At 36.3% G+C, this 144,179-nt stretch overlaps 11 protein-coding genes across 11 annotated transcripts; 4 read left to right on the forward strand and 7 right to left on the reverse strand.

Moving 5' to 3' along the window:
• Window positions 1-669: 669 nt before the first annotated feature.
• LOC121427898 (tripartite motif-containing protein 45-like) lies at window positions 670-5,767 on the reverse strand. Its single transcript, XM_041624471.1, has 2 exons — window positions 5,132-5,767; window positions 670-1,929 (listed from the first exon to the last, which is right to left on the reverse strand). Exons 1-2 carry the CDS (start codon window positions 5,765-5,767, stop codon window positions 670-672), a joined length of 1,896 nt encoding a protein of 631 aa, XP_041480405.1.
• Window positions 5,768-12,830: 7,063 nt separating this feature from the next.
• On the reverse strand, window positions 12,831-17,345 carry LOC121428053 (E3 ubiquitin-protein ligase TRIM71-like). Its single transcript, XM_041624626.1, has 2 exons — window positions 16,543-17,345; window positions 12,831-14,152 (listed from the first exon to the last, which is right to left on the reverse strand). The coding sequence occupies exons 1-2, from the start codon at window positions 17,161-17,163 to the stop codon at window positions 12,890-12,892; spliced, it is 1,884 nt and encodes a 627-aa protein (XP_041480560.1). The 5' UTR covers window positions 17,164-17,345; the 3' UTR covers window positions 12,831-12,889.
• A 17,332-nt stretch (window positions 17,346-34,677) lies between these two features.
• Window positions 34,678-35,220, forward strand: LOC121427264. Its single transcript, XM_041623600.1, has one exon. It carries the CDS (start codon window positions 34,678-34,680, stop codon window positions 35,218-35,220), a length of 543 nt encoding a protein of 180 aa, XP_041479534.1.
• A 2,758-nt stretch (window positions 35,221-37,978) lies between these two features.
• LOC121427265 (E3 ubiquitin-protein ligase Midline-1-like) lies at window positions 37,979-40,698 on the reverse strand. The gene is made up of 2 exons (XM_041623601.1): window positions 40,063-40,698; window positions 37,979-38,074 (listed from the first exon to the last, which is right to left on the reverse strand). The coding sequence occupies exons 1-2, from the start codon at window positions 40,696-40,698 to the stop codon at window positions 37,979-37,981; spliced, it is 732 nt and encodes a 243-aa protein (XP_041479535.1).
• A 5,385-nt stretch (window positions 40,699-46,083) lies between these two features.
• LOC121427168 (vicilin-like seed storage protein At2g18540) lies at window positions 46,084-50,216 on the forward strand. Its single transcript, XM_041623430.1, has 3 exons — window positions 46,084-46,160; window positions 47,053-47,460; window positions 49,659-50,216. The coding sequence occupies exons 2-3, from the start codon at window positions 47,054-47,056 to the stop codon at window positions 50,035-50,037; spliced, it is 786 nt and encodes a 261-aa protein (XP_041479364.1). The 5' UTR covers window positions 46,084-46,160; window position 47,053; the 3' UTR covers window positions 50,038-50,216.
• A 17,492-nt stretch (window positions 50,217-67,708) lies between these two features.
• LOC121428115 (tripartite motif-containing protein 45-like) lies at window positions 67,709-71,538 on the reverse strand. The gene is made up of 2 exons (XM_041624707.1): window positions 70,903-71,538; window positions 67,709-69,159 (listed from the first exon to the last, which is right to left on the reverse strand). Exons 1-2 carry the CDS (start codon window positions 71,536-71,538, stop codon window positions 67,891-67,893), a joined length of 1,905 nt encoding a protein of 634 aa, XP_041480641.1. The 3' UTR covers window positions 67,709-67,890.
• A 5,295-nt stretch (window positions 71,539-76,833) lies between these two features.
• Window positions 76,834-89,021, reverse strand: LOC121428180 (E3 ubiquitin-protein ligase TRIM71-like). The gene is made up of 3 exons (XM_041624784.1): window positions 88,231-89,021; window positions 80,970-81,910; window positions 76,834-77,542 (listed from the first exon to the last, which is right to left on the reverse strand). Exons 1-3 carry the CDS (start codon window positions 88,864-88,866, stop codon window positions 77,212-77,214), a joined length of 1,908 nt encoding a protein of 635 aa, XP_041480718.1. The 5' UTR covers window positions 88,867-89,021; the 3' UTR covers window positions 76,834-77,211.
• Window positions 89,022-89,882: 861 nt separating this feature from the next.
• LOC121427629 lies at window positions 89,883-94,959 on the forward strand. The gene is made up of 2 exons (XM_041624131.1): window positions 89,883-90,028; window positions 90,684-94,959. Exon 2 carries the CDS (start codon window positions 90,888-90,890, stop codon window positions 94,686-94,688), a length of 3,801 nt encoding a protein of 1,266 aa, XP_041480065.1. The 5' UTR covers window positions 89,883-90,028; window positions 90,684-90,887; the 3' UTR covers window positions 94,689-94,959.
• Window positions 94,960-95,361: 402 nt separating this feature from the next.
• Window positions 95,362-98,866, forward strand: LOC121427630. The gene is made up of 2 exons (XM_041624132.1): window positions 95,362-98,082; window positions 98,738-98,866. Exon 1 carries the CDS (start codon window positions 95,445-95,447, stop codon window positions 96,570-96,572), a length of 1,128 nt encoding a protein of 375 aa, XP_041480066.1. The 5' UTR covers window positions 95,362-95,444; the 3' UTR covers window positions 96,573-98,082; window positions 98,738-98,866.
• A 13,380-nt stretch (window positions 98,867-112,246) lies between these two features.
• On the reverse strand, window positions 112,247-115,359 carry LOC121427266 (tripartite motif-containing protein 45-like). The gene is made up of 2 exons (XM_041623602.1): window positions 114,631-115,359; window positions 112,247-113,509 (listed from the first exon to the last, which is right to left on the reverse strand). Exons 1-2 carry the CDS (start codon window positions 115,264-115,266, stop codon window positions 112,247-112,249), a joined length of 1,899 nt encoding a protein of 632 aa, XP_041479536.1. The 5' UTR covers window positions 115,267-115,359.
• An 8,882-nt stretch (window positions 115,360-124,241) lies between these two features.
• On the reverse strand, window positions 124,242-128,315 carry LOC121427267 (E3 ubiquitin-protein ligase TRIM71-like). The gene is made up of 2 exons (XM_041623603.1): window positions 127,674-128,315; window positions 124,242-125,976 (listed from the first exon to the last, which is right to left on the reverse strand). The coding sequence occupies exons 1-2, from the start codon at window positions 128,313-128,315 to the stop codon at window positions 124,612-124,614; spliced, it is 2,007 nt and encodes a 668-aa protein (XP_041479537.1). The 3' UTR covers window positions 124,242-124,611.
• Window positions 128,316-144,179: the final 15,864 nt, after the last annotated feature.

Raw genomic sequence — 144,179 nt, forward strand, 5'->3', positions numbered from 1 at the left:
GATACCAGGTTGTTGTGGCCCTGGATTGGGCTCGATATCACCAGATATTATAGTACTCAAATGGAAGTAAGCTGTAGTATTACAGTAGTACAAGACCGGCTTACTAAAATACTTCACTCTATTATTTACACAGTGCTGTGGGTTAAGCCACCAGTTCCTACATACAAGAGGCAAGTCAAAGTCACCATAAACCCTCAAAGCAGATGAAACTAGAGTTACACAAAAGAACACTTTCAGTAGTCTAGTACCCTGCATTATTACAAAATACCTAGACAGGCAGGTACAAAAGAAGCTTACCAGCTCAATAGAACATTCAAATGGAATACAAAGAACTATAGTCAATAGGAGGGCACAATCACATTCACTACATAGCTTATGCACTGTACTGTGTGTATTGGCAATACATTACAGTTCAAGTACAGAAACCAATGTCAAAATTGGCACTCAAATATACAAATATCGAAACAAAATTATTATCTAAAAATTGTCTACACTGTTCCTTGACCAATAAAACATCAATCTATAATAACAAATACCAAAATCAAGCAGTAATTATTACCAAATAAATGAAAACCTTCAGAGTCTAAGTGAGAGGACTACCACACTAAGGAGGTGCACACCAAAAAAAAAAACAAACAAACAAACAAATAACGTAAAATATAACGTGGATTACAGTGATACTTTGATGAAAATTAACTTCTTCCAACAAGCAAAGGCGAGCATGTCTGGGGAGAGGGAAACCAAGTGCCAACTCCAAACCGATGTCATATTAAGTGCGTTGAACTCAACTCTTTCCTTCAGGTTCAGACCATCAAGATCATAGAGTCTGAACACGACATTATTATTCTTCATATCAACACTCGCTACATACACCCTGTCCTGCTCATCCACGGTAGCATACAGGTAGACATCCTCTGGAGCTTGTAGAGACTCACCAGCATTCCCATCCCTGTCATAGACCGTCACCACGCTTGGATCGAAATGACATGAACTCGTGACGATCAAACCCGTCCTGGTGGTAGATGCCTGATTCGTATTGTGCTTTGTTTGAACAGTGTGTTTAAGAGTGGATCCTGTCGGGTCATAGATATAGACTTCTTTTCTATACTTACTAATGATGATTTCATCTGATGGACTTCTGTTAACTCTAAGAGATAGACTGTTTCTCACGTGGATTGTTGCTTTCCTAGAGCCAAGGGGAGAGTAGATGTGGGCTTCTGTATTACCAGTCGACACGCAAAACGCCCCGTCCCGTTGCAAAACCAGATCATAACAATTGATGTCATTTAAAGCTGATATGTTACTATATCGCTGCTTTCCACCATTTGAATCAATGATATCAATACCTTGTGCATTCCACCCATACCCGATAGCGACAGTGCTATGGGAGTACCTTGCCATACCGTGCATCCCTCCCCGTAGATCAACACGCTGAATGACTTCCATCTTGGGATCTGATCCTGAGATGCTCCCGAGGTCAAGACGAGTATCATCTGCTGGTTTGAACCTCTTCTCCCGTGCTTTCTTCGTAATAGCTTCCGCAGAAGTGTGATCAGTAACCTCCTTCAGCATGACATCCAGCTCCTCACAGAGCAAGGTATGAGCAGATAGAGTGTCTGTCTCAAGATGACCTAGTCTGTCATTATCTACCAAAGTAATTGAACTACAAATACTCTTGATCCTCTGTCGATCTTTTAACTTCAAGACGTCGAGGTCGTCATCAAAACTATTCTGTAAGGCATGTATTTGGTCGGTGAGATTTCGAAGATTTTCTTCCAGCTCCTTGGCCTTGATGCTGTAGGCTTGCCTGACATCATCTAGTAGTGTCTGCACTGCAGTGTGTACCTCATGACGTTGTATTTCTATGTTCTGAATGTTCTTCTCCAGCTCTGCTTTCTTGTCGGCACAGCGTTGGGCAAGGCCTGTCACCTATATGAATTGAAAGTGTGATAAGTAAAGTTAGTAAACACAGCGAGTTAGATTTGGATCCTTAAATGATAAAACAACAAATTATATACGAAACGAAAGTAAATCACACAGAGTAACAGACAATATTCTGAATAAGCTCGAAAAGAGACCACATATATCCATAAATTGCATGTCACATTGAAACAATAACGATAGTAAGCATCACTGTAATTCACATAAAGAATGAAGAACAACTGGATTAGATGCAACAGTTATAATATTGATGATGGTATTACAAATTATAATCATTATCATTGTGTAATCAACAGCATCCATTATTATCATAATAATGATTATCACTATTTTAGTTTTTTATTAAAAATATTATTATCATTAGTTATTAGTGGTGGTGGTAGTAGTAGTAGTAGTAGTAGTAGTAGTAGTAGTAGTAGTAGTAGTAGTGGTAGTCATAGGCGGATCCAGGGGGCCCAAGGGGCCCGGCCCCCCCCCCCCCCCCCTATTGGCGGAGCAAAAAAAAGAAAAAAGGGGGAAAGAAAGAAAAAAAGGAAAAAGAAGGGAAAAGAATGAAGAAAAAAGAAGGGGGAACATCAGAGAGGAGGAAGGCGAATGAATAAAATAAGATGAGTGGAAAGAATATTTCATGCCACTGTACAGTATAAAATTTTCGCTCGCGCTTCGCGCTCGCATTGCCTTTTAGGGGATTAATATATTTTGCTCAATATGGAACTTAAATATCAAATTTTGTAGTCAATATACAAAACATATTTCAGCTCGGATATTCAAACTATAATTATTTTATTTCATTTACAGATTGATTTTTAAAAGTGCTCTGCAAGAATTTGTTTTATCTTCTGAATATTAACATTTTCTGCTCGCGCTGCGCGCTCGCAAAATTTGATTTGTCAGGTACCTATTATTTTCCTGCATTCCATAAAGTTTTCAAATATCCCTATTCAGGTCAAATTGCCAAAACGTAATAGCTAGCGCTACACGCTCGCATGTTGATTGGTGATTTGATTTGTGTATCTCAATATTAATTATATAACAAACTACTAAAAATCCCCATTTCATGACAGTTTATCAAAAATATGATGACATAATGTTCTTAGAATGTCCCTGTCCTATGTCAAAACTCAAAGTAATAATAATGAAACATATCAGATCTTTTTTTAACTGTGATTCATATCCACCTCATATTTTTCCTACAAAGTGCTTGAAATACAGAGCTTAATTTGACCTTTATTCAGATTGGAATATCAAATATTTTAAGCTCGAGGTTCGCGCTCGCTTTATTGATTTTCATGATGAAAAAGGGTATTTAGAATGCCCAGATTCTAGGTCGAAATCTAAAACACGCGCAAGCATGTTTATTCAGATACGCAGCTTGTTCTCTCTTTCAATCATTATGAGCCTATATATCCAGTGTCAGATCAGAATATCAAAAATTTTCTGCTCACCCTTTGCGCTCGCATTATTAATGTAGGATGATATCAAGTTATACCCATTTTTTTCATGATTTACAAAACATGAAGAGAGTGTCACGTTTTTAAGTTTGAAATCAATTTTTTCTTTCCGCTTGTTCTTCGCGCTCACATCGATTGTTTGGTTATAATACTTATACCATTCATGATTACAAAAAATGCATAAAACCTTATTTTTTTAGGCCGGAACGTCAAAAAATTTCAGCTCGCGCTTCGCGCTCGCATTATATAATCATTGAAATATGTATATGGCTAACTGCAAATTGTCTTTAACAGGTCCCTCTTCGAGAAGGCCAGAACGCATTATAAAAATATCTGCTCGCTTTTCGCGTTCGCAGTAATTATCTAGTTACATACGCATCTTCTTCAAGTTTACAAACACTGCCCAAAATGTTCAAATGAATTTTCAGGACAAAATACATGAAATTTCAAAATTGTTAACTCGCACTTCGTGCTCACACTATTTTAATAGGGCTTATGAAATTATTACATAAGAATAAAGCTAAGAAATTACTGTTAGGACATGTGCGTTTTGCCCCCCACCCCCCCAAAAAAAAAATCACGATCACGAAAAAAGAGAATAGGAAAGGGAAAAGAGTGAAATATACATGTAATATTACTTCTTATCAATTTTACGCGATACGCCATTTCGAGCCCCCTCAAATTTTTTGGCTCATTACGCCACTGCATGGGACAACCCTTTCAAAGAAACAATCAACTTTGAGCGACCGTTCGGGGAAAATATAGGTGAGAAAAATCGGGCTCCCCCCCATTGGCAGAGGCTGGAACCGCCCCTGGTGGTAGTAGTAGTAGTAGAAGTAGAAGTAGTAGTATTACTACTACTACTAGTAGTAGTAGTAGTAGTAGTAGTAGTAGTAGTAGTAGTAGTGGTGGTAGTAGTAGTAGTAGTAGTAGTAGAAGTAGAAGTAGTAGTAGTAGTAGTAGTAGTAGTAGTAGTAGTAGTAGTAGTAGTAGTAGTAGTAGTAGTAGTAGTAGTAGTAGTAGTATTAGTAGTAGAAGTAGTAGTAGTAGTAGTAGTAGTAGTAGTAGTAGTAGTAGTAGTAGTAGTAGTAGTAGCAGCAGCAGTAGTAGTAGTAGTAGTAGTAGTAGTAGTAGTAGTAGTAGTAGTAGTAGTAGTAGTAGTAGTAGTAGTAGTAGTAGTAGTAGTAGTAGCACTAGTAGTAATAGTCCAATTATTTTCATTATTATCGTCCTCACAATCATAATCATTATCAAAAACTATAATTGCTCTTTATTCTTCTCGATATCAAAGATCACCCTCAATATTTGATATCAGTGTATAACCATGCATACCAAATCTACCTTTTATACGCAGTAAAAATACTGTTTGAAATTTATATGCAAGCTGTTAAAACTTACATAACTAATTTAAATAATTTAATCTCTTAAACCGCAAAGTTTGAGTTTAAACATTTAATTCTCAATCAAACTTTCAATAGAAAATAGCCTTGCATAAAATGTGTGTATAAAATGTTGTTAATTTTTCTATACAATGGTGTTCAATCCTACAGGTAGTTGTTTAATAGAATACGCAAGTGATTAAAAAATGTTAATAAGCACAGTTTGAATTTGATATTGATTCTCAAAAAAAAATAAGCAAGGTTGTTTACACTTCTAAACAACTACTGTAAGGCTCAAATAGTAAACAGCGATATGTATTTTTAAACAGTTTTTACTGTGATGGTTATGAATAAATTTACCTTCCGTCGCAACTCCTGCTCAAAGTTAACCTGGTTCTTGATTTTGTGATTTTGATGATCAACGAGTACGCACTTGTGACAGACGTGGACCTTACAATCCTCACAAAACATATCTTTGTTTTCTGGTTTGTGGATGGAACACTTCTCGAATAAATGACCAATGCTGACCTTCCCTTCGATGACATCATCCATGGAGACAATCTCATGACCTTCGAATACGACTGTAAGATGTTGATGACAATGTAAGCACTCATCACACATGTAATAATTACATGTTCTGCAGAATGATACAGCGTCTTTCAGAGACTTGCAAGGGGTGCATTTCTGGCACATCTCAAGGACAGCATTCATCCCTCCACACTTGGCGTGGTAATCGTCTACGCATCCGTTGATGGAGACATTGAGGCGGAGATCATCGACACGGTTGGCGGACAACTTGGTGATCTCCCTGCAGAGAGGACAGACCATGTGATCAAGATCCTGGTGGGTTAGGTCGTATTTGTTGAGGCATCGCCTACAAAATGTGTGTCCACATGAATGCAAGATCGTCGCCTCGACAAATATATCAAGACATAATGGACATATCAGGTTCGGTGAAGAGCTTGAAACTTTGTCTGATTCACACTTCTCAGCCATCGCTAAATCAATTTACGAACACGAGATTTAAATTCCAACGAATATAAAGCATATGTCTTTCAGTACTAATGTATATTGAAACGTCCAGTTCGTGTTAATACGCAGTGATCCAGCATCCCAGCTTCATACTATTATTGTACTTCAATACAAATTCAACTACAAGTCAGACACACCCTGTTTGAACGCTTTAAAACAATGGAACCGGGCATTAGCGGCGGAAGCCAAACATTTTAGGGGACCACCAAAAATCTTTGACAAGGAAAAAAAAAGGCCATCAACCAAAACATTTAGGGGGTGACGCAGGAAAGAAAAAATGACGAGCAAAAAAGTTAGCAACTAAGAATTAGGGGGGGGGGGTCGTCCCCCACCTCAAATTTAGGGGGGACACGTCTCCCCGTCCCCCCCCCCCCCGCATCCGCTGCCTATCAGACTGGGTAATATCAACTACCTTTGAACTTGACTGCGCGTTTTGTATTTATTCATCGATAAGAGGTGTCAGGCATTTTCGTGTATATGTGTAAAATCCCACAATGGGTGATTGTATCCTTCAAATATTGTATGCATGCAATTATATTTCTCTATCAAGAAGATATTTTATTAGGTTACCTGACTTGAATTTTCGAATTTTCCTTTATTAAAAGACAGTATTCTGTGTAACTCATTGAGAGATCTTATTACGTAAAAAAACAAAAAGAGTCAATTGTCCATGTTTTTTCATTCATATATGCAAAAATCCCGGAATGGATGATTTGATATTTCCAATATTTTATGCATCTCTTTTTCTCTATCAAGAAAACATTTTATTAGGTTACCCGACTTAAATGTTCCATTTTTTTTCTTTAAAGACACACAGAATCTGTTTTCATCATTTAAATATCTGATTATGTAAACAAAAGTATTTTTTGTTACCATGAATTTGTGTAAAAATTCCAGCATGGATGATTTTATAATTTCAATATTGTTTGTATCTCTATTTCTCTATCAAGAAATGATTCTATGAGGCAACCTAACTTAAATGGTCTATTTTTAAGAGATCTTATTCGGTAGCAAGAACAAAAATCTTCAATGGAAATTCTGAGTCAGTATGTCGATTGATATTGTTTTGTAAAATTGCGGTTTTATGCTTTTTTACATTTTTTGAGTAAAAGAAAATTAGTCAGTAATGTTTGTGTTGTGATAATTCTATTTAAAAAAATATTTGTATCTGTCTCTCATCTCTGATTCTCGCTCGGGTTTCATCTCATGTACTCCTGATCCACTCATCCACTCATCTTAATAAGGCCTTATGCCAAAAGGGCCTTAACTGCTTTTGGCCATTCCGAGATAATGGCGTTTATAAAGGTTTTGGCCTCTCTAATAATCAAAAGTTTGTGGTCGTTTTTTTGCTTTTGAAGCCAATTTCGATAAACGTGTTAAGTTATTAAGTTTTACATGAAATGTGTGAAACTTATTATAAAATATTCAGAACCCCTAAAATCGGGTTAAGGCCCTTTTGGCGCAAGGCCGACGTTATATTCTCTCACAACTCCCCCTCCCCTCCCTCTCTCTCTCTCTCTCTTTATTTCTTTCTGTGTTTTATTTTTTTTTCTTTGTTTGTGTATTTTTCTATCTTTTTTCATTTTGTTTTCTTGTAGTAAGGGTGTCTTTATCAATGTTTCTTGTTGTCTTTGTTTGTTCCTTCTTTCCTTTTATTTTTTTTTCTACATGTATGTTTGTTCCTGGGTACTTTCTTTGTATGTTTTCCTAGCTTTGTTTTTTAATACCAAGTGGCTCCGGACCCGTTCCTTGTACACTGTTCCTTGTAGAAAGTTAGTCAAGATTCAAGAAGTTTATTTTCATTTCCATGACAAATATAAATCAAATACAGATACAAATCAAAGTATGAGTACAAAATCCATTTACCTCAGCATAATTACATAATAACAGCTTGTATAAAATAGTATTAAGTGTGCGTGGAAATGCACCCTGCCAAAAATGCACTTCTTCATGCTCAGTGTTGAATATAGACAACAGTACTACAATGTTCAGCGAGCTCAGAGAAACAAACTTTCTTGTATTTGAAAGTTTGTCACCTTAATTCATTATTACATATCTAAAATATGACAAAACCTGAACACATAATGTTCATTTTTGGGGTTGGATTTACTAACTTTGGAGTTCCACTGTAATACTGTCAATATGAATGACAAAGATTCTCATTAACATGATCAAGAGATGAATAGAATTTCTACTAAGTTGTTGCTACAGTAGGCCCTATCAGTATCCGAGTAATTATGATTTATTGTCAATTATCTTACTTAACACGATTCCATGTTGAAAAAATAAGACTTATATCACCAAGAAAATATTACGCACATAGCGTACCCGAAGCAATAGCACCGTTTAAGAAGTTGGAATAGCGCCATCATACACAGTTTTGAAACCAGTCTTACTTTCTTAATAATCATTTCGAAAAACCGATACTATTGTTTTGAAGTTTCTTTCCTATTCCTCTTTGCTACTCTATTTTTCAATTTCTTATTTTTTTCTTTCTATCCATCATTGTTTCTTTCTTTAATTATTTCTCCCTTTCTTTCAGCCCCCCCCCCCTCCTTCCCCCTCCCCCTCTCTCTCCCATTCTCTTTCCTTCCTTTCTCACAGAGCGTTCGTGCATGACCCATTTTGATAATTATTTCGTAATCAGTGTCGACCTAAAGTTCTTCCTTATCTTAAATAATATTTTTTAATAAAGATTTTGTCATGAGCATGTCAGTCGAGATAAATTTGCTATTCTAAATATACATGTAGATCAAGGAAAACCTAATCTTATTTCATTTTCATCGCATGCGTTCAAAAGCATTTTATATCTCAATTATCATCATTAACATCTAGCTCTGCTTATCACCACCATACGTATTAACGATGGTTATTCCGTTATAACTATTATCATCACCGTCATCATCATCATTACTATTTTTACCACCATCTTCATTACTACCATGTCACCACTATCTTCATCATCATCATTGTCGTCGTCATCATCCTCAACACTACCACCACCACCATCTTCAAAACTACTGTCATCATCATTATTGCTATCATCTTCACTACCACTATTATCGTTATCATCATCAATAACACCACCACGAAAATCACTACCTTCATAAGGATAGTTATAATAATAACAACCTTCGTCATCACAACCACCACCCCTATCATCACCACCACCACCACTACCGCCACCATCGTCATCAACGTAGTCATCATCGCCATCATCACCACCACGACTACCATCATTTGAATAATCTTCATCACCATCATCATCTATCATAGTAATCATCATTATCTTCATCACTATCATCACCATCATCATCATAATATCGTCATAATCATTGCCATCATGATTATCATCATTACCATCATCATCATCACCACCACCATCATCACCACCACCATCATCATCATTACCATCAACATCATCACACCATCTATCATAATCGTTACCATCACATTCCCGTGTGCCGTAAGCCGTCATTGGCAAATTTAACGCAAATGTATTCGAGATGACACCCCCCCCCCTTCCTCAAACTTTTTTTTAATAGAAACTCTTGGAATTGATGTTGGTGTCTCGGTGATTATCTGTTAAAATTATTCTACCAGAATTTGGTAATGTTAAAATATACCAAATCCAAATCCAAATCCATAATTTATTGTTCGAAATAGACATGAAATGAAATACTCCGAAAATTTGCTTTGCCCAATTGATCGTGGGCCCGGCAGCCACCGTGCAGCGCCAGATCGACGAGGCTCTATCCCTTTAATTGTTGAACGCCAAACAGGGTAGCAGCAACTCCCATCTTTTAACGTCTTTTGGTCTGACGCGGCCGGGTTTGAACCGCCGACCTCCCGGTTGTGAGACGGACGCTCTACCAACTGAGCCAACACACCGGTTATACACACCGGTTATACATGTATAAGTTTGGGGTTTTTTTACCGAAATTAGTGATAAACAGTTTTTGTTGTTTAAGTAAATCATATTCTCGCCCCCTTTCTCTCTCTCACCGACTACCCCCCCCCCCTCCTCGTTCTATTTAGTTAGTATTCAACATGTTCAAAGTTTGACCAGACTTGATTCAATTTATCATATTTACAATTTAATGAAAAGAGAAATCCATAGATTCAATTCAAAAGGAATAATCGGTATGTGCTCGATATACTTCAATTCTAATCAAATATACATTGGTCGTTTTTAAATAATAACTCTAGATTGTCCTCTCTGAACAATTTTCTCTCGTTTTTCTATCTTCACCATTTATTTATCTCACAAAATAATCGGATATATTATTTGTTTCTATTGTTTTTCTCTTTTGGTTTGCTAAATGCATTCTAATACATATAGGCCTAAGAGAATAAAACAATCGAATATAAAAATGTAGCCTTTGTATAATGTAATATACTTTGCAGCTTTAGGGCCTTTCTTCTGTAATGATGACTCTTGATTTAAATATGAAACAAGACCTTTATTCTACAGTCAGCATATTAACAGATAAGATATTTTTTTCTATTTTATTATATTATATAGTTGATAATAATCGATACCTATACCATTCCCATTTATACAGTATATAAGTCTACAAGGGTCCTGTAAACACAAAGGTTAGCGATTGATCGTATGCTTGGTTTTAATTGTACATTGTAGTCAATTCAATCAATCGTAGAGATATTCATCTAAGATGGTTGTTGAGGTTCGTGTAAGAGGCCCCAGAAGTGCATTTCCAAACATGACGCCCATTTGCTCTCTTTTAGGCGAGATAACACAAAGGTTAGCGATTAATCGCTAAATGAAATAGCCAATCAGGATCGTCATTGCAAGCATATTTTGCTCAATAGACTGAATAGGAACCAATCAGGATTGTTCTTTCAAATTTGTATTACGGGGTCCTGATGTCACTGGTTATACATTCAAAATAAATTCATCTAATAGCTACCCATAGTCACTAATAGTGATCCATTCATGGCGTCAGGAAACATGTTTTGAAATAATACAAAAATAATACCGAAATTATAAAACTATAAATTTTGTAATCAATTTACTTTTTAAATACTCTTTCCCCGTGGATAAACAGAGTCGTTCTAAACATAGGTCATAGACTAAACTCTGAGAGAGCAGTAACTCAATAACATGCATTTCTAATATGTAAATCGTGATATATACACAAGAAAAAAATCATTCATACAATAAATTCAAAGTACATTGAAATAGTATTAAAAGAAATAACCACAGATCGACCTCAAGTTGTCCCTCTACGTTAATGGTGATACCTTGGTCTCTCGAATTATTGCGTAAAATGATTTTTTAGAACGTTTTTAAACAAGGCTTTTTTCATGGTCCTAAAATCGCAATCGAAAATAATTTTGTCCTGTGGGGCTTGAACTAAAAAAGCTAGTTATTTTTTCCAGATCAAAGGTGGCTATTTTCTATTTTTACTTGATTAAACTTCCATTTTGAATTTCGAAATAAGAGGTGGTTTAGATTTGTTATTTTTACACCAATTTGTTAGGTGCAAATTTGGGATTATGATTGCAGAAATGACTTTTAAAACTGCTAATATTGAGCAGTTTCAATGAGTGTCAAATTTTGGGATCTGAAGCGATCATGGTTACACACTTGAATGTAGAGAGAGAACACCGGGAAATAAAAACTTGAGTATACGAGTCAAATAGCAATCGTTTACTTGATCTGAAGTTAAAGATAGTTAAATTTTTCTGTATAACTTTTCGCTCATAATTCTTAGAAAGCCTCTCCACCGTAATATAAAAGTAATGCAAGATTTGTAATTATACTTTACACTGTCGTACAATACTTTTCCATATGCAATATTATGTATAACAATTGAGATCAAAATCATATTAATACACGCTTATTTTGACAAATGAATATAAATATCTATTCATATATCCATCTTGTTCCCTAATATACGAATAAATTATATATTCATATGTCCACATATTCACTAATATACGAACAAATTATATATTCATATCTCCACCTGTTCACTAATATACGAATAAATTATATATTCATATCTCTACCTGTTCACTAATATATGAATAAATTATATATCATATCTCCACCTGTTCACTAATATACCAATTACTATTACATTACTTCAATTCCTTTTCAGAGGGACTAATGACAATTTCAAGGAGGACAGAACTTATTCAGTCTTGTAAACATTCTGAGAAGAAAGGAAAATAAAATGCAATATTTTCAAGACTACTCTGAAAGAAGACCTTTCAAAAAGATAAGTTTTTATCGACAAATGTTGTTCCCCCCCAAATAAATTGTTATCAGAGGTTGTTATACATTTTGTATTTCCCTTTCCGAAAATAAAGAGCAAGAAACTTCTAGAGGGTCCAAATGGAAGGATCTTATCATTCAATCATCCACAATAATTTAACTGAATAATATGGAAATAGCGAACAGGTAATTATGATGGACATGGTACGAACATTTCGCATGAATGGAGAGAAAATGGTCCAACACTGTAGTAGAGTGTACTCTTTCTGCTTATTTTCCGTTTATGCCCCTTGTGCACTCTAAATATTTTCAGTAGTATGTATGATAGCTTTCTCTTGATTTAGTTTTAATTACATTTCCTGATTACTTTGTTATATTCTCAATAAATACTTAAATATATTTTTGTTTTAAGTTAGTAATTTATTATGAAATTATCACTTGAAAATCACAATAGTAAGCATGATAGTCCTATGTTTGTTGCAGTCTAAATAGTATTTCAAATACACATAAAATTTGTGTAACATAACGTGTATTATTTATTAACTAATTCCTTTACTCGTATTAATCATGAAAACTATTTTATTTTCAAACCAAATGTTAAAATTTACGTGTTTTATCCAGTTTCTGGCTGTGACACATGTTCTTTTTTTCCCAAAATAAACATATTTTCTACAAATTAAATTGTATTGTATCTATATCAAATTAAGTGATTCTATCATTGGATGAAGATATCACATGGTCAGTAATAAACATAATACTGAATATCGACACGTGTTAAAGTAGATTTGTAGCAGGATGAAAGCATGTCAGTTTCCATATTACATGGTGTGATATAACGTGGATTACAGTGATACTTTGATGAAATATAACTTCTTGTCACAAGCAAAGGCGAGCATGTCTGGGGAGAGGGAAATCAAGAAACACCACTCATCTTCCAATGTCATATCAAGTGCATTGAACTCAACTCTTTCCTTCAGGTTCAGACCATCAAGATCATAGAGCCTGATCACGACGTTATTATTCTCCTTATCAACACTCGCTACATACACCCTGTCCTGCTCATCCACGGCAGCATACAGGTAGACATCCTCTGGAGCTTGTAGAGACTCACCAGCATTCCCATCCCTGTCATAGACCGTGACGCATGGATCGGCATAACTTGAACTCGTGACGATCAAACCCGTCCTGGTGATAGATGCCTGCTCCGTATCGTGCTTTGTTTGAACAGTGTGTTTGAGGGTGGATCCTGTCGGGTTATAGATATAGACTTGTTTTCCATTGTTAGTAATGATGATTTCATCTGATGGACTTCTGTTAACGCTGAGAAAACTTCTCTTGTTTCTCACGTGGATTGTTGCTTTCCTGGAGCCAAGGGAAGAATAGATGTAGGCTTCTGTATAACCAGTCGACACGCATAACGCCCCATCCCGTTGCACAACCAGATCATAACAATTCATGTCATTTAAGGCTAATATGTTACTATATCGCTGCTTACCACCATTTGAATCAATGATATCAATACCTTGTGCATATCCCCCATACCCGATAGCGACAGTGCTATTGGAGTACGGTGCCATACCGTACATCCCTTCCCGTAGATCAACACACTGAATGACTTCCATCTTGGGATCTGATCCTGAGATGCTCCCGAGGTCAAGACGAGTATCATCTGCTGGTTTGAACCTCTTCTCCTGTGCTTTCTTCTTAATAGCTTCCGCAGAAGTGTGATCAGTAACCTCCTTCAGCATGGTATCCAGCTCCTCACAGAGCAAGATATGAGCAGATAGAGAGTCTGTCTCAAGATGACCCAGTCTGTCATTATCTACCAAAGTAATTGAACTACAAATACTCTTGATCCTCTGTCGATCTTTTGACTTCAAGACGTCGAGGTCGTCATCAAAACTATGCTGTAAGGCATGTATTGAGTCGGTGAGATTTCGAAGATTTTCTTCCAGCTCCTTGGCCTTGATGCTGTAGGCTTGCCTGACATCATCTAGTAGTGTCTGCACTGCAGTGTGTACCTCATGACGTTGTATTTCTATGTTCTGAATGTTCTTTTCCAGCTCTGCTTTCTTGTCAGCACATCGCTGGGCAAGGTATGTCACCTACGTATAGAACGTGATAAAAACAGTGAGTTAAATCTGGAAATATTCCATGAAGGTGAATATAACAAATGATAATACTATAAAACAAAGATAAGTCATGCAGAATGTCACACGACAATTTGAATAAGCTTGAAGAGAGACAGCATATAATTACAAAATTGTTTGTCATTGAAACAATACCGATAATAATCATTAATGCTGTTCAACATAAAGAATGAATAACAAAATTAAATGCAACAACATTTTAGATGCTGATGATGGTATTACAAATTATTCTATATCATTGTCAATCTGTATTCAACACCATCTATATTTTTATTTTATAAATCAATATTGATTTATATATTCTTATTAATTATGTCATTATTATAGCTATCATTATTCATGTCATCATTACTAGTAGTATCATCATTGATATTTCATTATTATTATTATCTTTATTTTTTATTTTTACTGTTCTTAATATCATATATATCTTGATATTGTGATTATCATCATTATTGTCATCACAATCATAATCATTATTAAAAGTGTTATGATCTTTGGTGTTTATTCTTTAATTTTTAATTCTTAAAATTTTAATTCTTTAATCATTTAATCTTCATCATGTTCTGCTCAATGATAACCCTCAGTATTTATAACCATGTTAAATCTACTTATTATACACACTTAAAATGTTGGGCAACATACTGTCCACTGTGTTGGGTAATGTTTGTAAAAAATAAATATATGCATGCTTATATATTCTGGGCAATTATTGTCCAATTGAGCAAAGTTATTACCCAATTATTAGTTTTTATTACCCAACTTGGAATATTTTAACCAACAGTAGTATGGATAGTATGTTGCCCAGTGATTTTGGTCTTTTTTGCCCAAAATGTTGCCTACATTTTTGCACAAGCTGGTTAACCTCACATCCGTCATGTCAGTGGCGTAGTTAGGATTTTTTTCCTGGGGGGCACTGGGGGGGGGGTCCTTGCTTTTTCAGGGGGGGAGGGCACCGGCCATTTTTTTCCAAAGTGTGTATGTGTCACATGGGCGGATCCGACTTTCACCAATAGGGGACGCGTCCGGACGGGGCCCAAAATTATCTTCACCTATATTTTCCCCGATCAGTCACTTCTTAATTTTATTCTTATAAAACAGCATAAACATGAAATAATCTCATAAGCCTTATAAAAAGTGCGAGCGGGAAGCGAGAGCGATTTTTTAAAAACTTTTTTCATGTATTTTTTCCTGAAAATGTAATATTCTGGGCAAAGTTATGTGTGATCCTAACAAGATTCGTATGTAACTAGAGGGTTACTGCGAACGCCAAGCACGAGTAGATATTTGTATTAACTGTTCAAGCATTATCGAAAAGGGACCCGGTTAAGGACTGCTTACAGTTACCCAAAAAGAAGGTATGTATTTCAATAATGCGAGCGCGAAGCGCGAGCCAATTTTCTTGACATTCTGACCTAAAAAATGGTTATTCTAAGCACTTTTTGTATGAATAAATGGGATCGGTATGTAACTAAACAATTGATGCGAGCGCGAAGCGCGAGAGGAAGAAAATTGAGATTTTAGACCTAAAAGTTATATAGTTAATTGGGTATCATTAATAATGCGATCGTGAAGCGTGAGCTGACAATTATTGATATTCTGATGTGAAACTGGATAATTTAAGTAAATTTTGAATAAAGAACATGCATGCAGGCTATTGCGCATGTTTTAGATTTAGACCTAGAATCTGGGCATTCTGAATACATTTGTTTATGGAACATTATGGAATACACGATGACAATATTAACTTGGCAAATCAAACAATGTGACCACGCAGAGTGAGCTTAAAATGCTGATATGTAGACCATAAAACGGACACTTTACAGAGCACTTAAATTTGTAAATGAAAAAAAATAATGAAAGCTCGATGTCCGAGCTAAAATATGTTTTGTATATTGACGTCAAAACTTGCTCCATATCAGCCTATTGAGCAAGATATGAATCTCATTGAACAGGCAGTTCTGGCGCGAAGCGCAGGCAAAACTTTTATAGAGTAACATGATAGATTTTTTTTTGCAAGTTTTCCCCTCACATTAATTTATTCACTCGTCTTCCTCCTCTTATTTTCCTCTTCTTTTTTTCTTCTTTTCCTTTTTTCTTCTTTCTCCCCCTTTTTTTTGCTCTGCCAATTTTTTTTCGAGGGGCACCTGGGGGGGGGGGCACGTGCCCCCCCCGTAGCTACGCCACTGCCTCACATTACTTGTTTAAATAGTTCTTTTATATAAATCAAACAGCTAAGTCTGTTTCAAATTCTTAGCAACAACTGTAAGGTTTACATAGTAAACAGCGATGTATATACAGTAATTATAAACAGTTTTTACTGTGATAATTATGAATAAATTTACCTTCCGTCGCAACTCCTGCTCAAAGTTAACCTGGTTCTTGATTTTGTGATTTTGATGATCAACGAGTACGCACTTGTGACAGACTTGGACCTTACAATCCTCACAAAACATATCTTTGTTCTCTTGTTTGTGGATGGAACACTTCTCGAATAAATGACCAATGCTGACCTTCCCTTCGATGACATCATCCATGGATACGATCTCATGACCGTCAAACAACGTGGTAAGATGCTGATGACAATGTAAGCACTCATCACACATATAACAATTACATGTTTTGCAGAATGATACAGCGTCTTTCAGAGACTTGCAAGCAGTACATTTCTGGCACATCTCAAGGACAGCATTCATCCCTCCACACTTGGCGTGGTGATCGTCTACGCATCCGTTGATGGAGACATTGAGGCGGAGATCATCGACACGGTTGGCCGACAACTTGGTGATCTCCCTGCAGAGAGGACAGACCATGTGATCAAGGTCCTGGTGGGTTAGATCGTATTTCTTGAGGCATCGCCTACAAAATGTATGTCCACATGAAGTTAAGATTGTCGCCTCGACAAATATATCAAGACATAATGGACATATCAGGTTCGGTGAAGAGCTTGATGTTTTCTCAGCCATCGCTAAATTAATTTACAAACACGAGATCTAAATTCCAACGAATATAAAACATATATGACTATCAATACTAATGTATAATGAAACGTCAAGTTCGTGTTACAACGCTATGGTCCAGCTTCATACTATTGTTGTACTTCAATACTAATTCAACTACAAGTCAAACACACCCACCTTGAACATCCTTTAACAATAGAACTGGGTATTCCCAGCTACCTTTGAACTTGACTGCCCGTTATGTATTCATTGTTCGATAGAGGGGGGTGTCATTATCAAATTAGGCATTTTTGTCTTCATATGCAAAATCCCAGAATGGATGATTTTATCTTTCATATTGTATGCATGCAATAGTATTTCTCTATCAAGAAGATATTTCATTAGGTTACCTGACTTGAATTTTCGAATTTTCCTTTATTAAAAGACATTATTCTGTGTAACTCATTTATATATCTTATTAAATAAAAATAGAAAAAAGAGTAACTATTTCATGTTTTCCCTTCTTCATAATATGCATAAATCCCAGAATGGATTGATATTTCCATTGTTTTATGCATCTCTTTTTTCCTCTAAAAAGAAAATATTTCATTAGGTTACCCGACTTAAATGTTCCAATTTTCCTTTATTAAAAGACAGAATCTGTTTTCATCATTTAGAGATCTGATTAGTTAAAAAAAAAGAGGAAAGATTTTTTCCCATATTTTTTTGTCTCTTTGTGTAGAAATCCCAGCATAGATTATTTGATATTTTCAATATTGTATGCATCTGTGTTTCTCTATCAAGAAGAAATTCTGTTGGTTACCTGACTAAAATGTTCCCTTCTTCAGAGATCTTATAAAAAAAATCTTTAAAGGGATGGTTCGGGCTGAAAGTATTTATAATTTAATAAATAGAGTAGAGTTCACTGAGCAAAATGCCTAAAATTTCACCAAAAACGGAAAACAAATAAGAAAGTTAATGAATTTTAAAGTTTAGCAATATTTTGTCAAAACAGTCGTCATGAATATTCATTAGGTAGGCTGATGATGTCACATTCCTGTTTGTTCTTTTGTATTTCATTATATAAAATTAGGCTTATTAAAAAAAATCTCCAAGAACTAGAAAAATTAGTCCAGGATAGGCCCCATAGAAAATTGACCAAACCTTGTTTTTTATATATACAATATTTTTTTATGGTTTCTTGTCAATTCGAGGGTGCTGATTACGAATCTGAATGATGCCACTCGTGTAACCTTGAGCATTTTCCGCAAATTGTCAAAATCCAATATGGCCGCCAAAATATGCAAATTACCCATGAAACTCATAAACTTGTCCTCACATTGGCTGTGAAATGCATGAAAATGTGTGGCAGGAGTGAAATACAATCTTAAAAAATAATTTTTGACAAAATATTTATTTTCCTGATATTCAAAATGGCCGCCATAGGCCATTGTATACACTATCATGTACAATATGAATAGGGAAAACTAGTTTTCACAAAAATGAACACTAAACTGCAAAAATCGCGATGTATGAACGAAGTAATATATGCAAATCATCATTACTAATGAGATAAATTATTTATTATGTCAAATATTGGAACATTGCTGTATTTTGACATCTAAAATAGCCGCCACTGGCCCAAAGAGTATTGGTGTACAATGGCAATGGCCGGGGCCAAAAAAATGACATGATTGAACATTAAAATGCAGATTATTAAGATAAACGAGTGGAATACTGACTAAAAACATAATTGTAAATATGCCATTTATGTGGTAAATGCTGTATTTTGAAATTCAAAATGGCCGCCATAGCCCCCATATTAATCATGTACAATGCGATAAAGAAACTAATTTTCACACGAGTAAGAAACATAAAATGCATGTAATTGTGATCTATGAATAAAATATTGTCTGACGACATGTTTTATAGCAAGACATATCATTTCTTTTTGTCATGCATGAGATAAATACTGTATTATGAAATTCAAAATGGCCCCTATAGGCCCTAACAGTATTACCTACAATGTGAATTGGGACATATAATTTTGTAAGAATTTGGATTTGCTTGACTATGACATCCATATAATCCTGTTGTATGAGTAAAACGTTATTTGAAAACATTTTTTTTTAATCATCGCATTTCTTCTTCCATATAGGTGATAAATACTGTATTTTGACATTCAAAATAACCTCTACAAGCCCTTAATAAATTATGTAACATGCGAACAGGGAATCTAATTTTCACAAGAGTGAGAATCATAAAATGGATGTAACTGTGATGTATGGGTAAAGATATTGTCTTAAACATTATTGCATTGACGCCCAATGGCGACAATGCATTGTTCTTGTTCCATATTCCTATTCCGTAATTGCATTGACGCCCAATGGCGACAATGCATTGTTCTTGTTCCATATTCCTATTCCGTAATCTTCTTTGCATTGACGCCCAATGGCGACAATGCATTGTTCTTGTTCCATATTCCTATTCCGTAATCTTCTTCTTCTTCTTCTTCTTCCACCAAAATCCCATTTGTTTAACACATGGTTTTGTTAGCTCTACCCTGACTCCGTCCCTCATCCAAATTCATCCAAATTTGGTAGACATGTTGTCCAGCATCCCTAGTTGTGCCTCTCGTCTTCCATTTTCCAAAATCACTCATGCATGACCATCCAGGCGCCATTTTGTCAATTTCAAGTCCATTTGCATACCATTCTTCATTCTTTCATATCTCAGTTATCCTGCATGCTACAGACTTCTAACAAATTGCTACAGATAGTCCAAGAGTTGCTCCATCATCTGCGACGTATAACTTGACCTTCAAAATGCCATCTTCATGCCTTAAATTCAAATCCGAAATAGCCTTCCTTCAAAAACTTCATATTTATTGAAATGTAATGTCTAAAAGTCGTAAAATGGCCGTAACTTTTGTGTTTTTATTCATTTTGCGCTCATTCTTTTAGAAATTGATCACGGTATCATAACATACATGCTACTAAGTTTTCACGCATCATTGATCTTCCGTCATTGAAATAGCGCCCTCTAAAGTTTCAAAAACGCTTACCTTTGAATGCCCCTCATTGCGTCATGCATGGCCAAACCCGTACCCTTTCTTGGATTTAGGGTCTTTAAGATATGCCCTTTCATGCCATTTAAAAAAATATATACCTTACAACTGACGAAATATCTCAAAAATGCTCCCGAAAATCAGCAAAATACCCAAAAATGCACTTTACTGCCAGCACAACTTCAACTTGCTCTTATTTCCTTATTATTGAAGCTTATTCTTTTTAACTTGGCAGATATGAGTATTGATATATACATAAACAGTTCGTTAATGTTTTGTAACAGAAACTAACAAATTGCTGACGGTAGCTTAAAATTATTGTGCAAAACCTTCATTTTTAATGTCTTTCTTTATATGGCATTTACTTCCGGTCTATTGCTTCCACACAAATAAAAGTGGTATCAATGTCACCGCATTGGAATACTCTTTCCAGTGATACCAAATACGACATAGGTTACAACAGAAAATTTCAAGATAAGTCAATCTGAACACATGGTATACTGCTCACAATGCACACATTTTCAACAACCACGTATGGGCCGCCAATATGGTCTAAAAAATTTTACTCGAGAATGTAACTTCCTATGGACAGCAAAATGTGCTAATATCCAATTTGATTAACATGTAATATTTGTTAGTCCTCCCCTGCCACCGTTCCTCATCAAAATTCATTCTAATTTGGTAGACATGTTATCCATAATTAGTGACCATAACTTTAGAAATAGCGCCCTCTATTGCAAAGTCTTAAAATAGTTGAATTGCCGTAACTTCCTTTGAATTTATTTTTGTCTCATATTTTCAGGGTTTGCCAATTGTATCATTTCACATAATCTAACTGTGTTTTACGCATCAGTGACCATTCCTTTAAGAAATAGCGCCCTCTAATATTTTGAGAATGTATATCATCTACAGTTTTCTTTCTATCTCTTTTTGTTTCTTGCCCTCTATTAAATCAGAGGCGTCAATGCATGCACATCGTTCTGAAACGATTGCAGTTCTAGTCTTCTTCTTCTTCTTCTTCTTCTTCTTCTTCTTCTTCTTCCACCAAAATCCCATTTGTTTAACACATGGTTTTGTTAGCTCTACCCTGACTCCGTCCTTCATCCAAATTCAACCAAATTTGGTAGACATGTTGTCCAGCATCCCTAGTTGTGCCTCTCGTCTTCCATTTTCCAAAATCACTCATGCATGACCATCCAGGCGCCATTTTGTCAATTTCAAGTCCATTTGCATACCATTCTTCATTCTTTCATATCTCAGTTATCCTGCATGCTAAAGACTTCTAACAAATTGCTATAGATAGTCCAAGAGTTGCTCCGTCATCTGCGACGTATAACTTGACCTTCAAAATGCCATCTTCATGCCTTAAATTCAAATCCGAAATAGCCTTCCTTCAAAAACTTCATATTTATTAAAATGTAAAGTAAAAAAATCGTAAAATGGCCATAATTTTCTTGTTTTTATTCATTTCGAGCTCATATATTCAGGAGTTGATTACAGTACCATATCATACATACTACTCAGTTTTCACGCATCACTGATTTTTCGTCATTGAAATAGCGCCCTCTAAAGTTTCAAAAACACTTATCTTTGAATGCTCCTCATTGCGTCATGCACGGCCAAACCCGTACCCTTTCTTGGATTTAGGGTCTTCAAGATATGCCCTTTCATGCCATTTAAAAAAAAATATACCTTACAACTGACGAAATATCTGAAAAATGCTCCCGAAAATCAGCAAAATACCCAAAAATGCACTTTAATGCCAGCACAACTTCAACTTGCTCTTATTTCCTTATTATTGAAGCTTATTCTTTCTAACTTGGCAGATATGAGTATTGATATATACTTCAACAGTTCATTAATGTTTTGTAACAGAAACTAACAAATTGCTGACGTCAGCTTAAAATTATTGTGCAAAACCTTCAATTTTAATGTCTTTCTTTATATGGCATTTACTTCCGGTCTATTGCCTGCGCACAAATAAAAGTGGTATCAATGTCACCGCATTGGAATACTCTTTCCAGTGATACCAAATACGACATAGGTTACAACAGAAAATTTCAAGATAAGTCAATCTGAACACATGGTATACTGCTCACTATGCACACATTATCAACAACAGAATTGTACACAGTGTCTATTGCATTGATAAACTCAGTTCATGCATGCACATCGTTCTGATATGTACTTAACACTGGGTTACGTTAATGAATTGTCAGTGAATTTGTATGCTTATTTCTATTACTCTCTCTACGTCTTTATCTCTCTCTCTCTTTGTTCAGCGGCCACATGGTCTAAAAATGGACGAAATCTGTTTGACTCGAGAATGTAACTTCCTATGGAAGGCAAAATCTGCCAAAATCCAATTTGATTAAATGTAATTTTTGTTAGTCTTCGGCTGCCTCCGTTTCTCATCCAAATTCATTTTGATTTGATAGACATATTGTCCATAATTAGTGACCATAACCTTTAGAAATAGTGCCCTCTCGTGCAAAGTCTTGAAATAGTTAAATTGCCATAACTTCCTTGTTTGAATTTATTTTTTGTCTCATGTTTTCAGGGTTTGCCAATTGTATCATTTCACATACTCCAACTGTGTTTTATGCATCAGTGACCATTCTTTAAAAAAATAGCGCCCTCTAATATTTTGAGAATGTATATCATCTAGAGTTTTCTCTCTATCTCCTTCTGTTTCTTGCCCTCTATTAAATCAGAGGCGTCAATGCATGCACATCGTTCTGAAACGATTGCAGTTCTAGTCTTCTTCTTTGCATTGACGCCCAATGGCGACAATGCATTGTTCTTGTTCCATATTCCTATTCCGTAATCTTCTTCTTCTTCTTCTTCTTCTTCTTCTTCTTCTTCTTCTTCTTCCACCAAAATCCCATTTGTTTAACACATGGTTTTGTTAGCTCTACCCTGACTCCGTCCTTCATCCAAATTCAACCAAATTTGGTAGACATGTTGTCCAGCATCCCTAGTTGTGCCTCTCGTCTTCCATTTTCCAAAATCACTCATGCATGACCATCCAGGCGCCATTTTGTCAATTTCAAGTCCATTTGCATACCATTCTTCATTCTTTCATATCTCAGTTATCCTGCATGCTAAAGACTTCTAACAAATTGCTATAGATAGTCCAAGAGTTGCTCCGTCATCTGCGACGCATAACTTGACCTTCAAAATGCCATCTTCATGCCTTAAATTCAAATCCGAAATAGCCTTCCTTCAAAAACTTCATATTTATTAAAATGTAAAGTCAAAAAATCGTAAAATGGCCATAATTTTCTTGTTTTTATTCATTTCGAGCTCATATATTCAGGAGTTGATTACAGTACCATATCATACATACTACTCAGTTTTCACGCATCACTGATTTTTCGTCATTGAAATAGCGCCCTCTAAAGTTTCAAAAACACTTATCTTTGAATGCTCCTCATTGCGTCATGCACAACCAAACCAGTACCCTTTCTTGGATTTAGGGTCTTCAAGATATGCCCTTTCATGCCATTTAAAAAAATATATACCTTACAACTGACGAAATATCTGAAAAATGCTCCCGAAAATCAGCAAAATACCCCAAAAGGCACTTTAATGCCAGCACAACTTCAACTTGCTCTTATTTCCTTATTATTGAAGCTTATTCTTTCTAACTGGGCAGATTTGAGTATTGATATATACTTCAACTGTTCGTTAATGTTTTGTAACAGAAACTAACAAATTGCTGACGTCAGCTTAAAATTATTGTGCAAAACCTTCATTTTTAATGTCTTTCTTTATATGGCATTTACTTCCGGTCTATTGCCTGCGCACAAATAAAAGTGGTATCAATGTCACCGCATTGGAATACTCTTTCCAGTGATACCAAATACGACATAGGTTACAACAGAAAATTTCAAGATAAGTCAATCTGAGCACATGGTATACTGCTCACTATGCACGCATTATCAACAACAGAATTGTACACAGTGTCTATTGCATTGATAAACTCAGTTCATGCATGCACATCGTTCTGATATGTACTTAACACTGGGTTACGTTAATGAATTGACAGTGAATTTGTATGCTTATTTCTATTACTCTCTCTACGTCTTTATCTCTCTCTCTCTCTCTCTTTGTTCAGCGGCCACATGGTCTAAAAATGGACGAAATCTTTTTGACTCGAGAATGTAACTTCCTATGGAAGGCAAAATCTGCCAAAATTCAATTTGATTAACATGTAATTTTTGTTAGTCTTCGCCTGCCTCCATTTCTCATCCAAATTCATTTTTATTTGATAGACATATTGTCCATAATTAGTGACCATAGCCTTTAGAAATAGCGCCCTCTCGTGCAAAGTCTTGAAATAGTTAAATTGCCATAACTTCCTTGTTTGAATTTATTTTGGTCTCATGTTTTCAGGGTTTGCCAATTGTATCATTTCACATACTCCAACTGTGTTTTATGCATCAGTGACCATTCTTTAAAAAAATAGCGCCCTCTAATATTTTGAGAATGTATATCATCTAGAGTTTTCTCTCTATCTCCTTCTGTTTCTTGCCCTCTATTAAATCAGAGGCGTCAATGCATGCACATCGTTCTGAAACGATTGCAGTTCTAGTCTTCTTCTTCTTCTTCTTCCACCAAAATCCCATTTGTTTAACACATGGTTTTGTTAGCTCTACCCTGACTCCGTCCCTCATCCAAATTCATCCAAATTTGGTAGACATGTTGTCCAGCATCCCTAGTTGTGCCTCTCGTCTTCCATTTTCCAAAATCACTCATGCATGACCATCCAGGCGCCATTTTGTCAATTTCAAGTCCATTTGCATACCATTCTTCATTCTTTCATATCTCAGTCATCCTGCATGCTACAGACTTCTAACAAATTGCTATAGATAGTCCAAGAGTTGCTCCATCATCTGCGACGTATAACTTGACCTTCAAAATGCCATCTTCATGCCTTAAATTCAAATCCGAAATAGCCTTCCTTCAAAAACTTCATATTTATTGAAATGTAATGTCTAAAAGTCGTAAAATGGCCGTAACTTTTGTGTTTTTATTCATTTTGCGCTCATTCTTTTAGAAATTGATCACGGTATCATAACATACATGCTACTAAGTTTTCACGCATCATTGATCTTCCGTCATTGAAATAGCGCCCTCTAAAGTTTCAAAAACGCTTATCTTTGAATGCCCCTCATTGCGTCATGCATGGCCAAACCCGTACCCTTTCTTGGATTTAGGGTCTTCAAGATATGCCCTTTCATGCCATTTAAAAAAATATATACCTTACAACTGACGAAATATCTCAAAAATGCTCCCGAAAATCAGCAAAATACCCCAAAATGCACTTTACTGCTAGCACAACTTCAACTTGCTCTTATTTCCTCATTATTGAAGCTTATTCTTTTTAACTTGGCAGATATGAGTATTGATATATACTTAAACAGTTCGTTAATGTTTTGTAACAGAAACTAACAAATTGCTGACGGTAGCTTAAAATTATTGTGCAAAACCTTCATTTTTAATGTCTTTCTTTATATGGCATTTACTTCCGGTCTATTGCTTCCACACAAATAAAAGTGGTATCAATGTCACCGCATTGGAATACTCTTTCCAGTGATACCAAATACGACATAGGTTACAACAGAAAATTTCAAGATAAGTCAATCTGAACACATGGTATACTGCTCACAATGCACACATTTTCAACAACCACGTATGGGCCGCCAATATGGTCTAAAAATTTTTACTCGAGAATGTAACTTCCTATGGACAGCAAAATGTGCTAATATCCAATTTGATTAACATGTAATATTTGTTAGTCCTCCCCTGCCACCGTTCCTCATCAAAATTCATTCTAATTTGGTAGACATGTTATCCATAATTAGTGACCATAACTTTAGAAATAGCGCCCTCTATTGCAAAGTCTTAAAATAGTTGAATTGCCATAACTTCCTTTGAATTTATTTTTGTCTCATATTTTCAGGGTTTGCCAATTGTATCATTTCACATAATCTAACTGTGTTTTACGCATCAGTGACCATTCCTTTAAGAAATAGCGCCCTCTAATATTTTGAGAATGTATATCATCTACAGTAATCAGAGGCGTCAATGCATGCACATCGTTCTGAAACGATTGCAGTTCTAGTTTCTCACTGAATACATCACATATTGGTCGTGGACATGGTGGAGGTAATAAATGTTGTACTTTGAAATCCAAAATGGCTGCCATAGGTCCTCAAATTATTGTATACATTGTAACATGGGACATATAATTTGGACAGAATTTGGCTTTGCTTGACTCTAAATATTGCATATAATTGTGAATTGTGATGTAAAGGTGAATTATTGTCTAAGACCATGGTTTCTAACTAGATATATCATAATGTTGTGTAATTCGGGTGATAAATGCTGCATTTTTAATTACAAATGGCCACCATAAACACTTATCGTATATATACAATTAGGGTGGAGACAAATGATGTTCACAAAAAGGGCATATGACAGCCATTTTGAATGTTGAAATACAGTATTTATCACCTAAATTACGTAAGATATTATATATATTTTGGTATAAATCATGTTTTCAGACAATATTCCACTCATACATCACCATTTGACCAAGCAAAGCCAAATTCTGTTTCAAATGATTTGTTCCCTTTCATATTGTGTATAATACCGTAAGGGACTGTGGCGGCCATTTTGACTTTAAAATAACCATATTTATCAACTTACTGGCAGAATAAATGATATATCTTAATAGAAATGATGGTTTCAGACAATATTTTACTCATAGATCACTATTACGTGCATTTATGGTGCTCACTCTTGTGAATATTGGTTTCCCACTTTGCATTGTACATAATACGGTTAATGTCGATGGCGGCCATTTTGAAAGTCGAAATACAGTATTTAACACAAACTTGAAACCGGAATGATATATTTCGTTAGAAAATACGTTTTTAGACAGTATCCAGTTAATTTATCACATATATATGCATTTTAGCGCTCAATCTTGTGATTTCTTTTCTCCCATTTCTCATTGTGTATAATACTTTTAGGGCATTTGGCAGCCATTTTGAATATCAGAATACAACATTTACCACATACATAGCATATTAATAATATATTTCGTTAATAATTATGTTTATAGTCAGTATTCCAATTGTTTAATCTTCATAATAAGCATTATAGTGATCACTCTTGAGAATTTTTTGGCCCCCATTGCAATTGTACGCAATACTGTTTGGGCCAGTGGCGGCTATTTTAGACATCAAAATACTGCAATTTTCCCATATATGACATCAAAATTATATATCTCGTTAGTAATGGTGATTTGCATATATTACTTCGTTCATACATTGCAATTTTTTGCAGTTTAGTGCTCATTTTTGTGAAAATTAGTTTTCCCTATTCATATTGTACATGATAGTGTATACAATGGCCTATGGCGGCCATTTTGAATATCAGGAAAATAAATATTTATTAAAAATTATTTTTTAAGATTGTATTTCACTCCTGCCAAACAATTCCATGCATTTCACGGCCAATGTGAGGACAATTTTATGATTTTCATGGATAATTTGCATATTTTGGCGGCCATATTGGATTTTGCCAATTTGCGGAAAATGCTCAAGGTTACACGAGTGGCATCATTCAGATTCGTAATCAGCACCCTCGAATTGACAAGAAACCATCAAAAAATATTGTATATATAAAAAAAACAAGGTTATGCCTCTTCTATCCTGGACTAAATTGGATTGACAACTGATTTAGTGCGTTAGATATTTATTACTGCAACTTATTTCATTATAAGGGAAACATATTATTCACACAAGTATGATATAATGACAAAAATCTGATTTTGTGTAATAACATAAGAAAATGGAAAGTTGAGATGTGACATCATCAGCCCACCTAATGAATATTCCTGACGGCTGTTTTCACAAAAAATTGCTAAAATTTAGACTTCAATAACTTTATTATTATCCGATTTTGATGATTTTTTCGGCATGTTGCTCGGTGAATTCTACTTGATGTATTAAGATGAAAAAATATTTTCCGCCCGGACCACCCCTTTAATGGAAAGTTCTGAGTCTGTATATCAATCGATATTGTTTTGTTTTGTTTTTGCTCTTTTTTTTACATTGTTTGAGTAAAAGAAAATTAGTCAGTAATGTTTTTAATGTGATAATTCTATTTTTAAAAATATTAGTATCTTTCTCTCATATCTGATTATCTCTCAGGTTTCATCTCATGTACTCCTAATCTACTCTTCTCATATTCTCTCCCACCCCCCCCCCCCTCAGCCCCTCCCTCTTCTCCCCCCCCCCCCCCCCTCTCCACCTTTTTATTTCTTTCTGTGTTCATTTTTTCTTTGTGTATTTTTCCTTTTTTTTCATTCTGTTTTCTTAAAGTAAGGTTGTTTTCTCAATGTTTATTGTTTTCTCTCATTGTTGTTCCTTTTTTCCTTTTTAAAGTTGGTCTAGGTTTCTTCTTTTTTGTTTGTTTCTTTGTTTTTTTTTTTTGGGGGGGCGGGGGTACTTTCTTTGTACGTTATCCAAGCTTTGTTTATTGTTAATACCTTAGTAATAGTGGCTCCCGTTCCATGTTCTCATATTCTCTCCCAATGATTCCCCTCTCCCTCCCCCACCCCCCCCCTCTCTCTCACTCTCCCCTCTCTTTATTTCTTTCTGTGTTTATTTTTCTTTGTTTGTGTATTTTTTTTATTCTGTTTTCTTATAGCAAGGGTGTTTTTCTCAATGTTTATTGTTGTCTCTCATTGTTGTTCCTTCTTTCCTTTTAAAGTTTTTCTATGTCCGTTCGGGGGTAAAACTTTCTTTATATATTTTTTTAGCTTTATTTTTTTAATACCTTAGTAATAGTTGTTCCCGTTGCTTGTAATCTGTTCCTTCTCAAAAGTGAGTGAACCCCACCACAAAATGCAGTTCTTCGTGCTGAATATAGACAACAATACTACACGCAGCGAGCCCAGAGAAACAAACTTTAATGAATTTGAAAGTTTATCAAATCAATTCATTAGAGAGTCAAAAGGGGCCTAAGCTTTCGATCCTAGCAGAATCTTCGTCGGAGGCAAAATGACAAACATATAAGTGGAACAACCATGATATGCACCACAAACATCCATTAGCAACATTAGAAACAAGGAGACAAAAGGGGCATTAGTGAAAAGAGATGACCAATCAGGTTAATAAAGGGGAAGAAAAAGGAGCAGGCAGACACAAAGGGAAGTAGGTATGAGTAAGGCCAAAGAAAGACCTCAAGCCAAGAGGGATTAAGATAGGGGCAGGCAACTTCAAACAGGATCTGGAACAAAACAGTGATAGAGGGTATGAGGAAGAGATGAATAACAAGAGAATTAGTGAGAGGTGGGTCAAACAGGTAACAAAGAAAGGCATAATAAACTGGTGCAAAAGAGTGAGGAAAAAAGGGAAAGAATGGGGAAAAACTGAACAGGTGCAAAAGACATAAGTATGTATGAAAGAGCAAAAAACAAACTAAGAAAAGAAAGTAAGTGTAAAAATAAATCTGTAAGTATAACAGTATGTAAATATATCCAGAAAGGAAACTATGTGAATAAATATATAAATGTATATACATATGGTAGATAAAACTGATATAGTGATCCGCTGGGTGTGGGGGGAAAAACAGCAGACTATATAGTAGAAAAAAAACCCTGTATATATGGAATGGAAGCTAATTGCCTAAAGGGTGAAGGCAAATAAAGAAGCTGATGCTGTATGAGAGGCAAAAACTGTGGTGTTAACCGGTGTGGACCACGTCAGTCAGGGGCGGATCCAGGATTTTGAATTAGGGGGGGGGGGCGCCAGCGGCGAGGGAGCGAAGCGACCGAGCGGGGGGAGGGTGTGGGAGGGGGGAAACCGCCCTCCCACGGCAAGGACTTTTTCAAAAAAATCATGTCCAAAAGTCGTATTTTGAGAGCACCTTTAGAAGAAAATGCACACTTAAATCACTGTAATGATTGATTGGAATGATTGCTTCGGCGAAACTTAGTTGGGGCGCCATGGATAATATGCCTCTGAATCTACCAGAAAGTGTAAAAGTTAGTTTACATTAAATACAAATATATGTCTGACCTATACATTTCAGTGAAAACGTACATGACCAAGGCAGAATGATAATGCTGCGCACGTGGCGCCCGATATAGGGCTTCATCTTTGAGTGAAGAATAATCTCGGGGATAGACATTATCATTCGCATCGTTGACACTTTCTCTCGCGATCTGTTACTTACAATTTACATGTATTTGCCATAAAGACGGACAAACGCATGTTACAAAAAACACAAAATTTCGGGAAAAATGATATCCAATCCAACATCTTCACACTGGTCACTGCACTGCAGCTCCCGATTACAAGTGGTGCAACTTTCCAACCAATCGACTTGCGCGCCCTGGAATTCCGGAATTTACATATTGCAATACAGTATGACAGAGGTGCATTTGTGCGAACACAAAGGCCATGAGTGTAAGTTAAAATATAGTTTTGACTAGATCTAGCCCTTGAAATTGACTACATTGTACCAATCCAGTAAATATAACCATCAAAAAAAAAAAAAAATCCGGCGAAAATAGGGGGGGGGGGCGCGCGCCCGGGCGCCCCCCTCTGGATCCGCCACTATCAGTTATTTTACACCGGTGTTAAATTGGCGGTGTTAGTTTTACACCTATAGGTGTTATTACAACACCTATGGTTGTTACATTTGGTGTTATGTCCAATCTCTAGGGTGTTATTTTAACACTTCAGGGTGTGGTCCTCTATTATCACCAATTGGTATCAGTTTTAACACCACAGTTTTTACAGTGTATGATTCACTGGCTTTGGAGCTCCACTGTAACACTGTCAAGATAAATGACACAGATTATCATTAACATGGTCAAGAGATGAATAGAATCACTACTAAACTGTTGCTATAGTAGGCCCTATCAGTATCCGAGTAATTATGATTTATTGTCAATTATCTTAAATCGATTCCATGATGAAAAAAGACTTAAATCACCAAGAACATATTACGCACATAGCGTACCCGAAGCGATAGCACCGTTTAAGAAGTTGGAATAGCGCCATCATACACAGTTTTGAAACCAGTCTTACTTTCTTAATAATCATTTCGAAAAACCGATATTATTGTTTTGAAGTTTCTTTCCTATTCCTCTTTGCTACTCTATTTTTCAATTTCTTATTTTTTTCTTTCTATCCATCATTGTTTCTTTCTTTAATTATTTCTCCCTTTCTTTCAGCCCCCCCCCCCCCCTCCCCCCCCTCCCCCTCTCTCTCCCATTCTCTTTCCTTCCTTTATCACAGAGCGTTCGTGCATGGCCCATTTTGATAATTATTTCGTAATCAGTGTCCACCTAAAGTTCTTCCTTATCTTAATAATATTTTTTTGATAAAGATTATGTCATGAGCATGTCAGTCGAGATAAATTTGCTGTTCTAAATATAGATCAAGGAAAACCTAATTTTATTTCATTTTCATCGCGTGCGTTCAAAAGCAATTTATATCTCAATTATCATCATTAACATCTATCTCTGCTTATCACCACCATACGTATTAACGATGGTTATTCCGTTATAACTATTATCATCACCGTCATCATCATCATTACCATCATCATCGTTATCTTTACCATCTTTACTACCATCTTCATTACCACCATGTCACCATTATCTTCATCATCATCATTGTCGTCGTAATCATCCTCAACACTACCACCACCACCATCTTCAAAACTACTGTCATCATCATCATCGCTACCATCTTCACCACCACTATTATTATCATTATCACCATTAATACCATCACAACACTACCTTCATAATGATAGTAATAATAATAACAACCTTCGTCATCACAACCACCACCCCTATCACCACCACCACCACTACCGCCACCATTGTCATCAACGTAGTCATCATCGCCATCATCACCACCACGACTACCATCATTTGAATAATCTTCATCACCATCATCATCTATCATAGTAATCATCATTATCTTCATCACTATCATCACCATCATCATCATATATCGTCATCATCATTACTATCATCATCAACATCATCCTCATCATCATCATCATCATCATCACCATCATCATTACCATCATCAACATCATTACCATCACATTAGCAATTCACAAATGTATTTGAGATGACACCCCCCCCCCTTCCTCAACCTTTTTGTTATAGAAACTCTTGGAATTGATGTTGGTGTCTCGGTGATTATCTGTTAAAATTATTCTACCAGAATTTGGTAATGTTAAATATACATGTATAAGTTTGGGGTTTTTACCGAAATTAGTGATAAACAGTTTTTTGTTTTAAAGTAAATCATCTTCTCACTCCCTTTCTCTCTCTCACCGACCACCGACTACCACCCCCCCCCCCCCCCCCGTTCTATTTAGTTAGTATTCAACATGTTCAAAGTTTGACCAGATTTAATTCAATTTTATCATATTTACAATTTAATGAAAAGAGAAATCCATAGATTCAATTCAAAAGGAATAATCGGTATGTGCTCGATATACTTCAATTTTAATCAAATATACATTGGTCGTTTTAGATAGTAAACTCTAGATTGTCCTCTCGGAATAATTTTCCCTTGTTTTCTATCTTCATCGTTTACATATCTCATAAAATAATCGGATATCCATTTGCTGTCTCGTTTGCTTTGATATATAATATGCATTCTAATTCATACACTGACATATAGGCCTAAGAGAAAAACAATCGAATATCAAAATGAAGCCTTTGTATAATGTAATATCATCATGCATCTTTATGCGCCTTTCATCTGTTATCATGGTTATGGTGATTCTTGATTAAAGTATAAAACAAAATATTTATTCTACAGTTAGCATATCAAAATATAAAATATTTTTCTATATTTTGATATTAGATTGTTGGTAATAATCGATACCTATACCATTCCCATTTAAGTCTACAATGGTCCCGTAACATTTAGATTAGCGATTGATCGTATGCTTGGTATTCATGATTAATTGTACATTGTAGTCAATTCAATCAATCGTAGAGATATTCATCTAAGTTGCTTGTTAAGGTTCGTGCAACAGGCCCAAGAAGTACATTTCCAAACATGACATCTATTTGCTCTTTTTATGTTAAACTAACTAGGCGAGGGAACACGAGGGTTAGCGATTAATCGCTAAATGAAATAGCCTATCAAGATCTTCGTTGCATGCGTATTTTGCTCACTAGATTGAATAGGAACCAATCAGAATTGTTCTTTCAAATTCGTTTGACCGGGCCCTGATGTCACTGGTTATACATTCAAAATAAATTTATCTCATAGCTACGCATAGTCACTAATAGTGGTGCATTCACGGCGTCATGAAACACATATTATTAAATAAAACAAACCTTATACCGAAATTAAAAAACTATAAGTTTTGTAATCAATTTACTTTTAAAATATTCTTTCCCCAAGGATAAACAGAGTCGTTCTAAACATAGGTCATAACTATACACAAGAGAATGTCAGAGACTAACCTCCGAGAGAGCAGTAACTCGATAACATGCATTTATAATATATAAATCGTGATATTTACACAAGAAAAAAAATAATTTATACATCAAATTCAAAGTACAATTACATGTTCTTAAAATAAAATTACCACAAATCGACCTGGAGTTGCCCCTCTACGTTAAAGGTGATAACCAGGTCTTTCGAATTATTGCATAAAAGTTTGGGTTGCTTTTTTTGCACGTTTCTTTTTTTTTCAGGCTGCTTTCATGATCTTAAACTTGCAATAAAAAAGAAACCGAACTATTTTCGGACTTGTACTAATAAAAATACATAATGGCTAGTTGTTTGGATTTTTCTTTTTTGCCAGATCAATGTTTACAATCTTCTATTTTCACTTAATTACAATATGTAATTTCGAAAAAAAGGTGGTTTGGATTTTTTACACCGCTGTGTTATCGTAACGAGCAAAATGGGGATAGAGATTGCTGGAATGTTCTTGAAAAAGCAAATAAATGGTGTCAATTTGGGGGATCTGAAGCGATCGTGGTTACATATATATACTTGAATGTAAACAGAGAAAATCTGGCACTGAACACTTGAGTATGAGTCGAATAGCAATTGAACGTTTAAGTTAATCTATAATTAAAGATAGTGGAATCTATCTTTATGAATTTTCTCTAAATAATTCTTAGAAAGACTCTACACATTAATATAACGATAATGGACGATTTGTAATTATACTTTACACCGTATACAATACATTCCTATATGCAATACTATGTATATAATAATTGAGATAAAGTTTTTATTTATACGAGCATATATTGGAAAATGAATACAAATTATATATTCACATCTCCACCTGTTCACTAATTTATACGAAACCATGGTAATTAAGACTATCCATATCACATTAATAAGGGACATCATCGTTCAACATGCACAAACCAGATTGTATGTCGGATGTGCAAGAGGGAAGGGCACTTACAACGAGATTGTCCGAACCCCGGATTAACAAGCGAAGAAGGCCGAGAGGAGCCGATCGGTAAGCAGGGAACCTTAGATACTCGGGAGCGAAGTCAGAACGACAAAAGGGAGCCGATGCGAACCGTCGTCAAGACAACCAGCCACATAGCTGACAACCAGGCTGGACTTGAGCTGCAGAAACGGACCGCTACCAAGACAACGAGACGAACAGCTGACAACCAAGAGGCTACCGAATTACAGACCCTTTCACAAGATGAAACGTCGGGCAACACACAGTCAAAGATTACCCAATTCATTCGTAGCGAGCGTCTTAAACAAGCAGACCGGGATCGAGGTCACACGGAAACCAGCGCTGACGAATCGAGTGATGGTGATAGTCTAGAAGTCGAGACGGATGATTGTCCAGAATCGGAAGTATCGATAGAGTCACCCGAGTTGCCGAAGACCAGATCTCAACTCGCAGCGAAGAAACCAGCTAAGAAAAGAAAACTAAAGGAGAAGAAATCAAAGAAAAAGTGAGGAAAAATCTTATTGGTGTCTCACCGTAATTTTCTTACATCATGTCAACGTGTCATACTTTAAGCGTTAATGTGAGAGGATTGCGCAATAAAACCAAGCGCAACATCTTCTTCAAATGGTGTCAAAACCAAAAAGCTGACCTCATTTTAGCCCAAGAAACGTATTGGTCGACGGAGATCGAACCAGTGATTAATAGTGAATGGAAAGGCAAAGTTTTTTATTCGCATGGAAGCAATCGTGCAAGAGGTGTCGCAGTTATAGCAAAGGAAAATATAAAAATCAACATTACTAGAGACAGTAGCTGTGTAGATAACACTGGAAGACTATTAGTGATAAGATTCACGAAGAACTCTGTTAATTATTGTCTGATTAATTTGTACGCCCCAACGGAGAAAAAGAACAAAGATTCATTTTTTAGGAAACTACGAAAAACAATAGATCATATCCAAAAAGAAGACAAAGATTGTTATCTAATTATTGGAGGCGACTGGAATTCTGTATTAGACCCAGTTAAAGATACAAAAGGGTCAAGAAGTTTTTACTATAAAACTCCACACAATATTAAAATTTTGCTGAAAGATAAAGGGTTCGTAGATGTCTGGAGAAAATTTAACAAAGATGTAAAACAATTCACTTGGAGAAATATGAACATGGATATTGCATCCAGATTAGACTATTGGATAATAAGTAAGGACATGTTGGGGAAAGTTGTCTCTACAGACATTAGACCCGTCGTTATGGAGATCATAATGCAATTTCTTTGAAATTAAGATTGAGTGATATAATTAAAGGTCCAGGATATTGGAAACTAAATACTTCCTACCTTAGTGACAATAACTTTAAGACGGGAATTAGAAATGTTATATCAAAATGTCTCAGTGATAATGAAAATACCTCTATGATGAAACTAGAGATTCTGAAGATTAAATGTAGAGAATTTGCTCAGAAATTTAGCAAACGTAAAAAAGAACTTTTGGAAATTGAGTTAGCCAAATATGAATGTGATTTAGACAATAGAAATAATGATATATCAAAAGAAAAATACCTTCAAGTTAAAGAAAAGTTAGAGAAGTTATACATAAATGAGTGTAAAGGGGCCGCAGTAAGGTCACGGATCAGATGGACGGAAGAAGGGGAAAAAAACACAAACTATTTTTTATCCCTTGAGAAAAAAAAATGGGGAAAATAAGCTTATTACTCAACTAAGAGTGAATGGGAAGAGACATGTAGTTACTAAGCAACAACATGTCTTAAGAGAAGTTAAACTGTATTATGAAGATCTGTATAAGAGAAATCATATTAATCTAGATCATATGAATGAATATGTGTTCTCACAAGATGTGAAAAGGCTTAGTCAAGAAGAAAGAAATAAATGTGAAGGCTTAATGAATATGGCAGAATGCAAAAAGGCTGTTTTCTCTATGAAGAGGAATAAGGCGCCAGGTATGGACGGCCTGCCCATTGAATTTTATCAAGTTTTCTGGGAAGAAATAGGCGAGTTGTTAATTAATGCATTCAATGAATTTTTCAGTAATGGACAGATGTCGCCTTCACAACGAAAAGGTCTCATAACTTTGATTTATAAAAAAGGAAACAGTGACGATTTAAAGAACTGGAGACCAGTAACACTACTCAATTGTGACTATAAAATAATTTCAACAGTTCTAGCATTAAGATTACAAAAGATTTTAACAAGTATTATTATGGAAACACAAGTAGGGTATATTAAAGGACGATTAGGAGGTTTTAATGTAAGAATTGTTAAAGATATGATAGATTACATGCATGAAAAAAATGTTGAAGGTGCGGTCATGATGGTTGATTTCACCAAAGCATTTGATTGTATCGATATATCTTTTATAATGAAATGCTTAGACAAGTTGAATTTTGGCAATGAATTTCGCAATTGGATCTGTGTCCTTTACAATCAAATAGTAAGTTCAGTAATTGTAAATGGCAGGATAACAGAAGAGTTTCAAGTGCAAAGAGGAATAAGGCAAGGCTGTCCTCTTTCGGCACTTCTGTTTGTGATTGCAGCTGAATTCTTTGCAAACAAAATACGCAAAATGATACTATAAGAGGTGTTTGTTTTGATGAAATCAATGGTCACTTTGAGTTAAAGGTATTACAGTATGCAGATGATACTACCTTTTTTGTTGGAGATGATAGCTCATTAGAAATTATTCTAACTGAATTGGAAGATTTTGGTAGTGTAGCCGGTCCTAAAATTAACAAAGAAAAAACTGCACTCTTATGGATAGGTAAGGAAAAGAATCGATGGGTAATACAAGACCTTGACCTGACATGGGCAGAAAACCCGGTAAAATATTTGGGCTTTTTTATCTCTAATAATGAGCAAATTGCTAACAGTGCAGATTGGGAAAATAAGTTAGAGAAAATGCAACGTCTTCTAGATAATTGGCGTAAAAGAAACTTGACATTATACGGTAGAGTGACGATTGTGAAATGCCTGGCACTCAGCCAAGTAGTCCATTTGCTTATGTTTAATTCTGTTCCATCAATAATTATCAAGAAACTAAATAGAATGTTTTTCAAATTTCTTTGGAACTCACGAATGGAAAAGGTTAGAAGATGTGATGTTATCAAAGATTACTCACAAGGTGGTTTGAAAATGGTTGATGTAGAAAAGAAAGTAGTCAGTTTCAGATTAAGGTGGTTAGGAAGGTTAACAAATGAGGTAAATTCTATGTGGAAAACACTTGGAAATTATTGGTTTGAGCGTTTTGGAACTCTTAATCTAATCTTGAATAGCGACCTTCGGGTTCATAACGTTATCCCATTGTTTGATAAGAAAATACCTCCATTTTATGTTGAAATAATTCGGGCTTGGAGTCTGATTGATAAAGAAATATTATTCAGAAAAGAACATAAGGTTGAAAATATTTTATGGTTCAATCATTATATTGTTTTTAATAAATCACCACTATTTTTCAAGGAATGGTACAATAGCGGAATAATATACTTGGAAGACATTTTGAATGTTGATGGAGGCTTTAAAGATGTATCCGAAATTTCATCAATGTTGAAATTTAAGAATAGTAAAAGATCTGTCATTTTTTATTATTCAAAATTGAAGCAAGCTATACCAAAAATTTGGCTCTCAAAATCTTTTAATAAGAACCTACAAAAATCTGCGCATCTTGATATACCCAGACTAAAAATAGGTAACTCAGTAAAATGTCTGGACCATGTACCTTCAAGATACTTTTACAATTATATTATACGTCTTGAAGGGTCAAATTCACGTTGTTGTTTCTTTTGGGAAAATATTTCGAAAATGAGTATAGGCTGGAATATTTGTTTCGAGAGAAACTTGTTAACAGTAAAAGAAAACAAACTTAGATCATTTAATTTCAAAATACTGTATAATATATTGCCTGTGAAAAGAAATTTATGTAAATGGCGCATAAGCGAAGATGCTTATTGTAATAGTTGCCATGTAGAAGAAGACATAACACACGCTTTGATTACTTGTAAATTGAATCAAAATTTTTGGTCTTATATAATTTGGTTGATCAAAAAAGTCTTCAATAAACACGTTGTTATCGATGTCGATCTTTTGATTAAAAAAAACGAGCACAAAGAATTAGATGATATCATTAATATAGACTTTTGGACTGTATATAAATCAGTTTTGTTACGTAATTACAGGAAAGTAGACAATAGACCATCAAATCTAACGTTTTTATTTAAATCAGAATTGCGGAGAAGGCTAGAAATGAAAAAAAATTGTACTTGTAAATCTCTGTATCGTCTTCCGTATGTATTATTTGATTACGTTTAATGTATTTTGATGTAAATGTGAAATGTATATACAGATGATTAAATAAATGCTATTGAAAGAAAAAAAAATATACAATATTCTGAATAAGCTTGAAGAGAGACAACGTATAATTACAAAATTGTATGGCATATTTAAATACTAACGGTAATAATCATCGATGTAATTCAACATAAAGAGTATAGAACTGGAGTAAATGCAACAACATTTTACATACTGATGGTGGAATTACAAATTATTATTTATCATTGTCAATCTGTATTCGGTTACACCATCTATTACTGTTGTCATTCTATTAATCAATGTTCATGTCTATGATTATAAGTATTATTATTCTTTTTACTATAATTATCATTATCATTAATATTTCATTGTCATTAATATTATTTTTTTCAATCTTTAAAGTCCAATTACTGTTCTTAATATCCTATATATCTTAATATTGTGATAATCATGATGATTATTATCATCATGATAATCATACAATCATTAAAATACCTGGTATGATCTTTGGTGTTTTTTGTTATTAATAATTTATTTTCATCATCGACATCAATGATCACCCTAATATGTTGGGCAACATACTGTCCACTGCGTTGGGTAAAGTTTGTTTGTAAAGAAATATATACATGCTTATATATTCTGGGCAATCATTATCTAATTGAGCAAATTTATTACCGAATTATTAGTTCTTATTACCCAATTTGGACAGATTTTAACTAATAGTAGTATGGATAGTATGTTACTCAGTGATGGTTAAAAATTTGGCCTTTTTTGACCAACCCTTTTAAGAGGATACGCTTTCAAAAATTAATGTTGCCTACATTTTTTCACAACTGTTTAACCTCACATTACTTGTTTAAATATTTTCTAGTGTTTAAACTTTTATACAGCTAAGTTTGATTAATGATATTTGATTCTCAAAAAAAAATGTCTGGTTGTTTAAACTTCTTAACAACTACTGTAAGGTTCAAATAGTGAACAGTGTTATATAGATTTTTATACAGCGTTTTTACTGTGGTAATATTGAATAAATTTACCTTCCGTCGCAACTCCTGCTCAAAGTCAACCTGGTTCTTGATTTTGTGATTAAGATGATCAACGAGTACACATTTTTGACAGACATGGACCTTACAAACCTCACAAAACATATCTTTGTTCTCTTGTTTGTGGATGGAACACTTCTCGAATAAATGACCAATGCTGACCTTCCCTTCGATGACATCATCCATGGATACAATCTCATGACCTTCGAAGACGACTGTAAGATGTTGATGACAATGTAAGCACTCATTACACATGTAATAATTACATGTTCTGCAGAATGATACAGCGTCTCTCTGAGACTTGCAAGCGGTGCATTTCTGGCACATCTCAAGGACAGCATTCATCCCTCCGCACTTGGCGTGGTAATCGTCTACGCGTCCGTTGATGGAGTCATTGAGGCGGAGATCATCGACACGGTTGGCGTACAACTTGGTTATCTCCCTGCAGAGAGGACAGACCATGTGATCAAGGTCCTGATGGGTTAGATCGTATTTCTTGAGGCATCGCCTACAAAATGTGTGTCCACATGAAGTCAGGATTGTCGCCTCGACAAATATATCAAGACATAATGGACATATCAGGTTCAGTGAAGAGCTTGAAACTTTGTCTGATTCACACTTCTCAGCCATCGCTAAATCAATTTACGAACATGAGATTTAAATTCCGTCAAATAACATACAAGTCAAGTTAGTACTAACGTATTGAAACGCCAGGTTCGCATTACAACACAATGATCACTTCATGTTATTGCTAATGTGTAGTTCAATACAAATTCAAATCAACTACAAGAGTAAAAAAAAACACACCCGTTTCGAACTTCCTGTAAATAGTACCGGGTATTCCCAGCTACCTTTGAACCTGACTAACTCATCAAAAGAAGAGGAAGCAACTTTAACTGAAGGGATAAGGGTTTATTAGGATGTCTGAAAATTGAATTGATGATAAGCGCCAGAATTTTATTTTGTAGAACCTTTAGTTTGTCAATGTAAGTCTCAAAAGTATAATTGTCCCATCCAGCATTACAGTAAGTCAGATAGGGAAGCACAAAGCTGATATGTATGTAAAGTTCCTAGAAAAGCCTCAGACAAAACACATCTTAATCTACATATAGCACCTACACCTCGAGAAACCTTTGTACACACTGAATCTATGGGGTTTCTAAGTCAAATGTTCATCGATAATTACTCCTAGAAATCGAACATGCTCACTACGAGCAACACTGTGGCCCCCAACATTAAGAACAGTTTCTGGAATAATTTTGCCTCTAGAACCAAAAATTAATACTTGGGAAGCACTTCTCATCTCATGGACAGAAGTAACTCCTCTCTGAATCCGTAGCCCTCTGGAGATGTTGTACCGCATTCCTTGCTCGTGTCCACCGCTGTACTCCCCATCTAATTGACAGCACGTTCGAATTTGTAATGGTGTAGATACCCCCACATCCAAACTTGTCACCGACCCAGACGTATACCCAGACATCTGGTGTTTTTCATCGTGGATACCAAGACATCACTCAGTCCGACTCCAGTGTGATCAATGGCTCCGAAGCAGTCAACTTACGTAAATGTGATTACTGGTCTGCCCCCCCCCCCCCTCTTAGTGGAAGGGTCATATTTCCTTTCATCTTCTACTGACCCAACCCTTATTTCTGATCCTGCTGTTCCTGCGGATCCCATCCACACTTCTTAAAAGGGTCCTGTCCAATGAGCTCTTGGTGGATATCCTGTCACTGTCTGATGCATCTCCGACTAGGCCCAGCTCGGGGGGACGTCTCCCCCATGTGCCTTAAGGACTGAAGAGGCTTCTTGTTATCTCTAGGTCGAAGAGGTCGACATCTTTCCAGGCCGCCCTCCAGACCCAGCTGGGCGGGACGTTTCCCATATGTGTCAAGAGAACTAGTGAGGCCCTTGTTATCATCCCTACTTCGAAGAGGTCGATATCCCTTCTGGCCGCCCTTCATGGTTGATTATTTTTTGTTGTTGTCAATTTATTCTATAAAGGTTGAGATCTATGAGCTAGCTCTTTTTTTCCAGCTGAGGATGCTTAATGGTTGTTTACTTAATAACATCCCCCTTTTTATATTTTTAATGCCGAGTTTAAATTGGGTAACACTCGGGTGATAACAATAATTCCACTTTGGCAAGCCACCTTATAGCGAGGTAGCGACGCAATAAAGTAATTTTCTTTCAATATCAGTAGGTAGAATCCCTTTAATTAATGTTGCCGTTTTGAAGTATATTCGTGTTCGCAAAAATAGGTTAAAACCGGAAAACTGTTTTGAAGAGGAAGGAGGTAGTGCCTTTTATGTGTCTTGTTTTTCCTATAAAAAAAACATTTTTTTAACAAAGGTATTGTAATTTATCGGAAACGGGGGTGGGAGATCAAGGAATTATACTGAAAGTGGGGAAATTCATTTGCTTACATTACCAGCATTGTGATAGTGCATGAATGTATTCTGAATTTAGACTGTGTTCTAAAATTTGCATATTATTAGAGAACTTGAAGACATGAATGGGATACTGCATTACTCAATATGTGTACATGCATACATATTGTCGATATTCATTATTGTCTTTTGTTAAGGTACGGGTGGGGTCTGTTACAACCGATAATATGTCGCACCAACGCATAATGTCGCAGTCTGCGACAATTGGGACCTTTCGCAATCTTCACCGACGCTAATATTGGGGTCCCCTTACACAAAAGTTAACGCTTAATCATACACTTGATTTTTATGATTGATTGTACATTATAGTCAATAGAATCAAACGTAGAAAACTGCTGTACGATCAATGCTAAACTTTGTGTTACAGGGGGGTTACAGGCCCTACAGATCTGCTTTTCGTGTGCAAAATCCTTTCCCGCGACACCCGCACTATACATACATGTATATTATGACTGATGGCTGGAGATATTCGAAATGCAGGACCTAAAATAGATTATGACATGGATAAGAAAGTGGTTTTTCAAACAGATCGAGTACATATTGAATGAGGAAAAACTTACTGAATGAACGCTTAGATATAGATCATTACAGTCAATCGAATCGATATTACATTTAATGTGGATTATTTGTGGATCACTGGCAATTGATTTCATGGGTCAGATCAACCTCTCTCACTAGCCAAAACCATTTCTGTACACAGCATATACATGTACAATACGTTTAAGCACGGACCCTATAGGGTCCATGGTTTGAGCTAACGGGTTTCTTTGTTCTATTGTGTACGCCTTCTACACAAACGATATGCCTCTAGCACACGACGTAATGGGCATTATGTTTTACTTTCCCCAGAAATGGGGATTAGATTCAAATTCCGGGGGGACCACTTCCATTGATAAGTGGATACCAGGCGCGACAATGGAGTTTCGAAAAGCACCCTAAACAATGGAAGTAAGTCTTTTTCATATTATGAAAATGCATCTCTTAATTAGTATTTGGATTGTGACACCCTACAAGTATTGGATATGTCAGTATCCCTTTTTCAGCATTTTAAACATCGTTTTGACACCCTTATAACGCTACATAGGTCTATACGTAGTGTACTTGCCCACTCTGTCCCCTTTTACGCGTGGTTGCTCTTGGTATCCACTAATCAATGGAAGTGGGCCCCCCGGGCGGCCTCTCGAGCTCTAGGAGGAGTCAAATGTGGCTTTGGAAAGTCGTCCTCAATCGCATATATCGCTGTTACCATAGTAGCAACCAGAATTTTGCACACGAAACGCATATTGAACGTTTCCGTCGCAGATGCGAAACGAAAAAAAAATCTCATGTCACACAATTTGCATTGCTGGCTAGAGTTTTACGACGGGCCCAAAAAGTCTCTTCCAAAATCAACTACCGTTGTAAAGTAGCGTCCGCGTCCTCAAACGAAAGGTCGGGATTATGACAAGAGCGTCCGACGCATTATCCCGACCTTTCGTTTGAGGACGCGCACGCTTATCTATGACCGTAGTTGATTTTGGAAGAGACTTTGGGCCCGTCGTAAAAGACTATCATGCAATTTACATTATGTGACAAGAAGATTTTGTTTAGATTTCGCATCTGCAACGGAAACATAAATCTGCGATGCGTGTGCAAAATACTATGGTAACAGCGACATCTCCGATGAAGGACGACCTTTCAAAGCCATTTTTTATTCCTCCTTGAGCTCAGGAAGCCGCCCGGGGGCGCCACTTCCATTGACGAGTGGATACCTGGTGCAACCATTCTAAAAAGTTTTTTTCCTTTTCAAGAGCCTGCTTGTTACGTATTTAAAATTTTGTGGATTCTTTTCGAAACTTAAAGTGGTATCAATTCGTCAGTGGAAGTGGTTCCCCCCGAGGTTTGCCTGGGAAGCAACAGCCAATCAGCGCGCCTGTACCTAAAACGCGCCTTATATGTATCCGAGCTGGTATCTGGAGTTAAATGTCATCTAAATCAACGCCAAAGTCATAAAGTCAACTCTAACAGGTTACAGCTTTACGTTAAAAGTGAAAAATTGAGATTCGAAGGACATCATGGACCTAAGTTTGAATTCGGTGAGTTTCTTATTTTCCTTAAAATACTAGTATTTGCTTGAAGTACTTGCAACTCATAATGACATGGCTAATTTAGGGGCATTGCACTGATCGTGTACCGAACCTACGGCAAGATCGAGCCCCGGGCAGGTCGGAACGGGTAATCGTACGTAGGCTCGCCTAATTTGCTAACCCGGCCCGGCAAAGTAAAAGTGAGATTCAAGAAGATTGACGTAACAAGGCTTGCTTTTGTGTATGATTATAAAAATATAAATAATCATGGAGGAATTTGTATGGTTCCAATCGATTAAGATTCAAGAACTGCAAAAATACGACTACTTGCGTGTCAGGGGCAAAGGTGCATGTACTATTTTGGGCACGTGTCATTTGTTTCGCGTGCCAATGCTAAGTACTGCGGTTTATTCCATGTGTACATTTCACGTAGGCATGAAAATGTACACACGAAATTTACCAGAGTATCTTGGCTCCTTGTATTACGCGGGGTAGTTGTACTTATGCATGCATATGAGAGGTTTTACTCTAATCAGCCATAAAAGTGCTTGAAATGACATTGAAACCGGGCATTGAAAAAGGTCTAGATCTAGTCATAGGTCTATGCCTCTACTGTTTACTAACTAGGTGCCATCATACTTAGTATAGTGTTATTTTTCTCTGTCCTTTTAGTTTATTAAACTAGGGTTCTAATCGAGATTCTACGGTCTATGTAGTATCTTTCATAATATACACTTTTTTTGGCTGCAATAGCAGGGTGACCCTGTTTCACAAAATGAAATACGGGACAATCGACAAACAAAGAAGGCTTCACAGAGTTAGACATTTGAAAAGTTAGACATTTGAAAAAAAACTTAGAAAATCGGAATGAAGGGTGAACGAAAGAATGAAAAAGAGAAAGAAAACACGCAAGAAAAGAGATGAATCGAGAGGAAAAAAGAAAAAAAAGATGAAGTGAGAAAATGAAACGAAAGTTGAAATAAAATGTGGATAAAAGAAAGAATGAAAGAGAGAAAAAATATGTTTCCATTATTCTTTGAAATGATACAGAACGAAAGAAATTGAAAGGAAGGGAAGATGAACAAATGTGTGAAGCTCAAAGACAAACTAAAGAAGAGAAAGGAAAAAGGTAAAAATTAGGAGGAAAGAAAGAAGGAAAGAAAATGTGTCCTTCATTCTTTTAAAAGAAACAAAGAAGAAAGACAGAAATGAATTAGAAAGGAAGGAAAAGAAAGAATAAGGGGAAGAATTAGAAGGGAAAATGAAACAAACAATGAAAGGAAGAACGAAAGGGAGGGAAAAATGAAGGGAGAAGAGAATGAAAAAAGAGAATATTTTAAAGAGAAAGAACGACAAGAAAAGTGAGAGGAATGGAGAAGAAAGCAAAGACAAGTTATTTTTACCAGACCTTATACAATAAAGGATGAGCAATAAAAAAATATATAATAATGATAATTGTTTTTAGTTTAGCACTTTTTCTATTTTTTTTTTAGACAACTTCAGCCAGCAGGTCTCAATCCCACGAAGGAGGAAGCGATGACACTGGAAAGCAGGCAACGCCTTCCAAAATTACAAACCGGTATGAAAATTCAATTTGTCAATTAATGTCATTTTTTAATGAAACCCTTTTTTCGTGGGATTGTGTGATAAATGGACAAGCCCCAGTGACACGTTAGCTTGTGAGACAGCAGGAAAATGAAAGAATAAGATTAACAGAAATTTTGATTGAAGTTCGAGTAGCAATAAAGTGATTTATGGGCATTTGAATGGCAATTAAGATCAATGAAGATTCTTCTATTGGTAATGCAAAGATTAACATGATTAAGGGACTGAAAGATTTCCACAAGGTAGAAAAGAAAATTGGGTTTTATCAAAATAGGGCACAGTGCATTTAATCAGAGGTAAGAAGATGCACATCGCATACATGTAAGACATGTAAGAGGAACTTTCGGTGTAAGAAAACAGGAGCGAAATGGCGGCAATAAACAAATTGGTGTAAATAATAACAAAAATTAGTTAATGAGTCGGTTTAACTACATGAGTTAAACCGACACTACGGGCATCAAAAGAGCTGTTACATAGAGGAACCTTTTTTTGATACGAAAAGGGGAAAGTGCGTTTGTTAGATAAAGTCAGTCTAACATTAAAAGGGACAATGAACATGTTTGTAAAGAAGTTTTGTGTTGATAGGAAGAGGCACGTTTTAAAGTCATTATATTGTATGAATATCTGATGTATGGTGTATTAAACGGAGATACTCATTTTATCTTTTTATTTCAACGTCTGATTGATAAATATGGTCTTGTGAGAGACAGTTTGAACAGATTTTGGTTATTTTAATGCAGGATTTATATGCTTTTAATCACAATGTATGAACATTTTTTAATATAAAAAAATAGCAACATATGTAGGCCTACACTATTTATGTATTAAATTACCTTTTCACCTATTGTTCTTTTCATCCGAAACAGTATGGCGTGGGACGCAAAGAGTTGCAACATTTTGATTGGGGAGGTGATTGTTGTGAAACCTTTCCAATACAAGATGAAAACCAGTCAACGCGGAAAGGCGTGGCAGGAGGTTGCGGAAAACATGCAGCAGAGGGGATTTAGAGTCGACGCCCGTGCGGTAAGAGACAAAACGAATCAACTGAAAAACCAAGTCAAAATGCGAAACAGGCAAGAGAGAGCTGACAGTGGCATTGCTATTAATGAAACTGATGAAGAAAGGAGAAACAGACAGGCGATAGAGGAAATGATACAAGAGGAGGAGGATATAGAGTTTGCTCCTAAAGCAAGGAATGATGAAGAGAAGAAGAAAGAAGCTGGAGCTGAGCTGAGGAAACGAGCTTGTGAGACGTTTGGAGAAACAAGAAAGAGGTATTGTGACATTTTATGCCAATATTTCTGTTCAAAATGAAATTAACACCTGATTTTATTTTTTTTACCCCTCCAAAAGAGCAGGGGTGGTATTCTGAGATCCATTTTATCTCAGATAAAATAAAATATTTTATCTCCGTTAAAATCAGTGAGATAAAATGCCCTTAAAATCTCTCCAAATTGGTATTCTGAGAACCATTTTATCTTCATTTTATCTCTGTAAGACACACCTACTTTTTAATCAATATCCAATTAGAAACGCGCTTTTATAGCTTTTTCGTGTCAGTCAACCAATGGAAATCCATTCCACAAGGAGGTGTGGCAAAGGAGTGAGATTGCGTTAATTTTTGACTTCAAATACGCTTGCACTATACGCTCGCGCGTCTTTACAGAGATTTCTTTTTAACAAAAAGGACAATGCTCTCATCTTTTTTCGAGGTCTGTATCGCATCTTTTCAAGCATCATTTCAAAGACAATATTAGTAAAGACAAGTCTTATGAAATACTTTCTTATTGTACAGGAATAACGTTAAGGTGTTATTCTAAATAAATATATAATTTTTCTTCATTTTAATGTCAACATTTGGGGTTAATTCACCTAGAAATATTGGTGAAATCAACGTCGCGGAGATAAAATAGCCCCTACCCTCTTTTAAGTTTATTTTATTTTTTTCTTCAAACTATCTTGGGCGCAAGCACATCATCTGCGTTGCAATACCCAGATACGCGATGCCTTTGTCTACGCAGGCACTGTTTTGTTGCGTATCAAAAAGTTACGCAAGATAAAATTTATACGCAAGATAAAATTGTAAATTTTATCTGAGAGATAAAATGTCATCTCAGAATACCAATTTCATTTTAAGAGATAAAATAAAATATTTTAAAGATAAAATGACCTCAGAATACCACCCCTGGTAAGTATAAGCCTCCACGTCACTACAAGATCAATGAGATCATAATGTACCCCAAACTGGTAGTGATGTGAAGGACATAAACTAAAAATGTGTTTTATTGATAAACCTACCGATTTGACATCAGAATTCAATGTACATAGAATCCGTGTGTGTTTCGCCTCGACACAAATATGTCAAGCAAATAATTACATCGCTATTTTAAATCAAAATGAAGATATGACTGATAGAGAAGTCTGCTTTATTTGCCTGAAAATACCATGATATTGCATTGAAATATTATTCAAATTTTAAATGCGTTAAGTGAATGCTACACTTTGTAATATTTTAATGTTCAATCATGGTCGAGTATAGTTCACATTACTGGCCGTTTACCATAGCTGAAAACATTCAACAAAGAATGTGGAGGGATCAATCATCATCTCCACGTCATTCTATATTTCTGAAGCAGTGCTTATTTGTGTCTTAAGTTCAATGTCTATCTTTAGGGTGAAAATTAATATTCATGATTAATTCCATGATTCCTTCGTGGACATCCCCACCCTCATCCCTTTTTATATCTGTCTATTGATTTGAATTAACTCTTGATTAAAATATTTTTTACCATTATTGTAGTAAATAAGACACTAATATTTTTATTGAAATTTCAATTTTTGCAGAAGTTTTCTTCATGGATGCTATCTAACACAGCACTTGAGACAACTGTCCCCCCCCAAAAAAAAAAATTGTGGCAAGTTAACCATTATGCTGTGACAAGTGTTCTCATTGAATACAAATTATGTTTTCTGCTCTGATTCCAATTGTTTTGTATATTTTACTATCAATTTTACCATAAGGTTAGGTTTTAAAACTTGGAACCTAATTTTGACCGGAGCTGAGTTGTCTCCTCAGGGTTAGACAATGTATCAGTAAAATTAGCCAAAACAATTGATGAATGTCAATTATACAAACAGAAAAAATAACAGACGAAGGCCATTTACTTTGTACTTAAGTTCAATTTTCAGCCATTTTTGTCATATCATTGCATGGGGCGCTGCGACGTTATATTCTGAGGGGAGAAGAATCATATTAGCGTAGTGTTAGAGCTATACAGGGGGGGGGGGTGATCATCCCACAATTGTTATAGGGCGAGATATTGTTGATATGCTAACCATGTAGGCCCATGCAAAACAGTGTTTTTCATCGAAAACAATTAGATGTGATTTTGAAATGAGAGAAACACTTTGATTTCAATTTATTTTTAACACTTCCCTTTCTGCAAAACCTATGAAAATATTTCCATTTCAGACACCAAGGTGAATGGAGCACGGGATTACGGTCTCAAAGGAACACAGGCCGATGTACCCTATCATTGCTGGAACGGAAAATGGAGATGGACCGAGCATTGAAAAGGGAGGAGATGGAGAGGAGACTTCAGGATGAAAACAGAAGACGGGAGGAAGAAGCAGAAAGGAGACGAGAGGAAGAAGCTAAACGGAAAGAAGAAGAGGAGAAACGTGACAGACAATTTCAAGCAATGCAACAGCAAATGCTACAACAGCAACAACAACTCCTCCAACAACAACAGCAGCAACAACAACAACAGCAGCAGCAACAACAACACAACCAAAACATGCAGACAATGATGTTGGCTCTTCTGAAGTCCATAGCCGATACAAGAAAATAGTGTTTGGAGTGACCGTTTGATGGATATTTTTTTGTCTTTCAATATTAAAAAGAGAAGTATATAAGCAAATTTAAGTTATTTAGTTGCATCTGCCTGTCAAGATGAGGCTTATGATTTTGTGTAAACTTTACTTACTTGCCAAATTAATTTAAAGGAGAATGAAATCTTTGGAACAAGATAGCTCGTGTGAAAACAGAAAAATCAAAGAAACAGATCAAATAATGACAAAGTTATGAGCATTTGAATATTGCGATCACTAATGATATGGAGATCCTCAAATTTGAAATGCAACAAGTATGTGTGATGTCAATCGTGAACAACTCTCCCCATTACTTTAGTATATATTTCACTTATATATTTCACTACTGCCTCTTTTGTCATATCTATCAGTAGATCATGTGTTCTTTCTGTAGGAGGGCATGTAATAAAGATTCTTAAAGAATACATCATCAATAAAGAGTTTGTTTCACCATGAGAAAAGGCAAAAAGATACATTTTGAGGGTATTTTATAGTCCATCAGAGGGAAAGTTGTTCACATATGACATCATACATCCTTGTCGCATTGCCAATGGAAGGATCTCCATGGCATTAGTGCTTGCAACAATTAAATGCTCGTAATTTTTCTCATTATATGTCCGATTTTTCTCAAACTTTCTTTTTTCTTATTCTTTGATTTTTCTGTTCCGACACCAGCCTATTCCATTGGTTTCATTCCCCTATGAATTTTTTTTTATTTCACTGTGTGTGTTTGACTTTGTAAAGTCCTCAGTGTGACCCAGATCTTTCATTTTCTTTAACATTTTACCAAAGAGACGCGTTGAACGAACAATACTTGCCGTTACAATGTGTGCAACTTTATTTTTACTTGGTAACATATATGTATTTATGCTTTTATATATTTATTTTAGATAATTATTTTAGTCATTTGAAAAGATATGTCTACTTTTTAGTAATGCACAAAAATATAGATAAAAATATGTCATTACTTGCATGTAAACTTCTATCTAGCGGTTTCATTATTCAGTACAGGTATGTGACATGATAACCAGAGATTATTTTATGTAATGGATTCACCTAAACCTGACATAGATGATTTGGCTTTTACATCAGTTTGTTTACTGTACAATATTTGATTCACTTTTAGAAATAATTTCAATGCCTAAAGTGAAAGAAACCATTTAAGAGATAGAGAGAGGCTGTATATGTCACAATTTAGACATTTCTTTTTTTTGTTGCTTAAATAAACACTAGAACAAATTCATGAAAAGTGTCATGAAGCTATAAAAAGTTTGCTCGAAACGTGAGGTGTTGTCCTCTCATCATTCTCAACTCATTGAATATTTGAAGTATTCTGTGCCTAAAGTGAAATAAACATCCCAAAGATAAATGTTTATGAGAGTGTGCATGAAGCTATAACAAGAGTTTTCCCCTGAAATATGTGATACACGGAAGAAGAGATTCATGTTTTGTATACTGTACCTTTCAAAGTATCACCCTCAACATAAAAGAAATATTTATTGATATGTCATTCAGTATGTGACTAGAGTGAAACGGGTTATTGCAAAAAAAAGCTGCATATTACATTTGATTTTTTAGATCATTTGGTTTGTGTGTATTTTTATACAGAATTCTGTCTTTTTAAAATCATTTTTGTTGTATATTATGAGAATGACATCAGACTCATTGCCGAGGTATGTGATACATCTCTTGAGAAATAAAGGTATCTATTTTCTAAATTCTGTTTGGCTGCCTTTTTTATCCCCAAATGTAGATCAGAAGCTGCAATTTCCTGGGAGAGGTGTGTTATTTTTTTTTCATTCGGATATTTAGTTTGTTTTAAATGTCATGTCGTCCACCTCAGACAAACGATTTAAATCAATGGATAAAGATGCAGGCAAAACCCTCAAAAAATAAAGTCAGAGGTAAAATACACTTGGGACAGTTTTAAATTTCGCTTATTTTTCAGTACTCACTGACATAAAAATGAGAGAGTCGATGTCCTCCTTTTGTTAGTTTTGTTTGGTTAAAATTTGACAAGATTTTAATTTTCACAGATTTGACAAGGACAAAATTGAATGAACCATGAAATGTAAAAATAATGAATTGAATTTATTAGAACGTCACTGGCATTTGCTAATATTTTGTTCAAAACTAGAAGTACAAAATAATACAAAATAAATATAATAATTCAAGGAATAAAGACAAATAATATACATTTCATATATTCAGGGAAGAATATACAAATAACTTCATCGAGGAGAAAACTAAAATATCTTAAATTTCCTATGATTAATAGTTAATGGGCAACATCATCAGTCCCCCTATTTGCATAATGACCAGGATGTCGAGATAACCTTTTTTCAAATCATGGACCTCCATGGTTAAATTAAGCGAAACGTGACCAATGTAACTTTCTTGTTGTACAATGGATCTATATACAATTTTCACTGTTGAACTTGGACTTTTCTCCATAATCTTTTCCATTAAATAGTAAAATCAATGCAAAATTAGATAAAACTTAAAAGACATCTGACACTAAGAAAGGTTTTGGTCATTAAGACATATTTGAATGTTCAATGTATGTACAAAAGTCTTGTGAAGAAATTATAAAAAAGGAGTATTGGGAAAAAAAACCCAAGCTAATTCCAATCAATGTTGCCATCAAATGTGTGAGAAATGGTATGTAAAACATTTTTGGCAACGCCTTTTATTTTAACTCTTGTTTATTTAACTATCTAGAGAAATGCACTAAGTAAATAAGTCATGTTAAGAGTTTAAAAGTAAAGCTGGCTGTCAGCAAACAAGAATGAAAACACACTGCATTAATATTCACTACACATGATATGAACACTTTATTCACCTCTTTATGTGAAATAGAAATGGGATAGAAAACTTGAAAGAATCATTAACTTTTAATGTTTGTCCATTTCATTGAAAGTACTCCTCCAGAGATGGCGGCACAAGTTCAAAATATGAGGAGGTAATGTTTCTATAAATGCAAGTGTGGGCATTTGTGACAATCCCAGAGACAATATACATTTTCCCACAAGGACTAAGACAGATTCTCTGCGTCTTCTTAAAATCTGTTAATTTGAAGAAATTGATTATGTCACCAAATGTCCATTCTACCGAAATTCTCACAGTTGCCATGGCTCCGTTGAATGCTGCCTGATCTGGGGTTATGTCCACTGTTGGAAACGGGACTTGGAGCTGCGGTCTGAGTGGATAGGCAGGGTCCCCGTAGATGCAGAGCACGTTGCCATCTGGGTCATGGGAAAAACGTTCAAGTTCTGCAAGCAGACCTGATTCCCGTAAGAGAAACGCATCATGTCTCCGTCCTTCTATAGGGCCATACAGGTTGGCAATCATGCCATTTGGTGTGGATACTGCTTGGTATTTGAGGGAATGAACCCGCTTGTGGCCATTGTAAACTAGTTGTTGGTGCACCCCAGGTCGGCAGGTTGGACGCACGGTCCCATCTATGAACCCCCAGCAGTTGTTGATAGGTGCCCCTTTCTGGTGAATAGCATTGGCAAATGTTCTAAGATGCTGAGGGGCAAGCCACCCCTGCTCTAATGTTGACAGCCTATGCCTGTGGGCATCATAGACAAAGTTAGTAATCCAGTTGAATGCTAAACAGAGTTGGGGCACTGGCCGTCCATAGTCCTTCACTAAATCCACATATCGACATGGATAGGCGTAACGTTGAAGGCCAATGCAGAGTGCTTCAATGCCATCTAGATTTGATCTGTTTGGAAGGGTGATTCTGTCCGGAACGCCTAGTGCATGTTTCAGACGATATATATCATCTTTCTGGAATCTGTAATGCAACAAAAAGAAATTAAATACTGCTGTATTGTGAGTGATTTAAAAATTTCAGTACAATATGAGGGGGTGTGTGTGTGTAAGAGAAAAGGGGGTGTGCGACAATAAAGTCAGTTTTCATACATACATCTATAAATACACTGATGAGACATTTATGAAAAGATGGAGGAAAGTAAGAAAGACGAGTACGAGTAATACAAAAGGGGATATAGATAAAAAAAGGAAAATAACAGGGAAAAGGCACGGAAGGAAAAAGAGAAAAAAAAGACGAAGGATAGAGGGAATATGTAACAGAATTACAATTACATTATTTTTTTCTTTTTGCTCACTTCCCAGTCACTCAATTTCCCAATTCCCTTCCCTTATTTTCTCTATTTTCCTTGTTTTCTCTCTCTCGTTTCCATTTCTTCACCATCTCGCTTCCCTTCCATCTCCCTTTCTTTCCCCTCTCCCCTTTGGCCCCTATATTTCACTTTTTCTTACTCTCCCTTCTTTTCCGCTTCCCTCTTCCTTTCTTTCCTTCGGGTGTCTGTCCAATATTCTGAGCTGAATAATAGCCTCTTTCCTTTTTTTACCAAAAAAGGAGGAACATAATAAATACATGAAATAACGCACTTTAGGCAAAACCGTAGGGAAAAGGGGTACGTCCCAATGCGACAGCGCCCATCACCATGCTTGCTCTGGTATGTAAATTGCCAGTTGGTCTACTGCCAACTCTTCCGCTCACCACATGGTCTACCTTCATTTAGTCTAGTGCCAGTCTGTCCACCATTTCGTCTAGCGACCAATTGGTCCAATAACAATTTGGTCCCGAGACCATCACTTCGGCTATCATCAGTTCGTCTAGGAGCATTTCGTCTTATAACCAGTTATTGGTATAATATCTGTTTTATTTTCATTCATTTTGCCCAATTATCACTTAGTGTGTGTAGCAAGAAAATATTTGCAATGGCAAATATTATTTTTTTGCAATTTTAGAATTGATTGATCATTTGCAACCATAGCAAATATCATATTACACTCCTTGTTTCATGGAACAGATTAGCAATCAATCGTTAATTTGCAATTGATTGCACGGCATATGATTGATTTGGGGAACGAACAGGAACGAACACAGACTTGCATTTGATTGCAAGTTTCCTGCAACGCCCCATACGTCAAATTAGGCCAAATGGTATATGGACTTCAATGGCTATTAAACCAACTGGTTATTAGACGAAATGGTCAGTGGACGAAATGATAATGATAATTGATAATAAAACCATGTGGATATTACATCAAATGATAGTAGAGTTGACAATTAAATGAATTGGTATTGGACCAAATGAAAATAAACCTTTCGTTACATTAAGCCAAATCATGACATGATACCCAATTACATATAACTTAGTTCCCCTGTGGGAAAAGAAGAAAAACTCATGAAGGCTAACTTGATGGGCCCGAGGCTTAATTTTACTGCCAATTCATTTATGCTTCCACTCAGCCACCTGAGTAATCTGAGTACAATTTAATTCTTTTTCAAGAAATACATGCTATATCTTTAATGTAAGCCTTAAACCCCCAGCCTAGACTTATTCCATCATCCTGATCATACAGCATGTCAATAACTTCAGCAAGTGCAACAACCCTGCGTACCACAGTGTGGAAGCCGCTCATGTTGATTTCATGTGTATATTTCAAATACCTATGTTCATTACGCTTCCGACGTACTTTACCGTACTGTTTGTAAACATGTTCATTCCACCTTGACTTATCATATTTCCCCCATGGCCACATTCGTTATCACTCATTCTACCTGTTTTTACGGTGCTCTATATTGGAATCTTAAAATGCCGTGCTCATACACAGAAAAATCATCTCAATCTCAACGTCTTATCTTTATCATACTAGACATGCATGGCATATAGGGTGATAGAGCTGCGTATGTTAGCTAGCAGTAGGAAAAGGTTCAAGAATTTTACCTGAAAAAACTCATGCATTCATCGTCGTTCAGATCATCTAATTGAAATTCATGCCTATATTGTATGTCAGGATTGACTGGTGCATTGATGTCGGCCAGGTGGACGAATTCTTCCTCATCTATGACATCAAAAATGTAGGCTGCAACAAGCGCATCCTGAACTTCGTGTAGATTTGCCATGATGAAAAAGAAAAACGTGGGAGCGCGCGCGCTCGGAATTAAACCAAGGGATTTCCCCAGTGTGAAAAATGAACACACGGCCCGGTCCGGAGCTGATGCTGCTGCTTCATGCCTGAGCTGAGCGATCGGTTTGCCCGTCCAGTACCTATGCACGGTAAGCCATCTCGGATACATGGTGAAGGGCATGTGGACTTTATGCCCCCCCCCAAAAAAAAATAGGAGGGTTAGATTTCAAAATATTCTTACATTAATCAGGGATTTAAAAGGTTAGATTAATTATATCGAAGTGGTGTTCATAAGATTTCATACATTTTCAAAACCAGAATCCATAATAGACCTGCATTTTGATAAACATCTTGTTTTACACTGTAATTGGGAAATCAATAATTAACTTTGCGGATATATGTTCCCTTTATGGAGTGTAAGAACAAAAATAAGCACATCTACTCTACAGGCGCGGTGATTGTCTTGAGTATAGGATCTGTGATGTGGAGTACTCGCGCTCGGGCTCAACAGGGTCACGATGTAAAGTATAAAGCGAGGCCGATATGACGAAGCTTCTCGACGTGACGTGTGCAAAAATCATCCCGAATCGGATCGATAGGTCGGTGATTTGCACACGACCGCTGATTTAACGTCTGCGTTGCCGATGCGAAAGTGCCTAATGTCTCAATCAACGCATAATGTCTTAGTTTTTCTAACGCATAATAGGCACCTTTCGCAAATCTCTACAAAGCGAGATTAGAGTCGGGTAACTCAAAAGTTAACGATTAATCATAGACTCTAATTTCTAGATTGATTATACATTACAGTCAATACAATCAAACGTAGAAAACTGTTTTACAATAATTGACATGCTTTGTGTTACAGGCCCTATAGATCTTGCTTTTCGTGTGCAAAGCTCTTTCATACGATACCAGCATGCCATGCCATGCAATTTGCCTGCCTAAGCTCGCGGCGGGACTGCACCTGTATCATGGCTATGACTCCAGCTGGCTAGAGACATGCGAAATGTAGATTATGACATGGATAAGAAAGTGGTTTTTCAAACCACGTAATAGGTCCATGTTCAAACAAATCGAGTACATATTGAGTAAGGAAAAACTTACCGAATTGAGGCTTAGATATAGAATTATTACAGTCCATCGAATCGATATGGCATTTAATGTGCATTATTTGTGGATCACTGGCAATTGATTCCGTGGGTCAGATCACCTCTCAAGCCGAATCATTTCCCATGCGTTGACATGTACACAGCATGAAACAGGCCATAAACCGTCTAAATTTGAGGAGTTTTTTTTTTCATTTCCCAGCACCTTCTACATAAACGATATGCCTCTAGCACACAATGAAATGAGCAGTATGTTTTACTTTTCCGCAGAAATGGGGGGGGGGGGGGTTCGCCGGGGGGTACACTTCCATTGATGAGTGGATACCAGGAGCGACCATGGGGTTTCGAAAAGCACCCTAAACAAGGGAAGGTCTTTTCCAGATTATGAAAATGCATCTCTCAACAAGTATTTGGGTTGTGACACCCTACAAGTAGTGGAAATATATCCCTTTTCAGTATTTTAATCATTGTTTCTCACACTCTCATAACGCTACATAGGCCTATACGTAACGTACTTACCCACTCTTTCCCTTTTTACGTGTGGTCGCGCCTGGTACCCACCATTCAATGGAAGTGGGTCCCCCGGGCGGCCTCTCGAGCTCTGGGAGGAACCAAATTTGGATTTGGAAAGTCGTCCTAAATCAGATATATCGCTGTTACCATAGTAGCAACCAGAATTTTGCACACGAAACGCAAATTGAATGTTTCCGTTCCAGATGCGAAACGAAAAAAAAATCTCATGTCACACAATTTGCATTACAGGACGGAGTTTTACGACCATGACGACGGGCCCAAAAGTCTCTTCCAAAATGAACAACCGTTCTAAATAAGCGTGCGCGTCCTAAAACGAAAGGTCGGTAATGTCACATGTCGCAACGCATAATGTCGCAGCAAATTGTCAACGCATGATGTCACATGTCGCAACGCATAATGTCACAGCGGTATTTTCTTCAGGACTCGAGCTAAAGATTATGCTTTTGTTTAGTATTTTGAGACACGAGACAGAGAATAAAATTATTTGGAAATCAGGATTACTCTTTGTATGGATATTTGTCGATTTATTGCCATATCGTCTACTACCTTTCCCCCCACTATCGCATGGTGTGATATTATTTCGTCTACCATTAGTTAGTCAACTATCAACATAGTCCGATAACCATTTCGTCTAATATCCAGTTGGTCTAATAGCCGTTTTTCATATTATCATTTAGTCTAATTGTATTTTTTTCAATTGGTTCAATATCCACTTTGTCCAATATCATTACGTCTATTACCTTTTGGTCTAAAAGCCAATTGGTCTAATAACCACTTGGTGTGCTCTCATTTTCGTCCATGTTCCATTTGGTCTAACTTCAGTTGGTTCGTTATCACTTTGTCTAAATCCATTTCGGCTAACAATAATTTGGAATCGTTGCCATGGGTCCAATCACCAACAGGTCCAATCACCCGTTCTAGGACAATTACCCCCCCCCCCCCGACAATCACCCTTCCGGATAACTACCCCCTGACAATTTTATCCCCCCCGGGACAATAACCCCCCGGACAACTACCCCCGGACAATTACCCCCGAGACAATTACCCCCGGACAATTACCCCCTGTACAACTACCCCCGAGGACAATTACCCCCTGAGGACAATTGCCCCCCGGACAACTACCCCTGGACAACTACTCCCCTAGGACAATTACCCCTGGACAACTGCCCCCGATGACAATTACCCCCGGACAATTACCCCTTAGGAAAATTAACCCCCCCGGACCACCGGAATTATTACCCTGCCCCGGAGACAATAACCCCCTAGACAAAGGGAGTGCATAGAGGCATACAACGGTCGTACGTTTGACGTAAGAAGTACTCAAGGCATTCTCGAGTATCTTGGAATCAAACGAACGCAGTAAGAAAGCCGTAAAAAGTGAACTCCATCTGCAAATCCTTACGAAACCCAGAATTCTATCATAATTTTTATGTCACGGTAGCACAAGATCATCAACACCTTGTAATTTTACTATTTAGGGCCTAAATGGTAAAATTACAAGGCGTTCTTGTGTATATTATCTTTGCATATTTTTTGTTTGCTTACTGTATTAAGTTATAGACTAAAGCCACATCTTAATCTGGAATGTGCACCAATTGTTTATGATAATTGTCTGGGAATAATTGTCCAGGGGGTAATTGTCCGGGGGGTAATTGTCCTCAGGGGGTAATTGTCCAGGGGTAATTTTCCTCGGGGGCTAATTGTCAAGGGGTAGTTGTCCGGAAGGTGATTGTCTGGGGGGGTAATTGTCCTATAGAGCCGGTGATTAGAACTATTGGTGATTGGACCCATGGCAATAATACCAAATGATTGTTAGCCGAAATGGGTTTAGACAAAGTGATAACGAACCAACTGAAGTTAGACCAAATGGAACATGGACGATAATGAGAGTACACCAAGTGGATATTAGACCAACTGGCTATTAGACGAGATGGTAAGTAGACGAAATGGTTATTGGACTATGTTGATAGTTGACTAACTAATGTTAGACAAAATGATATCAGACCATGCGATAGTGGGAAAAAGGCAGTAGATGAAATGGCAATAAACCGATAAATATCCATACAAAGAGTAATCCTGATTTCCAAATAATTTTATTCTCTTTCTCGTGTCTCAAAATACTAAGAGAAAGCATATTTTATATCTTATCTGTAGCTCGAGTCCTGAAAAAAAAATGCGGCTGTGACATTATGCGTTGCGACATGTGACATTACGCGTTGACAATTTGCTACGACATCATGCGTTGCGACATGTGACATTATGCGTTAGAAAAACTACGACGTTGACTGCGACATTATGCTTCGGACGCTCTTGGTATAATGTCGCAATCTGCGACATTATGCTTTTGTGCGACATTATCGGTTGTAACATGGCCTCAAAATACCCATTTACATTTACACCGTGCTAACTGAGGCGCGGCTTTATAGAGCCTCAGTTAGCATGGCGCCTCAGTTAGCACGGTGGTCAAACTAGGGGGAGGGGACAAGTCCCCCACCCCCCCCCCCCAAAAAAAAATATATATATATAAATTAAAAAAAATGTGGAATAAAATAAGATAAAATGAAATAAATAAATAAATAAATGGATAAATAAATAATAAGGTTGGGGCACAATAGGACATGCCCTCCAAATATTTTGAATTCTATTTCGGTTGATTTTTTTTTGACAATCGTAACGTGTAATAACTTTCCATGCTTAAAGTGATCATTCCCCCCCTCCCTCTCTCTCTGTATATACCTGCCCCTCCCTCTCTGATTGCCTCTCGGACTCCCCCCCCCCTCCCTCCCTCTCTCTCCTCTCTCTCTGTACATACCTCCCCTCCCTCTCTGATTGCCTCTCGGACTCTCTCTCTCTTTATATACCCCCCTCCCTCTCCCCCCCCCCCCCTCCCTCTCCCCCCTCTCTCTCTCTCTCTCTCTCTTCAATTCGTAAACTTACGAGTTCGTATTTAAAATGGGAACAAACTCAATTGAGTTTGATTACATTCAGAATTTAATGAAATCTTAATATCAATAGAATCAAAAGGATAAATTGAAACTTAGTAAGTATGCGATTTACATGAATACTGATCAATCGTTTCGTTAGCAAGCTCTCTCACTGTCTCTCCTCTCCTAAACTAATGATAAAATCACTGGACTTTATGATATCAATTATGCAGTTGTAGATATTGTAGTGGTAATATGGGATTGATCATTATTTCTACATTGTTGTTTGGTTTGGTTGGGTTGGGTTTATTATCAGAATAACACCAAGATAATATAGAGTGTACAGGAATAATTACAAAAGCGAATGTTTTAACATGTACAAGATACAGATGGATCACTCTATTCAGAGCCATTCATAATGATGATGTTCTTCCGATAGAGGTCTAATCACAGTAATGAGAGAAATGATATGACAATATACATGAATCAATGAACAAAAACGTATTTGTGTATACATTTAAAAGCAAAATAAGCATATAACCCATGAACGCGTGATAAACAAAGCATGTGAATAATTTACTTTAAGCCCCTCTTTACCCATTGATAAATAAAATCATTCTAAAAATGAAATATATGTACATGACACATACTTATGTGACATATATACATAATAACGTTAAAAGACTAAATTGCCAATTCAAAGAATAACTCGACTGCATGCATTTCCCCTCCAAAAATATTTACAAAGAAGAAAAGCTAATTTAGGACAGAAACGTACATGCAAGAGTGATCCTTTAATTTCATGCAGGATATACAGTATGGAAACAAAATGAAAAAAAGTCTATTAAAATGTCACCTACCATTGCAAAGTTTTAAACATACTCCCAAAATATACGTTATCTGCAGATGAGGAGTAAAATAATTCCGAGGAAATGTATGCATATTCAACTTTCAATGGTGCATGCGAGCATGAATGTTATGAATTTCGCTTAAAAGGGATCTTTTCTCAAAGAATGTGTGATAATTTCCTCTTGCAAAAGAAACATTTGTTCATTTTCTCGATCCGTTTTCAGATTCATACTCGAATCCCTTCCCAAAGTAATAAAAACCAATGACATCGGTAGCTAAGCGAAAAACAAATATTTTACAATTATATTGATAAATGGAAACATAATTCAAAACAATTGTTACTAAGAAATGCAATGAGCGTATCATTTCATTTGGGGATTCTCAATTTAGACTGCTGCTCTCATTGTGCCAAGTTCCTTAATTTTAAAGGCACAAGTTAACGTTATAGACTTGAATTAGAAAAAACCAAAGGAGAGATGAAATATGTACATGGATGCCTTTCTATCAACTTAAAAACTCTGAAGCCAACAAAAAATTCAAAAGAAATGCTTGTGATACATTAAAATCGAAAATTTTGTGTAATTTCTATCGTGTCGATAATAATAGAACACATAGTGTATGTGTGAAATAAAGATGGTGTTTCCGATCACTTTATATTTCACTTGTTTTAAGTACAAAATAATGATTTTCGGACGCTATTTTTTATTTTATTATTTTATTTATTCATTTGTTTATTTAATAATTTTTTTTTTTTGGGGGGGGCTTAATTTTTGTAACATAGTACAGAAACGGGTGACAAATGGGACCTCGTAAATCAGATTTTTTTTAAGTCAATACAATGTTAGCAAATGCCTTTCACACAAACCAATGTTTATACCATGGATATGAATCATATTTTGCTCAGGCATGAGCAAAAAAATCAAATAACTGGTGTCACCTGATAGTGAGAACTTTAGAATGCCAACCATTATATTTCTAAAAAAAAGCTTGTTTATACTTAGAATTGTAACTTTTTAGCATATGAATACACAAATTAAGCAAATCTTCAGACATTACGGGAGAGGAGGGCATCATAGAATTGATATCATCATGATCATATTGAAAAAAAAACGAGGTAATAATAATAGCAGGGCCCGCTGGGAGAACAGTTTTCAGAACTAACGTGGCTTCCCTGGGAAAATATACCTATATTATTATTATTATTATTATTATTATAGAATTGAGCATATATCAAGTTTTGAATCATTTATCTCAAGATTTAATATTCTCCCAAACTCCTAACTACAATAATGTTCAATTATCTGTTTTTATGCATTCTTATTATAACAACCTTTTGCCTAATAATTTTGACAATATATTTTTGCAAACCAACATATAGATGTACATAATACTAAGAAATTCAACCGATCCTCGTGCAATGTATGGTCACTATTCTTTCTCAAACAATATATTTTTATGTAGTTGTCCCATTATTTGGAATAAGCTCCTCAAAATATCAAACAGTGCAAAACTGTACAAAGCCTTAAAAGACATTTGAAAATCCACTTAATGCAGAAATTATAATACTAATAGTATACTGATATAGATTCAATTATTATATTCATGTCATGTTTGTTTGATCTGTATTTCCAGACTGCATTTGTTTTTATTGTGTTGTTTTGTGTTCATGATCATTAATTTAAAAGTCCTTTGTTACTTTCTGTGATCCTTCGACTATTCTCAAATATTCTTACTTATGTTAAAATGTATTTTATTTGAAATATCCATATTTCTTGATTTGTATGTTTTTAATGAAGATTTGGGTAAATAAAGTTTCAATTTCAATTTAAAGTGAATAATAAAGCGTGACTGATATTTTGATATCATCATGATCATATTGAAAAATACATGTGACATAGTGTGAACATGATGATGAAAATGTACAAATTTTATGTTAAGCAAAGTGATTTTATGTTTTGATTTTCCTCGTAGGCATGGTAGGAGACAACAGAGTATATTCTACATAATATTTAGCTTATTATATATTATATAGGCTTATGATCGAATTCAGAAACTAATAGAAAAGTTCGCTATGCTAACAATTGCTCATATATATATATATATATATATATATATATATATATATATATATATACAGCTTATCATATCTGATATATAGGCTTATGATCAAATTCCAAAACTAATAGAAAAATTCGCTGTGCCAAACATTTATGACTCATCGCTTGAATAGTCATTAACTGATAAATAACATTAAAAAATATGGTAATTGATATTTACATTCCACGATAACTAATATAAAATGATATATATATATATATATATGTATACAATGTATCAATTAAATCATTAAAATTCATTTTGCCTGACCATCGCTATCAGAATACCAGCCAATGTGACACATTGAACAGTATCCTGTTTATGTGATGTGGTCAACTAATAACCTATAATGTATATTCAGTTAGAGGGCGCACTCATGCTGAGTAATAAAATACCCTTTCTACCTGTAAGAAATCTCTAACTACTCTATGATGTTCGAGTCAACCACAACAGGAAACAACCGTGAGTGAACATAATCAACGAGCTCCTTGACATAATCAAAATGTACAAATTTTACACAGTTACTAAGCAGTAAAAAAAAACACATTGTTTAAGTATGTCACTCTAACAACTAGTTGTTTAAACTTGTTCTGTAATTCTAAATAGGTTCATTATTGCGGACTGAAATAATCGCTAGAGGGTATTCAATTTTGTCTTATGGTCAACAAGGAAATTCGTGATCACTTTCGCAAAAAGTGTCGAAAGCTCGTGAACTTGTAAGCTCGTGAACACTTTTTGCGAGAGTGGTCACGAATTTCCGAAAGCTAGTGAACACTTTTTGCGAAAGATCGCGAATTTCCTTGTTGACCGTAGTAGATTGCGAGACAAATGAATACCCTCTAGCGATTGTTCTGTAATTGTTTAATTCTTTTTAACAACTTCTGTAAAAAAAAAATCAAACAATATTCATTAGACTGTTGGGCTTAACAACGTGCTTAAAATTTGAAACAGCCTTTTTACAGCAGTATGTTATTTTGGAGCTTTTTTATAAAGTGATTACACGTTCACATTGTATTCTTTCATTATGAGTAGGAGATAACGGGGGGGGGGGGTCATCATCATAATTATGCACTACAGTGCGTATCAAAAAAAGTTTACACTTAAAAAAATCCTGTAAAATTATACATTTGTAATATCCTGAAGATTTTTCCACATTTTAAGATTGATACAGATCGATTTAAAGGGATGGTCCGGGCTGAAAATATTTATATCTTAATACATTGAGTAGAGTTCACTGAGCAAAAGGCCGAAAATTTCATCAAAATCGGATAACAAATATTAAAGTTATTGCAATTAAAAGTTAAGCAATATCTTGTGAAAACAGTCGTCATGAATATTCATTAGGTTGGCTGATGATGTCACATCCCCACTTTCCGTTTTCTTATGTTATTACATAAAACCATAATTTTTATATTTCATAGTTGTGTGAAAAATATGTCTCCTTGTTATGAAATAAGTTGCAGCAATAAATATCTAATGCACTAAATCAGTTGTCAATCCAATTTTTCTAGTTCTTGGAGGAATAAACTTGAATAAACCGAATTTCATATAATAAAATACAAAAGAACAAGTGGAGATGTGACATCATCAGCCCACCAAATGAATATTCATGACGACTGTTTTCACAAAATATTGCTAAACTATAAAATTCACTAACTTTGTTATTTGATATCCGATTTTAATGCAATTTTCTGCATTTTGCTTAGGGAATTCTACTTTATTTATTAAGCTATAAATATTTTCAGCCCAGACCATCCCTTTAAGCAAATGACGATGTCACTGTCGAAAAAAATATTTCCGCTTGAGTGAGCACCGCTTACTTTTGAAAAGTTAGTGAAAAATGATTTGCGCAGAACTTTGAAATAGTTATTCGAAAAAAAGTAGACCTTAATTAAGAATAAAAGGTTGAATTTAGCTAGTAAAATTGGTTTGAAGACATCTTTTACCCTTTTAACTTGTTTCCTTGCCCAAAACACTTCGAAGGGTGCTTTGTGCCCCACCCCCACACACCTAGGCAATCGTGACGATATTTGCCTTACACTGAGCTGTGATTTACATGAAATGGCTTAGGCTTGGTTTTTATTTTTTTAATCGTAGTCAAGCTTGGAAAAAATGTGGAGAAACAAGTGTTAAATGAAAAATGAAATGTAAACCCACTTTTAATGATAAAAACTTAGTGAAAAGTGCTGGAGATGTCAGATATAAACTTCTGATCAGACTTAGTTATGTCCACAGATCCAGCTGGCACAAAAAGGGTAAAGGTTGTGCTTACTAAGTGTTGAAATTTCAATTTGGGTGGCGAAATTGTTACAAAATGCTTGAATGTATCTGTTTTATTTCAACTGACTAAAAGTGCAAGGAAAATGTATGAGAAATGTTTCGCAGAGTAAGTTTGATCCCGCCCTTTCCCCTTGACACAGCGTGAACACGAGCATTTCTGCGCAGATTTCTGCGAGCTTTTAAAAAATGAACAGTGCTCACTCAAGTGTAACATTCTGTCAAAACTTTTACTTTCATTAGATAGATGAGACCCAAACCCAAGAATACATGTGAAAAAATTACACACATGTTGTATATTTTATAATTCCCAGGGCTTTTTCAAAGTGTAAACTGTTTTGATACGCACTGTATAATGAAATAAACATGAGAATAAATATATCCGACGCTTTAAGGAAATATGTTGATGGGCATATACTGTACATTACTGTACACGATAACTACGAAAATATGAACAAACACATTTGAATCATAAAGATACATGGCTATATGCTTCAAGGATACGGTTGCTTATAAACACACATACATGAAATCGTTGGCCTATGTTGGTCTCTCAATCCGGTGGAGTGGGTTAGATGACAAGTCAGAGCGCTAGTGCCCTTTCATACGATATTATTATCAGGTCCCTTGGAGAGGACCTTAAGCCGTCGGTTCACTGGTTGATTACTAACAACCAACCAATTGCACTTTCTCCGCAGTCCAGTATAACAATCCCCACCAACATGTTTTATATATACACCCAAAATTATTTACACAATATAAACCCCTCAAAGAAAGTTTGGACATCTGTGTTTAGCCATTAATTTCTCCCAACTCCCAATTTTACACAATGCATATTTTACATTATTCAAAAGATCATTTAATTCTCTTTAAAATGATACCATGCTTGTTATGATCATGCCATCAGGAAAAAAGCAGGATTCAAAAGTGTTGGATGAGGTCTGAATTAAAAAGCTGCAAAACGAGCAGAAATAGTCATGATGGGTCAATACAGAACATGATTCTTTTGTCTGTGTCAATAGAGATGCAAATCCATTCAAACCAAGCCCCTGCTTCTGTAGTGATGGTACTGTGAGATACCATGGTTTGAGTCGTGGTTTCAAATACCCATGCATGTCTGTTTGTTTGTTATGTTTTTGCTTGTGCAGAGGTGTGTTTGATTCCTTGTTAATGTTGATGTTAAGGTGCATGAAAACAATTAAAAGAAACCGCTGAGAAACTTACTCATCACCAGTGAAAAAAAGAAAAGTGACTTTCAATATTGTGTCATTTTGCAAATTTTGAATTTTGACCTTGCCCCATATTTCAAGGCACTGCACCTCCATATGAACCATAATCATATCATGTAGGGTATCATTTTAAGGAGAATCAAATGTTCTATTTATTGCTATTAATTACACATTGATATTCATTAAAACCGAGGAGGGATTATCGATCAAAGTCAGATTTACAAACTTTTTTGAGGAGTTTTATATCAATACAATAATGAAGGGGTACTCAGACTGAGAGGGAAAAACAAACACTGAAAACCTGATCAAAATTTGACAAGGAAATTTATAAGCATTGCGTTTCCTTGGTGACACTGTTATAAAATTGGTTACTGCTTTGATTTGTAATATCATCATTGTTGAAACAAATTTTATACACAATGCATTGTGATGTCCTATAATGAAATAAGAAAAGGGAAAGTTGGGACTACACAACATCAGCCCACTTATCACTGGTCATAGCTGTTTTCACAAAATATCGCTAAACTTACAAATTAATTAGTTGTTTTATCAGATTTTGATGAAATTTTCAGCGTTTTGCCATTTTATGCTATGGAGTATGTCATAATATATATTCTGATTTTACTATTTTAAGCCAGGAGAACCCATTTTTAAAGGAATTTTACTGATAGTTCTATAGCATTCGTGACTAGTCTGTATATTCCTAAGAATGTCACATGATGGATCCTACCATTGAAACGAGATATCATGAAATTATGATAAACAATAGAATATGGAACTATGGAGGTAAAACAGGATAGCTGGGTGAATACATGTTACACAATATTCATTGGGCTGTGATGCTATATGGTGTGAGACAATCTGGATTACAGTGATACCTTGATGAAATATAACTTCTGGTCACAAGCAAAGGCGAGCATGTCTGGGGAGAGGGAAACCAAGTAACACCAACTTCTACCCAATGTCATATTAAGTGCGTTGAACTCAACTCTTTCCTTCAGGTTCAGACCGTCAAGATCATATAGCCTGATCACGACGCTACTACTCATCCTAACAATACTCGCTACATACACCCTGTCCTGCTCATCCACGGCAGCATACAGGGAGACACCCCGTGGAGCTTGTAGAGACTGACCAGCATTCCCATCCCTGTCATAGACCGTCACCACACATGGATCGGCAAAACATGAACTCGTGACGATCAAACCCGACCCGGTGATAGATGCCTGCTCCGTATCGTGCTTTGTTTGAACAGTGTGTTTAAGAGTGGATCCTGTCGGGTCATAGATATAGACTTGTTTTCCATAGTTAGTAATGATGATTTCATCTGATGGACTTCTGTTAATAACTGTGAGAAAACTTCCCTTGTTTCTCACGTGGATTGTTGCTTTCCTAGAGCCAAGGGGAGAGTAGATGTGGGCTTCTGTAGAACCAGTCGACACGCAAAACGCCCCGTCCCGTTGCAAAATGAGATCATAACAATTCATGTCATTTAAGGCTGATATGTTACTATATCGCTGCTTTCCACCATTTGAATCAATGATATCAATACCTAGTGCATCGCTCCCATACCCGATAGCGACAGTGCTATGGGAGTGCCTTGCCATAACGTGCATTCCTCCCCGTAGATCAACACACTGAATGACATCCATCTTGGGATCTGATCCTGAGATACTCCCGAGTTCAAGACGAGTATCATCTGCTGGTTTGAACCTCTTCTCCTGTGCTTTCTTCTTAATAGCTTCCGCAGAAGTGTGATTGGTAACCTCCTTCAGCATGGTATCCAGCTCCTCACAGAGCAAGATATGAGCAGATAGAGTGTCTGTCTCAAGATGACCCAGTCTGTCATTATCTACCAAAGTAATTGAACTACAAATACTCTTGATCCTCTGTCGATCTTTTGACTTCAAGACGTCGAGGTCGTCATCAAAACTACGTTCTAAGGCAGTTATTTGCTCGGTAAGATTTCGAAGATTTTCTTCCAGCTCCTTGGCCTTGATGCTGTAGGCTTGCCTGACATCATCTAGTAGTGTCTGCACTGCAGTGTGTACCTCATGACGTTGTATTTCTATGTTCTGAATGTTCTTCTCCAGCTCTGCTTTCTTGTCAGCACATCGCTGAGCAAGGTCTGTCACCTACGAATTGAAAGTGATATAAACAGTGAGTTAGATCTGGAAATATTCCATGAAGGTGAATATAACAAATGCTAATAGTATAAAACAAAGATAAGTCATACAGAATGTCACACGACAATTTGAATAAGCTTGAAGAGAGACATCATATAATTACAAAATTGTTTGTCACATTGAAACAATACCGATAATAATCATTAATGCTGTTCAACTTCAAGAATTAATAACAAAATTAAATGCAACAACATTTTAGATGCTGATGATGGTATTACAAATTATCATATATCATTGTCAATCTGTATTCAACACCATCTATATTGTTATTTTATTAATCAATATTGATTTATATATTCTTATTCAACTTCAACGTTTCATTGCTGTAAATGCCAGACATGTCGACACTGTAAGGTTCGTTCACCTCCGGGCCAGGACTCAGCGACTACATTGCTCTGCAATCAACTCATTTCCCCGGAAGAGTTGCCCGAGTTCCTGCGCTCGGGAGTGGCCGTAACCGCTCTGTCAACATGGCTGGCACAGCTAAAGAATTATTTTAGCACTGTGTAATTTGGTACGATTTTTTTCTTACCTGTTCTTTTTTAACATTTACCTTGTAAGTAGGTCTACCTGTAATATATAGGCCTACAGATTAGAGGCTGAATTCCTAATTTAATTTAGATGTTTATTCTTCCTTGACACATTATAGCTACATATTAATTTATAACTAATTCATTTACAATATTGTTAGGAAGTTTCAGGTTTTTCTTAAGTTAAACTGATCTTAACATTTGGTATGATTTTAAAATTTTAAATTAATGTATGTATATGTTTATAACCACTGGAAGTGGGGCAGAAGGCGTATTGCCACAGTTATTGAGTTAACTATTTCTACCACTGGCAATCCAGTGGTTAATTTCTATCTTATTGTTTATTCTTTGATATCTGAATTGTATGTATTCTTTCTGTTCTCTTCATTTTGCCAAATAAATAATAATAATAATTCATTATGTCATTATCATATCATTATTCGTCTTATCATTAGTAGTAGTATTATTACATCATTATTATTGTCATTGATATTTCATTATTATCAATATTATCATTTTTTTTACTATTACTGTTCTTGATATCTTATATAACTTGATATTGTGATTATCATTATTATCGTCATCACAATCAAAATCATTATTAAAGTGGTATGATCTTTGGTGTTAATTCTTATCAATTAATTAGTTTTCATCATCTTCTGCTCGCCCTGAGTATTTATAACCATGTTAAATCTACCTATTATACACACATAAAATGCTGGGCAACACACTGTCCATTGAGTTTGGTGACATAAATAAATAAATGAATATATTCTGAGCAATTATTATTCAATTGAGCAAATTTATGACCCAATTATTAGTTTTTATTACCAAATTTGTCAGATAGTGTGTTACCCAGTGATGATTAATAATTCATCTTTTTTGCCTAAACTTTTTAAGAGTGTGCGCTTTCAAAATGTTTCATTTTTTATACAAGCTGTTTAACCTTTATACATTACTTGTTTAAATAGATTGTTTAAATAGATTTTAAAGTGTTCAGACTCTTAAACAGCAAAGTTTGATTTTTTTATATTTGATTCTCAATTGAAATTAAGCATGGTTGTTTGAAATTCTAAACATCTCCTGTAAATTATACATAGTAAACAGCGATGTATACAATATCAACCAGCATATTTACTGTGATAATTATGAATAAATTTACCTTCCGTCGTAACTCCTGCTCAAAGTCAACCTGGTTCTTGATTTCATGAGCTCTATGACCAACAAGTACACACTTGTGACAGACGTGGACCTTACAATCCTCACAAAACATATCTTTGTTCTCTTGTTTGTGGATGGAACACTTCTCGAATGAATGACCAATGCTGACCTTCCCTTCGATGACATCATCCATGGAGACGATCTCATGACCGTCAAACAACGCGGTAAGATGTTGATGACAATGTAAGCACTCATCACACATATAACAATTACAAGTTCTGCAGAATGATACAGCGTCTTTCAGAGATTTGCAAGCGGTGCATTTCTGGCACATCTCAAGGACAGCATTCATCCCTCCACACTTGGCGTGGTAATCGTCTACGCATCCGTTGATGGAGAATTTGAGGCGGAGGTCATCGACACGGTTGGCGGATAACTTGGTGATCTCCCTGCAGAGAGGACAGACCATGTGATCAAGGTCCTGGTGGGTTAGATCGTATTTCTTGAGGCATCGCCTACAAAATGTATGTCCACATGAAGTTAAGATTGTCGCCTCGACAAATATATCAAGACATAATGGACATATCAGGTTTGGTGAAGAACTTGATGCTTTCTCTGATCCACACTTCTCAGCCATCGCTAAATCAATTTACGAACACGAGATTTAAATTCCAACGAATATAAAGCATATGTCTTTCAGTACTAATGTATATTGAAACGTCCAGTTCGTGTTAATACGCAGTGATCCAGCATCCCAGCTTCATACTATTATTGTATTTCAATAGATATTCAACTACAAGTCAGACACACCCTGTTTGAACGCTTTAAAACAATGGAACCGGGCATTAGCGGCGGAAGCCAAACATTTTAGGGGACCACCAAAAATATTTGACAAGGAAAAAAAAAGGCCATCAACCATAACATTTAGGGGGTGACGCAGGAAAGAAAAAATGACGAGCAAAAAAAAGTTAGCAACTAAGAATTAGGGGGGGGGTCGTCCCCCACCTCGAATTTAGGGGGGACACGTCTCCCCGCCCCCCCCCCCCCCCCCCCGCATCCGCCGTCTATCAGACAGGGTAGTATCAACTACCTTTGAACTTGACTGCGCGTTTTGTATTTATTCATCGATAAGAGGTGTCATGCATTTTCGTGTATATGTGTAAAATCCCACAATGGGTGATTGTATCCTTCAAATATTGTATGCATGCAATTATATTTCTCTATCAAGAAGATATTTTATTAGGTTACCTGACTTGAATTTTCGAATTTTCCTTTATTAAAAGACAGTATTCTGTGTAACTCATTGAGAGATCTTATTTTGTAAAAAAACAAAGAGTCACTTGTCCATGTTTTTTTCATTCATATATGCAAAAATCCCGGAATGGATGATTTGATATTTCCAATATTTTATGCATCTCTTTTTCTCTATCAAGAAAACATTTTATTAGGTTACCCGACTTAAATGTTCCATTTTTTTTTTCTTTAAAGACACACAGAATCTGTTTTCATCATTTAAATATCTGATTATGTAAACAAAAGTATTTTTTGTTACCATGACTTTGTTAAAAATTCCAGGATGGATGATTTTATAATTTCAATATTGTTTGTATCTCTATTTCTCTATCAAGAAATGATTCTATGAGGCAACCTAACTTAAATGGTCTATTTTCAAGAGATCTTATTCGGTAGCAAGAACAAAAATCTTCAATGGAAAATTCTGAGTCTGTATGTCGATTGATATTGTTTTGTAAAATTGTGGTTTTATGCTTTTTTACATTGTTTGAGTAAAAGAAAATTATTCAGTAATGTTTGTGTTGGGATAATTATATCTAAAAAAATATTTGTATCTTTCTCTTATCTCTGATTCTCGCTCGGTTTCATCTCATGTGCTCCTGATCTACTCTTGTCATATTCTCTCTCTCCCCCCCCCCTCCCCCTCTCCCTCTCCCCCTCCCCCCCCCCCTCTCTCCCCTCTCTCCCTCTCTTTATTTCTTTCCGAGTTTATTTTTTCTTTGTGTATTTTCATTTTTTTCATTCTGTTTTCTTATAGTAAGGGTGTATTTATCAATGTTCATTTTTGTCTTTTTTTGTTCCTTCTTTCCTTTTAATTTTTTCTACATGTAAGTTTGTTCCTGGGTACTTTCTTTGTATGTTTTCCTAGCTTTGTTTTTTTAATACCTTATAGTAAAAGTGGCTCCGGACCCGTTCCTTGTACACTGTTCCTTCTGAAAAGTTAGTCAAGATTCAAGAAGTTCATTTTCATGTCCATGACAAATAAAGATACAAATCAAAGTATGAGTACAAAATCCATTTACCTCAGCATAATTACATAATAACATCTTGTATAAAATAGTATTAAGTGTGCATGGAAATGAACCCTGCCAAAAATGTACTTCTTCATGCTGAGTGTTGAATATAGACAACAGTACTACAATGTTCAGCGAGCCCAGAGAAACAAAATTTCTTGTATTTGAAAGTTTGTCACCTTAATTCATTATTACATATCTAAAATATGACAAAACCTGAACACAATAATTATTATGTTCACTTTTGGGGTGGGATTTACTAACTTTGGAGTTCCACTGTAATACTGTCAATATAAATGACAAAGATTCTCATTAACATGATCAAGAGATGAATAGAATTTCTACTAAATTGTTGCTACAGTAGGCCCTATCAGTATTCGAGTAATTATGAATTATTGTCAATTATCTTACTTAACACGATTCCATGTTGAAAAAATAAGACTTAAATCACCAAGAAAATATTACGCACATAGCGTACCCGAAGCAATAGCACCGTTTAAGAAGTTGGAATAGCGCCATCATACACAGTTTTGAAACCAGTCTTACTTTCTTAATAATCATTTCGAAAAACCGATATTATTGTTTTGAAGTTTCTTTCCTATTCCTCTTTGCTACTCTATTTTTCAATTTCTTATTTTTTTCTTTCTATCCATCATTGTTTCTTTCTTTAATTATTTCTCCCTTTCTTTCAGCCCCCCCCCCCCCTCCTCCCCCTCTCTCTCCCATTCTCTTTCCTTCCTTTCTCACAGAGCGTTCGTGCATGGCCCATTTTGATAATTATTTCGTAATCAGTGTCCACCTAAAGTTCTTCCTTATCTTAATATTTTTTGATAAAGATTATGTCATGAGCATGTCAGTCGAGATAAATTTGCTGTTCTAAATATAGATCAAGGAAAACCTAATTTTATTTCATTTTCATCGCGTGCGTTCAAAAGCAATTTATATCTCAATTATCATCATTAACATCTATCTCTGCTTATCACCACCATACGTATTAACGATGGTTATTCCGTTATAACTACTGTATTATCATCACCGTCATCATCATCATTACCATCATCATCGTTATCTTTACCATCTTTACTACCATCTTCATTACCACCATGTCACCATTATCTTCATCATCATCATTGTCGTCGTCATCATCCTCAACACTACCACCACCACCATCTTCAAAACTACTGTCATCGTCATTATCGCTATCATCTTCACCACCACTATTATCGTTATCATCATCAATAACACACCACGAAAATCACTACCTTCATAATGATAGTAATAATAATAACAACCTTCGTCATCACAACCACCACCCCTATCATCACCACCACCACTACCGCCACCATTGTCATCAACGTAGTCATCATCGCCATCATCACCACCACGACTACCATCATTTGAATAATCTTCATCACCATCATCATCTATCATAGTAATCATCATTATCTTCATCACTATCATTACCATCATCATCATATATCGTCATCATCATTACCATCATCATCATCATTACTATCATCATCAACATCATCCTCATCATCATCATCATCATCACCATCATCATTACCATCATCATCACCATCATCATCATTACCATCACATTAGCAATTCACAAATGTATTTGAGATGACACACCCCCCCCCCTTCCTCAACCTTTTTGTTATAGAAACTCTTGGAATTGATGTTGGTGTCTCGGTGATTATCTGTTAAAATTATTCTACCAGAATTTGGTAATGTTAAATATACATGTATAAGTTTGGGGTTTTTACCGAAATTAGTGATAAACAGTTTTTTGTTTTTAAGTAAATCATCTTCTCACTCCCTTTCTCTCTCTCACCGACCACCGACTACCACCCCCCCCCCCCCACCGTTCTATTTAGTTAGTATTCAACATGTTCAAAGTTTGACCAGATTTAATTCAATTTTATCATATTTACAATTTAATGAAAAGAGAAATCCATAGATTCAATTCAAAAGGAATAATCGGTATGTGCTCGATATACTTCAATTTTAATCAAATATACATTGGTCGTTTTAGATAGTAAACTCTAGATTGTCCTCTCGGAATAATTTTCCCTTGTTTTCTTTCTTCATCGTTTACATATCTCATAAAATAATCGGATATCCATTTGCTGTCTCGTTTGCTTTGATATATAATATGCATTCTAATACATATAGGCCTAAGAGAAAAACAATCGAATATCAAAATGTAGCCTTTGTATAATGTAATATCATCATGCATCTTTATGCGTCTTTCATCTGTTATGGTGATTCTTGATTAAAGTCTAAAACAAAATATTTATTCTACAGTCAGCATATCAAAATATAAAATATTTTTCTATATTTTGATATTAGATAGTTGGTAATAATCGATACCTATACCATTCCCATTTAAGTCTATAATGGTCCCGTAACATTTAGATTAGCGATTGATCGCATGCTTGGTATTCATGATTAATTGTACATTGTAGTCAATTCAATCAATCGTAGAGATATTCATCTAAGATGGTTGTTAAGGTTCGTGCGACAGGCCCAAGAAGTGCATTTCAAAACACGACGCCCATTTGCTCTTTTTTATGTTGAACTAACTAGGCGAGATAACACGAAGAATAGCGATTAATCGTTAAATGAAACAGCCAATCAGGATCGTCGTTGCATGCGTATTTTGCTCACTTGACTGAATAGGAACCAATCAGAATTGTTCTTTCAAATAATGTGTTACTGGCTCCTGATGTCACTGGTTATACATTCAAAATAAATTCATCTAATAGCTACGCATAGTCACTAATAGTGATGCATTCATGGCGTCAGGAAACATGTTTTATAAAATAATAGAAACCTTATGCCGAAATTATAAAGCTATAAATTTTGTAATCAATTTCCTTTTAAAATACTCTTTCCCCGTGGATAAACTGAGTCGTTCTAAACATAGGTCATAACTATACGCAAGAGAATGTCAGAGACCAACCCCTGAGAGTGCAGTAACTCGATAACATGCATTTATAATATATAAATCGTGATATTTACACAAGAAAAAATAATTTATACATCAAATTCAAAGTACAATTACATGTTCTTAAAAGAAAATTACCACAAATCGACCTGGAGTTGCCCCTCTACGTTCAAGGTGATAACCAGGTCTTTCGAATTATTGCATAAAAGATTGGGTTGCTTTTTTTGCACGTTTCTTTTTTTCAGGCTGCTTTCATGATCTTAAACTTGCAATCAAAAAGAAACCGAACTTTTCGGACTTGTACTAATAAAAATACATAATGGCTAGTTGTTTGGATTTTTCTTTTTTGCCAGATCAATGTTTACAATCTTCTATTTTCACTTAATTACAATATGTAATTTCGAAAAAAAGGTGGTTTGGATTTTTTACACCGATGTGTTATCGTAACGAGCAAAATGGGGATAGAGATTGCTGGAATGTTCTTGAAAAAGCAAATAAATGGTGTCAATTTGGGGGATCTGAAGCGATCATGGTTACATATATATACTTGAATGTAAACAGAGAAAATCTGGCACTGAACACTTGAGTATATGGTATATGAGTCGAATAGCAACTGAACGTTTGAGTTAATCTAGAATTAAAGATAGTGGAATCTATCTTTTTGAATTTTCTCTAAATAATTCTTAGAAAGACTCTACACATTAATATAACGATAATGGACGATTTGTAATTATACTTTACACCGTATACAATACATTCCTATATGCAATATTATGTATATAATAATTGAGATAAAGTTTTTATTTATACGAGCATATATTGGAAAATGAATACAAATTATATATTCACATCTCCACCTGTTCACTAATTTATACGAAACCATGGTAATTAAGACTATCCATATCACATTAAGTGATTCTATCATTGGATGAAGATATCACATGGTCAGTAATATACCTGTAATACTGAATATCGACACGTGTTAAAGTAGATTTTGTGGAAGGATGAAAGCACGTCGGTTTCCATACAACATGGTGCGATATAAAGTGGATTACAGTGATACCTTGATGAAATATAACTTCTCGTAGCAGGCAAAGGCGAGCATGTCTGGGGAGAGGGAAACCAAGTAACACCACCCATCTTGGCATGTCATATTAAGTGCATTGAACTCAACTCTTTCCTTCAGGTTCAGACCATCAAGATCATAGAGCCTGATCACGATGCTACTATTCTCCCAATCAACACTCGCTACATACACCCTGTCCTGCTCATCCACGGCAGCATACAGGTAGACACACTCTGGAGCTTGTAGAGACTCACCAGCATTCCCATCCCTGTCATAGACAATCAGGGTACTAATGGATAATTCGTTTTTCATACCCGTTCAGCGTACAGCGAAAACGGAAAATCAGTACGTGGTTCGGTCTTTGAAAACAAAAAACGAAATCACAGCGTGAAAACCCGTGCTGTGATTTCGTTTTTGTTGATCAAAAACAGAATATTGAAATCAGAAATGTTTTGGGCTCTCTCTGATTTCTCATTTTATATTTGTGTTTTTATGTATCAAAAACAAAACCAGAACACGATTTTCGCTCTGTGACTTGTGTTTTCATGCATCAAAAACAAAATCAGAACACGCTCTCCGCTCCGTGATTCCGTTTGTAAAAACGAAAACAGCGAAGACGAGATCAGAGACTCCCTTTTCCAGTCCCTGCAACGTGATTTCGTTTTTCGTACAACCTACAGGCATATTAAAGAGCGCCCTCCAGGAGGTGAGGCAAGTTTCAATGGAGGTTTTAATGAACTGTACCGTGCACATATTGTGTTGAAGCCAGTTTAAAAGGAGGTGAGGCAAGTTTCAATGGAGGTGAGGCAAGTTTCAATGGAGGTTTTTATAACTGTACTCTAAATTATGTTGAAGCCAATTTAAATGGAGGTGAGGCAGGTTTCAATGGAGCTCAGTTTTTTAAAAAGAATAAACTGTACCACACATTATGGTGAAGCCAGTTTGAAAGGAGGTGAGGCAAGTTTCAATGGAGGTTTTTTAAAAAGAATAAACTGTACCACACATTATGGTGAAGCCAGTTTAAAAGGAGGTGAGGCAAGTTTCAATGGAGGTTTTTTAAAAGAATAAACTGTACACATTAAGGTCAAGCCAGTTTAAATAAGGCAAGTTTCAATGGATCAAGGTTTTTTAAAAGGAATAAACTGTACCACACATTATGGTGAAGCCAGTTTAAAAGGAGGTGAGGCAAGTTTCAATGGAGGGTTTTTTTTCGAAAGAATAAACTGTACCACACATGGTGAATCCAGTTTAAATGGAGGTGAGGCAAGTTTCAATGGAGGTTTTTTAAAAGGAATAAACTGTACCACACATGGTGCAGACAGTTTAAAAGGAGGTGAGGCAAGTTTAATGAATGTTTTTATAACTGTACTCTAAATTATGGTGAAGCCAATTTGAATGGAGGTGAGGCAAGTTCCAATGGAGGTTTTTTAAAAAGAATAAACTGTACCATACATGGTAAAGCCAGTTTGAAAGGTGAGGCCAGTTTGAAAGGAGGTGAGGCAAGTTTCAATGGAGGTTTTTTTAAAAGAATAAACTGTACCACACATGGTGAAGCCACTTTAAAAGGAGGTGAGGCAAGTTTCAATGGAGTTTTTTATAACTGTACTACAAATGATGGTGAAGCCAATTGAAAAGGAGGTGAGGAAAGTTTCAATGTAGGTTTCTTAAAAGGAATAAACTGACCACACATTATGGTGCAGACAGTTTAAAAGGAGGTGAAGCAAGTTTCAATGGAGTCTCCACTTCCTTCACCGTGATTTCGTTTTTTGTATGAGCTATACGTACAGGCATATTAAAGAGCACCCTCTACGATAATTATACACGTGAACGCAGCGCCTGCATCGAGTCAGTACATACAGTGCAGGCATTTTTTGATACTACCACGTGCGTGATCGTGAATCAAGAAGTTGACGAGAAGCTACAAGATGGCCTTTTCAAGTGTGTCCATTGAAACTTGCCTCACCTCCTTTTAAACTGGCTTCACCATAATTTAGAGTACAGTTACAAAACCTCCATTGAAAATTGCCTCACCTCCTTTCAAACTGGCTTCACCATAATGTGTGGTATAGTTTATTCTTTTGAAAAAAACCTCCATTGAAACTTGCCTCACCTCCTTTTAAAGTGGCTTCACCATAATGTGTGGTACAGTTTATTCTTTTTAAAAAATTGAGCTCCATTGAAACCTGCCTCACCTCCATTTAAATTGGCTTCAACATAATTTAGAGTACAGTTATAAAAACCTCCATTGAAACTTGCCTCACCTCCTTTCAAACTGGCTTCACCATAATGTGTGGTACAGTTTATTCTTTAAAAAAAAACCTCCATTGAAACTTGCCTCACCTCCATTTAAACTGGCTTCACCATAATGTGTAGTACAGTTTATTCGAAAAAACCTCCATTGAAACCTGCCTCACCTCCTTTCAAACTGGCTTCACCATAATGTGTGGTACAGTTTATTCGAAAAAACCTCCATTGAAACCTGCCTCACCTCCTTTCAAACTGGCTTCACCATAATGTGTGGTACAGTTTATTCGAAAAAACCTCCATTGAAACCTGCCTCACCTCCTTTCAAACTGGCTTCACCATAATGTGTGGTACAGTTTATTCTTTTAAAAAAAACCTCCATTGAAACTTGCCTCACCTCCATTTAAACTGGCTTCACCATAATGTACGTGTAGTACAGTTTATTCGAAAAAACCTCCATTGAAACCTGCCTCACCTCCTTTCAAATTGGCTTCACCATAATGTTTGGTACAGTTTATTCTTAAATAAAAAACCTCCATTGAAACTTGCCTCACCTCCTTTCAAACTGGCTTCACCATATAATGTGTGGTACATGTAGTTTATTCTTTAATTTTAAAAAAACCTCCATTGAAACTTGCCTCACCTCCATTCAAATTGGCTTCACCATAATTTAGAGTACGTTATAAAAACCTCCATTGAAACTTGCCTCGCCTCCATTTAAACTGGTGCCGCTTCACCATAATGTACGTGTAGTACAGTTTATTCGAAAAAAACCTCCATTGAAACCTGCCTCACCTCCATTTAAATTGGCTTTACCGTAATTTAGAGTACAGTTATAAAAACCTCCATTGAAACTTGCCTCACCTCCTTTTAAACTGGCTTCACCATAATGTGTGGTACAGTTTATTCTTTTTAAAAAACTGAGCTCCATTGAAACCTGCCTCACCTCCATTTAAATTGGCTTCAACATAATTTAGAGTACAGTTATAAAAACCTCCATTGAAACTTGCCTCACCTCCTCTTAAACTGGCTTCAACATAATATGTGTGGTACGTACAGTTTATCAAAACCACCATTGAAACTTGCCTCACCTCCTGGAGGGCGCTCTTTAATATGCCTGTAGGTTGTACGAAAAACGAAATCACGTTGCAGGGACTGGAAAAGGGAGTCTCTGATCTCGTCTTCGCTGTTTTCGTTTTTACAAACGGAATCACGGAGCGGAGAGCGTGTTCTGGTTTTGTTTTTGATACATAAAAACACAAATATAAAATGAGAAATCAGAGAGAGCCCAAAACAGTTCTGATTTCAATATTCTGTTTTTGATCAACAAAAACGAAATCACAGCACGGGTTTTCACGCTGTGATTTCGTTTTTTGTTTTCAAAGACCGAACCACGTACTGATTTTCCGTTTTCGCTGTACGCTGAACGGGTATGAAAAACGAATTATCCATTAGTACCCTGATTATGGACCGTCACCACACATGGATCGGCAAAACATGAACTCGTGACGATCAAACCCGACCCGGTGATAAATGCCTGCTCCGTATCGTGCTTTGTTTGAACAGTGTGTTTAAGAGTGGATCCTGTCGGGTCATAGATATAGATTTGTTTTCCATTGTTAGTAATGATGATTTCATCTGTAGGACTTCTGTTAACTCTCAGAACATATCGATTGTCTCTCACGTGGATTGCTGCTTTCCTAGAGCCAAGGCGAGAGTAGATGTGGGCTTTTGTACCAGTCGACACGCATAACGCCCCGTCCCGTTGCAAAACCAGTTCATAACATTTCATGTCATTTAAGGCTAATATGTTACTATACTGCTGCTTACCACCATTTGAATCAATGATATCAATACCTCGTGCACTCCTCCCATACCCGATAGCGACAGTGCTATTGGAGTACCGTGCCATACCGCGCATCCCTCCCCGTAGATCAACACACTGAATGACTTTCATCTTGGGATCTGATCCTGAGATGCTCCCGATGTCAAGACGAGTATCATCTGCTGGTTTGAACCTCTTCTCCTGTGCTTTCTTCTTAATAGCTTCCGCAGAAGTGTGATCAGTAACCTCCTTCAGCATAGCATCCAGCTCCTCACAGAGCAAGATATGAGCAGATAAAGTGTCTGTCTCAAGATGACCTAGTCTGTCATTATCTACCAAAGTACTTGAACTATAAATACTCTTGATCCTCTGTCGATCTTTTGACTTCAAGACGTCGAGGTCGTCATCAAAACTATGCTTTAAGGCATTTATTTGCTCGGTGAGATTTCGAAGATTTTCTTCCAGCTCCTTGGCCTTGATGCTGTAGGCTTGCCTGACATCATCTAGTAGTGTCTGCACTGCAGTGTGTACCTCATGACGTTGTATTTCTATGTTCTGAATGTTCTTCTCCAGCTCTGCTTTCTTGTCAGCACATCGCTGAGCAAGGTCTGTCACCTACGTATAGAACGTGATAAAAACAGTGAGTTAGATCTGGAAATATTCCATAATGGATAAAAATAACAAATTATATAGGTAACAAAAGTTTAATCACACAGAATTAACATACAATATTCAAAATCAAAGGATTATCTGGAATATAAATTACTTGGATTTGAACAATATAGACAAAGGCAGCAGGGATCTGTTGTTTGGACGAAAATTGGACTGGATACTGTCAGATTTTGGATATAGTTTATGATACGTCTTTGCATTTTTGAAAATGGCGGCTTATAACACGGAAGCCAATGGCAGGCAATCATACGCAGCGGCAACAGGGATCAAAGACAAACACATCATTACTGGTAAGCCAGTTTTCTTTAAACATCGGGATGTACCCCATGTTATGGAAAAGGACTTGGAAAGTCAAGAAGTATACAAGGCCCTACTAAAATCTGTGCCTACATCTCATATCATGGGCATACAGAAAGTTGGTGGGTTATGGAGGCTATACATTACACATCAGGACTATAGAATTGCACTGATAGCAAGTGGTTTGAACATTCGTAATGCATGCATAGCAGTATATGATTCTAACCCATTTCTAGCGGGTGGATACGAGAACCTTCTTAGACTAACTGTGAAAGACATTCCTTTGTCTGTAGACAACTCAGTGATTGTAGATGAACTTGAGAAACGAAAATACAAGGTGTCGGGCAAGGTTACGTTCCCAAAGTTGAGGGTAGATGGCCAACTAACAAACTGCCTAACAGGCGACAGAGTCATCTATATAGAAAAACCAGCACAACCTGTTCCGAGAATCTTGTCTTTCGGAAATTTTCGTGGAAAGGTCTTTCATGCAAACCAAGTCATCAAAGATCAAATCATATGTTCAAACTGCCTTAATAAGGGACATCATCGTTCAACATGCACAAACCAGATTGTATGTCGGATGTGCAAGAGGGAAGGGCACTTACAACGAGATTGTCCGAACCCCGGATTAACAAGCGAAGAAGGCCGAGAGGAGCCGATCGGTAAGCAGGGAACCTTAGATACTCGGGAGCGAAGTCAGAACGACAAAAGGGAGCCGATGCGAACCGTCGTCAAGACAACCAGCCACATAGCTGACAACCAGGCTGGAGTTGAGCTGCCGAAACGGACCGCTACCAAGACAACGAGACGAACAGCTGACAACCAAGAGGCTACCGAATTACAGACCCTTTCACAAGATGAAACGTCGGGCAACACACAGTCAAAGATTACCCAATTCATTCGTAGCGAGCGTCTTAAACAAGCAGACCGGGATCGAGGTCACACGGAAACCAGCGCTGACGAATCGAGTGATGGTGATAGTCTAGAAGTCGAGACGGATGATTGTCCAGAATCGGAAGTATCGATAGAGTCACCCGAGTTGCCGAAGACCAGATCTCAACTCGAAGCGAAGAAACCAGCTAAGAAAAGAAAACTAAAGGAGAAGAAATCAAAGAAAAAGTGAGGAAAAATCTTATTGGTGTCTCACCGTAATTTTCTTACATCATGTCAACGTGTCATATTTTAAGCGTTAATGTGAGCGGATTGCGCAATAAAACCAAGCGCAACATCTTCTTCAAATGGTGTCAAAACCAAAAAGCTGACCTCATTTTAGCCCAAGAAACGTATTGGTCGACGGAGATCGAACCAGTGATTAATAGTGAATGGAAAGGCAAAGTTTTTTATTCGCATGGAAGCAATCGTGCAAGAGGTGTCGCAGTTATAGCAAAGGAAAATATAAAAATCAACATTACTAGAGACAGTAGCTGTGTAGATAACACTGGAAGACTATTAGTGATAAGATTCACGAAGAACTCTGTTAATTATTGTCTGATTAATTTGTACGCCCCAACGGAGAAAAAGAACAAAGATTCATTTTTTAGGAAACTACGAAAAACAATAGATCATATCCAAAAGAAGACAAAGATTGTTATCTAATTATTGGAGGCGACTGGAATTCTGTATTAGACCAAGTTAAAGATACAAAAGGGTCAAGAAGTTTTTACTATAAAACTCCACACAATATTAAAATTTTGCTGAAAGATAAAGGGTTCGTAGATGTCTGGAGAAAATTTAACAAAGATGTAAAACAATTCACTTGGAGAAATATGAACATGGATATTGCATCCAGATTAGACTATTGGATAATAAGTAAGGACATGTTGGGGAAAGTTGTCTCTACAGACATTAGACCCGTCGTTAAGGGAGATCATAATGCAATTTCTTTGAAATTAAGATTGAGTGATATAATTAAAGGTCCAGGATATTGGAAACTAAATACTTCCTACCTTAGTGACAATAACTTTAAGACGGGAATTAGAAATGTTATATCAAAATGTCTCAGTGATAATGAAAATACCTCTATGATGAAACTAGAGATTCTGAAGATTAAATGTAGAGAATTTGCTCAGAAATTTAGCAAACGTAAAAAAGAACTTTTGGAAATTGAGTTAGCCAAATATGAATGTGATTTAGACAGTAGAAATAATGATATATCAAAAGAAAAATACCTTCAAGTTAAAGAAAAGTTAGAGAAGTTATACATAAATGAGTGTAAAGGGGCCGCAGTAAGGTCACGGATCAGATGGACGGAAGAAGGGGAAAAAACACAAACTATTTTTTATCCCTTGAGAAAAAAAATGGGGAAAATAAGCTTATTACTCAACTAAGAGTGAATGGGAAGAGACATGTAGTTACTAAGCAACAACATGTCTTAAGAGAAGTTAAACTGTATTATGAAGATCTGTATAAGAGAAATCATATTAATCTAGATCATATGAATGAATATGACTGTGTTCTCACAAGATGTGAAAAGGCTTAGTCAAGAAGAAAGAAATAAATGTGAAGGCTTAATGAATATGGCAGAATGCAAAAAGGCTGTTTTCTCTATGAAGAGGAATAAGGCGCCAGGTATGGACGGCCTGCCCATTGAATTTTATCAAGCTTTCTGGGAAGAAATAGGCGAGTTGTTAATTAATGCATTCAATGAATTTTTCAGTAATGGACAGATGTCGCCTTCACAACGAAAAGGTCTCATAACTTTGATTTATAAAAAAGGAAACAGTGACGATTTAAAGAACTGGAGACCAGTAACACTACTCAATTGTGACTATAAAATAATTTCAACAGTTCTAGCATTAAGATTACAAAAGATTTTAACAAGTATTATTATGGAAACACAAGTAGGGTATATTAAAGGACGATTAGGAGGTTTTAATGTAAGAATTGTTAAAGATATGATAGATTACATGCATGAAAAAAATGTTGAAGGTGCGGTCATGATGGTTGATTTCACCAAAGCATTTGATTGTATCGATATATCTTTTATAATGAAATGCTTAGACAAGTTGAATTTTGGCAATGAATTTCGCAATTGGATCTGTGTCCTTTACAATCAAATAGTAAGTTCAGTAATTGTAAATGGCAGGATAACAGAAGAGTTTCAAGTGCAAAGAGGAATAAGGCAAGGCTGTCCTCTTTCGGCACTTCTGTTTGTGATTGCAGCTGAATTCTTTGCAAACAAAATACGCAAAATGATACTATAAGAGGTGTTTGTTTTGATGAAATCAATGGTCACTTTGAGTTAAAGGTATTACAGTATGCAGATGATACTACCTTTTTTGTTGGAGATGATAGCTCATTAGAAATTATTCTAACTGAATTGGAAGATTTTGGTAGTGTAGCCGGTCCTAAAATTAACAAAGAAAAAACTGCACTCTTATGGATAGGTAAGGAAAAGAATCGATGGGTAATACAAGACCTTGACCTGACATGGGCAGAAAACCCGGTAAAATATTTGGGCTTTTTTATCTCTAATAATGAGCAAATTGCTAACAGTGCAGATTGGGAAAATAAGTTAGAGAAAATGCAACGTCTTCTAGATAATTGGCGTAAAAGAAACTTGACATTATACGGTAGAGTGACAATTGTTAAATGCCTGGCACTCAGCCAATAGTCCATTTGCTTATGTTTAATTCTGTTCCATCAATAATTATCAAGAAACTAAATAGAATGTTTTTCAAATTTCTTTGGAACTCACGAATGGAAAAGGTTAGAAGATGTGATGTTATCAAAGATTACTCACAAGGTGGTTTGAAAATGGTTGATGTAGAAAAGAAAGTAGTCAGTTTCAGATTAAGGTGGTTAGGAAGGTTAACAAATGAGGTAAATTATATGTGGAAAACACTTGGAAATTATTGGTTTGAGCGTTTTGGAACTCTTAATCTAATCTTGAATAGCGACCTTCGGGTTCATAACGTTATCCCATTGTTTGATAAGAAAATACCTCCATTTTATGTTGAAATAATTCGGGCTTGGAGTCTGATTGATAAAGAAATATTATTCAGAAAAGAACACAAGGTTGAAAATATTTTATGGTTCAATTATTATATTGTTTTTAATAAATCACCACTATTTTTCAAGGAATGGTACAATAGCGGAATAATATACTTGGAAGACATTTTGAATGTTGATGGAGGCTTTAAAGATGTATCCGAAATTTCATCAATGTTGAAATTTAAGAATAGTAAAAGATCTGTCATTTTTTATTATTCAAAATTGAGGCAAGCTATACCAAAAATTTGGCTCTCAAAATCTTTTATTAAGAACCTACAAAAATCTGCGCATCTTGATATACCCAGACTAAAAATAGGTAACTCAGTAAAATGTCTGGACCATGTACCTTCAAGATACTTTTACAATTATATTATACGTCTTGAAGGGTCAAATTCACGTTGTTGTTTCTTTTGGGAAAATATTTCGAAAATGAGTATAGGCTGGAATATTTGTTTCGAGAGAAACTTGTTAACAGTAAAAGAAAACAAACTTAGATCATTTAATTTCAAAATACTGTACAATATATTGCCTGTGAAAAGAAATTTATGTAAATGGCGCATAAGCGAAGATGCTTATTGTAATAGTTGCCATGTAGAAGAAGACATAACACACGCTTTGATTACTTGTAAATTGAATCAAAATTTTTGGTCTTATATAATTTGGTTGATCAAAAAAGTCTTCAATAAACACGTTGTTATCGATGTCGATCTTTTGATAAAAAATAACGAGCACAAAGAATTAGATGATATCATTAATATAGACTTTTGGACTGTATATAAATCAATTTTGTTACGTAATTACAGGAAAGTAGACAATAGACCATCAAATCTAACGTTTTTATTTAAATCAGAATTGCGGAGAAGGCTAGAAATGAACAAAAATTGTACTGGTAAATCTCTGTATCGTCTTCCGTATGTATTATTTGATTACGTTTAATGTATTTTGATGTAAATGTGAAATGTATATACAGATGATTAAATAAATGCTATTGAAAGAAAAAAACACATACAATATTCTGAATAAGCTTGAAGAGAGACAACGTATAATTACAAAATTGTATGGCATATTTAAATACTAACGGTAATAATCATCGATGTAATTCAACATAAAGAGTATAGAACTGGAGTAAATGCAACAACATTTTACATACTGATGGTGGAATTACAAATTATTATTTATCATTGTCAATCTGTATTCGGTTACACCATCTATTACTGTTGTCATTCTATTAATCAATGTTCATGTCTATGATTATAAGTATTATTATTCTTTTTACTATAATTATCATTATCATTAATATTTCATTGTCATTAATATTATTTTTTTCAATCTTTAAAGTCCAGTTACTGTTCTTAATATCCTATATATCTTAATATTGTGATAATCATGATGATTATTATCATCATGATAATCATACAATCATTAAAATACCTGGTATGATCTTTGGTGTTTTTTGTTATTAATAATTTATTTTCATCATCGACATCAATGATCACCCTAATATGTTGGGCAACATACTGTCCACTGCGTTGGGTAAAGTTTGTTTGTAAAGAAATATATACATGCTTATATATTCTGGGCAATCATTATCTAATTGAGCAAATTTATTACCGAATTATTAGTTCTTATTACCCAATTTGGACAGATTTTAACTAATAGTAGTATGGATAGTATGTTACTCAGTGATGGTTAAAAATTTGGCCTTTTTTGACCAACCCTTTTAAGAGGATACGCTTTCAAAAATTAATGTTGCCTACATTTTTTCACAACTGTTTAACCTCACATTACTTGTTTAAATATTTTCTAGTGTTTAAACTTTTATACAGCTAAGTTTGATTAATGATATTTGATTCTCAAAAAAAAATGTCTGGTTGTTTAAACTTCTTAACAACTACTGTAAGGTTCAAATAGTGAACAGTGTTATATAGATTTTTATACAGCGTTTTTACTGTGGTAATATTGAATAAATTTACCTTCCGTCGCAACTCCTGCTCAAAGTCAACCTGGTTCTTGATTTTGTGATTAAGATGATCAACGAGTACACATTTTTGACAGACATGGACCTTACAAACCTCACAAAACATATCGTTGTTCTCTTGTTTGTGGATGGAACACTTCTCGAATAAATGACCAATGCTGACCTTCCCTTCGATGACATCATCCATGGATACAATCTCATGACCTTCGAAGACGACTGTAAGATGTTGATGACAATGTAAGCACTCATTACACATGTAATAATTACATGTTCTGCAGAATGATACAGCGTCTCTCTGAGATTTGCAAGCGGTGCATTTCTGGCACATCTCAAGGACAGCATTCATCCCTCCGCACTTGGCGTGGTAATCGTCTACGCGTCCGTTGATGGAGTCATTGAGGCGGAGATCATCGACACGGTTGGCGTACAACTTGGTTATCTCCCTGCAGAGAGGACAGACCATGTGATCAAGGTCCTGATGGGTTAGATCGTATTTCTTGAGGCATCGCCTACAAAATGTGTGTCCACATGAAGTCAGGATTGTCGCCTCGACAAATATATCAAGACATAATGGACATATCAGGTTCAGTGAAGAGCTTGAAACTTTGTCTGATTCACACTTCTCAGCCATCGCTAAATCAATTTACGAACATGAGATTTAAATTCCGTCAAATAACATACAAGTCAAGTTAGTACTAACGTATTGAAACGCCAGGTTCGCATTACAACACAATGATCACTTCATGTTATTGCTAATGTGTAGTTCAATACAAATTCAAATCAACTACAAGAGTAAAAAAAACACACCCGTTTCGAACTTCCTGTAAATAGTACCGGGTATTCCCAGCTACCTTTGAACCTGACCAACTCATCAAAAGAAGAGGAAGCAACTTTAACTGAAGGGATAAGGGTTTACTAGGATGTCTGAAAATTGAATTGATGATAAGCGCCAGAATTTTATTTTGTAAAACCTTTAGTTTGTCAATGTAAGTCTCAAAAGTATAATCGTCCCATACAACATTACAGTAAGTCAGATGGGGAAGCACAAAGCTGATATGTATGTAAAGTTTCTAGAAAAGCCTCAGACAAAACACATCTTAATCTACATATAGCACCTACACCTCGAGAAACCTTTGTACACACTGACTCTATATGGGGTTTCTAATTCAAATGTTCATCGATAATTACTCCTAGAAATCGAACATGCTCACTACGAGCAACACTGTGGCCCCCAACATTAAGAACAGTTTCTGGAATAATTTTGCCTCTAGAACCAAAAATTAATACTTGGGAAGCACTTCTCATCTCATGGACAGAAGTAACTCCTCTCTGAATCCGTAGCCCTCTGGAGATGTTGTACCGCATTCCTTGCTCGTGTCCACCGCTGTACTCCCCATCTAATTGACAGCACGTTCGAATTTGTAATGGTGTAGATACCCCCACATCCAAACTTGTCACCGACCCAGACGTATACCCAGACATCTGGTGTTTTTCATCGTGGATACCAAGACATCACTCAGTCCGACTCCAGTGTGATCTATGGCTCCGAAGCAGTCAACTTACGTAAATGTGATTACTGGTCTGCCCCCCCCCCCTGTTAGTGGAAGGGTCATATTTCCTTTCATCTTCTACTGACCCAACTGTTGATGACCTCGACTTGTTAAATGATTTGTCGCCCTCATGCGGCAGATAATTAACGATACGTTGAAACCGGCAAAATTGAATTGTTGATTGCCTTAAATTTGATGAAATCGCTGATATAAAAGGATTTGAGCCAACGAAAGGGCACAGAGGTCAGTATAATATATGATTTAACAATTGCTTTCAATAAAATAAGTGTTGTGTAAAGGATTATAAAGATTAAGAAGGATATATAAACCAAATGATTGCACTATTTGTAGATGACACGTACGCAAATACACAGTGTAATGTACGAGTAGAAATGTCATGCATCTAGGTGTGTTATGAAATGTACAAGATAAAATGCACTGTATATTCCAAGCAATGATGTGAGACGTACAATTATGTGAATGATAGGTTTATTACTGACCACAGATATGAAAGGATTTTGAAGGATGAGTAGATTCAAGACAATTTAGACAAATCCAAAGATGACCTCACAGTGATTGGAACTCAGACTTACATGAAAGGGCATAGGTGGGACAATGTGTTATCATTTTCTTATTGTATCACCCTTAAGGTATTGCTCTAATATGATTCTTCTTTAACGCATGAGGTTTATGACTTGCATGACAAATGAGTATATGGTTATTTCCAAGCATGCAGTGTGTTGGGTTTAATTAGCCAAGATTATAGGGTTGTGATCGATTCATCATATAATAGATATCGCTTATTTGGGTAACTGTTTTGAAGCATGATAGCACAGTTTGAGACTAGATTTATTTGCATGTGCTTATTATTCTTGCAATTTATATCTTTGTCATGCAGTTTTCACGGAGTTGAACGACATGGAAGCAAATAATAATAAACGCTAGACAACTTCAGTTGAGACCTGTGCCTCGTATTCATTTATAGCTCTTGTGGCTCTGCCACAGCTACAGTGAAAACTCTAGCCATGCTGAGGTTCGAATTCTATCGCCGTTAAAGAGTCAGACTGTCTTCGCAATTATCATCAACGGAAGTCATCTGAAAATGTCTACTCATCACGAGGAAAGCTTATCTGAACCTGGAGCAGTCGGAGGTGACAAGCGAATTCGTCAACCTACCAATAAGGGATTACAATGGCAGTTAGAAGTGAAGGAAAAGAAATGGAAAAGCTGCATTACTTCATGGAGAAGATCATCAACGAAATTAAGGGCTCTTCTTACTGATGAAGATGCAGAAGTTAATGCCATAAAATCCCACAGAGATGCTCTGCAGGCAATTACGGATGATGCTATAACAGCTCAAGAAGAATTTTCTACAGCTGCAAAGATGCTTTCTAAAGAGGAAAATAGTGAAGCAAAACTTGATGAGCTAGAGGAAGAACATTCAGTTCTAATGAAACAAACGTACAACAGAGTGAGAGCCACCCAAGGAAGTTTGAGATTGTCTACGTCAAGTTCTTCATCGAAACGTCGATGTCAACAATGGCTTGATCAACAGTTACAACCCAACAATACAGATGACGTTCAAAGTGATAAAGTACGTCAAGAAAACAGGGTTGAAAAGAAAGTCAATGCTGACAAACCAATTCCAAACGAAGATCTCAGACCTAGACAACAACAAACATTTGAGGAGCCTGCAAATCCTGTGCAAGAGCCTCATCAAGACCCAGAATTCCTCACATCATGTCTGATTGACCAGATGCGACTCAATCGACTCCCTATTCCAGAGCCACCAGTCTTTGATGGAAGCCCCCTACAGTATCCGGCTTGGAAGAGAGCTTATGACATGCTCATTGAAAGGAAAGGAATCATGCCAGAAGACAAGTTTTACTACTTGTTGAAATACCTAAAGGGCCGTCCCTTTGAGTTAGTTCAGGGATACTCACTCCTTAGTGACGACCATGCTTACACAATCGCAAGACAGGAATTGGACAAACGTTATGGAGACACGTTTGTCTTGTCCAATGCATTTCGAGACAAGCTAGATGCATGGCCTAAGATAGGTGCAAGGGATTCAGATGGCCTGAGAAGATATGGTGATTTTCTACGTCAGTGTTTTGCTGCATCTCAGGTTGTACATCATTTGAAACACCTAGACGATGAGAGGGAGAACAGAAAGCTATTGTCAAAGCTTCCAGACTGGCTCACGCATAGATGGGGTCGGAAGGTTGTTCAATGGAGAAGAGATACAAACTCATTCCCTCCATTCCCTGTCTTTGTGAACTTTATCGTAGAAGAAGCAGAGGTAGCAAGTGTATCAGTAACGTCTGTTCAGGAAAGGAAGCCTTCGTCTAAAGCTAGGACTCTATCTACTGGCGTACAGAAGAAAGATGAAGGAAACAAGAAGAAACTCGGCTGTCTTTTTTGCAAAGGACAGCACCGTCTGGCAGAGTGTACTTCTTTCGCATCACAGCCTATGGAAGAGAAGCGAAAATTTGTCCACAAATGTAATCTGTGCTTCGGATGTCTTAAGCCTGGTCATAGATCGAAGGAATGTCGCTATAAGAGCACTTGTTCGAGGTGTAAGAAAAGACATCCTACACCACTTCATGATGATAATTGGAGTAGTAAGCGACAATCTAAGGAAGATGACTCTCTACGTGAGGCAGAGGAATCTCATTCATCCCATGCATCAAGCAACAGGAGTAGCTCCCATACTTCAAAAACCTCTTCTATTGTTCCAGTTTGGTTATCCCATACTTCAAAGCCAAAGGAGATGTTGGTATATGCAATGCTTGATACCCAATCTGACACAACGTTTATCCTTCGAAGGACGAAGGAAAAAATGGGAGTTACAGGAACAGAGGTCAACCTACTCCTCTCAACAATGTCCAAGGCTGAGGAAAGAGTTGCAAGCGAGAAAATTAAAGGTCTCAAGGTGAGGGCCTTGAATGGTAATAAGGAGATTATGTTACCACCATCTTATACCCGTGATATCATGCCGGCGAATAGAACTCACATTCCAACGCCTGAAGTCGTCGAGAATCTTACCTATCTGGAGTCCATTAAAGATCACCTATCGCCATTAATGGATTGTGAGATAGCCTTACTTATAGGCTATGATTGTCCTACTGCACTTACTCCTCGAGCTGTCATTCCCCCACCGGTACATGGAGGACCTTTCGCAATGCAGACTGACCTGGGATGGAGTGTCATAGGCATGGTGGATCATGGCTGTAATGATAATGACCCAATAGGTATAAGCCATCGTACCATGGTGAAGGTCCTTCCTGAGGAAGTGCGGCTAGACAGTCATCATACAGAAGTCATGTTCTCATGCCAATCCACAGTTAGAGAGGAGATAGCACCTCATCAAGTCGTCAGGCTCTTAGAAGCAGATTTTGCCCCTGAAAGAGCACAACGTCCTTACTCTCAGAATGATACCAAGTTTCTGAAACTAATGGAGGAGCAGATTCGAGTCACAGACAATGGACACTATGAAACACCCCTTCCTTTCAAAGAAACACATCCTAAGCTGCCAAACAACAGGAATATGGCTTTGAAGAGGTTAGGCAGCTTAAAGAGAAAATTTGAAAAGGACTCTGAGTATCATAAGCTTTATACTCAAAAGATTCAGGCACTGATAGAGAAGGGTTATGCAGAATATGTTCCAAACTCATCTAGGGAAGCTGACACATTTTGGTACATCCCTCACCATGGAGTGCAACAACCCAACAAGCTTCCTGTGGTTTTTGATTGTAGTGCACAATGCAACGGTGAGGCACTGAACCACCATCTGTTGACCGGTCCAGATCTGACAAATAATCTAGTTGGAGTATTATGTAGATTCCGCACTGATTATGTGGCCTTTAGTTGTGACATACAGGAGATGTTCTATCAGTTTCAAGTCAGAAGTGATCACCGTGACTATCTTCGATTCTTATGGTGGAAGGACGGAGACTATCGACAACCTGTATGTGATCTGCGTATGAGAGTACACCTTTTCGGGGCTTCATCATCACCAGGCTGTTCAAACTTCTGCCTCAAGCAGATAGCAACAGATCATGAACAGCAATTTGGAAAAGACGTAAAGGACTTTGTGCATCATGACTTTTACGTTGATGATGGTTTGAAGTCGGTCCCTACAGCTGAGAAGGCAACTGACCTGATCGTGAGGACTAGAGAGTTATGTAAGAAAGGTGGGATACACTTACATAAATTTATCTCCAACTCTCGAAAGGTGATTGAAGATGTGCCTGAAGCAGAAAGAGCCAAGGATCTAACAACTAAAGAATTATTCCACAATGACTTACCAATCCAGAAGGCACTAGGAGTACAGTGGTGTGTGGAATCAGACACATTTCAGTTTCGGCTAACATTTGACCCGAAGCCTTCAACTAGACGTGGAATCTTAGCAACTGTGATGTCGGTGTATGACCCTCTAGGTCTACTAGCTCCAGTTATTCTTCCCGGCAAATTAATTCTTCAAGAATTATGCAAAGATGGTGCTGACTGGGATGATCCCCTGAATGCTGACCTCCAAGCAAGATGGGAAAAATGGAAGAACGACATTGTAAAGGTGGAGAGTCTCTCAATCAAACGATGTTTCAAGCCCAACAACTTTGGTGCAATCCAGAGGGTAGAACTCCATCATTTCTCAGATGCCAGCAGTGTAGGCTATGGTCAGTGCACCTACTTGAGACTGATAAATCAGAAGGGTGATGTACACTGTGCTCTAGTTATTGGAAAGTCCAGAGTTGCTCCTGTGAAGACACCTACGATTCCAAGACTCGAGCTAACTGCGGCTTTGCTCTCAGTCAAAGTAAGCCTGTTTCTTAAAACGGAACTGGGTCTCACAATCGACAAAGAAGTCTTTTGGACGGACAGTAGAGTCGTACTTGGTTAGGTTAAGAATGAGACAAGACGTTTCCATGTATTCGTTGCTAATAGGGTGAAACAAATCAGAGATGCTTCATCACCATCTCAGTGGAAGTATGTAGAAACCAAAGATAACCCAGCTGACAAGGCATCTAGAGGGATCAGAGTTGACCAACGAGAGATGACGAAATGGCTGATTGGCCCAGAGTTCTTGTGGATGGATGACGTCGAAGATGAGAAGAATAAGGATGAAAGCACAATTCTTCCAAACGATCCTGAGGTGAAACGCTCCCATGCTACAACCAAATGTGCAGAGAAATTTGATCTTGAGAGACTCAGACGATTCTCTTCCTGGCATCAAGTCAAGAGGGCAGTAGCCAACTGTCTTCGTCTCAAGCTTTACCTCCAGAGATGCTGTCAGGAAAAGCAAAAGGGTTCAAATAAAGCCAAGATCGCCATTCAACCTCTGTCCACTGAACTGCTTGTCAATGCTGAGAAAGAAATCATACGACACATTCAGAAAGATGCTTTCGAAGAGGAGCTACGGATATTGGGCGGCATAGAAGGAGCTACTCGGAAGGGCAGACGTCTCGTCAAGTCTAAGAGCCGTCTACATCAATTGGATCCCTTCATAGACACTGAAGGAATTCTCAGAGTTGGAGGTAGACTGACAAGGGATGAGGGACCATTCGAGCTTAAGCGCCCTGCCATTCTCCCACAGTCTCATATTATAGAGCTCCTAGTTGCCCATTGCCATGCAGAAATAGCTCACCAGGGAAGAGGAATGACAATCAACCACATCCGAGCTAAGGGATGCTGGATCCTTGGTTGCAGTCACTTTGTGTCCAAGTTTATCTCCAGATGTGTGACCTGCCACAAACTTCGTCAACCAGTCCAAAGTCAGAAGATGGCTGATCTTCCCAAAGATCGGCTTACACCTAGTCCTCCGTTTACTTACTGTGGAGTGGATTGTTTTGGCCCGTGGACTATCAAAGAAGGCAGAAAAGAGTTGAAAAGGTATGGCCTCATCTTTACTTGCATGGCATCAAGAGCAATTCACATAGAAACGCTGAACTCGATGACTACTGATGCCTTCATAAATGGATTACGACGTTTCGTTTCTATACGTGGCCCTATCAGGCAGCTGAGATCAGACAGAGGGACAAACTTTACTGGTGCAGCAACTGAACTCTCAAAAGCATGGAAAGAAATGGACCAAACGAAAGTGGCATCCATTCTGCTTTCAGAGGGCTGTGACTATCTTGATTTCAAGTTCAATTTCCCAGCCTCAAGTCATATGGGAGGGGCATGGGAAAGACAGATTCGTTCAGTACGCACAATACTCGATGCATTACTGCATCGAAATGGTCACCAACTTGATGATGACTCGCTTCGTACCTTGCTCTGTGAAGCAGCTGCTATAGTCAACAGTCGTCCTTTGGCTGTGGAATTCCTCAATGAACCCAACCACCCAGAACCACTTACCCCGAACCACCTACTGACCCAAAAGACGAAGGTTATTCTGCCACCACCTGGGAGGTTTCTTCGTGAAGATGTTTACCTGAAGAAGCGCTGGAGGAGGGTTCAGCACCTATGTAATGAGTTTTGGAGCCGATGGAGAAAAGAGTTCTTGAACCAACTGCAATCACGAAAGAAATGGACTCGTACTCATCGTAATATGAGAGTTGGTGATGTCGTAATCATCAAAGATGATCAGTTACCTCGAAACTTATGGCCACTTGGAAGAATCGTCGAAACGTATGAATCAGAAGACAATCGCGTTCGCAAAGTGAAGGTAGCAGTGGGTGATCGAAAACTAGCAGCATCAGGAAAGCGAACTACTTCAGTGAATTACTTAGATCGTCCGATTCACAAACTAGTTTTGATTCTACCCCAGGACGAACAGGGTTAATTCCCCGCCATGGAGCCATTTTTCATTAACTTTGAACATTTGAAAGAGACAGACTATGTGATCCATAAACTAGAAACACTAATTTGACCAATTTGGGGTCTGAACTCAGAGACTAGACCTCACCTTTGATTTTAACTCATAGACCTATTGAATCTAAATTTGGTCTGAATTGGTAGACTACCTTTGTTTGGTCGAAATCTAAATTTGGTCTGAATTCGTAGACTAATTATTGTTTGTCAAAATCTTTATTGGGTCTGAATTCAAAGAATAGTTGTTTTGTCCAAATCTGAGTTGGGTCTGAATTCAAAGGCAAACATGCTCCACCCATTTCAGGTCTAGTTTTTAAAGACTAATACCTTTTTGTTGGAAATTTATGTCTGGAGCTCAAGACAATTTTTTCTTTTCAAGTTGACATAATTATCAGCAAATAAAGGAATTATGTCAATTTAAATGGTCTGCAGAGAAGACTAACGAGGTGTTGCAAGAAAATATCGCTATCAATCGTAAAGGTCAGTGGCAATTTTACAAGTTATAGAACAATTTTGGCTAATCAAATCAAATTGCATTTTTGATACATAAAAACCGATCAGCAAAAATAACAAATGGGACTTTTGATCGATTTGGAAACTTGAAATTAATTTTTGATCAATTTCTTGCAAAACTCCATAAGACTGGATTATGATATAGCTATTATGACATGAATGTCTCAACGTTCAAATTTGCCTGAATATTGTGTACATTTTTTTTTTTGGTTTACTCTAGGTTCGACTTGTCAAAAGGCTGATGTAGGTCGATACTCAACATCATTACTATAAAAAGAAAAAAAATACTAAAGAGTTATTTTTATTCAAGATTTGTATGCATGGAAAGGTAATTCAAAATTCAATTGGAAATTTGTGAAAATTCCTTTGCCTACTGAATGAGTTTAAATTTCATTATATACATTCGGTAAGTTATGCCAGTTCTCGTCATGACTGAAGATTTATACAGGGCATATTCAGTGAAATCCTTTGCATAAATTTGAAAGATTTTTTTTTTTTAATGGACTTTGTGTGTTTATATTCAGAAAATTCAGTACAATGGTTCAAAGGAAAACAATGCCTATGAGTCATTTGTATTTTCATATGATACCAATTCCATATTCTAAATCAGTATTCAAGATATTCTTAACCAAACTTCAAAAATGGGATTGCACATTTAGTGATATGATGTATCAATTTGCTTAGTAATGCTTATTGTATCATCGTGTATGTAATTATTTTTTTTATAAATGAATCTGATTAATAGTTAATGACTGACAAAATTATTCAGTGAAGGGTAAATTAGTTTTTTTTTTGCTCACTAATTTAAAGGAGCCATGTTGATGACCTCGACTTGTTAAATGATTTGTCGCCCTCATGCGGCAGATAATTAACGATACGTTGAAACCGGCAAAATTGAATTGTTGATTGCCTTAAATTTGATGAAATCGCTGATATAAAAGGATTTGAGCCAACGAAAGGGCACAGAGGTCAGTATAATATATGATTTAACAATTGCTTTCAATAAAATAAGTGTTGTGTAAAGGATTATAAAGATTAAGAAGGATATATAAACCAAATGATTGCACTATTTGTAGATGACACGTACGCAAATACACAGTGTAATGTACGAGTAGAAATGTCATGCATCTAGGTGTGTTATGAAATGTACAAGATAAAATGCACTGTATATTCCAAGCAATGATGTGAGACGTACAATTATGTGAATGATAGGTTTATTACTGACCACAGATATGAAAGGATTTTGAAGGATGAGTAGATTCAAGACAATTTAGACAAATCCAAAGATGACCTCACAGTGATTGGAACTCAGACTTACATGAAAGGGCATAGGTGGGACAATGTGTTATCATTTTCTTATTGTATCACCCTTAAGGTATTGCTCTAATATGATTCTTCTTTAACGCATGAGGTTTATGACTTGCATGACAAATGAGTATATGGTTATTTCCAAGCATGCAGTGTGTTGGGTTTAATTAGCCAAGATTATAGGGTTGTGATCGATTCATCATATAATAGATATCGCTTATTTGGGTAACTGTTTTGAAGCATGATAGCACAGTTTGAGACTAGATTTATTTGCATGTGCTTATTATTCTTGCAATTTATATCTTTGTCATGCAGTTTTCACGGAGTTGAACGACATGGAAGCAAATAATAATAAACGCTAGACAACTTCAGTTGAGACCTGTGCCTCGTATTCATTTATAGCTCTTGTGGCTCTGCCACAGCTACACCAACCCTTATTTCTGATCCTGCTGCTCCTGCGGATCCCATCCAGACTTCTTAAAAGGGTCCTGTCCAATGAGCTCTTGGTGGATATCCTGTCACTGTCTGATGCATCTCCGACTAGGCCCAGCTCGGAGGGACGTCTTCCCCATGTGCCTTAAGGACTGAAGAGGCTTCTTGTTATCTCTAGGTCGAAGAGGTCGACATCTTTCCAGGCCGCCCTCCAGACCCAGCTGGGCGGGACGTTTCCCATATGTGTCAAGAGAACTAGTGAGGCCCTTGTTATCATCCCTACTTCGAAGAGGTCGATATCCCTTCTGGCCGCCCTTCATGGTTGATTATTTTTTGTTGTTGTCAATTTATTCTATAAAGGTTGTGATCTATGAGCTAGCTCTTTTTTCCAGCTGAGGATGCTTAATGGTTGTTTACTTAATAACATCCCCCTTTTTATATTTGTAATGCCGAGTTTAAATTGGGTAACACTAGGGTGATAACAATAATTCCATTTTGGCAAGCCACCTTATAGCGAGGTAGCGACGCAATAAAAATAATTTTCTTTCAATACCAGTAGGTAGAATCCCTTTAATTAATGTTGACGTTTTGAAGTATATTCGTGTTCGCAAAAATACGTCAAAACCGGAAAAACCGTTTTGAAGAGGAAGGAGGTAGTGCCTTTTATGTGTCTTGTTTTCCTATAAAAAAAAACTTTTTTTACAGCGGTATTGTAATTTATCGGAAACAGGGGTGGGAGATCAAGGAATTATACTGAAAGTGGGGAAATTCATTTGCTCACTTTACCAGCATTGTGATAGTGCATGAATGTATTCTGAATTTAGACTGTGTTCTAAAATTTGCATATTATTAGAGAACTTGAAGACATGAATGGGATACTGCATTACTCAATATGTGTACATGCATACATATTGTCGATATTCATTATTGTCTTTTGTTAAGGTACACCCATTTACATTTACACCGTGCTAACTGAGGCGCGGCTTTATAGAGCCTCAGTTAGCACGGCGCCTCAGTTAGCACGGTGGTCAAACTAGGGGGAGGGGATAAGTCCCCCACCCCACCAAAAAAAAAATATATATATATATATATATATATATATATAATGATAATAGATAAATAAAAAAATGTGGAATAAAATAAGATAAAATGAAATAAATGATAAATGAATAGATAAATGGATAAATAAATAATAAGGTTGGGGCACAATAGGACATGCCCTCCAAATATTTGGAATTCTATTTCGATTGATTTTTTTTTGACAATCGTATACGTGAAATAACTTTCCTTACACGTCAGACAATGCTTAAAGTGATCATTCCCCCCCTCCCTCTCTCTCTGTATATACCTGCCCCTCCCTCTCTGATTGCCTCTCGGACTCCCACCCCCCTCTCTCTCTCTCCTCTCTCTCTGTATATACCTGCCCCTCTCTCTCTGATTGCCTCTCGGACCCCCCCCCCCCTCTCTGTACATACCTCCCCTCCCTCTCTGATTGCCTCTCGGACTCTCTCTCTCTCTCTTTATATACCCCCCTCCCCCCCCCCCCTCTCTCTCTCTCTTCAATTCGTAAACTTACGAGTTCGTATTTAAAGATGGAACAAACTCAATTGAGTTTGATTACATTCAGAATTTAATGAAATCTTAATATCAATAGAATCAAAAGGATAAATTGAAACTTCGCAAGTATGCGATTTACATGAATACTGATAAATCGTTTCGCTAGCAAGCTCTCTCACTGTCTCCCCTCTCCTAAACTAATGATAAAATCACTGGACTTTATGATATCAATTATGCAGTTGTAGCTATTGTAGTGGTCATTGATCATTATTTCTACATTGTTGTTTGGTTTGGTTGGGTTGGGTTTATTATCAGAATAACACCAAGATAATATAGAGTGTACAGGAATAATTACAAAAGCGAATGTTTTTGTACAAGATACAGATGGATCACTCTATTCAGAGCCATACATAATGATGATGTTCTTCCTATAGAGGTCTAATCACAGTAATGAGAGAAATAATATGACAATATACATGAATCAATGAACAAAAACGTATTCGTGTATACATTTAAAAGCAAAATAAGCATAACCCATGAACGCGTGATAAACAAAGCATGTGAATAATTTACTTTAAGCCCCTCTTTACCATTAATAAATAAAATCATTCTAAAAATGAAATATATGTACATGACACATACTTATGTGACATATATACATAATAACGTTAAAAGACTAAATTGCCAATTCAAAGAATAACTCGACTGCATGCATTTCCCCTCCAAAAATATTTACAAAGAAGAAAAGCTAATTTAGGACAGAAACGTACGTGCAAGAGTGATCCTTTAATTTCATGCAGGATATACAGTATGGAAACAAAATGAAAAAAAGTCTATTAAAATGTCACCTACCATTGCAAAGTTTTAAACATACTCCCAAAATATACGTTATCTGCAGATGAGGTGTAAAATAATTCCGAGGAAATATATGCATATTCAACTTTCAATGGTGCATGCGAGCATGAATGTTATGAATTTCACTTAAAAGGGATCTTTTCTCAAAGAATGTGTGATAATTTCCTCTTGCAAAATGAACAATTGTTCATTTTCTCCATCCCTTTTCAGATTCATACTCGAATCCCTTCCCAAAGCAATAAAAACCAATGACATCGTTAGCTAAGCGAAAAACAAGTATTTTACAATCATATTGATAAATGGAAACATAATTCAAAACAATTGTTACTAAGAAATGCAATGAGCGTATCATTTCATTTGGGGATTCTCAATTTAGACTGCTGCTCTCATTGTGCCAAGTTCCTTAATTTTAAAGCCACAAGTTAACGTTATAGACTTGAATTAAAAAAAACCAAAGGAGCGATGAAATATGTACATGGATGCCTTTCTATCAACTTAAAAACTCTGAAGCCAACAAAAAATTCAAAAGAAATGCTTTTGATACATTAAAATCGAAAATTTTGTGTAATTTCTATCGTGTCGATAATAATAGAACACATAGTGTATGTGATGAAATAAAGATGGTGTTTCCGATCACTTTATATTTCACCTGTTTTAAGTACAAAATAATGATTTTCGGACGCTATTTTTTGTATTTATTATTTTATTTATTTATGTAATTATTATTATTTATTTTTTTTTTTGGGGGGGGGGGCTTCATTTTTGTAACATAGCACAGAAACGGGTGACAAATGGGACCTCGCAGGTCAGATTTTTTTTTGAAGTCAATACAATGTTAGCAAATGCCTTTCACACAAACCAATGTTTATACCATGGATATGAATCATATTTTGCTCAGGCATGAGCAAAAAAATCAAATAACTGGTGTCACCTGATAGTGAGAACTTTAGAATGCCAACCATTATATTTCAAAAAAAAACTTATTTATACTTAGAATTGTAACTTTTTGGCATATAAATACACAAATTAAGCAAATCTTCAGACATTACGGGAGAGGAGGGCATCATAGAATTGATATCATCATGATCATATTGAAAAAAAACCGAGGTAATAATAATAGCAGGGCCCGCTGGGAGAACAGTTTTCAGAACTAACGTGGCTGAATTCCCTGCGTAAATATACCTATATTATTATTATTATTATAGAATTGAGCATATATCAAGTTTTAAATCATTTATCTCAAGATTTAATATTCTCCCAAATTCCTAACTACAATAATCATGATAATGTTCAATTATCTGTTTTTATGCATTCTTATTATAACAACCTTTTGCCTAATAATTTTGACAATATATTTTTGCAAACCAACATATAGATGTACATAATACTAAGAAATTCAACCGATACTCGTGCAATATATGGTCACTATTCTTTCTCAAACAATATAATTTTATGTAGTTGTCCCATTATTTGGAATAAGCTCCTCAAAATATCAAACAGTGCAAAACTGAACAAAGCCTTAAAAGACATTTGAAAATCCACTTAATGCAGAAATTATAATACTAATAGTATACTGATATAGATTCAATTATTATATTCATGTTATGTTTGTTTGATCTGTATTTCCAGACTGCATATGTTTTTATTGTGTTGTTTTGTGTTGAATTCATGATCATTAATTTAAAAGTCCTTTGTTACTTTCTGTGATCCTTCGACTATTCTCAAATATTCTTATTTATGTTAAAATGTATTTTATTTGAAATATCCATATTTCTTGATTTGTATGTTTTTTAATGAAGATTTTGGTAAATAAAGTTTCAATTTCAATTTAAAGCGAATAATAAAGCGTGACTGATATTTTGATATCATCATGATCATATTGAAAAATACATGTGACATAGTGTGAACATGATAATGAAAATGTACAAATTTTATGTTAAGCAAAGTGATTTTATGTTTTGATTTTCCTCGTAGGCATGGTAGGAGACAACAGAGTATACTCTACATAATATTTAGGTTATAATATATTATATAGGCTTATGATCGAATTCAGAAATAGAAAAGTTCGCTATGCCAACAATTGCTCATATATATATATATACAGCTTATCATATCTCATATATAGGCTAATGATCAAATTCCAAAACTAATAGAAAAATTCGCTGTGCCAAACATTTATGACTCATCGCTTGAATAGTCATTAACTGATAAATAGCATTAAAAAAATATGGTAATTGATATTTACATTCCACGATAACTTTTAGTAAATGAAATATATATATATGTATACAATGTATCAATTAAATCATTAAAATTCATTTTGCCTGACCATCGCTATCAGAATACCAGCCAATGTGACACATTGAACAGTATCCTGTTTATGTGATGAGGTCAACTAATAACCTATAATGTATATTCAGTTAGAGGGCGCACTCATGCTGAGTAATAAAATACCCTTTCTACCAGTAAGAAATCTCAACTATACTCTATGATGTTCGAGTCAACCACAACATGCTGAAACAACAGTGAGTGAACATAATCAAGGAGCTCCTTGACATAATCAAAATGTACAAATTTTACACAGTTACTAAGCAGTAAAAAAACACATTGTTTAAGTATGTCACTCTAACAGCAAGTTGTTTAAACTTGTTCTGTAATTCTAAATAGGTTCATTATTGCGGACTGAAATAATCGCTAGAGGGTATTCACTTGTCTTATGGTCAACAAGGAAATTCGTGATCACTTTCGCAAAAAGTGTCGAAAGCTCGTCAACTTGTAAGCTAGTGAACACTTTTTTGCGAGAGTGGTCACGAATTTCCGAAAGCTAGTGAACACTTTCTGCGAAAGTGATCACGAATTTCCTTGTTGACCATAGTAGATTGCGAGACAAATGAATACCCTCTAGCGATTGTTCTGTAATTGTTTAAATTTTTTTAACAACTTCTTTAAAAAAAATCAAACAATATTTATTAGACTGTTGGGCTTAACAACGTGCTTAAAATTTGAAACAGCCTTTTTACAGCAGTGTGTTATTTTGGAGCTTTTTTATAAAGTGATTACACGTTCACATTGTATTCTTTCATTATGAGTAGGAGATAACCGGGGGGGGGGGGTCATCATCATAATTATGCACTACAGTGCGTATCAAAAAAAAATTACACTTAAAAAAATCCTGTAAAATTATACATTTGTAATATCCTGAAGATATTAAAGTTATTGCAGTTAAAAGTTAAGCAATATCTTGTGAAAACAGTCGTCAAGAATATTCATTAGGTGGGCTGATGATGTCACATCCCCACTTTCCGTTTTCTTATGTTATTACATAAAACCATAATTTTTATATTTCATAGTTGTGTGAAAAATATGTCTCCTTGTTATGAAATAAGTTGCAGCAATAAATATCTAATGCACTAAATCAGTTGTCAATCCAATTTTTCTAGTTCTTGGAGGAAAAAAATGAATAAACCTAATTTCATATAATAAAATACAAAAGAACAAGTGGAGATGTGACATCATCAGCCCACCTAATGAATATTCATGACGACTGTTTTCACAAAATATTGCTAAACTTTAAAATTAACTAACTTTGTTATCCGATTTTAATGCAATTTTCTGCATTTTGCTTAGGGAATTCTACTTTATTTAATAAGCTATAAATATTTTCAGCCCAGACCATCCCTTTAAGCAAATGACGATGTCACTGTCGAAAAAATATTTCCGCTTGAGTGAGCACCGCTTACTTTTGAAAAGTTAGTGAAAAATGATTTGCGCAGAACTTTGAAATAGTTATTCGAAAAAAAGTAGACCTTAATTATGAATAAAAAGTTGAATTTAGCTAGTAAAATTGGTTTGAAGACGTCTTTTACCCTTTTAACTTGTTTCCTTGCCCAAAACACTTCGAAGGGTGCATTGTGCCCCACCCCCACACACCTAGGCCATCGTGACGACATTTGCCTTACACTGAGCTGTGATTTACATGAAATGGCTTAGGCTCGGTTTTTATTTTTTTAATCGTAGTCAAGCTTGGAAAAAAGTGTGGAGAAACAAGTGTTAAATGAAAAATGAAATGTAAACCCACTTTTAATGATAAAAACTTAGTGAAAAATGCTGGAGATGTCAGATATAAACTTTTGTTCAGACTTAGTTACGTCCACAGATCCAGCTGGCACAAAAAAGGTAAAGGTTGTGCTTACTAAGTGTTGAAATTTCAATTTGGGTGGCGAAATTGTTACAAAATGCTTGAATGTATCTGTTTTATTTCAACTGACTAAAAGTGCAAGGAAAATGTATGAGAAATGTTTCCCCTTGACACAGCGTGAACACGAGCATTTCTGCGCAGATTTCTGCGAGCTTTTAAAAAATGAACAGTGCTCACTCAAGTGTAACATTCTGTCAAAACTTTTACTTTCATTAGATAGATGAGACCCAAACCCAAGAATACATGTGAAAAAATTACACACATGTTGTATATTTTATAATTCCCAGGGCTTTTTCAAAGTGTAAACTGTTTTGATGCGCACTGTATAATGATCATATTCAATAGAAAAGTTCGTTGCGCCTAACGACCTGGAATTGGAGAAGAAATGGATATGGAAATTATGACTCATTAACCGATTAAATTATGAAGTCATTACATGATGAAATAAACATGAGAATAAATATATCTGACGCTTTAAGGAAATGTGTTGATGGACATATACTGTACAGTACTGTACACGATAACTACGAAAATATGAACAAACACATTTGAATCATAAAGATACATGGCTATATGCTTCAAGGATACGGTTGCTTATAAACACACATACATGAAATCGTTGGCCTATATATGTTGGTCTCTCAATCCGGTGGAGTGGGTTAGATGACAAGTCAGAGCGCTAGTGCCCTTTCATACGATATTATTATCAGGTCCCTTGGAGAGGACCTTAAGCCGTCGGTTCACTGGTTGATTACTAACAACCAACCAATCGCACTTTCTCCGCAGTCCAGTATAACAATCCTCACCAACATGTTTTATATATACACCCAAAATTATTTACACAATATAAACACCTCAAAGATAGTTTGGACATCTGTGTTTAGCTATTAATTTCTCCCAACTCCCAATTTTACACAATGCATATTTTACATTATTCAAAAGATCATTTAATTCTCTTTAAAATGATACCATGCTTGTTATGATCATGCCATCAGGAAAAAAGCAAGATGAGGTCTGAATTAAAAAGCTGCAAAACGAGCAGAAATAGTCGTGATGGGTCAATACAGAACATGATTCTTTTGTCTGTGTCAATAGAGATGAAAATCCATTCAAACCAAGCCCCTGCTTCTGTAGTGATGGTACTGTGAGATAACATGGTTTGAGTCGTGGTTTCAAATACCCATGCATGTTTGTTTGTTTGTTATGTTTTTGCTTGTGCAGAGGTGTGTTTGATTCCTTGTTAATGTTGATGTTAAGGTGCATGAAAACAATTAAAAGAAACCGCTGAGAAACTTACTCATCACCAGTGAAAAAAAGAACAGTGACTTTCAATATTGTGTCATTTTGCAAATTTTGAATTTTGACCTTGCCCCCATATTTCAAGGCACTGCACCTCCATATGAACCATAATCATATCATGTAGGGTATCATTTTAAGGAGAATCAAATGTTCTATTTATTGCTATTAATTACACATTGATATTCATTAAAACCGAGGAGGGATTATCGATCAAAGTTAGATTTACAATCTTTTTTGAGGAGTTTTAGATCAATACAATAATGAAGGGGTACTCAGACTGAGAGGGACAAACAAACACTGAAAACCTGATCAAAATTTGACAAGGAAATTTATAAGTATTGCGTTACCTTGGTGACACTCTTATAAAATTGGTTACTGCTTTGATTTGTAATATCATCATTGTTGAAACAAATTTTATACACAATGCATTGTGATGTCCTATAATGAAATAAGAAAAGGGAAAGTTGGGACCATACAACATCAGCCCACTTATCACTGGTCATAGCTGTTTTCACAAAATATCGCTAAACTTACAAATTAATTAGTTGTTTTATCAGATTTTGATGAAATTTTCAGCGTTTTGCCATTTTATACTATGGAGTATGTCATAATGTATATTCTGATTTTACTATTTTTTGCCAGGAGAACCCATTTTTAAAGGAATTTTACTGATAGTTCTATAGCACGCGTGACTAGTTTGTATACTCCTAAGAATGTCACATGATGGATCCTACCATTGAAAAGAGATATCATGAAATTATGATAAACAATAGAATATGGAACCATGGAGGTAAACAGGATAGCAGTAGTATATATGGTAGGGACAGACCAATGATTGACAGGTGTCAATCATTGGTGATTGACAGGTGTCAATCACAATGGTCAATCAATACTTGATGAATAGATTACTCCTCAACTTGGCAATGAATGGGACAGTCCTCCAAGTAGTGAATAGGATAATCTCCAACTTGATTAATCCCCTACTTGGTAATGAATGAGAAAAATCCTCTATTGTAATGAATGGGGTAATCTCCTACTTGACCGAATGGGTTATCTGGAGCTAATCTCCTACTTGTAACTGAATAGGACAAGTAATGAATAGGGTAATTTCCTCATCCCAAATAAATAGGACAAGTAATGAATAGGGTAATTTCCTCATCCCAGATGAATAGGGCCATCTCCTCCTCAATGAATGGGGTAATCTCCTACTTGACCGAATGAGTTATCTGGAGCTAATCTCCTACTTGTAACTGAATAGGACAAGTACTGAATAGGGTAATATTAAATTTTTTAATTAGGAGTTTCTTGATTTTAATGAAGTCAGAGACGAAGAGTCCGATTGTTTATTTGTAATAATGGAAGAAGAAAATGAAATGTATTACAAGAAAGCATCATTCGTAATGTAATGAAGGGAATGGAATATTTTTCAACACTGTCTGAGACAAAGCGGTCAAGATGGAGATGGAGATTTTTTGTAATGTGTGGAGGGTAGGGATTAATTGATGATGGGACAATAGAATTAGGGTAGTGAGTTGGTCAAGTTCACTCTTTTGAGTGGGGTCTTGGATGCCGACAGATGTTTCCAAGCAGCCTCATTTTGTTAGGTTTAGGATAAAGCTATTAAAGCCAAATAGTTTTCAAGACACCTGCAAGAAGCCATGTTGTAATTGGATAATTATGAATTAACGGTGACCTCGTGAAACACTTGGTTAAGGTGTCAATAGGGATGCATCATTGATTAGTGGCCCTCGATGGTCATGAAGTTAGAGTGGAATAGTATTATTGGTTACACAGTGAACATAATTTTGGGGGTCGCTTACAATTTAACATTCCAGTTTCCATGGTTTTATGCAGGATAGCCGTCACCCAATCGGTACGTCTCATTCCGCCATTTTGCCACTATTTTGGCGTTGCAGCGTCTACGGCGAAACATCAGCATCGTCATTATCGTGGAGTTGTGGGGGGGGGGTAATAAGAGAGTTTAGCTGGAATCCACTTCATTCCCTCATATTATTCCAGCAGTGTGGCGTTGCGGCGTCTAACGGCGTCATGGGGTTGCGGTATATAGGAGGATCACAATTTACCATTTGGCAATGAGTTCGATGAAGTTTGGTGATTGAAGATATGATGTAACATGTCGGTCCCAAATTTAAATTATAATGTCTCATAGACAGACACATACTCTAACAGAAACAAACACTCTCTATTTATCGGATAGTGGGGGTTAACACTTCTTCCAATTGTTTGTCGCATGACCCTGCATGCCCCTCCGTTTATTATCAAAATCTTTAACCTCGAGAAAACAAATAATTATTCAGATCGAGTGTCAATTCGAAGAGCAGGAATGTATCAATGTTGACGATAGACTCGGGGCACTTTATCATTTGGAATACTTTTTTAATTCAATTTTGTATTTCCCGAGATCGAAGTTCAGAATATCTAATTTTTATGGGAAATATATTTACAGAGGGTAGTAAATCGGATCAAATCGTCAAAGTTTATGTTTGCAAGGATTTGATTGAATGAATCAACAAATTACTTTCACTCTTTTGTTTAAGATAGTTATTTATATTTTCATCATTCTTATCATTATCATTATTAGTATTAGTATAAACACAAAACCTCAGGGCGACGCGATTTTCAAGTGTCATGTATGCGGCGCCCCTGCGTGCATTTATGCCCCTTTTCCGTTTATTTTCAAAATCCTTGAGAAAACATTTCATGCAGTGCCAATAACAGCAAGGTTATCACAATGTTGACAGAGGGTATGACTGAACTATGATACTTCATTAAGTCCCAAAAAAGTCCCTCTGGTATACGGCTAAATTAACCCCACCCCCCCCCCAAGAAAAAAAATATTGCAAACTTGGAGAGGTCTGACATGCACCACTGCTGCGGAACAGGGTGTGTATTCAAAACCGCTGAAACGAGACCAATGAAATTTTCATAAAAGTTTGATTATGATATAAGTTTTCTACTCCCGTATTTGATTGAGAGTACTGCAACATTTTGGAATAACTTCAGCTCAGCTATGTCTGGGAACGTTTGTGGACTCGCTGTATATAGGTCTACATTCGTAGACTTGGTAGCTAGAGGTGACATGATTGAAAACACTTCATTGCAGCATACATTGCTCTGTTTGGACGGCGTTACGGCAATGTTACGGCGGCGTAAGGTGGCGTTACGGCGCATCTAACGGCAAAGTCATGAAATCAATTTTTATTTAATCACATCGTTTTGTCCAACAACAAAGCACAAGAAAGGGGAAAAAACACTTGCAAAAATATATTTCACATCAGCAAATTTTGTTATTTTAATTCAAGTATGAAACAAGATATTAACAAGCAATGCATATTTCAAATCTGTAGGTATCAGAAAGTACATTCGTATTAATATATTTGATCACTCTCTTGGAACTTATCAGCATATGATGGAAAAATATCATTTTATCATGATCATAATACAGGTACAGCTTTCTACAATCTACAAAGTTTGTTCTGTATAATTATGTGCACTAGTTGTCGCTTTCTTCAATCCCTTCCATCTCTTCTTCATCCTCCTCTTCTTCTTGGTATTGAAATAGGACATCAAATTTTGTTCCGTGTCTGGCCAACACCCGTTGAATTGCTTTCCGAATATCCATTCCATTATCTACTCTTTCTTTGATATCAGATAGAATGTCAAGATTGGTGTCATCTTCTTCAAGATACAAGCTATGTCGTAAGAAGTAAGAGTAGTGGTCGAAGAATATTCGTTTGACTGCCCATAAAACTTTTGTGTGGGCATTCTCTCGAGCTTCTTCCTCACTCATACCCCTTGAGATATATTTTTCGTATTTTTCATTTCTCATCTCATCGGTTGCTGCTAGAGCCAGTTTAAACCATTCTTGATAAACCAGGTTGTCTTCAGGATCTCCATTGTCTTCTTCTTCGCTTTCTGATTCTATCATTTTAGAATCTTCCTCTATGGTATTTTCATTAATATCACTGGAGTCTTCATTCTCAGATTCAGTCTCATTCGGTTCCTCATCCATTTCCATTTCTCGATGCGCAGTTTGTTCGTGCCTCTTCACGTCAAACCTGCGACTGTACGTCTTATCGCATAGGGAACACGCAAATCGGTTTGAGAGAGTATTCATGTTGACTCGTAGATGTTAAGCTTGCAAATGATAGTGCAACAATTGCATTACCACTTTATATTGCTTTAACTTTATCATTAGATGCGCCTTAGCGCCACTAGCGACACCTAACGCCGCCGTAACATTGCCCGTAACGCCGTCAAAACAGACCAATGTATGTCACATCGTAGAGGCCGAAATGAAAATTGACAGATTCTATTTGCAATGTTACTTTACTGTAAAGGAGATAGTCTAAACTTTTCTGAAAGTAGTTTCCAAACAAATTTATTCTAAAATGATATAGCAACGTCCTCTATCGGTCACACTATCCAAATAATAAATGTAATAGTTCATCAATTACGAACCTCTGTCAACATTGTGATAATCTTGCTGCATGAAATGTTTCCTCAAGGATTTTGAAAATAAACGGAAAAGGGGCATAAAGGGGCGCCGCATACATGACACTTGAAAATCGCGTTGCCATGAGGATTTGTGTTTATGATAATAATAATGATAATAATATTAATTACTTTGCTTAAACAAAAGAGTGAAAGTAATTTGTTGTTTTATTCAATCAAATCCTTGCAAACATAAACTTTGACGATTTGATCCGATTTACCACCCTCTGTAAATATATAGATATTCTGAACTTCGATCTCGAGAAATACAAAATTGAATGTATTCCAGATGATAAAGTGCCCCGAGTCTATCGACAACATTGATACATTCCTGCTCTTCGAATGGACACTCGATTTGAATAATTGTTTTTTCGAGGTTAAATATTTTGATAATAAACGGAGGGTTTGCGCATCACCTCTATTGTCTTCATCCATCACCTAATCTGTACCCTATTCAGTAACAAGTAGGATATTTTTGGTCAAGTAGGAGATTATCCCATTCATTGAGGAGGAGATGGCCCTATTCATATGGGATGAGGAAATTACCCTATTCACTACTTGTCCTATTCATTTGGGATGAGGAAATTACCCTATTCATTACTTGTCCTATTCAGTTACAAGTAGGAGATTAGCTCCAGATAACCCATTCGGTCAAGTAGGAGATTACCCCATTCATTACAATAGAGGATTTTTCTCATTCATTACCAAGTGGGGGATTAATCAAGTAGGAGATTATCCTATTCACTACTTGGAGGACTGTCCCATTCATTGCCAAGTTGAGGAGTAATCTATTCATCAAGTATTGATTGACCATTGTGATTGACACATGTCAATCACCAATGATTGACACCTGTCAATCATTGGTCTATCCCTACCATATATACTACTGATAGCTGGGTGAATACATGTTACACACTATTCATTGGGCTGTGATGCTATATGGTGTGAGACAATCTGGATTACCATGATTACAGTGATACCTTGATGAAATATAACTTCTTTTCACAAGCAAAGGCGAGCATGTCTGGAGAGAGGGAAACCAAGTAACACCAATTCCAAACCAATGTCATATTAAGTGCGTTGAACTCAACTCTTTCCTTCAGGTTCAGACCATCAAGATCATAGAGCCTGATCACGACGCTACTATTCTTCCTATCAACACTCGCTACATACACCCTGTCCCGCTCATCCACGGCAGCATACAGGTAGACACCCTCTGGAGCTTGTAGAGACTCACCAGAATTCCCATCCCTGCCATAGACCGTCACCACGCTTGGATTGACCCAACATGAACTCGTGACGATCAAACCCGTCCTGGTGATAGATGCCTGCTCCGTTGCGCGCTTTGTTTGAACAGTGTGTTTAAGAGTGGATCCTGTCGGGTCATAGATATAGATTTGTTTTTCATAGTTAGTAATGATGATTTCATCTGTTGAACCACTGTTAACTTTGAGAGCATTTCCATTGTATCTCGCTTGGATTGTTGCTTTCCTACAGCCAAGGCGAGAGTAGATGCAGGCTGTACTACCAGTCGACACGCAAAACGCCCCGTCCCGTTGCACAACCAGATCATGACATTTCATGTCATTTAAGGCTAATATGTTACTATATCGCTGCTTACCACCATTTGAATCAATGATATCAATACCTAGTGCATCGCTCCCATACCCGATAGCGACAGAGCTATTGGAGTACCTTGTCATACCGAGCATCACTCCCTGTAGATCAACACACCGAATGACTTCTATCTTGGGATCTGATCCTGAGATGCTCCCGAGGTCAAGACGAGTATCATCTGCTGGTTTGAACCTCTTCTCCTGTGCTTTCTTCCTAATAGCTTCCGCAGAAGTGTGATCAGTAACCTCCTTCAGCATGGTATCCAGCTCCTCACAGAGCAAGATATGGGTAGATAGAGTGTCTGTCTCAAGATGACCCAATCTGTCATTATCTACCAAAGTAATTGAACTACAAATACTCTTGATCCTCTGACGATCTTTTGACTTCAAGACGTTGAGATCGTCATCAAAACTACGTTCTAAGGCATGTATTTGGTCGGTGAGATTTCGAAGATTTTCTTCCAGCTCCTTGGCCTTGATGCTGTAGGCTTGCCTGACATCTTCTAGTAGTGTCTGCACTGCAGTGTGTACCTCATGACGTTGTGTTTCTATGTTATGAATGTTCTTCTCCAGCTCTGCTTTCTTGTCAGCACATCGCTGAGCAAGGTCTGTCACCTACAGAATGAAAGCGTGTTACGTAAAAACAGCGAATTAGATCTGGAAATATTCCATAAAGGCGAATGTAAGGAATGCTAATACTCTAAAACAAAGAAATCATACAGAATGACATACGACAATCTGAATAAGCTTGAAGAGAGACAGCATATAATTACAAAATTATTTGTCATATTGAAACAATACCGATAATAATCATCAATGTAGTTCAACATAAAGAATAAATAACAAAATTAAATGCAACAACATTTTAGATGCTGATGATGGTATTACAAATTATTATATATCATTTTCATTCTGTATTCATCAACATCTATATTTTTATTTTATTAATCGATATTGATTTATATATTCTTATTCATTATATCATTATTATAACTATCATTATTCGTGTTATAATTAGCAGTAGTAGTAGTAGTATCATCATTATTATCCTTGATATTTCATTATTATTAATATCATCTTTATTTTTACTATTACAGTTCTTAATATCTTATATGTCTTGATATTGTGATTATCATTATTATTATCGTCATCACAATCAAAATCATTATTAAAAGTGGTATGATCTTTGGTGTTAATTCTTATCAATTAATTAGTTTTCATCATTTTCTGCTCAATGATCGCCCTGAGTATTGATAACCATGTTAAATCTACCGATTATACACACATAAAATGCTGGGCAACATACTGTCCATTGTGTTTGGTGATATTTGTAAAAAAATATATATATATACATGTTCATATATTCTGAGCAATTATTATCCAATTGAGCAAATTTATTACCCAATTAATAGTTTTATTACCAAATTTTGACGGATAGTGTGTTACCCAGTGATGGTTAATAATTGGTCCTTTTTGCCCAAACTTTTTAAGAGTGTACGCTTTGTTTCATTTTTTATATAAGCTATTTCACCTTTATACATTACTTGTTTAAATAGATTTTAAAGTGTTTAGACTCTTAAACAGCAAAGTTTTATTTTTTTTTATATTTGATTCTCAATTAAAATTAAGCATGGTTTTTTGAAATTTTAAACATCCACTGTAAGGTATGCATAGTAAACAGCGATGTATACAATATCAACCAGCATTTTTACTGTGATAATTATGAATAAATTTACCTTCCGTCGTAACTCCTGCTCAAAGTCAACCTGGTTCTTGATTTCATGAGCTCTATGACCAACAAGTACGCACTTTTGACAGACATGGACCTTACAATCCTCACAAAACATGTCCTTGTTTTCTTGTTTGTGGATGGAACACTTCTCGAATAAATGACCAATGCTGACCTTCCCTTCGATGACATCATCCATGGAGACGATCTCATGACCGTCAAACAACGCGGTAAGATGTTGATGACAATGTAAGCACTCATCACACATATAACAATTACATGTTTTGCAGAATGATACAGCGTCTTTCAGAGACTTGCAAGCGGTGCATTTCTGGCACATCTCAAGGACAGCATTCATCCCTCCACACTTGGCGTGGTAATCGTCTACGCATCCGTTGATGGAGACATTGAGGCGGAGATCATCGACACGGTTGGCGGACAACTTGGTGATCTCCCTGCAGAGAGGACATACCATGTGATCAAGGTCCTGGTGGGTTAGATCGTATTTCTTGAGGCATCGCCTACAAAATGTGTGTCCACATGAAGTTAAGATTGTCGCCTCGACAAATATATCAAGACATAATGGACATATCAGGTTCGGTGAAGAGCTTGATGCTTTCTCTGATCCACACTTCTCAGCCATCGCTAAATAAAGAGATCTAATTAAATCCAACCACAAGAACTATCACATTACAACGAAGCCAACAGTGCATTTCGATACAAATCATTCGTAGTGCTGCAATTGTAAAAGTACACTACTGTGAACTGAAGTAGGAACTTTCTATTAATAGAACTGGGTATTCCCACCTACCTTTGAACTTGGCAGCGTTAAGTATGCATAATTTCATCGAAAGAGGGATTTTTTTCATTCCGCTTATATAATATATTTAGTACACATTGATCCAAAAGCCTCGTATTACTTTTTGATTACAATCAAAGGTAAAAGCACACTGCTGCGCAGTATAAACTTCCTAAAAATAGAAGTGGGTATGATAATTATATATCAATAGCATGTATGGTGCTGACTCCATGTGACTACCTGATGACTATGTCATCGGAATTGTTCTTCCACTACAAACTCTTGTCAGTTTTATCTATTACAAAGGTTGATAAGCCAGAATGCAGATATTCCTATTTTCAACTGATTATCTAATTATTCGAGATTTATCGATCCGTGCTGGTCTTGGCATTGTTTGACTGAAGCAACACAGCCAAGAAGCTGTTTAAAACATGTATACATATACCACGCTGTTTTGCTAAATCAACTTTACAAGAGTTGTTTAAACGTTGTTTAAAGTCTGAAACAACATTAATAAATCAAGCATGTTTCTTTAAACCGTTTAACAACTACTGTGAGATTCATATAGTAAACAGTCTTGTATTAAGAAACCCAAAACTTTTTACTGTGAAGGACTTAATTTGATCGTGGTGTTGGATACTGCACTCTAAAAACGTGACTATCAGTGATTGCCATATCAGTTGCACCCAGCTGACTACTGGTCTAGTCAATTTGACTGATTTGTTTTAAGAGTATTGGCGCTTTAATTTGTATTTGAAACCAAACAATATTTCAATGTAGAATGTGATCTGGAAAATTAGTCACGTGATAATACCTGGAAAAGAAGATCTTTTAAAATGATTGTTTTGGTTGAAAGGTTCTTTAATATATAGTCTCAATGAGAAAAAGGGGTAGATTTAAAGAATCATTTACCTATTAAAAATGACAGATTCAAAGAAAGCTATAATCTAATTAATCTTTAAAACACATAGCGTGATATGTAGGAGCTTATGAACGTTTTCCTCACATTTCAAAGGGAGTTACTTGTAGATTAATAGGCCGTAGGGTAGTCACATAATAATGGAAGGACTGGTAATTTCTTTCGGCCCCCTTTTCTTGCTACGGCAGCAGATCCCAAGGGATATCATTATCCCCTTTATTCAATCACCAACCAGTACCCCCCCCCACCTCCCGTTTCCTAATCCCCTCATTTCATGCAGGCAACGTTTAAATATTAAATTCCAGTTCCCTAGCACCCCCCTCCCCTTGAAGAGGACCATATAGTTCTTAAATACTTTCCTTTTCATATCAACTTCAATTCTTAATTGCTTGGAGACATGGTTTCAGATTTTGGGCCCGCATTGTGTAAAAATGAAAACTGATCATTTTTTCATATAATTTTCGTCTTCATGTGCAAAAATCCCCGACTGTATGATTTGATATTTCCACTATCATGACTATTGTAAAATCTCTATTTCTCTATCAAGAAGATATTTCATTCATAGATTACGTGACTTTAACGATCAAGTTGCCATCTTTAGAGTAATCTCTGTGTAACTCATTGCGGGATCTTTTTCTATATCATTTATAATTTAATATATGTGTAAGACAGATCTTATTCGGTTAAAAAAGATATTAATCTTTAATTTCTGAGTCTGTATATTGATATTGTTTTGTGTAATTGTGATTTTATGTTCTTCTTTATATTGTTTTTAAGAGAAATTATTCATTCATGTTTTGTTATATATAAGAATAATTGTAGAAGGATTGTGAAAGCAGTTACATTAATCTATTAGTTATTTCCTCTTTAAGAATAGCCTAGAATGATCAAGTACATTCCACAGCATGTTTGTAAGAACGTTCCAGAATGTCTTTTATTATGCAGTCCTTGCCTCTTTAAAGGCCAAGGAGTTTTATTGTTGAATAGGGAAAAGCCAAACAATAGAATTGTATTGGTAGTGGAAATGAATAGGCTTAGCTCTGTTATTTACACATGTTGATTTCAATGAGGTCATTCAAGAGTCTTCTGGATTTTGACTGCTCCTGAAAGGAGAAAGTTCTTTTGGAAGGCAATCCTAGAACTTTCCATTATAGTGAATTCTAGAAGGATAGCTGTAATGAGTTTATAAAGCTGCAGTTTCTTTAAGGATATCATCACATCATATGAGAGCAGGAGATCACATCATATGAGATCACTTCACCAGATCATATCAGTTTATTTCCACCTGGAATATCTATATTGTGTGGAATTACTTGCCCACCATCAATGAACTGTTTGCAGTTATTTTGAGAGAGAAATTATCAGGTCTCATCGAGATCATCAACATCATCAACCTGTTCAATGAACACGCTTCAACCCATGGATTGTTGAAATTGACTGTTAATCATCATCACCATCGTCTTCACGGACATTTCTACTCGTTACAGTGACTTTTATTATTCATCGGACTTCAACATCAGTTTCATCATCGCCATCATCAATAAGGAATCTTCCCAGCCTACCTGGAATATATATTGGACTATAACAGTGAACTATAACCCTGGATTGTACATCAGACACTTCAAGAGATTAATGTAAGATTATTTGGTTTTATTTCGTTTATGTATAATTATTTCCTGTAATAAAAAAGGAAAATTTAAACTTTATATATATTTAAAAATCTTCTTTAGTATTTGTTGCAGTATCGTAACAGTTTCATTTCTGTTTTCTAAAATTTTTCTGTCTACCTTCCTCTCCTATAACCCTACGCAACCATTGATGGAGACATTTAGGCAGAGATCATCGACACGGTTGGGGGACCTTAAGAAATTATTCAGTTATTTTTTATTTGTGATAGTTATAAAGATTTCTCTCCTTATCCTTCTATTCATGTTTCATTTCTGGTATTTCTAAAGATTTTCTGTTTATATAATTCCTCTCCTATAACCCTACGCAACCGTTGATGGAGACATTAAGGCAGAGATCATCGAAACGGTTGGGGGACAGTTGAGGGACGTTAAGATAAATTATTCAGTTATTTTTCATTTGTGATAGTTCTAAAGATTTCTCTCCTTATCCTTCTCTTCTCTTTGATTCTATCTCTGGTTTCATCTCATGTACTCCTGATCCACTCCTCCCATATTCTACCCCCCCCCCTCCCTCTCTCTCTCTTTCTCTTCCCCTTCTCCCCCTAACTCTCTCTGGGTGCGTTTATTCGACACTTTTTTACCCTAGAATCATGATTCAAATCACGATTCTGCAGAATCACGATTGCGTTTAGTCGAAATTGAATATAATCATGATTAGAATCACAAACATGAAACACGAAAAAAGGGGCGTTTGGAAAGACGTTTCTGTAGAATCACGAACGAAAAAGGTCGTATAAACGATATCGTGATTTGAATCATGATTCTATGACGTCATTGTGTCGTGCTTCTTCCGGGTTCGACTCAAAGGCGCGCGCTGTGTTTCGTGCAGGTTAATTTTCGTGTAGCAGTATTGCCAGCATTTAGGAATTATCATTCTGTGTATTGTACCCCCGGGGTTGTACTGTAGCGTCATTTGTATATTTCATTGTTTTCATCAATCATTTCTTCAAGTTCCAAAGGCACAAATTGGACTGATCGACGATGAATTAACTCAGGGCTCTGCTTGTGCTTTGGCCCGTGCTTTGGGCTCAGCCTGAAGCTTACGGGATTCACAGAAATAAGACGATCCTTTTCAGCGGCGCTTGCGAGGGAGGGATTTCAACGGAGATGTGGCACCGCCTGTCGAGACAAAATTAACAGAATTCTTGCCCAGTTCAGGACCATCATAGACAAGAAAAATCGATCGAGAGGTGGGAGGGAGGATAATGACCCCTTCTGGTTCCCGATCAAAAACAATATGAGGTACAATACACGGAATTCTGGAAGTAAAAGATTTATTTTTCGGAAGCCGAGTAAGCGTTGCACTTGCACAAACGTTTGCTCGTTAGCTCCGGCGGCAGCAAAAATCTAGCAGCCGACGTGAAGTTAGAAACACGTGCGAAAATGTTGACCTATACTTCCTGGGTCAAACTGCGCACTGTGATGCGCACTGGATCTGCCCGAATTCAGGGAGAAACAGCGTTAGAAAGATGGTCGTATAAACGCTGATTCTGTCGGATCGTGATTCATGCTGCTGTTTTGAATCATGATTCAAATTGTGATTCAAATCATGATTCTGGGTCGAGGTCGCATAAACGCAGCCTCTGATTGCCTCTCTCTCTCATCCTTTCTAGTTTGCATTCAAAGTTTGAACAGACTCGATTCAAATTTATGATATTCAGAGTTTAATGAATATTGAGAAAAACATAGGTTCAATGAAAAGAAAAACGATATAACAAACCTCCATAATTATGTGCTCGATCTACTTCGGGGTTAATGCGATTGGGTAGCTTTTAGAAAGCAACTAATGGGCCTAGTAACACAAAGGTTAGCAATTAAGCGCACGCTTGATTTTAACGATTGATGATACATTATAGTCAATGCAATCAATCGTAGAAAAATGTTCTACGATCATTGCTAAGCTTTGTGTATACGGGCCCCCGGTCGACTTCCCCTCGTTTGTTGTTTTTATATCTCATAAAGCCATCGTAAATCCATTTGTTTTCATTTTTCTCTTTTGTTTTGATAGAGCTACTCTACTACACATGGAAGTCTACGTTAGCGAATGAAATGATCGAACATTAAAATTTATTGATAATGTTAAATTAAACGGATTTATATATTTACAAATATTAATTTTACAAATATAAATCAGTCAGCCTATCGATAACATATTAATTTCTGTATTTTCATGCTATTATACTACTTTTTCCGTATGCTGTAAAAAAAATGGGCCTGAATAAGTGAATGAAACAATCAGGGAAAAAGTATTATTTCATGCGGCTGTATCGATTGTATTTGCGATATACCATGACTTTCACATCCTACCGGGTCCAGAGTGACAAAGTGTGGATAGACGCCTCGCCAAAGGACGCCAGACCGCGGTGGAATTCGCACACACATCCTCTGTTTACAAGGCGAGAGTCAAAACCACTACACCACGGCTCCTCCACACTATAATTTTTCATTAATTTACTTTTAAAGTACTCTTTCCCTTTGGATAAACAGCACTGGAGTCGATCCGTGACGTCATACTCTTCAATTGGGGGATGAAACAATAGGCCACCCCCCCCCCCTTGAACAAATTAAAGATTCACAACACAAATCGACACCCATGATAAACAGAATCGTTCTAAACAAGGTACTAAAAAACCAGATACAAGAGAATCTCATAGAATAACCTCTGAGAGAGCAGTAACACGATAACATGCATTTCTAAAATATAAATCGTGATATTAACACAAGAAAAAGGTCACTTTTACATCAAATTCAAAGTACAATGAAATATTATTAAAAGAAAATAACCACAGATCGACCTGGAGTTGTCCATCTATGTTAAAGGTCTCTTGAATCATCGTATAAAGGTTTTTAAGCACGTTTTTATTAAAGAAAGGCTGTTGTCATGATTATAAACTCGCAATCGAAAAGAATTCCGCATTTGGGGCTTGTACTAAAAATAAAACTAGTTTTGTTTTATTTATTTATTTTTATTTTAGCCTCGTCAATATATTTCAATTCATACTTGATTTAAATTCCATTCGGAATATCGAAAAAAGGAGCGGGTTTAGTTTTTTGACACCGGTTTGTTTTCGTTATATGCAAAATGGGGATAAAGATTGAAGAAATGATCTTTAAAAAACTTGTAAATGGGTGTCAAAGTCATGGTTTTGTGGCGATCCTCAAGGTGATTATTGTATGATACACGACTGCATTAGAACATACGCCAACCACTGGAATATACGAGTCGAATAACAATGGAACATTTGATGTAAAATTCAAGTTTAATTATGAATTCTGTGCTAATGCTGCAAGTCATATTTCCCCCCTACGGCCGCAGTACAGCAAGTCGAAAACGACCGTCTTAAGATTTTTTTTCTACCAGCTACATTATGGTGGTTTGAATAAAATTAGATCAAACGGCTGATTTAGACTCGCCGTAAGGCGCCCGTAGTGTAATATGACTGCAACATAAACAATTCTTAAGAATGCATCTACATATACCATAATATAAAGATAGTGTAAGTCTGGTAATTTTACTATACATTGTATACATACATGTAAATACATTGTGTATATGCAGCATCATGCGAGATCTTCGAGATCTTGTATATAATGATTAAGATGAAGTTTATATCTCCATGCATCTATTCACAAAATGAATATGTGTCTATTCATATCTCCTTCTGTTCACTAATATACAAAATACCATTATATTGCATTCATTCAAATTCAGAGGGAGTTATGACAAATTAAAAGACTGAAAACAATGTTATTCTTGAGATGTCTTGCTTGCATTTTTAAAAGAAAGGAAATCAAAATGGAATTTTTTCAAGACTATTCTGAAACAATACCTATATAAAAAGTTTTTACCAGCAAATATTTCCTTTTTCAAATGGTTTTAAGCGGTTGGTACATCTTTCCCTTTTGGAGAAGATTACATAATAATTAAAAAAAATCTTATCATTTCATCATCCACGATGATTTAAATGAATAATATACAAATAGCGATCATGCATGAATATGATGCTACGAAAACTTCGCATGATGTTTCAATTCTTTTCGAAAGGGACTTATGACAAAAGAAGAATAAAGATATTCTTCCCATGTCTCGTAAACATTCATAAAACAATGAAAATCAAAACAGTATATTTTCAAGACTACTGTTAAACAGAAAGATAAGTTTACCAGCAAATGTTTATTTATTTTTATTTTTTAATAATTGGTTATCAGCGGTTAGGATATCTTTCCCTCTTGGAGAAGATCACATAATCATCAAAACAGTATATCTCAAGACTACTGTTAAACAGAAAGATAATTTTTACCAGCAAATATTTATTTTTATTTTTTAATAACTGGTTATCAGCGGTTGGGATATCTTTCCCTCTTGGAGAAGATCACATAATTATCAAAAATGAAATGCAAGAACTTATAGACCAGCGCTTCTCAACCGGTGGGCCGCGGCCCACTGGTGGGCCGCGAAGCTCTCCCAGGTGGACCGCGAGAAGCTCCAGAAAAGAAAAAAATTAGGGGGAAAATTATAGTATGTTTAACATGTTCTATTTAATGTCCGAAAGTGGTGTGTTTGATCTGTCTCCGTGAGTCAAACAAAGCTAAAGGCACGCCTATCTAGGTAGCCTGTTGTGATAGACATATATATACACATTGTATGTTGGTTTCGATCTAACTTTGATGTGAACCTCAGGCCTCATGTGCATGCATATTGTGTATGTAGTTAATTATCGCCCATTCACCGGACCTTTGCAAATGCATTTATTTCTCAAACTGATTGCTTTGAATGTGCTTAAGAGCTTTACGTTCAAATATCACGAAACACACTTTCATCAAAATGGACCGTGTTTTAAAGCGAAAGGGTGAGGGAGGAAACAAGTCTACTGTTGAAAAGTCCCAGGAGGTAACTGTAAGAAAGACCCCGGATACATTAAATTTGGATTTATCATAACTGCGCAGTAGTGCAAAACTAAAAGCAATGTGTGTCGAATGTGCTGAAGTTATTGTCAAATAATTAAGGCGCTTAAACCGTCAGAGCTTCAGAGACACCTAAACATAAAACCTCCGAAGAGTGCTTCGAAAGCCAAAAGAGTGTTTCGAGAGGAAAAACGCTGGATTTAATACACTACAGAACACTGCGTACAGATAGGGGGGCACTTGACCCCAGATATTTCATGACCAAGAAAAAAAAGACAAAAGGAAATAAAAAAAAGGAAAAGGAATAAGGGTGAAACATATTATTTTTTTAATATTGTATCAAAATCTGACACAAACTCAGATTTTTGTAATAAAAATGTCGAAATTTTTGCTTGCTCGCCATGCTCGCTCCCAACATTTTATTAATTGTATGCGATACGCCATATCAAGCCCCCTCAATTTTTTTTGCTCATAACGCCACTGCAGCAGAAGATCATAAAGTTATGCACTAATATGCTCCTTACAATAAATTGTCGAGACAATCTTTGAGTCGATCGAGACAAGAAGTCACATCCTTAAAAAAAAAGTTTGGTAGGAGGTGGGCCTCGAAAAAAATCTGAGAGTCAAAGTGGTCCTCGAGTAAAAAAAGGTTGAGAAGCACTGTTATAGACGGTCCAAAAGAAAGCATCTTATCATTCAATCATCCACGATAATTTAACTGAATAACGAATAGCGAATAGGCAGGAGTATGTTGGTAGGAATACTTCGCATGATGTGAAAGCAAAATGGTCTAATAGTGTAGAGTGTAGTCTTTCTGCTTATGGTACGTTTGTACCCCTTATGCACTGTAAATATATTCATTAGTAATAATAATAATAATAGGTCCATTTATATAGCGCAGCTACTACGTGCATATACTCTACTGCACTTTGATAATTGGTATCATATTATTACCCGGCTGTAGCTGAGCCGCCATATTAATAGGCGCTAAAGCGTTCAAGGAAAAATCCTACCGGGTACCCATTCACCTCACCTGGGTCGAGTGCAGCACAATGTGGATAAATTTCTTGCTGAAGGAAATTACGCCATGGCTGGGATTCGAACCCACGACCCTCTGTTTCAAAGTCCGAAGACTAATCCACTGGGCCACAACGCTCCAGTAGTATGTATTATAGTAATTCTTTTGATATATTTTTAATTACGTTCGCTGATTACTTTGTTATATTTCAATAAATGCTTAGTTATATTTCAGTTTTTAAATAGTAATTTTGCTATCATTGATAATTACAATAATAAGCACGGTATGCCTGTTTGTTGCAGACGAAATTGTATATTCAATACTCGGAAAATTGGTGCAAAATAATGTATAGTATTTATTCTTCATCCATTGATTCATTTTCGTTATCACTTCTATCACTCGAATATTGTCGAATTAAATTTTAAAATTCACATGTTTTATCCAGCTTCTGGCTGCGAAACATGTTCGTTTTTTCGACATTTTCTACGAATTAAATTGTATGTTATTTATATCACATTAAGTGATATTGTGATTGGATGAGGTTATAACATGGTAATATACATGTAATACTGAATATCGACACGTGTAAAAGTAGATTTGTATTATAGCAGGATGAAAGCACGTCAGTTTCCATACTACATGGTGTGATATAACGTAGATTACAGTGATACCTTCATGAAATATAACTTCTTGTAACAAGCAAAGGCGAGCATGTCTGGGGAGAGGGAAACCAAGTAACACCACCAAGTATCCAATGTCATATTAAGTGCATTGAACACAACTCTTTCATTCAGGTTCAGACCATCAAGATCATAGAGCCTGATCACGATGCTATTATTCTTCTCATCAACACTCGCTACATACACCCTGTCCTGCTCATCCACGGCACCATACAGGTAGACACCCTCTGGAGCTTGTAGAGACTCACCAGAATTCCCATCTCTGTCATAGACCGTCACCACGCTTGGATTGCCCCAACATGAACTCGTGACGATCAAACCCGTCCTGGTGGTTGATGCCTGCCTCGTTTCGTGCTTTGTTTGAACAGTGTGTTTAAGAGTGGATCCTGTCGGGTCATAGATATAGACTTGGTTTCCATGGTTAGTAATGATGATTTCATCTGATGGACTCCTGTTAACTCTGAGAAAATATCCATTGTCTCTCACGTGGATTGTTGCTTTCCTGGAGCCAAGGGGAGAGTAGATGTAGGCTTCTGTAGAACCAGTGGACACGCATAACGCCCCGTCCCGTTGCAAAACCAGATCATAACAATTCATGTCACTAAAGGGTGTGTTTCTATACTGCTGCTTTCCACCATTTGAATCAATGATATCAATACCTAGTGCATCCCATCCATACCCGATAGCGACAGTGCTATTGGAGTACGGTGCCATACCGTGCATCATTCCCCGTAGATTAACACACTGAATGACTTCCATCTTGGGATCTGATCCTGAGATGCTCCCGAGGTCAAGCTGAGTATCGTCTGCTGGTTTGAACCTCTTCTCCTGTGCTTTCTTCTTAATAGCTTCCGCAGAAGTGTGATCAGTATATTCTGAAATGCTTCCGAGGTCAAGACGAGTATCCTCTGCTGGTTTGAACCTCTTCTCCTGTGCTTTCTTCTTAATAGCTTCCGAAGAAGTGTGATCAGTAACCTCCTTCAGCATGGTATCCAGCTCCTTACAGAGCAAGATATGAGCAGATAGAGTGTCTGTCTCAAGATGACCCAGTCTGTCGTTATCTACCAAAGTAATTGAACTACAAATACTCTTGATCCTCTGTCGATCTTTTGACTTCAAGACGTCGAGGTCGTCATCAAAACTATGCTTTAAGGCATTTATTTGGTCGGTGAGATTTCGGAGATTTTCTTCCAGCTCCTTGGCCTTGATGCTGTAGGCTTGCCTAACATCATCTAGAAGTGTTTGCACTGCAGTGTGTACCTCATGACGTTGTATTTCTATGTTCTGAATGTTCTTCTCCAGCTCTGCTTTCTTGTCAGCACATCGCTGGGCAAGGTCTGTCACCTACGTATTGAAAGTGTGATAAGTAAAAACAACGTGTTAGATCTGGAAATATTCCATAATGGATAAAAATAACAAATTATATAGGTAACAAAAGTTTAATCACACAGAATTAACATACAATATTCTGAATAAGCTTGAAGAGAGACAACGTATAATTACAAAATTGTATGGCATATTTGAATACTAACGGTAATAATCATCGATGTAATTCAACAGAGTATAGAACTGGAGTACATGCAACAACATTTTACATACTGATGGTGGAATTACAAATTATTATTTATCATTGTCAATCTGTATTCGGTTAAACCATTTGCTTATAGGCAGCAATTGCTCAGATTAAATCGATATTAGCCTATGCTTGATCAGGGCGCCTATTCTTAATGAAATACATGCTTTTGGCCACAACACATGCTCGTATCATCTAACGTCATTGCATAATATCGTGTAATCTTGTAATGACAACACCGTTTTTGTTACCAAAATGAATAATTTTTCATTTTCGGAAATACGAACCTTATGTAATTTTCGGATTAACGAACCTTCGGAATTACGAACCTTAATTAATTTTCGGATTAACGAACCTTATTTCGTTTTCGGATTAACGAACCTTATTTCGTTTTCGGATTGACGAACCTTCGGAATTACGAACCTCATTTTGTTTTCGGATTAACGAACCTTCGGAATTACGAACCTTATTTCGTTTTCGGATTAACGAACCTTCGGAATTACGAACCTTATTTCGTTTTCGGATTGACGAACCTTCGGAATTACGAACCTTATTTCGTTTTCGGATCGAAGAACCTTCGGAATTACGAACCTTATTTCGTTTTCGGATCGACGAACCTTCGGAATTACGAACCTTCGGAAATACGAACCTTCGGAATAAGCGAACCTTCGGAATTACGAATGTATGCGCTGTATTCAACACCATCTATTATTGTTGTCATTCTTTAAATCAATGTTCATGTCTATGATTATAAGTGTTATTATTCTTTTTACTATAATTATCATTATCATTAATATTTCATTGTCATTAATATTATTTTTTTCAATCTTTAAAGTCCAGTTACTGTTCTTAATATCCTATATATCTTAATATTGTGATAATCATGATGATTATTATCATCATGATAATCATACAATCATTAAAATACCTGGTATGATCTTTGGTGTTTTTTGTTATTAATAATTTATTTTCATCATCGACATCAATGATCACCCTAATATGTTGGGCAACATACTGTCCACTGCGTTGGGTAAAGTTTGTTTGTAAAGAAATATATACATGCTTATATATTCTGGGCAATCATTATCTAATTGAGCAAATTTATTACCGAATTATTAGTTCTTATTACCCAATTTGGACAGATTTTAACTAATAGTAGTATGGATAGTATGTTACTCAGTGATGGTTAAAACTTTGGCCTTTTTTGACCAACCCTTTTAAGAGGATACGCTTTCAAAAATTAATGTTGCCTACATTTCTTACAAATGTTTAACCTCACATTACTTGTTTAAATATTTTTTAGTGTTTAAACGTTTATACAGCTAAGTTTCATTAATGATATTTGATTCTCAAAAAAAATGTCTGGTTGTTTAAACTTTTTAAAAACTACTGTAAGGTTCAAATAGTGAACAGTGTTATATAGATTTTTATACAGCATTTTTACTGTGATAATTATGAATAAATTTACCTTCCGTCGCAACTCCTGCTCAAAGTCAACCTGGTTCTTGATTTTGTGATTTTGATGATCAACGAGTACACATTTTTGACAGACATGGACCTTACAAACCTCACAAAACATATCTTTGTTCTCTTGTTTGTGGATGGAACACTTCTCGAATAAATGACCAATGCTGACCTTCCCTTCGATGACATCATCCATGGAGACAATCTCATGACCTTCGAAGACGACTGTAAGATGTTGATGACAATGTAAGCACTCATCGCACATGTAATAATTACATGTTCTGCAGAATGATACAGCATCTCTCTGAGACTTGCAAGCGGTGCATTTCTGGCACATCTCAAGGACAGCATTCATCCCTCCACACTTGGCGTGGTAATCGTCTACGCGTCCGTTGATGGAGTCATTGAGGCGGAGATCATCGACACGGTTGGCGGACAACTTGGTGATCTCCCTGCAGAGAGGACAGACCATGTGATCAAGGTCCTGGTGGGTTAGATCGTATTTCTTGAGGCATCTCCTACAAAATGTGTGTCCACATGAAGTTAAGATTGTCGCCTCGACAAATATATCAAGACATAATGGACATATCAGGTTCGGTGAGGAGCTTGATGCTTTCTCTGATCCACACTTCTCACTCTCAGCCATCGCTTTAAATTTACAGACACGAGATCTAACTTCCAACGAATAACAAGTTAGTACTAACGTATTACAACACAATGATCACTTCCTGTTATTGCTAATGTGTAGTTCAATACAAATCCAAATCAACTACAAGAGTAAAAAAAAACACACCAGATTCGAACTTCCTGTAAATAGTACCGGGTATTCCCAGCTACCTTTGAACCTGACTAACTCATCAAAAGAAGAGGAAGCAACTTTAACTGAAGGGATAAGGGTTTACTAGGATGTCTGAAAATTGAATTGATGATAAGCGCCAGAATTTTATTTTGTAAAACCTTTAGTTTGTCAATGCAAGTCTCAAAAGTATAATTGTCCCATACAACATTACAGTAAGTCAGATAGGGAAGCACAAAGCTGATATTTATGTAAAGTTCCTAGAAAAGCCTCCGACAAAACACATTTTAATCTACAAATAGCACCTACACCTCAAGAAACCTTTGTACACACTGACTCTATGGGGTTTTTAAGTCAAATGTTCATCGATAATTACTCCTAGAAATCAAACCTGCTGTGGCCCCCAACATTAAGAACAGTTTCTGGAATAATTTTGCCTCTAGATCGAAAAAAAATAATACTTGGGAAGCACTCCTCGTCTGAATGGTGTTACTGCTGTCCATGGACAGCAGTAACACCATTCTGAATCTTTAGCCCTCTGGAGATGTACCGCATTCCTTGCTCGTGTCCACCGCTGTACTCTCCATCCCTTCACAGCACGTTCGAATTTGTAATGGTGTAAATACCCCCACATCCAAACTTGTCACCGACCCAGACGTATACCTAGACATCTGGTGTTTTTCATCGTGGATACCAAGACATCACTCAGTCCGACCATGGACCTATTACGAGAATAGGTCCATGGTCCGACTCCGGTGTGATCAATGGCTCCGATGCAGTCAACTAACGTAAATGTAACAACTGGTCTGCCCCCCCCCCCCTTAGTGGAAGGGTAATCTTTCCTTTCATCCGCCACTGACCCGACCCTTATTTCTGATCGTGCTGCTCCTCCAGGTCCCATCCACGGCGACAGCCCGCTAGACCGAAGGTCCGCGAGACCGACTTTTTTTCCCTTCATTGGTTGCCGCGGTCGAGTGGTTTAAGGCGACTCGTTGCAGCGGCGTAACAGGTGCCTGTTATCAGAGGGGGGGGGGGGGGGCAGAGCCAAATATATCCGAGTAATTCCGTCTATAAATAATTGCATACATAGGATTTCAGTATAGGTTTCAGTAGTGAGCACGGGAAGCGCGTTCCGGGGGGGGGGGGTGCAGGGAGGGGAGTGTACCTACCCCCCCCCCCCCCGCGAGAAACGAGGAAGGTCCGACGTTTCTTTGAATTGTTCCTTAAGCCCCAGTCACATATAGACACGGATCCTCACGGATCAACACGGCAATGCCGGCATGATCCGGGGAGGTCCGGGATAGTTTTGCCCCGGATGACTGTAAACACGGCATCAACACGGCAGCTTCACACGGATCTACACGGACCATGCCGGCAGAGCACGTCGTCAACACGGACCAACACGTCAGCAACACGGACCAACCCGTCAGCTACACGGACCAACACGTCAGCAACACGGACCAACACGTCAGCGACAAGGACCAACACGGACCAACACGTCAGCTACACGGACCAACACGTCAGCTCAAGGACCAACACGGCAGCTATATTGACCAGCACGGCAAATGAAAATCTGTTCATAACAATGAGCTGATATTTATCTAATTATTTATTTATCTATTTGTTCATTTTTTTCTCATCCTTGTCGCAAAATTATCATGTTGTGTTTAAAAATATATCAAAACTTCCTTAACCAGTAAAAACGCAGTTTTTTTTATACAACACAGTTTACTGTTTTAACAGTAGTTGTTAAATGTTAAGTACTTTAAATCTTGAACGACAAATGTAATTTCGATTTGATTTGATATCACTTCATTGAAATCACAATAAAGGAAAGAAATTTACAAAGTCTATACAAAACATAATAACAATTAAGATAGGCCCAGGTTATGACGCATATTACTGTCGATGCAGGGCAGTAGTATACAATTTCGATGTAACAGGTACATAACATATACATATAAAATATATATAAAAAAATGAAATGTGAAATAATAATAACAGACAAAGTAGTGGGTAAATATTAGGAAAAAAGAGAAAAATAATTATTCATACATGCACTAAGTTTACAAATATCAGGTTGGGGCCCATCTCCAAAGCGTAAGAAAATATCCTGAATCATTTAATCATCCACTTGAATAAATTAAGCATGTTTGTGTCAACTGTTTAACAACTACTGAAAAGTTCATTAAGTAAATAGCGCTGTAATGATTTCGATGGGGAAAAAGAACACGGACTGCCAAGGATACTCCAGGCAGCCACACGGACCTACACGGCAGCTACACGGACCTACACGGCAGCTACACGGACCTACACGGCAGCCACACGGACCGTCTCGGATGGCTTTGCCAACCCGGCAGTCCACGGATGACGCCGGATGTTTTTGACAGTCAAAAACTGCCGTGTTGGCCTCCCGGACGTTCAAGGACCAACACGGACCACCCCGGACCTCCAAGGCGCCAACACGAATCTCTCCCCGGACCACCCGGATCAGATTCGGGATGGTCCGGGGTGGTCCGGGCTCTATATGTGACTGGGGCTTTAGCTGCTCTCGCTCATCTTAATCCGTTAAAAAATCTTCTATATAAAAAAAGGCTGGCCAGTACATCAGAATACTCAACCATTGGCGTAAATCCCGGGGGATATACCCCGCCCCCACACTCTCACTTTTTGGAGTGGCGGTTGGCGTGTACAAATATCCCCCCACATTTTAGGGAAGAAAATATATTTTAAGTAATCAGTAAAAAAAACATACTTCAAAATTTCTATTTGAAAATGCGATTTAAAACCAAAAAAATTATATTATGAAATGTGATTAAAAACGAGAAAAGTTGTTCTTTATGGCTCGTTCGCTTTGACCGCTCGCTAAATAGATATTCGAATGTGTGTATAGAGGGGGCAGGGGCGGATCCAGCCTTCGCCAATAGGGGGGCCCAGAATTTTTTTCAGCCATATTTTCCCCGATCGGCAGCTCGAAGATGATTTTTTGTTTGTTTCTTTGACGGTGGTAGTCCTAAGAGTCACTTCTTATTTTTATTCTTTAAATCAACGTAAATATATAATATCATAGTCCTTATTTAATAATGCGAGCGCGAAGCGCAAATTTTTTTTTATTGTATGTATTTTTTCCTAAAATTTGAACATTCTGAATAAAAAGATGTGCCTGCAATAATTACTACGAACACGAAGTGCAAGCAGAAATTTTTGATACACGTTTTGAAATGATCGGGAATGTAGGCCTACCTGCTTGCAGTTAGCCATAAAGATGTTACATATTTCAACAATCAAATAAGGCGAGCGCGAATTGCGAGTAGAAAATATGACATTTCTACATAAAGAATGGAAAATTAATTTTTGTAATCATGAAAAGATAGTTACATAACTAAACAATTGATGCGAGCGCGAAGCTCGAGCGGAAAAATTCTAGTTTTAGACCTAAAACGGGACACTATTCATGTTTTGTAAATCATGAAAAGGATGAGTAAGAGGGGGTATTCTTACATTAATAATTCGAGCACCAAGGGCGAGTAGAAATTTTTCTGAATGAACATGCACGCGCCTGTTTCAGATTTAGACATAGAATCTAGGCATTTTAAATATATCTTTTAGCATGAAAATAAAGGTGAGCGCGAAGCGCGAGCTTAAAATATTTGATATTCCGATTTGAAAAAGGGGGTCAATTTGAGCTTTATATTTCAAACACTTTGTAGGAAAATTGTAAGGTGGATATAAAATCGCACTTGAAAAAGAGCTGATATTTTTTTATCATTACTTTGAGTTTTGGACATAGGACCAAGACATCCTTAGGACATGTTATCATATGAATATGATGACTATATATCTTCCTATTCATCTTGCTAAGCGCGAGATTAAACAAAAGGAACAATTTAATTATTAAATTGATACCTTATTTATTAATGCAAAATGAGGGCGCGGAATCTGATGATATTATGGCCTGAACGATGTATATTTCAAGCACTTTTATGATCATGAATAGGATGCTTCAGTATTCAGTTGATATATTTTTAACCATTAATGCGAGCGCAAATCGGGAGCCGAAATTTTCTTATAAACTGCCATGAAAAGGGGATTTAAGTAGTTTGTTGAGACATAAATACCTCGCAAATCAAAATGCAAGCATGGCAGCGCTAGCTGATACGTTTTGACAATCAGACCTGAACAGGGATATTTTGAAAACTTTAGGGAATACATGAGAATAATAGGTACCTGATAAATCAATTTCGCGTGCGCGCAGCGCGAGCAAAAAATGTTAATATTCAGACCATAAAACTGACATTTTTACAGCAGAGCACTTTTTAACCATCAATTTGTAAATCACACAAATTAATGAAAGTTCGATTTTCAAGGAGAAATATGTTTTGTATATTAACTTCCAAACTTGATATTTACAGTTGTAGGCTCCATGTTGAACAAGATATATGAATCGCCTGACAGGCAATACGAGCGCGAAGCGCGAGCAAAAATTTTATACACTGACATGAAAGATTTTTTTTCTTCAAGTCTTCCTCTGCTATTATTTTATTCACTCGTCTTCCTACTCTTTCCTTTTTTTTCTATTTTGCTCCGCCAATAGAAGGGGGAGCCGGGCCCCTCGCCCCCTGGATCCGCCTATGGGGGGGGATAAAAACTCGATCATCCCCCACTCCTCAAAGTGGATTTACGCGGGTGTACTCAACACACCCTTTCGAGACAAGCCCCTCCCTAGTTCCCATGAATAGGTGTTTATTAATTTATCTTTAGTTGAGTTTATCAACAACATTAACATATTTAAATGAATGAATTTATGTATAATACATGTTTACAAGAATGTGTTTGTATAACATGAATCATATAAATGAAATTCATAACATAAGCATAGTCTATAAAAGAACACAATGTGATACCCCATGCATGTGATATCAGCATATAATACAAAAGAGTCTTGATGCAGTCTGACATGAAGCAAATCACCATAAAAATTGATCGTATATGCATGAACATAAATTAAATGGTTTGGGTGATTTTGTACCAAAAGAAATGCTGTTAAAGGGAGAACCAAAAGTTAGCAAAATAGCTAGTCGAAAATGGTTTCCCCAAAAAGATCAAAGTGCAATGTATCTACTCTACTAAAACAACTTTCTTGTATTTTTCCCCCAAACTCATGTCAACCATCAAACTTCATTAATCAAGTGAGTTTTCATATCTTTTACGAAATGAAAACCGTGTTCTCGAATACTCTGGGGCAAAATATTCAAAAACTCCAATAAAATGTATAGAAAAAGTGCCATGTGTAGTGTTACTTTTGGGGAGTCTTAGCATGGAATGTTCTCCCCGCTCTCAAGCCATTCTGTCGCGATAACTGGAGAAGGGGGGTTCTCTCGAAAGGGTTTGGCCATCCCTGCTCTGCTCACCCACCCTTTCGACACATCGACAATCCCTTCCCCGCTTGCTCTCACTTGTTTGCTTTTGTTTTGTGTTGTATTTGTTTTTTTGTGTCCAGCCCGGTTGAAGAATTAATGTGTGTTTTTTTTCTTGGGGGGAGGGATACCCCGCCCCCGACCCCGCCCCTCTGGCTATGTAATGATGCAATCGATCCGCATATTTCAGTTCTTGTATAAGTCTCGAAATCTCGTCGATCTGTCATCATCTGTGGGATAACCCAGTAAGGTGGGGGACTGAGGCCATGCGGCATGTATACAGAATACTTACCCTCATCCTATTTGGACGAGCCCCATCGTCAACTTGGAGAACATTTGTTGTTGCTTGTCCCTGACATTGCTTCCTCCAACAACGCCAAGATATGGATGCCACATTTACTTTGTTTTTGTGATATCTGTGGCCATGAGCAACTAGAACGAGCCCCCTCCCAATCCCGGCTTTGACACATGCGTCTAATTCTTGAGCCATTTTGACAGAAGATAAAATGAAAGATGTGCCCGTTCTCAGGTGCATGTCATTGGTCAAGTGGGATTGTACTCTGCCAGAAGGGCGTTAACTCCCGCTCACACCGTACAATTCACATAGAGATCGCTCAAGCTAACGCCCTTCTGCCAGACAAAAAAATTGAAATTGGAGCTCGCGCATGCTACCCTTCGCTTTCTGCCCCCTTTTCTGCCAGCTGCATGACGAACTTTTCTCAATATGTATTCACCGTATTCTAGGAAAATACGCATGAAGTTGATCATGTTGATAATTTGTTGGCCTGAACATTGCGACAATATTAATGATTCATGAGGTTGCATCCAGAGTGACTGTTCTGAAAAACTGACTCGTTGGAAGGTTAGAATGGACCCCCCCAAAAAAAAAAAACAGAAACACACACAAAAAAAACTAACAATTAAACTGCTGGGAAGAGACGAATAGTCTAAGTGGACAATCTGCTAGTTGAGTAGACATGTGAGATGAGTTGATTTTGAATTAATGCAGTGCAAAATTCAGAGAAATAACCTTAAAATACAGGATTGTTTATAAAAGATGTCTGGTTTTCGAAAAATATTCATCCATTTCTTTGGAGCGTCGCTTTTAAAAATTGAACTAAAGCGATGAATAAAACAAAAGAGACAAAATGAAACAAAGCAAAACAAAAATGCCGAATGATAATAATGACTTAAATGATAGTAATAATAATTACTATGATAATGATAGTAATAATGATGATAAAAACAACAATAATTATGTAACTGCTACAACAACAACAACAACAACAACTACAACTACTACTACTACGACTACTACTACTACTAGGCTACTACTGCTACTACTACGACTTTTTATTCTACTACTGCTGCTGCTGCTATCATGATAACAAAAATAGTAACAGCAATAATAATAAAAAATGAGTTTTATGACAACACCCCGAGAGGATTACTCCTCCGGAGGGCGACTCCCCCATGGAAATTCCCCCGGAGGACCATTCCTCGTGGACAGGCTTCTCGGAGGAATACTGATTTAAATTTACGTTCTTTTCTTTAAAACTTTCACCTTCTTGGTCTTCTTATTTTTGGTTGTTTAAATGAAAAAAAAAATGCTAGGACATGTAAGATAGGATTGCCCATAATGAAGGTTCAATGTTCCAGGTGTATGTATTTCTATAATATTTCCAATTTTCTTGTTAAATATTAAATGCACAAGATCATGTAGCAGAATTACCATAAAAAATAAACGCTAAATGAGTGTATAATTTAGAAGTGTCAGTGAAATTAGGCAACGTAAGTTTCTACTGTAATGTCAGATCTGATAACTTGTCGGATGAAAATATTGATGAAACGCCCCCCTGATGAAGGAAAAAAAGTCGGTCTCGCGGGCCTTCGGTCTCGCGGGCCCTCGGTCTCGCGGACCCTCGGTCTCGCGGACCCTCGGTCTCGCGGGCCCTCGGTCTCGCGGACCCTCGGTGTCGCGGACCTTCGGTCAAGTGGTCGGACCCCCCATCCACACTTTTTAAAAGGGTCCTTCCCAAAGAGCTCTTCGTCATGTTCGTGGATATCCTGTCACTGTCTGATGCATCTCCGACTAGGCCCAGCTCGGAGGGACCATGTGCCTTAAGGACTGAAGAGGCTTCTTGTTATCATCTCTAGTTCGAATAGGTCGATATCTTTCAGGCCGCCCTCCAGACCAAGCTGGGCGGGTCGTTTCCCATAATTATGTGTCAAGAGAACTAGTGAGGCCCTTGTTATCACCACTACTTCGAAAAGGTCGACATCCCTTCTGGCCGCCCTTCATGGTTGATGATATTTTTTTTGGTCAATTTATTCTATAAAGGTTGTGATCTATGAGCTAGCTCTTTTAGCCAGCTGAGGATGCTTAATGGTTGTTTACTTAATAACATCCCCCTTTTTATATTTTTAATGCCGAGTTTAAATTGGGTAACACTAGGGTGATAACAATAATTCCATTTTGGCAAGCCACCTTATAGCGAGGTAGCGAAGCAATAAAGTAATTTTCTTTCAATACCAGTAGGTAGAATCCCTTTAATTAATGCCGTTTTGAAGTATATTCGTGTTCGCAAAAATAGGTTAAAACCGGAAAACTGTTTTGAAGAGGAAGGAGGTAGTGCCATTTATGTGTCTTGTTTTTCCTATAAAAAAAACATTTTTTTAACAAAGGTATTGTAATTTATCGGAAACGGGGGTGGGAGATCAAGGAATTATACTGAAAGTGGGGAAATTCATTTGCTTACTTTACCAGCATTGTGATAGTGGATGAACGTATTCTGAATTTAGACTGTATTCTAAAATTTGCATATTATTAGAGAACTTGAGGACATGAATGGGATACTGCATTACTCAATATGTGTACATGCATACATATTGTCGATATTCATTATTGTCTTTTGTTAAGGTACACCCATTTACATTTACACCGTGCTAACTGAGGCGCGGCTTTATAGAGCCTCAGTTAGCACAGCGCCTCAGTTAGCACGGTGGTCAAACTAGGGGAAGGGGATAAGTCCCCCACCCCCCCCCCAAAAAAAAAATATATATATGTATATAATGATAATAGATAAATAAAAAAAAATGTGGAATAAAATAAGATAAAATGAAATAAATAATAAATGAATAAATAAATGGATAAATAAATAATAAGGTTGGGGCACAATAGGACATGCCCTCCAAATATTTGGAATTCTATTTCGGTTGATTTTTTTTTTTTGACAATCGTATACGTGAAATAACTTTCCTTACACGTCAGACAATGCTTAAAGTGATCATTCCCCCCCCCCTTCCTCTCTCTCTGTATATACCTGCCCCTCCCTCTCTGATTGCCTCTCGGACTCCCCCCCCCCCTCTCTCTCTCCCTCTCTCTCTATATACCTGCCCCTCTCTCTCTGATTGCCTCTCGGACCCCCCCCCCCTCTCTCCCCTCTCTCTGTACATACCTCCCCTCCCTCTCTGATTGCCTCTCGGACTCTCTCTCTCTCTTTATATACCCCCCTCCCCCCCCCCCCCCCCCCCCTCTCTCTCTCTTCAATTCGTAAACTTACGAGTTCGTATTTAAAATGGGAACAAACTCAATTGAGTTTGATTACATTCAGAATTTAATGAAATCTTAATATCAATAGAATCAAAAGGATAAATTGAAACTTCGTAAGTATGCGATTTGCATGAATACTGATAAAATCGTTTCGCTAGCAAGCTCTCTAACTGTCTCTCCTCTCCTAAACTAATGATAAAATCACTTGACTTTATGATATCAATTATGCAGTTGTAGCTATTGTAGTGGTAATATGGGATTGATCATTATTTCTACATTGTTGTTTGGTTTGGTCGGTTGGGTTTATTATCAGAATAACACCAAGATAATATAGAGTGTACAGGAATAATTACAAAAGCGAATGTTTTAACATGTACAAGATACAGATGGATCACTCTATTCAGAGCCATTCATAATGATGATGTTCTTCCGATAGAGGTCTAATCACAGTAATGAGAGAAATAATATGACAATATACATGAATCAATGAACAAAAACGTATTTGTGTATACATTTAAAAGCAAAATAAGCATATAACCCATGAACGCGTGATAAACAAAGCATGTGAATAATTTACTTTAAGCCCCTCTTTACCCATTGATAAATAAAATCATTCTAAAAATGAAATATATGTACATGACACATACTTATGTGACATATATACATAATAAGGTTATAAGACTAAATTGTCAATTCAAAGAATAACTCGACTGCATGCATTTCCCCTCCAAAAATATTTACAAAGAAGAAAAGCTAATTTAGGACAGAAACGTACATGCAAGAGTGATCCTTTAATTTCATGCAGGATATACAGTATGGAAACAAAATGAAAGTTCTATTAAAATGTCACCTACCATTGCAAAGTTTTAAACATACTCCCAAAATATACGTTCTCTGCAGATGAGGTGTAAAATAATTCCGAGGAAATATATGCATATTCAACTTTTAATGGTGCATGCGAGCATGAATGTTATGAATTTCGCTTAAAAGGGATCTTTTCTCAAAGAATGTGTGATAATTTCCTCTTGCAAAAGGAACATTTGTTCATTTTCTCGATCCGTTTTCAGATTCATACTCGAATCCCTTCCCAAAGTAATAAAAACCAATTTCATCGGGAGCTAAGCGAACAACAAGTATTTTACAATCATATTGATAAATGGAAACATAATTCAAAACAATTGTTACTAAGAAATGCAATGAGCGTATCATTTCATTTGGGATTCTCAATTTAGACTGCTGCTCTCATTGTGCCAAGTTCCTTAATTTTAAAGGCACAAGTTAACGTTATAGACTTGAATTAAAAAAAGGAGAGATGAAATATGTACATAAATGCCTTTCTATCAACTTAAAAACTCTGAAGCCAACAAAAAATTCAAAAGAAATGCTTTTGATACATTAAAATAGAAAATTTTGTGTAATTTCTATCATGCCGATAATAATATAACACATAGTGTATGTGTGAAATAAAGATGGTGTTTCCGATCACTTTATATTTCACTTGTTTTAAGTACAAAATAATGATTTTCGGACGCTATTTTTTATTTTTTATTTTCATTATTTTATTTATTCATTTGTTTATTTAATAATTTTTTTTTTGGGGGGGGGTTGGGGCTTCATTTTTTTAACATAGCACAGACACGGGTGATAAATGGGACCTCGCAGGTCAGATTTTTTTTTTGAAGTCAATACAATGTTAGCAAATGCCTTTCACACAAACCATTGTTTATACCATGGATATGAATCATATTTTGCTCAGGCATGAGCAAAAAAATCAAATAACTGGTGTCACCTGATAGTGAGAACTTTAGAATGCCAACCATTATATTTCTAAAAAAAAGCTTATTTATACTTAGAATTGTAACTTTTTAGCATATAAATACACAAATTCAGCAAATCTTCAGACATTACGGGAGAGGAGGGCATCATAGAATTGATATCATCATGATCATATTGAAAAAAAAAACCCGGGGTAATAATAATAGCAGGGCCCGCTGGGAGAACAGTTTTCAGAACTAACGTGGCTTCCCTGCGTAAATATACCTATATTATTATTATTATTATAGAATTGAGCATATATCAAGTTTTAAATCATTTATCTCAAGATTTAATATTCTCCCAAATTCCTAACTACAATAATCATGATAATGTTCAATTATCTGTTTTTATGCATTCTTATTAAAACAACCTTTTGCCTAATAATTTTGACAATATATTTTTGCAAACCAACATATAGATGTACATAATACTAAGAAATTCAACCGATACTCGTGCAATATATGGTCACTATTCTTTCTCAAACAATATAATTTTATGTAGTTGTCCCATTATTTGGAATAAGCTCATCAAAATATCAAACAGTGCAAAACTGAACAAAGCCTTAAAAGACATTTGAAAATCCACTTAATGCAGAAATTATACTACTAATAGTATACTGATATAGATTCAATTATTATATTCATGTTATGTTTGTTTGATCTGTATTTCCAGACTGCATATGTTTTTATTGTGTTGTTTTGTGTTGAATTCATGATCATTAATTTAAAAGTCCTTTGTTACTTTCTCTGATCCTTCGACTATTCTCAAATATTCTTATTTATGTTAAAATGTATTTTATTTGAAATATCCATATTTCTTGATTTGTATGTTTTTTAATGAAGATTTTGGTAAATAAAGTTTCAATTTCAATTTAAAGTGAATAATAAAGCGTGACTGATATTTTGATATCATCATGATCATATTGAAAAATACATGTGACATAGTGTGAACATGATAATGAAAATGTACAAATTTTATGTTAAGCAAAGTGATTTTATGTTTTGATTTTCCTCGTAGGCATGGTAGGAGACAACAGAGTATACTCTACATAATATTTAGGTTACAATATATTATATAGGCTTATGATCGAATTCAGTAATAGAAAAGTTCGCTATGCCAACAATTGCTCATATATATATATACAGCTTATCATATCTCATATATAGGCTTATGATCAAATTCCAAAACTAATAGAAAAATTCGCTGTGCCAAACATTTATGACTCATCGCTTGAATAGTCATTAACTGATAAATAACATTAAAAAAATATGGTAATTGATATTTACATTCCACGATAACTTTTAGTAAATGAAATATATATATATATGTATACAATGTATCAATTAAATCATTAAAATTCATTTTGCCTGACCATCGCTATCAGAATACCAGCCAATGTGACACATTGAACAGTATCCTGTTTATGTGATGTGGTCAACTAATAACCTATAATGTATATTCAGTTAGAGGGCGCACTCATGCTGAGTAATAAAATACCCTTTCTACCAGTAAGAAATCTCAACTACTCTATGATGTTCGAGTCAACCACAACATGAAACAACAGTGAGTGAACATAATCAAGGAGCTCCTTGACATAATCAAAATGTACAAATTTTACACAGTTACTAAGCAGTAAAAAAAACACATTGTTTAAGTATGTCACTCCAACAACAAGTTCTTTAAACTTGTTCTGTAATTCTATATAAATATGTTCATTATTGCGGACTGAAATAATCACTAGAGGGTATTCATTTGTCTTATGGTCAACAAGGAAATTCGTGATCACTTTCGCAAAAAGTGTCGAAAGCTCGTGAACTTGTAAGCTAGTGAACACTTTTTGCGAGAGTGGTCACGAACTTCCGAAAGCTAGTGAACACTTTTTGCGAAAGTGATCACGAATTTCCTTGTTGACCATAGTAGATTGCGAGACAAATGAATACCCTCTAGCGATTGTTCTCTAATTGTTTATTTTTTTCAACAACTTCTTTAAAAAAAATCAAACAATATTTATTAGACTGTTGGGCTTAACAACGTGCTTAAAATTTATAAACAGCCTTTTTACAGCAGTACGTTATTTTGGAGCTTTTTTTATAAAGTGATTACGTTCACATTGTATTCTTTCATTATGAGTAGGAGATAACGGGGGGGGGGGTCATCATCATAATTATGCACTACAGTGCGTATCAAAAAAAGTTTACACTTAAAAAAATCCTGTAAAATTATACATTTGTAATATCCTGAAGATTTTTCCACATTTTAAGATTGATACAGATCGATTTAAAGGGATGGTCCGGGCTGAAAATATTTATATCTTAATACATTGAGTAGAGTTCACTGAGCAAAAGGCCGAAAATTTCATCAAAATCGGATAACAAATATTAAAGTTATTGCAGTTAAAAGTTAAGCAATATCTTGTGAAAACAGTCGTCATAAATATTCATTAGGTGGGCTGATGATGTCACATCCCCACTTTCCGTTTTCTTATGTTATTACATAAAACCATAATTTTTATATTTCATAGTTGTGTGAAAAATATGTCTCCTTGTTATGAAATAAGTTCCAGCAATAAATATCTAATGCACTAAATCAGTTGTCAGTTCAATTTTTCTAGTTCTTGGAGGAAAAGAATGAATAAACCTAATTTCATATAATAAAATACAAAAGAACAAGTGGAGATGTGAGATCATCAGCCCACCTAATGAATATTCATGACGACTGTTTTCACAAAATATTGCTAAACTAATCCGATTTTAATGCAATTTTCTGCATTTTGCTTAGGGAATTCTACTTTATTTAATAAGCTATAAATATTTTCAGCCCAGACCATCCCTTTAAGCAAATGACGATGTCACTGTCGAAAAAATATTTCCGCTTGAGTGAGCACCGCTTACTTTTGAAAAGTTAGTGAAAAATGATTTGCGCAGAACTTTGAAATAGTTATTCGAAAAAAAGTAGATCTTAATTATGAATAAAAAGTTGAATTTAGCTAGTAAAATTGGTTTGAAGACGTCTTTTACCCTTTTAACTTGTTTCCTTGCCCAAAACACTTCGAAGGGTGCATTGTGCCCCACCCCCACACACATAGGCCATCGTGACGACATTTGCCTTACACTGAGCTGTGATTTACATGAAATGGCTTAGGCTTGGTTTTTATTTTTTTAATCGTAGTCAAGCTTGGAAAAAGTGTGGAGAAACAAGTGTTAAATGAAAAATGAAATGTAAACCCACTTTTAATGATAAAAACTTAGTGAAAAATGCTGGAGATGTCAGATATAAACTTTTGTACAGACTTAGTTACGTCCACACATCCAGCTGGCACAAAAAAAGGTAAAGGTTGTGCTTACTAAGTGTTGAAATTTCAATTTGGGTGGCGAAATTGTTACAAAATGCTTGAATGTATCTGTTTTATTTCAACTGACTAAAAGTGCAAGGAAAATGTATGAGAAATGTTTCCCCTTGACACAGCGTGAACACGAGCATTTCTGCGCAGATTTCTGCGAGCTTTTAAAAAATGAACAGTGCTCACTCAAGTGTAACATTCTGTCAAAACTTTTACTTTCATTAGATAGATGAGACCCAAACCCAAGAATACATGTAAAAAATTACACACATGTTGTATATTTTATAATTCCCAGGGCCTTTTCAAAGTGTAAACTGTTTCGATGCGCACTGTATAATGATCATATTCAATAGAAAAGTTCGTTGCGCCTAACGACCTGGAATTGGAGAAGAAATGGATATGGAAATTTTGACTCATCAACCGATTAAATTATGAAGTCATTACATGATGAAATAAACATGAGAATAAATATATCCGACGCTTTAAGGAAATATGTTGATGCTGGGCATATACTGTACATTACTGTACACGATAACTACGAAAATATGAACAAACACATTTGAATCATAAAGATACATGGCTATATGCTTCAAGGATACGGTTGCTTATAAACACACATACATGAAATCGTTGGCCTATGTTGGTCTCTCAATCCGGTGGAGTGGGTTAGATGACAAGTCAGAGCGCTAGTGCCCTTTTATACGATATTATTATCAGGTACCTTGGAGAGGACCTTAAGCCGTCGGTTCACTGGTTGATTACTAACAACCAACCAACCGCACTTTCTCCGCAGTCCAGTATAACAATCCTCACCAACATGTTTTATATATACACCCAAAATTATTTACACAATATAAACCCCTCAAAGAAAGTTTGGACATCTGTGTTTAGCCATTAATTTCTCCCAACTCCCAATTTTACACAATGCATATTTAACATTATTCAAAAGATCATTTAATTCTCTTTAAAATGATACCATGCTTGTTATGATCATGCCATCAGGAAAAAAGCAGGATTCAAAAGTGTTTGATGAGGTCTGAATTAAAAAGCTGCAAAACGAGCAGAAATAGTCATGACGGGTCAATACAGAACATGATTATTTTGTCTGTGTCAATAGAGATGAAAATCCATTCAAACCAAGCCCCTGCTTCTGTAGTGATGGTACTGTGAGATAACATGGTTTGAGTCGTGGTTTCAAATACCCATGCATGTTTGTTTGTTTGTTATGTTTTTGCTTGTGCAGAGGTGTGTTTGATTCCTTGTTAATGTTGATGTTAAGGTGCATGAAAACAATTAAAAGAAACCGCTGAGAAACTTACTCATCACCAGTGAAAAAAAGAACAGTGACTTTCAATATTGTGTCATTTTGCAAATTTTGAATTTTGACCTTGCCCCCATATTTCAAGGCACTGCACCTCCATATGAACCATAATCATATCATGTAGGGTATCATTTTAAGGAGAATCAAATGTTCTATTTATTGCTATTAATCACACATTGATATTCATTAAAACCGAGGAGGGATTATCGATCAAAGTTAGATTTACAAACTTTTTTTGAGGAGTTAGATCAATACAATAATGAAGGGG

The sequence above is a fragment of the Lytechinus variegatus genome, chromosome 14 (genome assembly GCF_018143015.1).
Source record: "Lytechinus variegatus isolate NC3 chromosome 14, Lvar_3.0, whole genome shotgun sequence".
NCBI classification, from domain to species: domain Eukaryota; kingdom Metazoa; phylum Echinodermata; class Echinoidea; order Temnopleuroida; family Toxopneustidae; genus Lytechinus; species Lytechinus variegatus.

Bases quoted from the DNA above. Each gene is read 5' to 3' on its own strand.
- LOC121427898 (XM_041624471.1), bottom strand. From the start codon at position 5,767: ATGGCTGAGAAGTGTGAATCAGACAAAGTTTCAAGCTCTTCACCGAAC. The intron at 1,930-5,131 runs GTAAATTTATTC...CAATTCATATAG, and splicing joins AGCAGGAGTTGCGACGGAAG to GTGACAGGCCTTGCCCAACG.
- LOC121428053 (XM_041624626.1), bottom strand. From the start codon at position 17,163: ATGGCTGAGAAAACATCAAGCTCTTCACCGAACCTGATATGTCCATTA. The intron at 14,153-16,542 runs GTAAATTTATTC...TTCTATACGTAG, and splicing joins AGCAGGAGTTGCGACGGAAG to GTGACATACCTTGCCCAGCG.
- LOC121427264 (XM_041623600.1), top strand. From the start codon at position 34,678: ATGTGCAAGAGGGAAGGGCACTTACAACGAGATTGTCCGAACCCCGGA.
- LOC121427265 (XM_041623601.1), bottom strand. From the start codon at position 40,698: ATGGCTGAGAAGTGTGAATCAGACAAAGTTTCAAGCTCTTCACTGAAC. The intron at 38,075-40,062 runs GTAAATTTATTC...TTTATCAATCAG, and splicing joins AGCAGGAGTTGCGACGGAAG to ACTCCAAGCCCGAATTATTT.
- LOC121427168 (XM_041623430.1), top strand. From the start codon at position 47,054: ATGGCGTGGGACGCAAAGAGTTGCAACATTTTGATTGGGGAGGTGATT. The intron at 47,461-49,658 runs GTATTGTGACAT...TTTCCATTTCAG, and splicing joins TTTGGAGAAACAAGAAAGAG to ACACCAAGGTGAATGGAGCA.
- LOC121428115 (XM_041624707.1), bottom strand. From the start codon at position 71,538: ATGGCTGAGAAGTGTGGATCAGAGAAAGCATCAAGTTCTTCACCAAAC. The intron at 69,160-70,902 runs GTAAATTTATTC...TTCAATTCGTAG, and splicing joins AGCAGGAGTTACGACGGAAG to GTGACAGACCTTGCTCAGCG.
- LOC121428180 (XM_041624784.1), bottom strand. From the start codon at position 88,866: ATGGCTGAGAAGTGTGAATCAGACAAAGTTTCAAGCTCTTCACTGAAC. The intron at 81,911-88,230 runs GTAAATTTATTC...TTCTATACGTAG, and splicing joins AGCAGGAGTTGCGACGGAAG to GTGACAGACCTTGCTCAGCG. The intron at 77,543-80,969 runs ATGTTTTGCCGA...TGTACGCTGAAC, and splicing joins GGTTTGATCGTCACGAGTTC to GGGTATGAAAAACGAATTAT.
- LOC121427629 (XM_041624131.1), top strand. From the start codon at position 90,888: ATGTCTACTCATCACGAGGAAAGCTTATCTGAACCTGGAGCAGTCGGA.
- LOC121427630 (XM_041624132.1), top strand. From the start codon at position 95,445: ATGACAATCAACCACATCCGAGCTAAGGGATGCTGGATCCTTGGTTGC.
- LOC121427266 (XM_041623602.1), bottom strand. From the start codon at position 115,266: ATGGCTGAGAAGTGTGGATCAGAGAAAGCATCAAGCTCTTCACCGAAC. The intron at 113,510-114,630 runs GTAAATTTATTC...TTCATTCTGTAG, and splicing joins AGCAGGAGTTACGACGGAAG to GTGACAGACCTTGCTCAGCG.
- LOC121427267 (XM_041623603.1), bottom strand. From the start codon at position 128,315: ATGGCTGAGAGTGAGAAGTGTGGATCAGAGAAAGCATCAAGCTCCTCA. The intron at 125,977-127,673 runs GTAAATTTATTC...TTCAATACGTAG, and splicing joins AGCAGGAGTTGCGACGGAAG to GTGACAGACCTTGCCCAGCG.